The sequence below is a fragment of the Cibotium barometz genome, chromosome 28 (genome assembly GCF_041138505.1).
Source record: "Cibotium barometz isolate CiBa-2024 chromosome 28, ASM4113850v1, whole genome shotgun sequence".
NCBI lineage: Eukaryota > Viridiplantae > Streptophyta > Polypodiopsida > Cyatheales > Cibotiaceae > Cibotium > Cibotium barometz.
Window position 1 is genome coordinate 12,323,773 of NC_141073.1, and position 124,095 is coordinate 12,447,867.

General features: G+C 40.5%; 2 protein-coding genes and 1 pseudogene across 5 annotated transcripts; 2 read left to right on the forward strand and 1 right to left on the reverse strand.

The window, feature by feature from the left end:
• Window positions 1-4,945: 4,945 nt before the first annotated feature.
• Window positions 4,946-13,188, forward strand: LOC147622492 (uncharacterized; annotated as a pseudogene).
• Window positions 13,189-17,173: 3,985 nt separating this feature from the next.
• Window positions 17,174-21,620, forward strand: LOC147622493 (amino acid transporter AVT1H-like). Of its 2 annotated transcripts, none has more exons than XM_086822066.1 (4): window positions 17,174-17,217; window positions 17,864-18,495; window positions 19,738-20,339; window positions 20,834-21,620. In XM_086822066.1, exons 2-4 carry the CDS (start codon window positions 17,910-17,912, stop codon window positions 21,374-21,376), a joined length of 1,731 nt encoding a protein of 576 aa, XP_086678192.1. In that variant the 5' UTR covers window positions 17,174-17,217; window positions 17,864-17,909; the 3' UTR covers window positions 21,377-21,620. The 2 variants fall into 2 exon arrangements, with proteins under 2 accessions (XP_086678192.1, XP_086678191.1); XM_086822065.1 differs by lacking the exon at window positions 17,174-17,217 and adding an exon at window positions 17,261-17,698.
• A 49,120-nt stretch (window positions 21,621-70,740) lies between these two features.
• On the reverse strand, window positions 70,741-121,134 carry LOC147622494 (putative MO25-like protein At5g47540). Of its 3 annotated transcripts, XM_086822068.1 has the most exons (12): window positions 121,063-121,129; window positions 120,739-120,920; window positions 120,225-120,386; window positions 119,993-120,111; window positions 75,821-75,895; window positions 75,263-75,356; window positions 73,284-73,343; window positions 72,639-72,707; window positions 72,411-72,509; window positions 72,265-72,309; window positions 72,081-72,183; window positions 70,741-71,472 (listed from the first exon to the last, which is right to left on the reverse strand). In XM_086822068.1, the coding sequence occupies exons 2-12, from the start codon at window positions 120,856-120,858 to the stop codon at window positions 71,396-71,398; spliced, it is 1,023 nt and encodes a 340-aa protein (XP_086678194.1). In that variant the 5' UTR covers window positions 120,859-120,920; window positions 121,063-121,129; the 3' UTR covers window positions 70,741-71,395. The 3 variants fall into 3 exon arrangements, with proteins under 3 accessions (XP_086678194.1, XP_086678193.1, XP_086678195.1); XM_086822067.1 differs by having other exon boundaries at window positions 120,739-121,134; XM_086822069.1 differs by lacking the exon at window positions 73,284-73,343 and having other exon boundaries at window positions 120,739-121,129.
• Window positions 121,135-124,095: the final 2,961 nt, after the last annotated feature.

Sequence of the window (124,095 nt, forward strand, 5' to 3'; positions counted from 1 at the left end):
CAGCCCAATAGCTATGCGGCATATTCTTCTCTCCCATTAATGCTCATGCAATCTGAGCAATGTGCCTATTTTTTCGCTTAGCAACTCCATTTTGCTGCAGAGTGTATTTGCATTACTGTCTCCAAATACCATTCTTCTTCAAAAATTCAGAGAACTCATTGGAGAATTACTCTCCCCCTACATCTGACCTTAGGCACTTTACATATTTCCTTATTTGCTTTTCAACCATAACTCTGAAATTCTGAAAATGAGTGAACACCTCACTCCTCCTTCATGAAGTATACCCACACTTTCCTTGTGTGGTCTCATCAATAAATGTCACATAATACCTGTAGCCTCCCATAGACATGGTCTTCGTAGGACCCCATACATCTGAATGAACAACATCTAGTGCATTTCTGCTCACATTTCTATTATGTGAAAATACATGTAACACAATTAGTACTTGTAAAAATCCATGCTTTGCTAAGACATATTGATTACAATGTGACATTTCTGACTTACTGGTAGTTTCATGTATTCCATATGAGTCACTAGTTCTCCATTTTCAACTTCTACACAAAGGACAATTAACTCTATAAGATAAACATGAAAATTATCAGTACATCTGTCTTGGAAAAAACATTCTTGGTTTTGAGAAAGTAGAATACTCTCAATTTTGCATCTCCATGTGGTCCATAGTTAGAATTGAAGAAAAAACAAAACAATCCTTATTGTACCTCCTCCTTTACACCCTACCCTAATTATTGTTTGGTCCAATGTAGCATGATGAGAAGCTGGCTTAACCACGCTGTACAACATACAGTTCATATTATTGATCCTGCCATTTCCTTCAAGTTAAGAGATCCAAAGGAAACTCCCATGGATATTTCCAATTGGTTCAAACACTGCGATTTTGATGTGGTCGATATTTTGATGTGGTCGATATTTTGCTACTTCCATACCATAACAAGTATGTGGGTGACTGCTTCTTTTGGGATTTTTCTTCAAGATTGAGAACTCTTGTAGCCTTTGATTTCTTAATGCTTTTTTCCTTATGTAGTGATCACTGGAGCTTTGCTTCTATTGACATCTAGCAGAAGCAATGCTTTTTATTCAACTCTCTTAGAAACACACACAGAGAGCTGAAATTGTAAGTGGTGTGTGTGCTATTTTTAACTTTAAACTTCATTATTTTGATTTAATGCACACTAACTGAATTATATGTATTGCAGTTGTATTAGAAGGCTTCTAGATGCATTGGATCACTGTCCTCCTAATGTCAATCTTTTGGATTCAATAGAGCCAATAGATTTAGAGGTAGAAAGTCGTTCCCTCTACTGATGTCTATTTCATGCTATGCCTTTGAACTTATTGAATAATTTTGTTTTGTTCAGATATTAACAGTTTCTAACATATCTTTCCAACTGTCCAGACACCACAACAAGATGATTCAAGTAGCTGTGGCGGCGGTTGGAGAGTGCTGATTAGTGCCAAATATATACTTTCAAGCTATTTTGAGATAGGACAGCCAGAGCTTGTAAGAAAAAATAATTTTCATTTAGCTTCAAAATAATTGATATTGGTACAAAGTGTTCTAAATCATCATATCTCATTGCAGATGAGAGAAGATAGCTTCAGCTCAAACTATGTATATAGTTTCAGAGCTGATACAATTTGGAAGTTTTTGAAGTATGCCTTTCCCAAACCTATTGTACCAGCTACTGTCGAGTTGGGTGAGAGCTCTAAAGTCCGAGAAGGTGTCATACACCTTGATGACACAGATGATGCTGATGTGGTGCCACAGGAACACGGACCTAGTGCTGATGAGGAGAAGCCACAAGAACAAGGACCTGCTCTGCTGATGTTATTGAGGAGAAGATGGAGCAGCAGCAAGCAGATGCTCCAGGGGCAGTAGAGGAGACAATGGAGCAGCACCAAGAGACTGTACACGACAGGATGGAGCAGCAGAAAATAGATTCTCCAAAAAAAGATGATACGGTGATCTTGGACCATGTAGAGCAGCCTCTGGATCAGCCTGTAGATAAATAGAAAATGGTTGTCAAGAATATGTTCTACATATATAATTAAACACTTCTGTACAAAATTTTACTTTATTGAATATAATACCTTTGTTTATGGAGTCTGTGTTATCTCAATTTTTAAATTTTCAATGTCTTTGCATTTTATTGAACTCTCTCTTCTTTTGAGCACCTGTAAAAAAGCAATATGAAACAATAGGGTAAAGTAAACTAAGAGCAGTGCTTAATGAGACTAGGATAAGTCAGATGGTATACCTTCTTATTGTTGTAGATAAATAAAAAGTCCTTTGAAATAGAACCTTCTGTCTCAAATAGAATGTCATTGCGCAATTGAGCTAGGGAGCAACATTGTCTTAATGAGATATTGACTAGCACATCAACATTCTCAACAACATCAATATCAAGAAGTTTATTTTCTACACCAAAAGAATCTTCATCTTGATCCATTGGGACTAGTTTTGTACTTAGCATTCGATTGCGCTTATAATAAAAAGAAAAAAGAAAATTTTGTGATGCAACCATGTACTTCAGTTGCATAGAAGGTTGGACAACCTCACAAAACACTAAACTACATGTCTTCTTATCCCAACCTTTATCCAAAAATTATGGCATGCATGCCAGACTTATTGCTTTAACTGTGAACATTGTTTTTGAAACCTTCACTGGAAAGGTATTAAACAAGTCTACAAAAACTGTGAGAGGCATGCATAAAGAAATTTTTATTATCCTTGTGGCAATATTGGGCCTCAGAGCTTTCTGTACTTCTTTGAAAAGCTTGGCCCTATATGCCTCTGTAACACTAAAATGTGGGAGAGGCCAATCCACTGAATTCCATGCCGAAAGGTCTTGCTTTCTTAACACACCATGTGTGTTAGCATTGTCCAGCAAACAACTGATAAAAATGATCAGTAAAAAATATACCCAATTGAGCTAGCTCTGTTGCACATCGACCTTGGTATTATTGTTCTCCTATCGATCCATGTAGAACATCTATAAATCCCAGAATACAATCGATGTTTTGCCATGTCTCATACGATGAAGGGTATAAATCTAAAATAAAATAACACAAGAATGTCCATAAGCAAAGAAATAAAGATTTATCTTAAAAATCCATACACCTCATAAAGAACAAAACTACAATAGAAAAATATACAATTAGGCCTATGTTGCGGAAGATCATTTGGATAGTCTCGCAAGACAAGTTCTTTATGCATGTACACATGCTGAATCAAAACTTCTTTCACCGATATCTTCCCTCTGGTGATTTTAAAATCTCGTACTCTTCCCTTCCATGACGCCAAGAAAATGTTTTTTGTCTGGGGTCTCTTTCTTTTGCTAGGTTGCATGAGCACCCATGCTCCTTTCGAAACACTAAACCTTTCCCAAGTTCCTTCCGTTTTGACTGTACTTGAATTCTGTACCGAAGAAATAGAAGAAGCAGGTCGACGGGGTAAAGATGTATGGTATACTTCTGCCTTCATAGCATTATCATCCATAGAGCGTCTTCCACAAGAACGGCCATAGTTTTTATTCACCATGTAGACCTTGTGAATCTGTAATCACAGCAAAGTAATGTAAACAAGATAACAAAGTGAAGTTTCAAGAAAGAGAAAGTGGGCAAACAGACAGTTGACAAGAAACATCTTACTCTAAGCCAAACAGGATCAAGGGAGCAGTTTTGGAAAAGAAGAGGCTGCTGCACAATGAGGCAGTGGTGTAGAATGGTAGACCTTTCGAAGGAAAGGCAGCACAACATTTCAAAGTTCAAAGGAAGGTGGAAGCGGGAAGGCCCTTGTCAGAGAAAATGTCAGACTAGATTCTATCTTCATGTCCAAAGATCTTGTGAGAATAAAAAACCAATCTCCACATTAATGTAGCACGCTTGTACCTACATAAAATATTATTTCTTTTATCTATTTTCTCTTATTTTTGTGAATTTCCAACGTTACATTGGCCCTCTGTTGATTGGTTGAGAGCTTATTTTTCCAAACTGTAAAAGGCCCCAAAATGAGCTCCCTTTTTTCCTAATGTTGATGATGACTTACCTGACACTTCCTTGTTCATGGTGGAGACAATGCCTGAATGAAGTGAGAAGATTGTTAACTTCTTGGTTAATGGTTTTCCACACCCAAAGAGCTTTGTAAAGATCTAGCTCGAAAGCTGATCAAGGAATGCGAACCCTATTGCCTAATGGCCGAGACTCTTTATAAAAGAGGAAAGGATGACGTTCTTATAGGCGTTGTGCCCGAGAGGATGAGTATCTATATATTTTGCAAGAGGCACATATGGGCGTAGCCGGTGGTCACTTTTCAAGAGACTTAACTGCGCGAAAGATATTGCAATCAAGGTATTGGTGGCCCACTATGTTCCAAGATGCATCACTTTTTATGAAGGGTTGTGATGAATGCCAACGCTACAAGAAACCCTAGTGGAAAGATCAGATGCCCCTACATCCAATTAAAGTAAACCAACCGTTTGAAAAGTGGGGTTTAGACTTTGTAGGTCCAATTAGCCCAGCGGCCCGTAACACACAATCTCGCTATATTACTATGGCCACTAACTATGTGACCAAATGGACTGAAGCGAAAGCGACACGTAAGGCAGATGCAAGGACAACAGCCAAGTTCCTCTTTGAAAATATAATCACATGCTTCAGTTGTCCTTTTGAACTTGTGAGCGACAATGGTACGCATTTTATAAATGAAGTGATTAAGGAGCTCACAACAAATTTCATGATATCCCATTATAAATCTACTCCGCAAGTGAATGGCCAAGCCGAGAGTACCAACAAGACCTTAATCTCTATTCTGACAAAGACAGTTGAGGCTCATCGCACGGATTGGGGTCTAAAGCTTATGTCAGCTTTATGGGCCTATCGTACTGCGTACAAAGTGGTGGCTACTATTGATTGCACACCATTCAAGATGGTATATGGCCAAGAAGCAATCATGCCATGGGAATTTGTCATTCCTAGTCTTCGTGTTGCTACTCAAGAGGGCTGGGATGGTAATCCCTTAGTAGAGCATTTGTATATCCTTGAGCGGTTTGACGAAGAAAGACAATTGGCGGTGTACAATGCCCTTATAGAGAAGGATAGAAGGAAGAAATGGTTTGATCGCCACCTGAAAAACAAGGACATCAAAGTTGGGGATAAAATTCTGATGTATGGAGTGTGTAACGAAAATAAGAAGCTAAAATATGCTGGTAACGGACTGTACAAAGTATGTGAAATTACCCCGCAAGGTACCATCCAAGTGGAGACTCTCGACGGAGATGAAACTGTTGGATTCCTCAATGGGAGTAAATTCAAAAGATACTATGACCCCCTAAGCCAAGAGGAATTACATGCAATCCATCAGAAGAAGGCAGCTAAAGAACAGGCTGAGCTTAAGAAGATACAAGCGAGAGTTGAAGCTAAAGAACGTCAGCAGCATGTTAGGCGCAACAAGAGGCCAACTTGGGGATCACGCAAGCATTTTTCAAGGAGTCAGAGGAGGATTCACTAGAATCTGACCCGCCTCTACGATACCCAATTGAGCTACAGAGTCCTTACGGGAAGGTGCTATATAATGCATTATTGGATACGGGAGCTCAACACAATTCGCTGTCATATGGAGTGTGGTGTCAACTTGGAAAACCACCCTTATCCAAGAGTACCATCCAAGTTAAGGGTATCAATAAGAAGAAAACCACTGTCTCGGGAATTCTACACACTCTTGTTGCCTATGACAAGGGGACTGTAGTTCAAAGCTTTTTGGTTATGCGTGCTGGTACCATGGAGGGAACTGTAAACTTAGGGTGCAAATGGATGCTAGCCACCAAGTGCAATATTGATTGGGCAACCGGGTGAGTTACAACGCAAGAACCAGCTCTCAGCCTAACCATTCAGGGTCCCACACCTAAGCCATTAACTCTGGACGAAACGTTAGATAAGGAAAAATCACAAAGTCAAGTGGCTACACCATCTTTGATTGCTTGCCACCCCTCTAACGCTTCAATGCCAAGAGTGGAGACATGTAGTGTGGTCCCCAAGGCTCCGCTTACTTTACCAAAGAGTACATACAAATGGGTCCCAAAAGCTTCGTTAACGGCTACCTCTACTGCTCAATCTCATTCAGACAAGAAGCCTCGTAGTAGGAAAGCAGCTACCCGCCCTAGAAAAGGCAAGGTAACATCACGTTGGATTCCTAAAATGTTATTAGCAGTCCAAGGGTACTACGAAGGGGATGACCAGATTTGGGTCCCTAAACATAAGCTGGATTCCTCTGCATCGCCTGTATAATCTTGTAAGCCAAATGTTGCCACCCCAATGACAATTCAAGACCGTGGTAAGGGAAAGGTAACGGAGTACTCCACACCACTTCTTCCAGAGCTAGTTTGGATTCCCAAACGATATCAATCGATACCACCTAGCTCAAGAAGGGGGGAGTCACAGGAAGCTTCTAGCTCCTCATGCCATTCACACGTTGATATAGAAGTTTCTGCATGCTCTATACCTACCCTTGTCAATACCCAACCAAGAAACCAATGAGTCTACGTCTCCCCTTGTAAATGTATCATCGGAAGACATATCCTCCGTTTGTTCATGGGAGCGTACACTACCATCTCTGCAACTTGATGTGGCCACAAGGGTCATAAAAAGCTATTTGTCCACATCACCACCTATAACCCACTGGGACAAATTGGTTCCAAGGGGCTACAACATCATTGTAAAAAAAATGATCTACCCAAGGGAAGGGGGGAGCATGTACTCACGTTTGACATTCTATTGCTTCCTCCCTAACCTTCTCTCTTAACCATGTAACTTCCAAATTCGAGGGAATGTATATATATAGCTTCATACACAAAAAAGAAAAGAAAAGAAAAATATAGTAAAAAGAGCAAGAGCACATTAAGAGGAGAGTTATCCGCACACAATTAGAAACAAGATTGACCTATCTTCATGAACCTACTAATGCTATATCTGTGTTTGAAGATATGGCAGATGCACGAGCATCACACACTTCATCCACTCCCACCTTTGGTGAGAGGTATCATATGTACCTTTCTCAGATATTTCATGTGCTATCCTGTAATTAAAACCGAATTGGGTCATATAGATGTACTAGCTAGCGAGGGAAATGTTGAGGAATTGGAATGGCTAATTCACCTATTGACCACTGACCCCTACTCCATAGAGGACGTATCCCCGATAGCCCAAGTCTTTACTTTTCCATAGGATCCTCGCATAGTTACATTCTTGACGAGTCTATGTGGATGGGAGGACGAAGAAGATATATTTGACGATGAATGGACGGATGAGACTCATGGCACTACGGAGGCTAATTTTATTTATTTGGATGATGCTGATAGAGGCTTAGTCTTAGGGCTATAGCCAGAACTCTACAACATCCTCTCACCTTGATCCTCAGTATTAGTGTGGTGACTGGTAGGTCGGTTAGTGTTTTCAAGTTGTTTCTAGTTTTGTGTCCTTAAATGAGTCCTTATTTTTTTCCACTGATGTGCCTTGTTAGTTAATTGTACAGTTGAAAAGTTTGAGGTGGGTTCGCTTTCATAGTCCTGGGACTGCCGCAATGTTCATACATAGATATCTACATCAAATTGCGGGCATTTCTCATCGAATCAAGGAGATCTCCAAAAAACAGGTGTAATTATTCCATGCCGACTCTCTTTCATTTTTACTGTTCAATTGATTGCATGAACTATAATGCATGACCACATGGAATTTGTCAAGCACTACTTAGTTTTTGAAGTTGCTTAAGGTGTTAGTGTAAATCATTCATTGAGTTTAACCTTATTTTGGAAATTCTTGGGAATGCATGATGTCTTTAGTTAACCTTGGAATATGGTTGTCTTAGGTCTAGGGTTAAAACCATCTTAATGCTTGAACAACCTGGCCATGTGTGTTGACCTCTAAGACATAACTTCTACCCCTTTGTTGAAAGGATGTAAGAACGCATGATAATTTGGGAGAAAAAAATCCTAAGAGAGAAATAAAAAATAAAAAGAAAGGCCTATAAAAAATGGCAATGTATGTCTATTTTGTGCTTTCATGTCAGCCTATCGCCCTATTGACACTTGGTAGGAGAGGATTATTCCACTCAGACCGATGCCCTGGGTTGGTAGGGGGTAGCCTTGCCTAAGGTGAGCTAGTAGATTCCTGGAGAAGGCCTTGTGGTAAACATGGCACCAGGGTCGATGCTAGTTTTGCTTTAGGGAGGTTGCCATTGTTTGTAAAAATTATCATAGCATAAAAGAAATAAAGGCAAAAGACTCCTATGACTTTGATATTTCTTGTGTCCTTAGGCTCTTGGGATTAGCTTGTTCTTAGAATAGACACATTATGGTCATCTGTTTATTTATCAAGCTTGGTAATTTTCCTTGACTTAGGCTAGTTGTAGACCTTGATTAACCTTTGATACCTTGCTAGCTCTTGAATTACTTTCAATAATTTTAAACTCTTGTTAATTTGCTACGCTAGCTCCTTAATGTGACCTCTTAAACTAGTTTCTCATGGCATACAAGTTTCCATTGTGGTCTAACATGCTTGATTTTATTTTTGATACACTCTATATCTTTTGAAGACCAAGCATGCTTTCACTCTACTTCCCTATTTTGCAAATACAATCTACCACAACAAACCCTGTCGAGCTTACCATACCATAGCTTCCGAGGACGGAATCTACATCAAGAAGGGGGGCATGTTAACCTATGGCGGACATTGAGATGTATTACTTTTTATATCATATAATTATTTTACGTATTGTGAGTCATGGGCCGGGCTTGTCGGCACCACATGTAAAGGGTAAGGGGATTGGGTGATCGCCGATGAGAGGAACACCTCGAATTTCATCAGGGTAAGGGTTAGGATCAGCCGGCCATGTGTGAACAGCCAGGTCACATAAAAAAGTCAAATGTAACCTAAAACCTCTTGTTCTCTCAGTGTTGAATACAAGGAGTGCTCTTGCTTCATCTTCTCCATCTCCTTCTCCAGCGTGTGTATGTGTGTGTGTGAGAGAGAGAGAGAGAGAGAGAGAGTGTGTGTGTAGCGATCAAGCATTGCATGGCGGCACGAAGGTGACGAGGCGGTAGAGCGGCGGTGGTAGCTCCTTCTTCATCGCGGCGCGAGAATCCTTCACAAAACGACTGTCTAAGCGGTGAGTGACACACCATTGCTCCCTGTTTTGAGCTTACTGGTGGTTGTGTGCTTGCAGCCATTCATGGCTTACACACGGAAATTCCCCCGAAATAGAAGTTTAAAAAGAATTTCCTAAGGTGCATTAGAAATAAATTATAATCTGCTCAAAAGACCTTAGTCCTATGGTCCAAATTTTCTGAAAATTTTGGATTAAGGTTCTGAGGGACCAATCAGATTAATCCAAATGTAAGGAGGAGATAAATTGAAACCCCCCAAAAATGAGTAAATACTCACATAAGATGAAGAGTGGACTAAGGACCAAGGAAAATAATTAAAATTTTGATTTTTGACACCTCAATGTGGGGATTCTCCCTCATGAAGGAGGTGCCTTTTTCCTCATCATTGCTCCCCATTTTAAATCAATCAAATGAGATATTTCATCTCTCCTCTCTCCTATTTCAAGTCTAGTTCCAAAAAGTAAGTTGAACTGACCCAAAAATGGTCAAAAATTGACCAAACTGATCTGGAAAATTCTAGAATCAGTTTTCTTGGTTTGAGGCTCACTTTTTCCTATAAATAGAAGCCTCCCCCTTTGTAAAAGTTTAATAGTGTTTATGCAGTGTTACTCTACTCCTCCCTAGAGCCAAATACATTGAATTCACTTGATAATTCAATTGTTTTTGACTAAATCCTCTCCAAAAGAATTGGTGGCCACTCTTGATCCAAACAAGAGTAGAACCCTCAATCCCTCAAGCCAAAGGAAAGCTCACAAAACTCCATATAAGCTAAAAACTCTACTTTTTAATTTCTAATCTATGGTTTTCTGATTTCTTTGCTTTTTTTTTGTTGATTAAAGTGAATCTTGATGTTATGCCTTGATGAAAAGGCTACCCCCTTCTCTTCCTTAAGAATTCAGCCCTTCTTTATCCTAATATGAGTAACAAATAAATTGATTTAAACTTTTCTTATTGTTTACTCTTTAGAAAGTGAAAATTGAGTAGATGAGAGTACTTTACTTCAAATTGGGATTAATTTTAAAGTGATATTAGAATGTAAAAATTAAGAAATGATCAGCCATACAAAGGAGGTTATGGTAAAATTTTCTTGAATTTTATGGAAAATAAAGTTTATTTTTATGTTATTCTAAAAGAGTAATCCCCGCCGTTTGTGCATTCTAAAAGAAATATTTTTATTTACTCCATGTACATACTCACCTATGAATATGCATGGATATCATTGATATTAATTATTGAAATTAAATTCTATGCATAGAAAGATGCATATTGGAAATCTTTTTACTATAAAAGTGTTGTTTTCATTGAATTCAAATTCTATGCATAGAAAGATGCATATTGGAAATTTTTTTATTATAAAAGTGTTGTTTTTATTGAAATTAATTTCTATGCATGGAAAGATGCATAATAGAAAAAAAAATTATTATAAAAGTGTTATTTTCATTGAATTTAATTTCTATGCATGGAAAGATGCATAATAGAAATGTTTTGTATTACAAAAGTGTTATTTTCACTGAATTTAATTTCTATGCATGGAAAGATGCATAATAGAAAAAAAAATTATTATAAAAGTGTTATTTTCATTGAATGTAATTTCTATGCATGGAAAGATGCATAATAGAATTTTTTTTATTATAAAAGTATTATTTTCATTGAATTTAATTTCTATGCATGGAAAGATGCATAATAGCAATTTTTTTATTATAAAAGTTCTCAAATGAATAGAACAACGGCTGTGCCTGATTTCAGCTAGGAAAAAACCGTTGATTTCTTCAAGTTAAGTCTGTAATAGTTTACCTTCTATCTGGTTTAATCAGATGAAGGTTAGTTTAGTCTCTTGACCCTATTAGAAAATTCGTTAAGGAAATCAAAAAGGTGGAATCGTCCCCATTTTTCGGGCAAGGAAAATTTTCCCGGTTTCGGTTTCGGAATGACCACCAGATTAGTCTCGTGTTCGGACACTCGAGGGCGAGGCCCCGAGTGGGAAACCCTACCCTACGCAAGAAGAAGCTACTTTCGCTGCTAGCCGGGAATCTGGTGCGCGGAGGGGGTAGTGGGATCTCACAATTATACTCTTAATTAGTTACTAACTCCATGTTGAGTCACACATCAATGTCCATTAATGAATTTTCATCAAAATCATTCATATTTTTAGCTAATGGTACTAGTTTTCTCAATACATGGTGCCATCGACTATAGTAAAATGACCAAATAACATTTTGTGTAGCCACCATGTATTTGAAAGCAATATAATCATGGTGAACTTTGCACTACATGCCATTCACCACTTTCTTATTCCAACCTTTATCCATGCACTCAAAAAATTTGTTTGCTTCCAAGATCCTCACCGACAACATGGGCTTTGTTCTTTTAACTACTGCATTGTAGAAGAAATCCACAAAGACATGAGCATGCATAAATATGGTAATTTTACATTGCTTTCTTGCAATGTATGTCTTGAGGCACCTTTGAATGTCAGTAAAGAGTTTGTATTGATAGCTTTCACTTATCCTAGAAATTGGCAAAGGCCATTCTTCACTCTTGAAATCTAAAAGTGGAAGCTCTGTTAAGCTGTCCTAATTAGCAAAATTGAAGGAGAGAAATAATAATGATCATAAAAACCCATTCACTACTAGAGACCTTCTAGTTCGCCCTTTGTATATAGCTGCTCCCCTATAGACACATAGGAAACATGAATAACACTCTCCGTTGTGGCTGCCAATCTCCAAGTTTGAAGGATAAAAATCTAGAAAGTAAATAACTTCAAAAACATCCACATATATAGCATCTCTAAATTTTGACATGCACTTTGTTGTTTCCTTAAAAAGCAATTTTCTACTAGCACAACCAACGTAAACCAAAGAAACATGCAAAATTATTCCACACTTCAAACCAATATGGCAAGAATATGATAGAATTACAGTTGGGCTTGTGTATTGGTAGAGTTTGAAGTTTTTTCTCAATATGTAGTTCTCTATGCATAAAAACATGATGCACAAGGACCTCCTTGATTGTGTTTTTTGTTGGTGCCAAGCCTAAATCACCCTACCTTTCCAGCAAGCAATGAACTCATTTTCACACTAGGTTGTTTTCTACGCTTGTTTTATTGCATGAGGACCCAACTTCCTTTACAATAGTTGTAGGAATCCAAATATTTTGTTGCTCCAAAGTATTATAAGCCAATATGCATTCAATGGAAGTAGAGGGGGGGTTTGATTGAATAGAAAGACCCATAGCCATAAGCCTTACAAACTCTCCCTCAAAGAAGCAAAAGAAATGAACCTAAAGAAGATTCAAAAAAGGTTTGAAGAAGATGAGGAGCAAGGAGGGAAAAAGGAAGTAACATTATCAACTTTCAAATTAAAGTTTTTACACATTTAATGCATTGGCAGATTGCCAGGTGTAGTACAATGGTGAAAATTAGCTTGAAAGGGTGGGTTAAAACATAAAAGTGACATTTTCAAGTTTTTTTACGTACAAAAGAGTTTGCCTAAATATCTTATTACAAGACATTACTAAAATCCAAACAAATTAAGAAAAATGAAAGATTCTGTAATGGAAGCTTACACCCTATTGGTCTAGCCCCTTCTCTCTCTAAAAACTAAAAGGCCAAAAAGTGACCTCATAATCCCCTAATGAGCCCAAGATTAGTTCACATTATGTATCACCGTGGGCCTGATAATATATCAAAAGCTAGCCATAAGCCTTGTATATATGGGTAGAGATAGGTAATAAGCACCCACTTAAGTTGGGCGACCGAGCAAAGCCCATTTGTATATATACAACTTTTGATAATTGGAATGCAAGAAATCATTTCTCAAGTATAAATCTTTCTTCTACTCTTGATCTCTTACCTTCTTTGGTTGTAGGATGCATGATTGTGTGTGAATGCAGGAATTCAATCATTTCTCAAGTGTAGATCTTTTTTCTCTTAATCTCTTACCTTCTTTGGTTGTAGGATGCATGCTTATGTGTGCGGATGGAATGTGTTAATTTTGCATGCTCGCTAGCTTAAGTGAGTGTGTGATTGAGCAAGAGTAGAGAAGAGGGTGGCTCAAGCTTTCTAGCTTAACCATTATCTTTTGGAAGGATTAATCAGTAGATTGAGAGTAGAGGAAGGGCTCATACAACAGGGATTAACACACCTCTTGGCCTCTTTAGCCTCTCCAATATGGACTTCTATGATCCAACACACAAGAGGTCTAGCTACTAACACGATGGTTCCTTGCTAGAGAGCAAGAAGGTTCTTGACATGAACACACGCACACAAATGTGTGTGCGCATGCATGTAAGCACACTTTCACGTGCATATGTACGTACACACACACACACACACATGCATATTCACATACACATGCACATGCACACACACACACACACATGCACACCCACATGCACGTGCACACGAACACATATCCACACACACATGCACATGTACACACACACACACACACACACACACACATATGCACATGCACATGCACATACACACACACACACATGTATAGGCATGCATACGTAGAGGCGCACACACACACACACACACACACACATACACACATGCACACATGCACATGCACATACACACACACACAAAAGAAAGTAGAAGAAGACTTATCAAAAGTTGCAAGTAAATAAAGAATACCCAAGGGCTTCTTTGAATAAGAGAATTAACCGTTGGGAATTTTATATTATCGCTAATGTTTTATTAGTAAACATAAATTATAGTTAAAAATAAGCATAATTTGATGATAAAATACATTAATCAATGGTAAATTAATCATGTTTACCAAGTCCCTGTGACTTGATGGCTTTGATGATTTCATCACATTAATTATATCACTAGCATGATTTTTGTAGTGTTATTCACATAAAATTTAATGTGATTACTTTATGATCCTTTACCTTTTATAATCCCTTGATTATAACATCTACCTTTTATAATCCTCTACCTTTTACAATCCCTTGATTATAACATCTAGGAGGATGTTTTAATGCTAATGGAGCTTACGGTTATCTGTTGTTACAGCTTTTGTCTTTTATAGTCCCTTGATCATAACATCTAGGAGGTTTTTTTAATGCTAATGGAGCTTCTACAAGGTTATTTGATCATAACATCTAGGAGGTTTTTTAATGCTAATGGAGCTTCTACAAGGTTATTTGTTGTTAGAGCTTTTTCCTTTTATACTCCCTTGATTATAACATATAGGAGGATGTTTTAATGCTAATGGAGCTTCTATAAGGTTATTTATTGTTAGAGTTTTTGCCTTCCTTTCAGATGGTGTTCAAATGGTTTCTTTTGCTAAGGCGTTGACTTTCTCATGCTATAAGACTCACGTTATTCTCATACGTGTTACTAGTCCTTTTGATAAAGGATACAGTAGATACCTTAAGGTTGTATTAGAATTTCGAGTTATTTTCATGATTTACAATGAGACCATGCATGATGAAATATTTCCTCTCATCTAATTTAATGATAATTTTTTTCTCTTAAAAAGTAAACATCACAATTTTATTATATACCCTATTAAGCTAGAATTACAATGATATCTAAAATAGTCATCTCAAAATAATTTTCAAAAAACATAACCCAATAAAATTAGAATATTAAAGTTTATTTAGATTTCAATCTGTAAATATAAATTTATTAATAAATTTAATATAAAAGAATATTAGTGCATATAGACTATACATCTCTTTTTTGAACACATATCAAATTAAATATTAGTTCATGCTCATTAATGTTCATATTTAGGCTAATAGAACCTTAAAATCTAAAAATAATTCTTTTGGATGAAAAATGTGGTTGTATGATAGATTTTGCCTTCTTTTTATAAAATATTAATCATGGATATTATTTTTTGAGATGCATCTTTGAAAGATACAATAAGCAAAGTGTGAACAATGTAAAATATTAAAAATAAATCTTTTCAAAAGCGATTATTATTAGTAATTTGGACGAATCTTCATGATGTAAAGAAACCTTTTAAATTCCGTGGTTAGATAAGCTTGGTTGTATTTTGAATTATTTATCTTTGGCTAGATATCACCGTAAAAATAAAAAATAAAAATAATTCAGATTTCAAGAATCTAACATTATAAAAGGTGGCCACATGAGCCAGGGGCCTAAGAAAAAAAATTAATGCAATGAAAAAGCCTTCGTACTAAATATATTTCCCAAAAATTACTTAATCTCTACTTTGGCTTTACAATATAGTTTCAATAACACTTTTTTATTATGCCATCAAATCATCTTTTAGAGAAAGGTGAGGGACTTGGGAGTGGAGTAGATATTTTATACATTGTAACTCAAGCAATAAAGATCTCAAACTACTTTAGTACATTATTCGTGTAGTACTTGGTTAATAAACATGTAAGTCCCTCCTTTTTTTATTTTTACTCTCTTGCACAACCATATGAAATTTTGTGTTAGAAAGGTTTTTCAATCATTAATGGTTCATTATTATTTTATACTTCCCACAATTATCTTTATGAAAAATTAGAATTATTGAAAGAGTCCCACATGTAGCTAGTATAGTAAAAAGATTTGCTTTCTTTGAAGATAGATCTATAGTGACTCTAGAAAATATTAATGAAGTTAAAGTAAGATGACCAAATACATTACCAAATGGTATGTTTTTATTCATGTTTAAATGAAAGGGTTTCATGAGCCATCTTAAGAAAGGATACATGAAACTGTATTGATAGGTACATAATCTATCGTGCCTTTCATACTTTTGAAATTTTATTGTGTCTCATCAATAACGGTTCCATATTTAACTACCTTGTTTCAAGAAAGGTTTTGAGTTAGTACAATCATATGTATCAAATGGGTGATAAAAAAAGGGGAGATAACTTTAGACAACAACAATTAGAGAGAATAATTACGGTTTGCTTCTATATGAAAGGCATACAAATTTATGTGGGATGGGCTAAGAATCAAAGCGAAATAAAATTGATATAATAAACATGTAATTCCCTTCTTTATAATTTTTACACTCTCTTACAAAACAATATGAAAGCTTTATAAACATGTAAGTCCCTCCTTTGTAATTTTTAACTCTTACACAATCACATGAAAGTTTGTGCTAGAAAGGTTTTTCAATCATTAGTGATTCATTATCATTTTTAACTTTCCACAATTATCGTTACAAAAAATGAGAATAAATGAAGGGTCCCATATGCAGCTAGTATAATAAAAGCACTATTGTGGAAGATAGGTAGTGAAAATACAATTTGATTTAAAGTAAGATGTGATTCCATTACCAAATGGCATGTTTTTAATCATCGTAGAAGAGATGGTTTCATGAGCCACCTTAAAAAAGCAACTGTGAAAATGTGCTTCTATTATGTGTAGTCTTCCATGCCTTTCCGTATTTTTGAAGTTTCAATGCATTGCACCATTAATGATTCCATATTTAACAACAATGCTCCACTTGAATGCATTAGACAAGGGTTACCTAATCAATTTGGCAACTTCATGTATTAGTTGAGTAGTCAAAAGGAGGATATTTTCGGACTATGACGATTAGAAAGAATAGTTGTTTTGCTCCCATATGAAAGGCATGCATAGTCATGTGTGATGTGCGAAGAATCAAAGTGGAATAAAATTGGCGCAATAAAGCAAGACATGTAATGGAAGGAGGGGGAACTAGAACCAAGGGATTGAGGATCCATGACCATTCCATGGGATGAAAGAGCAAAGCAAAGGGCAAAGCAACCAAGGGAGATTTGACGGTGTTATTCTATGAATATAAGGCCCACTAAGGTGTAGTGCGAGAACATCAAAACCTACTTCCACTAAAAGCGGCACGCAAGTTAAAAGGTGGTGACTATGGTAAGGGCCTTATTGCACCCCACGATAAGGGAGGGATCCTTGGTGGACCATTGATTTAACCGGGGGTTAGTTAGTAGTGATGGAATTTTTAGAATCTTATACGTGCAAACGCGTGATGTAAGGTTGATACCGCATGATGTATATAATAAAGGAGGGTACACACCATGCTTTTGCAGAGGAGCCACCAAGGTCGAGTTGCTTGGATTGGTGCGTCGTTGCTATTAAAATTAAGCACTTAAGGGAAGAATGCATGCTAAGTGCTCGTTTGTACTCTTGAGCTCTTTACTGTCGTAGCATTTGTTGTAGTAGGAGTAGGTTTTTAGGGTAACCTCATGCTTTGGCTCTGTGTGGGGCCTAGCGTGTGTAGTGCGGAAGCCATTTTGACAAAGAAAGCCCATTGCACACAAACCCATATAGAGTGAGAAAGTAAGAGTGTGTGTGTGTGTGTGTGTGTGTGTGTGTGTGTTAGGGAACTAGTATATAACATGTCCCCCCTTGATATGTTCCCCTATCCACCCATACAGCCCTTTATAAGAAGCCAGACTGCCTCGTGGAGCAGCTCGTGTAGCTCGTTCCTCTTCGCCCCTTCAAGAAGCTAGTGCATCTCGCAAACCACCTCTTTTAATGGACTTGAGCTCATTGTGAGGGAGGCATTAGTAGAGAAGGAGAGCAGTGACGGTGAATTAAGGTGCTTGAAAGTTTAACTTCGTTAGAGTTCTCTGCATAGGATTTGTGCAGTGTGCGTTTCCAATACAGTAGTTAAGACGAGAGAGAGAGTGTGTGTGCGTGTGTGTGTGTGTGTTTTCTACATAGGTCTTGTGCACTGAGGTCGAGCGTTTTCCATCTCCTGTAGGTGAAAGGAAGCTTATCGCTACGAGAGAGTTCCCGTGCCCACAATCATGGCCGCTAATTCTCAAGCTGCAAATGTGCTTGTGGATGAAGCTTCTGAACCTCAAGTGAAGATGGCGATCAATATGGGAGGGAGTTGTAACGAGCCAAAGTTAGCGCCCGCACCAGGAGTGCGTGGGTGGCCGCGCGGGAACAAGCCCCAAGGAAACGGGGGGTCACGTGGAGAAGGGGGCACAATGTCGGGCATCCCATGTATCACGGCAAAGTACATGCAGAAGGCCGTTTCGCCACCTTTGGTGGGATATGAGGAGGCTAGTGAGAAAGTGGCGGCGAGTCACGCGCGCGAAACGCCTGCAACAGAGGCGCCGCTAGAAGCACCACCCCCACGAAATGGGATGTCGGTTTTCGACAACGTGGTGGGTTTCAAAGCTGGCGGCGCTGCAGCTGCCGATCAAGCGCTCCACCCCATATTACCCCACATGCAGATTATGGACGTGAAGCCGCCCCCCTTCGACGACATCGACCAAAAAGACGACACGCTCAAAGTTTTCCATCTTGCTAACGACCCCTGCCTCCCCAACGAAGGCAAATCCACCTTCTTCCAAGCTACTCTCAACTGTGTCAGCTTACTCTATGGTAAACCCTGGCTTACACATTGCATTTATCAACTAATCCTTGCAAATCTTATCAGTGAACGTTTTGCTGGTGCTAACCTATGTATTCGTTCGTTAATTAATTAGTAATCATGGCTGTGAGTTGACATTAGACATATAACCTAGTCAGTAGTTACTGGCTCGTGCAAGTTAAGTGCTAAGACATTATTATTATTGTTGGCTTGCTTTATTATTGTTTGATTTGGGTAACCCGCCTTACTACTTTACTTTAATTTAGCTTCACTTTTCAAGTTTCCCTTAGTTGGTTTACCTCCTTTACCTAGGAGTTATAAGTAGCTTTTGCTTACACTTTTATTGGTTATCAAGCTCTTCCACTCCTAGTATATGTCCACTCGGTGGGCTGAGGCCAAAGCAAAAAGGGATAACATGTTTAGAGTGTGTTCCCATCTTGTCCAAACACACGAGCTTTTAGTGTGTTTCGGCACGAGGACGACAGGAAGCAATTCTAGAGTGGCTCCCCTCCCCTCCTCTTCGCTTAGGCCCAACTAGTATCAAAAATAAACTTTATTTCTAACGAGTGAAAAAAAATGACCTTCAAGCAAAATGCATAAGTTAATCGGTTTTATAACTAAATTTTCAAAATTATGAATCTTTAAGTTCAAGGCTAGCCAAAATTACAACAGTTTTTTTCTTAATGTGATCCCTGAAATAATAACACTAAAAGAAGTTTTTTTTTTTTTCTAACAATGTCCCCAACCCCAATTGCTAGAGTTAGCTTCTCCTGAGTGGCATGCTAGATTTGCTTGGTGTATGTGAATGCTATTTCAGGAGGTGCATGGTCATGGATGTTTTCAAAAATAAATTCACCCTATCTAGAGTAGCCGGTAAGGAGGTGGGATGTTTTCAAAAATAAATTCACCCTACCTAGAGTAGCCGGTAAGGTTATGGTCTACTGCCGGTAGGGTTATGGATGTGGGCCGCACTCTTGATAGCCCTACACGTGGGCATACAACAAGCAGAGCACCACTCTTAACAGCCCTACACGTGGACATACAACAAGCAGAACACGTGGACATACAACAGCAGAAGAGCTCTCTCTCTATATATATTATATTATATTTTCCTAGAGATTGAATTTCCTACCATCTTTGTTCAATGAAAACGACAATGAAATTCTAATTGAACTGTTGTCACGTTAAGCTAGGACTAGTTCTCTAATAGTAATTAATTAATTAATTCCCCCCCCCTTTGTTTTTTTCTTCAGGGCTTGGGATACTTTCCTCTCCATATGCTGTTGCCAAAGCAGGCTGGATGGGCGCAATCATCTCCTTCATTGTATCAACCACCTACGCCTTTACAGCCTACCTGATGGCCAAATGTGTGAAATGTCATCCTGACTGCTCAAGCTACCAAGACATAGCCAAACTAGCACTTGGGAGGCGGACTCGCAAGCTTATCACAGCTCTCTTTTACATTGAGATAACAGGCACACTTGTGGGTTACTGCATATCAATGGGTGATAACCTGAACTATATTTTTCCCCACACAAGCTTTCGTCTACCAGGCTTAACCAACAGAAACTTCATGATATTTGTGGCCTCTCTTATAATGCTGCCGTCTGTGTGGTTGAGGGATTTGAGTGCTCTTTCTTTCACGTCCGTCTGGTGTATTATCAGCACAGTAGTTCTCTTAATTGCAGTTATGCTAGCTGCAACTGTTAATCACATAGGGTTTACCCACCCCATCCCATTCTTGCGCATCAAAGGCGTGCCTGTTGCAGCTGGGCTGTATGCCTTCTCTTATGGAGGCACCAGCGTCTTCCCCAGCATCTACAAGTCAATGAAGGATCCTTCCAAATTTACACATGTAAGTATTTGGCTCTTTTGAAAAGCGTTTCTCCGAGGATTAAGCGGATTGATTACATGCATTTTTTCCCACAAAAGCCTAGCAAGAGGACTACTTAATGGGATTGTTTGATAGTTAGCGTAGGATTTAGAAACGAAAAGTACATGCCTCTTTTTGGATAATTTGAGTGCCCAATTATAATTACAGAGTAAATTTAAAGATTGCTTTAGAATAGAATCAGCATGGAATTATGATTAAACCCACAAATAGGTTATAGTAGAAAAGTGTACACTCTTACCTAGCACTATTTAAAAAGCACAATATCATTCAACTCCATAGGATGGACTTACCATGCATCTTATCCCACATATCATAACATCTTTATCATTGTCAAATTGAAATTTTATACACATAGAGTAAGAAAATTAAAAAATCACAATGCAAAATTTATCTTGAGTGCATTTCTCCCATTCAAAGCTAACAAATACTTTTTTTACTTGGTTTTGTAACTACAGGTTCTTGTGCTCAGTTTCTTCATTGCTACTGCATCAATTGGTGGGCTTGGTATTGCTGGTGCATACATGTTTGGGGACCACACAGCCTCACAAGTAACTCTTAGCATGCCCGTTCACTTCATAAGCACAAAGATAGTACTTTGGATGACAGTGCTCACACCCATGTTCAAGTTTGCACTCCAACTATCCCCTATCACAACGGCATTAGAGGCCCAATTATATCGTCGTTGCAAAACATCCAAGACCATGCTCTTTGGGATGGGTACCCTCATCCGATCCACCGCGTTGGCTTTGATTGCAATTGTCTCCATGATTCTTCCTTACTTCGAATACGTAGTGGCGCTAGTCGGTTCATCCATGACTATAGCCATATGCATGATCTTTCCATGCCTTTTCTACATAAAACTCTATTGGGATAAATTAAAAGTACAATCAATCATCTTCATAACTATATTGGTAGTTTTTGGGATCATTGTAGGAGCATGTGGCACTATTGTTGCTTTTCAAGGCTTGATCAATAGTAGAAAAAGCCACACCTCTTAAGTTCATGATTTAGGAAATCGAGTGACAAAGGCATGATGGGGATACACATAAGGTGGCACTCCTCTTTCTACAATCTATGAAGGAATGTGTCCATGCCATCTAGATACCTCTCTCTTTATACAACATGGAGGAATGGATTTAATGCCTAGATACCTCCCTCTTTACTATCTGAAATGTAATATTTATACATTTTCTATTTTTAATATAAAAGAAAAGGACCAAGGGGTTCATTGTAGAGAACTCATATATGTAACCTTCATTCAAGTGGTATTTTAATAACCCCTATTCCATGTACTTTAAAAATTTAAGGTCACATTTGTTGTAAATTATTGATGAAAGTACATGTTCTCTATGAACGTTTCTCATTTTTTAAATAAAAGCCCCTTATTTATGTATATCATTTTGGAACTCTATGGAAATTTGAAACTCCTTTTGGAAGGGCAACAAAACTTGAGAAGAGGCTAATTTTGTCCATGATTTTTTCTTTGAATTGAAACTCCTTATGTCTATATGCTATTTTTGAAACTCCTTTTGAACGTGCAACAAAACTTGAGAAGAGGCTAATGGTCTCCATGTATTTTTCTCATTTTTTGAATTGAAACTCCTTTTGTCTATATGTTATATTGGAGCGAGCTACTGAAATTGAAACCCCTTATATCTATATACTATTTCGGAGCTCTATCGAAATTTAAATCTCCTTCTAGGAACTCTCATGCTATTTTACATAATTTTAAGTGCTATTTTCCTCCAAGAGAAAAATTAAAAGCTCTAAAAATGCTTGGAAAGAAAATTATACATCCTAAACATGATTTGTTAATAGCTATGAAAGGTTCTACTAATCAACACTTTTATTATCATTGCCACAAAATTGGAAATTCTTTTAGCTAAAGACTGAGGGGGGCAATCCATTGTTTTCATTCCATTAAAAAAAATTTCTACCTTTTATCTTTAGTAAAATGACTACTCTTTGTCTATTTAACTCGCATCAAGGCTATCCCTCTACACTACGTGGTGGTGGCCACATGGGGATAGATGACATATCCTTCCTTGTTGCAAATTATTTTGTGCTTCATTATCTTTATCAAATTAACAAACAAGGATGGGAGCAAGTGTACCTTTACCATTAAATCTAGGCATGACATTGTATCATACCACTAATTTAAATTTTATATGATAACATCACTAATTTAAACCTTATATGATAACATCACTAATTTAAACCTGTAAGGTAACATCCACCATAAATTCTATTGATGAAATAACTTGACTAATCCCAAAAAGAATTTCTATGAAATTCTAGACTTGCCTTTTGGTTATGAGAATATTTTTTTGCTTTCCATGGATTTCCATATATATATATATATATATATATATATATATATATATATATATATATATATATATATATATAAGAAATTTTAATTTGACCTATGCAAAAGATCTTGAAGTAGAATCATTAGGGGTGAAATAGACTAGGGCCTCTAAATTACTCATTCTTAATATATTTCCTAATGAAAAGTGATTTGACATGGACAAATGGGAGGGGGTGGAGTGCTCATTTTATCCACATTGATCTACGATTCTAGAGGATTACATTGAAAAACCCACATTAAAACAACATATCACTAAGATGTTATCATTAAGATATTGAGATATCGAGCTCAACTAGTGTTGCAAACATTGATGGTCCACCTCGATGAAAGTGCACTTATGCCACTAGCTGGGTTGGTGAGGTTATGGGCTTTATACTACCAGTGGTTTCCAGTCTGTGTGACAACGAGTTTAGTGTACTAGAGTTATGGCATAGTTATAGTACCTGCTCATGTAGTCAGGTTCACACTATGGACTTACCTTTATATGTTATAGTAGGAGAGTACTTTTTAATCTTATCTCTTTATGTTATGGCTGTATAGAAGAGAAGAGAATAGAAGAAAATTCAGCAATTCATCTCTATTATGTTCTTATCTACTCTTGTGTGCATGTGTTTGCTTCAAACAAGCTCAAGCTCATCCTCTCCCTTGCATTATTCTCATGGTATCAAAGCATCAATTCGTGTGAAGAGCTCAAGATGCAAGCAAAGGAAGAAATACATGAATAAGGGTAACTTCATCTCTCTTTCCCTTTGATTTGGAAGCAAATCTCGGCTGGTAGCTACTAGGTAAGAGCATCAAGCTAGGCATAATAGTAAGGTCATTAGGAATTTTTTGGACCCAAAAAGGGCCTCCTAAGGATTCCTAATTTTAAGGGATTAGAGCTTAAAAAGTTGGGCTTAAGGGAGACAAAGGCTATGATGAACCCTGTTTTTTGCCTTGCCACATCAGCCATACCCCCTAGTTTCACTTTTTAAAGAGAATATTCTCATACTCTCCTCTAACAGCCGGTCGTTTCAAAATACAACAGGGCGTGAGATGTAGTTTTGGTCCCTCCAAAAAAACACCTAAAATCACCTAAAAATGTGAAAAAAACTAATAATTTATGTGGGAAAAAATTAGTAACCTTATTTTAGACAGTTTTAGTGACATTTTTGTTTCAAATTGCTCAGACACTTTTTTAAGTTCCAAAATCCACTTAAAATTGGTCACTTTCATGACAAATATTAATTTTCATCTTAAAAAAGCTTACAAATTTGGTCTAAAACAATCATTTGTTATTACGAATCAATGGAGAGTTCAATTTAAATCAAAATTTTAGGAATTAAAATGATTGTTATTTTTTAAAAATTAAAAAACAAAAATGTTCACATCTTCTTAAGATATCTTCTCTATAATTAAAGTAAATACTACAAAAACATTGTTATAACAAAAAAATATCTTTAGATAATGTGGGACAGGGGGTGAACGCCATCAATTATACTTTTCACCACGTGTGTTTTTAATTTATGACTGCTTTTGATAAGATCTATGATAAATTTATATTAGAGAAGAGATTTTCATCACAAAAACAATCGTGCTTTTCAAAAAGCAAAAAGTGCTTTTCAAAAAGAAAATGTGCTTTCTTTGCTTTTCTCTAAGAGGACGAGATCCTAATGAAGAATCTATTTTCAGATAAGAAATTTGACTTTGTTAAGTGATTGCTTTCCACAATTAAAGATTTGCATATTTTTTGGTTATTTATAGCATACCATCCCAAATTAAGCATGGTTGCTTTTCTGCATGCTAAAAATAACTAAAAAGCATGCAAATCACTAATTATGGAAAGCAAGCACTGAACACAGTGAGATTTCTTATTTGATCTCATCCTCTTTGAGAAAATCATGAAAAGTGCATTTACTTTTTGGAAAGATCAGTTGCTTTTGTGATGAATATATCTTTTGTAATATAAATTTATGAACTCATTAAAAATCAAAGTCTTGCTTGCTCCCCACTACACCAACCCCCCCCTGCGCTCCCTCTGTCCACCCCACATCACCCCCACCGCCCTACCCCCTCCTCCCACAATCCACACTGCACCTCCTCTCCCCCTACGCCCCCCCAACTGCTCCTTGTACCCCCCTCTGCCCCCCCCAGCGTGCTCCCCTCTCACAGGGCTCCCTCCCAGCACCACACTGCCTCCCCTCCCCTCCCTGCCCCTCCCCCCCCCCCTCGCACCTCCTCACCCCCCCCACAAACTCGGCACCCCCGCATTCCCACCCTGCCCCGACCCGACTCGACCCTTCCCCCGCCCCCCCGCTTGTCCCACCCTCTCCATTCCCCACCCCTCCCCACCAACTTAACCCACCTCCATCCCTCCCCCCCCAACTTGCTCCAGCCCCTCCATTCCCCACCCCTTCCACCCACACCCCCACCCCTCCCATTTATGGCCTGTACCTCCATCCCCCCTGCCCCCCAACAAAAAGAAGCATCCCCACACCTCCTCCCCCTCCCCCTCCCCTTTTCCCTCTCAAATGTGCCATTAACCACCCATTTCCTCCCAAATGTGCCACCAACCACCCATCTCCTCCCAAACGTGCCACCAACCACCCATCTCCTCGTTGCTCCTCCTCTAAATTTTAGGAGGTGCAGGGCAGAGTTGTATTCCAGAATACAGCCCTCCCCTAGAGTTCGAAAAAATGCAAGATTTGGAGTCACTATCTCATTTTGAGTTCCGAAAGCCGCCTCCTCCCATCTCCTCCCAAACGTGCCACCAACCACCCATCTCCTCGTTGCTCCTCCTCTAAATTTTAGGAGGTGCAGGGCAAAGTTGTATTCCAGAATACAGCCCTCCCCTAGAGTTCGAAAAAATGCAAGATTTGGAGTCACTATCTCATTTTGAGTTCCGAAAGCCGCCTCCTTCCTGTCTTTTGAAACACGAGCTCTAGGGGAGGCTGTATTCTGGAATACAGGAAGGAGGCGGCTTCCGGAACTCAAAATGAGATAGTGACTCCAAATCTTGCATTTTTTCGAGCTCTAGGGGAGGGCTGTATTCTGGAATACAACTCTGCCCTGCACCTCCTAAAATTTAGAGGAGGAGCAAGGAGGAGATGGGTGGTTGGTGGCACGTTTGGGAGGAGATGGGTGGTTGGTGGCACATTTGGGAGGAAATGGGTGGTTAATGGCACATTTTGGAGGGAAAAAGGGGGGGATGCAAGGCCGGGGGTTGGGCGAGGGGGGAGGGGCTGTATTTTGGGATACAACTCTTCCCTAGACCTTCTCAATTTAGAGGAGGAGATGGGTGGTTGGTGACACATGTGGCACTTTTGGGAGGAAAGAGATGGTTGGTAACATATTTGGGAGGGGAAAAAAGAGTGCAAGGGGAGGGGGACTATGATCATTTAATGATTGCTTTTGATGAGACACGTGATGAACTTATATTATAAAAGACATCTTCATCACAAAAGGAATCACACTTTTCAAAAAGCAAATGTGTTTTTTGTGCTTTTCTCAAAGAGGATGAGATCATAAAAGAAATCTCATTGCTTAAGTGCTTGTTTTTCACAATTAAAGATTTGTATTTTTTTGTTATTTAAAGCATGTAAGAAAGCAACCATGCTTAATTTGGTCAAATTAAGCATTGTTGCTTTCCTTCATGCTTTAAATAACCAAAAAACATGCAAATCTTCAAATTGTGAAAAGCAAGCACTTAACAAAGTCAAATTTCTTATTTGAAAATAGAATTGTGATCAGGATCTTGTCCTCTTTGAGAAAATTACAAAAACCACATTTAGTTTTTGGAAAGCATGGTTATTTGTGTGATGGAAATGTCTTCATTACTATAAATTCATCATAACTCTCATCAAAAGCAATCAAGAATCATAAAAAGGACATGGTGAAAAGTATAATTAATGACATTTAGTCCCCCCGCATTATTTTAAGAGATTTTTTTGTTATAATATTTTTTTTTAGTATTCAATTCAAATTTAGAGAAGTTATCTTAAGAATTTGATTTAAAGATGCAAAAATCTTTGTTTTTTAATTAAAAAAAACAATCATTTTTATTTATGAAATTTTGATGTAAATTGAAGTCTCCATTGATTGGTAGTAACAAATGATGGTTTTACAACAAATTTTTAGGATTTTTTAAGGTGAAGTTTATTTTATGTCATGAAAGTATAAAATTTTGAGTGGATTTTGGAACTTGAAAAATGTGTCAGAGCAATTTGAAATAAAAATATTAGCAGCATTTCTTTGGCATGTGCATCAGTGAGCTATCGAAGAAGAGAGAATAATCTCTAGAATTAATTGAAGAGCTAGAGAGACTTATGTATGGAGAGACTCAAGAAGCTTATATTGGTGTAAGAAAAACAAGCAAATGATTCCAATAAGAGAACAAAATGTGGAAAGAAAATGTTAATCAGCTCACAATGGGGATTATAATTATTGTCTTAGCAGAAAATGATGAGAGTGGATATCCCTTTTGATTCACAAAGATCATCAAAATTCAAGAAGAGAATCAAAGGGTATAGTCAATTGATGTTCACTAGTTCAAAACAAGTGGAGATGATGCAGTAACAAGAAAGTATACCTAGAGATAATTAAGGCAAGCCCAAAGGGAAAGAAAATAGAGGACAGTCACCATGACACACATAATATCAATCAAGATGATGTGAAAATTCTTATTTATGGCTTCACTCGAAAGAAATCTAGTTACCTTCGACAACAAACCATACAAATTTTATGGGAGGAAGTGAAGGACTTTTTGAACAAGGAATGCTAGATCTTTAGATGTCACTTTTTGATAATGTGTTTTATTTTCAATAAAAATGATGGTTTTATACGTCCAAATTTGCATCACTTTTTGAAGTTCAAAAAGTTAATTTTGAGTATTTAAGTATGAAATTTTAGTTTTTTTTGTAATGTTTTAAGAGGTTCATTCTAAATTTTACCTTTTTTGGACAAAAAACTAGCATTTTTGGAGTTTTTTTGGTAGAATAAAAAATGAGGTGTAGTTTTGGCGATTTAGGTGTACTTTCAAATGACCGACTGTTCTCTTACTTTTTGACTTTTCTCATACTTTCTCTCTTACATTTTGAATTTTTTATCTTCACTCTCTATAAATTGAATCTTTCTTGTCAGTTTGAAATCTCCTTTCTCATTAACTCCCACCATATCTCCCTGTGGAAAAAACACCACCCAACCAATATGTATGATGAAAATAATTTTTTCCCTCCAAAAAGCTTGTAATTCAAGGGTCACGTCAGAAGCCTATCAGGAGCCAGTATATCCATAACTAAATGTCAGGTCCCCACAACCCCATAAACATAACTATTTGTCAGATCCCGAAATTGTGGGAACCCCAAAAAATTATTATTTTTTAATTTTTCCCATAAATGTAATTTATTGATGAAAAACTCCATGTTAGTATATTTGTATATCAAAAATATCATTTTCTACTTAGAAAAACGGATTTGTGTTAAACCTGCAAAACAGCAAAGTTTTAACAGTCTCTCTCTCTCTCTCTCTCTCTCTCTCTCTCTCTCTCTCTCTCTCTCTCTCTCTCTCTCTCTCTCTCTCTCTCTCTCTCTCTCTCTGCTTTAGCTTCTTCCTCTGCTTAGCTATGGAGCCTTTACAAGCTGTGTGTATAGCCCCTTGTGAAGCTAGAAAACGGAAGGTTGATTTACACATTCGTATTCCTGAAGAGTTTGGCAGCTCTAAAAAAACCCATCCTATTGATGCACAATTTATCCAAGCTCGTACTCAGAGGATAGCTAAGGCGAAAATGTAGATCTTTGGGTTGATGGGCATCTCTATCCAATTGACCCTCCATGAAGAGCAAACCCTCCTTTCCGCAATTTATCATCTTTTATGCAATTTGTTGGTGAAGGAGAGCTTGGCTTGTTAGGATACTGCAGAAGATTGACTACAAGTGGAGCTTGGCAAACCCATATTCTCCAATCTCAATTGCAAGCATCACAATTCAGCCTTTTACAATGTCAAGAAGGACTTAAAACATCATCAGATAAAATGAAAGAGATCCTCGCAGAGAATGTGGAGAAGGATGCAAAGATTCAAAGGCTAGAGGAACTTATCAAACGACTCAAAGAAACGCCAAATGGTGCTCGTGAACACAAAAAGACATTGGCTGGTATAGAATCTCTTGCATTTAAAGGTAGAGCACGGAAGAAACGGATTCGTACAACAAAGTAAGTAACATAAACTTTCATTATGCACTCAGTGATTTAAACAAAATAGTCATGATTTGTGTTCTGCCAGGAATTTTCTACAAGAGGTGTGTGGTTCTAATGAAGAGGGATGGAAGGATTTGGTCAAAGCCATTCTGAATATCGAGGATATTCTCTCAATTATTACTGACCCTCATCATCCTAAAATACGCCAAGCTGTTGTCAGCAATGTAGTGAGTAAGATTACCACCTCCATCGATTCTTCATTAATTCAACATGCTTGTGATGTGGGTGGAATCAGCATGAAAGGGTACCAAGCAATCCGTCAGGTTGTAAAAGATGCATTTCTAAGATAAGGAATCACTGGCACTTTATTTCCTACACTCAAGGTAATTCACAATGTCAAGCGTATCAATAATGATGATGTGCAGCAAGCTATAGGACAGTTTTATCACATTGAGGGCACACTAACATTAGACACAAGGTCGAGCATAAAGAAAATCAAGACAACAAGTATAGAATTTCACTATGATGTTTACAATAACATCTTTGTTCATATTGAGAGACTACAACAAGCTATGGTGAAGTTCTATGGTCTTTCACCAGAAGGTGAGAACTTGCAATTGCTACTATTCATGTTTTTCAGTAGAAAATGAAGACGATTATTTTGTTTTGAGTATTGTAAATTACCGTTTATTTACAGTTTTGGGGAGCACACTTTCATTTGTGCTCAAGCTAGATGAGTGCCAAATTGTGAAAGGTCGGAAGCTAGAACGTATGAGCATTACGCTCATGAATGAGGCTATGATTTGTGCATGGGAAAAGACTACCAAACCAAGTTTTAGTGTGCAATCTGAGAAAGAGGTCTGGTGGCTTGGTGCATTCGAGGTACCGAAGGAGACACATGAGGTATTGACATGGATGTTTGAAAGGACTCCCTGGATAACAGATGTTATCAAAATGCAAATTGATGGTCAACTTTTCGATGTAGAAAACATAGGAAAGTTCAAGGTGGATTGGCATCTTGGGGGAGATTTGAAGACAATTAAATGCATGATGGGTTGTACTCAAGGCGCAACATCAAGATGGCCTTGTCCATACTGCAATGCTCAAGGCGCAACATCAAGATGGCCTTGTCCATACTGCAATGCTCAGATTGATATTCCTAGGCACAAAAAGACAAATGGAAAAGGTATACAGAAGGTTGTTTCTGTTGGGAAGGATGCCTCGAAAGGTCCCAAGAAAGGGAAGAAGCAACAAGAAGATGCAATAGATCCAACCGAGTCAACTGATGATGAAGATGAGGAACAACCAAATGCAAGATGGGTGGAAGGTGTCATGTCTCATGATATGCTAGGAGAACCAAACAGGAATTCAAATTGGAGCCCCATCATTAATTTTCCACTAAAGAATATTCACTTTTGCACACTTCATGCATTCATGTGACAATCTTTGATCGATTGCTTAAGTGCCATATCGATTATGCATTCACAATGCCTACACAAGAGAGGAAAGCTGCATCCCTTGGTAAATTAGAGCATCTTTTAAATCCTCTGAGCTGCCATGGCGGAAACGTGAAAATTGGAGTGAATAAGCAGGCCTCTGGTATGTCATACGAGGTTGCTCAAAAGGTCTCCATGACTAGATCAAAGGCAAGGAGGTTTTTGGAGAAGCCAGCAAACATAGAGAATTCAAAGAAGACTTGGGAACTCTGGAGAGACCTGTGTGCAATCACCACAAATGTAGATTATCCAATGCCAGCTCTTGTAAATATGTGCAAACAGCTTTGGATAAATTTCAATAACATGATTCGCATTATGAATCAAAGTAGCACAACTGCCCAAGAACGAGCATCATTCCAACAACATATCATAGAATTCACCAAAAGTGTGCCTGGTGCTTGGGGAGAGAGTAAAGTAACACACTATATAGTAAGTTGTATAGTAAAAAAATAAACTGGTGTTTTAACCTTGACTTTTTCTAATTAAATTCTATTGTCATGTATACAGCACATAGTTTATGCGCATGGTGCGTATTTCATGAACAAGTATGGATCGCTCGACATGTGGAGTACCCAAGGGATGGAGATATCACATTATAAAGCAAGAGGGGTTTATTTCAAAAATACAAGACATGGAGGTAGAGCTTCTATAGGAGGAACACGTACAAACTATCTACAAGAGATGTTCAATTGGTTTTATCGCACAACCTTTGGAAGGGTATTGGTTAGGGAGCAGGCCCAACAATCTAAGCTTGCGCAAGAGGCATGCAAGGCTACAAAAAGTCATGCTCGGCTTGAATGGTTGCAGACTAATGCTCCCCATAGGCATGGTGCTTGGCATGCACGAATGAGGAGACAAAGGAGGCATTGGGTTGTGCACTAGCATAAATCTAGATGTAATAAGGCTAATAAAATAAGTTTAGTTAGGTTTTTTTCCCCTCCTAAAAAAAACTATTAATAGTTCCTTCTCTCACTTCATTTTCATTTCACTTTTTTAGAGAGCTTGAGCTCAAGATCTACGTAGACACCCACGTAAGGATGCCAGCACATCACCATGTTAGCATAGTCATACATGGATATGGCACGCACCAAGAACACCGCACGTGTTACCATGCCTTCACAAAACACAGTGCAAGGCACCCAACGACCACATACTGGCGACACCACGGAAGAGAGTGACCCCTTGGACACACCTAATGGGATCACCACAGTCCAACCCTCCTCCCACAGCAACACCAGTGCACACATGCAGGCCCTTCTAGTGGGAGCAAGCGTTTGAAGAAGACCCCACAATGCAGCCCACCCCCCCAGAGATCAAGACAAAGAGGCCATTCCCTGAGGATAATGGCGATGCCATCCATAGGAAGTCGACCAAGATAGTGCGCCAACGCAGCATCATGTCCATGGACCTTGGCCTAGTCTCTGCCGCCACCTCTCCCAGCAAATGCGTCAATTTCAACCACCCTCTGCAATCAAAGGAAAAATTAAAATATTTTCCTATACATAATTACAAATGTTTCTAGGTTGTAAAAGGTCGATTATTACCTCTTTCTCAATGTCTTCTTTTGCCAAAGTGCTGGTGGGGGGCGGAGAGGTCAATCGAGGACTTAGCCTCATCCTTTTTTGGTGCTTTGGTCTCCTCCATTACTCCAGCGGTATCCTTTTCAGCCTCTAGCTTGTCTTGTAAGGTTGTGAATTCCTCCTCTCGAGCCAGGACTTGTTCCGCAGTCTCAACCACCGTTTCCTTCACCAAAGCAACTATCTCTGTGATAGATTCTCCAAGGGATAATATAGCACTATCTAGGTGAGGACTGAGGTTGGACGTATCAAGGTCCACCTCACATCGTGTGCATATAATGCCCAAGCATTCATCCATTCTCAAGCTAGCTGTCTTTTCAAGGTCATGAAGAAATAAGTATTCTTCACCTTCCACCACAATGGTGCTCAAGAGATTGATCTCAAGCTCTAGCAGCACCTTGCTCTCCTCGTGTGGGGAAGATGGCCCTGCATCTTCTACTACAGTGGGTTGTTCAAGTGCTCTAATGCAAGCTGCACTTCTACACCAGCACTCGTTCCTACTGCCTTCACTTCCTTGTTATCCCTCAAATACCCTGCCAACTGCAATGCAGGCATCTGAATCCTCATCGCTGATGAGAGGAACGCAAAAGTGGTGAGCCACGAGAGGAACCTAGTTCCGAAATTGCCCTTCCGCAACCTCTTTACCTCCTTCTTGTTGAAGGTACAATAATAAGCTCCTGCAGGGATGCAGATGTCGATGAAGCGTTCAAGGCGCTGGATATAGGGGCGGGCATATTGTTGAATGTACTTAAGCAGCTCAACAGGGGAGCCAAGTATTGCTCCATGTATGCAATCTGCGTCTCATAATGTTGGGATGCAAGGGCGAGTGACTTTTCAAAGTCAACTTCACGAGAGAACATGACAAAGAGCTCGCTCTTGCCCGCCCACAGGGTGGTGGAGAGAAACTCACAGAAGTTGTCAAAGTGGGTAGCCATGTGAATGCAAAGAGATAGTGTGAACTCGTGCTTGGTTTCTATCACGTGAAAATGAGAAAGAAGGCACCTTTGGCTATTTAAAGTTTGGCCTTTTCACACTAGACCGCTAGACAAAAAAAATTATAGTTTGCAAAAATATTAAGATTTCAATTAAATAAAGATTGGTTAAAATAGAGCCTGCTACCCACATACACACACAAAAAACACACACACAATTTCAAAAAACACACACACCCACAAAAAACTCTCTCTCTCTCTCTCTCTCTCTCTCTCTCACACACACACACACACACACAAACACACAAACACTTGAGTCCACCTTCTTTGGTTATGCTAGCTCTTTGATTAGCAGATCTTGCCTTTATGAGCTAAGCACAGAATCCTTGGCTCAATCTTGGTGCTGCTTTGTGTAATGGTCTTGACACCTCTCCTTACTATTATGTACTGTTTTAACTCCTTGCGCTAACTGTCTACTGTTGCCGTCAAAGTTGCCGTATTAAGGTCTAGTTGTTGGAAATGCCAAACCTTGATGGGATCCTCCTTGCCTTCCTTTGGTGGTTCTCCTTGCCTTCCTTGCCTTCCTTTGGTGGTTCTCCTTGAATTTCAAGTGTCTCTTTCTGCCCTTCAGTGTCTGTCACATGTGGCACTTCTTCAGCCTCTTCATTTATTCTATATTTTACACGGCTTACACCCACCCTCCACATGGCATAAAGTTTTGAGACTTTATGCCACGCAGTCCCTCTGTCACCCCTCGTAAACCGCTATCTCCTTCAACCCCTCTGGCGCTCTCTGTTAGATTCCACCCCTCTCACATTATTCTCTGTCAGCCCCGCAGGTTGCAGGGCGGTTGCTGCATGGAGCCGCTGCCTCCTTCAAGTGCTCTTTGTTGTGAGCCGCAGTTTTCAGAGAAGTTTCTGCATGGAGCCGCCTTCTCCTTCAATGTGGGTATTTTAAATCATTTCAAATCGGTTATGGAGGTGTGTGTTCCCTATTTCTATGCGCGACTGGCAAGCTTCTCCCTTTGCTCTCTTTCTCTCTTGCAGTTTATTTTTGCAACGCGGCCGCATGGAGACCAACACAGACCACTCTAATAACATGTGTTTGTTGTGCAGGTGTTTTTGGATGTCGCCTCTCCTCGGTTTGCTATAGTGCACCCCCTCCTCGCACTGTATAACAAGCGTGCCTCTCCTCGGTTTGCTAGAGCATGCCCCCTCCTTGCACTATATTGCAAGCGTGCCTTTCCTCCTTTTGGTCGAGGTAAGCCTTCCTCCCCTCTTCGCCCTGTATTGCATGCTTTGTTCTACGTCCGCTTGCCTCCTTGCACTGTATTGCATGCATGCATGCAACTACATTGGTCTGTGCCCACCTCCCCTCGACTGTAGTTGCATGCATGCATGCAACTACATTGGTCTGTGCCCACCTCCCCTCGACTGTAGTTGCATGCATGCATGCAACTACATTGGTCTGTGCCCACCTCCCCTCGACTGTGTCTTGTAGACGACTGGCATCGCCTCCTGTCCCCGTCACCTCCCTCTCCTCCTCGACGGGTCATGCAAGGTCCAGAAGGGGTCTGTGTTGGTTTGCATGCGACCGCGTTGGTTTGCATGCAGCCGCGTTGGTCAAGAGCTTGTCCGTTGTGGGTGTGTGTGTATTTTGTGGGTGTGTGTGTGGGTTTTTGAAATTGTGTGTGTGTGTGTGTGTGTGTGTGTGTGTGTGTGTGTGTGTGTGTGTGTGTGTGTGTGTGTGTGTGTGAGAGAGAGAGAGAGAGAGAGCATTTTATGGGTGTGTGTGTGGGTTTATGTAAGTGTGTGTGTGTGTGTGTGTGTGTGTGTGTGAGAGAGAGAGAGAGAGAGAGAGAGAGTGCATTTTATGGTGGGTGTGTGTGTGGGTTTTTGTAAGTGTGTGTGTGTGTGTGCGTGTGTGTGTGTGTGTGTGAGAGAGAGAGAGAGAGAGAGAGAGAGAGAGAGAGTGAGAGTGCATTTTGAAAGTTTTATTAACTTTAAAAGTTTGTGAAGTGTGTGTGTGTGTGTGTGTGTGTGTGTGTGTGTGTGTGAGAGAGAGAGAGAAAGAGAGAGAGAGAGTATTTTTCCATGTATGACACAAGAAACCATCTCTGGAAGCTCTAACACAACTATCTACTAAGGTGCAAGACATGGGTTACAACAATGTCATGACCATCGATGCATTGGTGGCAACCTCAAGGCGATGAGTTCAACATAATTCTGTCATGTGTGGTGTAAGTTAAAACAAAACAAAACAAAAGAAACAAAGAGATAAGGGTTTGGACCATAGTGGATTTTAAAAAAGAAAACCAAACTTGGTGTAAAATGTCCCATATAAGAGGGTGTTCACATGTAGCTTATGAAAATTTGTGTGGTGGTTGCATTGGCATGAAGCTGCCCAAACAAAGGGATGGAAGCATGTTAACGTGCTACACTTTTTGTGGTTTTTGTGGTAGTAGCATTAAAAATGGGCATACAATAAAATGTTTGCAAAACAAAACATAAGTTGTCGGAGATTATACAACAAGATTTTCTTCAATAAGAGCTTTCCAATGATATATAGCATGATAAGAAATTTTGCATTGTGGTTCATCTTTGGACCTAAATTTGATCATAAAAATCCAGCTGATTGGCATTGTCTCGGACACAAAAAAGTGTAGCACATTAATATGCTTCCACCCATAGGCATACAGGGTGTTTTTAGTGGTCATCAAGAACCACAATGATTGTACATTTGAGAACATTAACATGTAAAGGTGTATTTTTTATCTCTCCTTAGCCCTAAAAAATCAGGCACATATCGACTTCATGAAAGCAATGAATTTTGATCACATTGGATGGGTTCCCTACCCTTGCCTTGATGCATAAAATTTTCTCACCTAGATTATGAGGGTCCCTTGCTTGAGCTCATGGGTACTCAAAATGGTTTGTCATGTGGTGTGCATTGGGTAGTGCACACATGGGTAATGCACTTTGTGGGTTGGTTCCTTCCCGAGGCACATGGATGTCCAAAAGTACTTGGGTGGGTCATCCTGAGCAAAATGGTGCCTCAAAATGGACTTGAGGTGTCTAGGTTGTCTAGACACACACACACACACTTGTGGAATGCTCTAATTTGCATTAAGGGAGAGTGTTCAAATTGGCAATGCCAAATTGTTAGGAGTGCGAGATGAGTTGGCCAAATTGGTTGGGGAGAGATGGTTAGTTCATACATCTAATTTTACATTGAGGAGAGTTGTTAAAATGTGCAATGTAAAATAAATCTTGGGTTATTTATTAAGTGTGTGAATGCACCCTAGTGGTCCAAGATATTATTTTGTGAGTTGTGGAAAGATAAGAATACCATATAAGATATTGTGTGAATCGTGAGAGTCATATAAAAGAGTGTGGAAAAGAGATTGCCACATGGCATGATGATGTGTAAAGAAGATTCATAACATATTGCAAATACAAGGTGTTGAGTGTGCCTATCTTGTCTATCTCTCATTAGTGTGCAATTAACATTATGGAGTTTCTTGATTACTATGAACCTCCTTAAGAATTTGCTTAATACATGATTAGCACTAGGCTTAGCACCACTCTACAACACAACCCCCCTTAGCAAGATGGGATCAAAATGATGGGTTTTTATAAAAGCATCATTTACACGATGAACGGATATCGTATAAACAATAATTTTTTGAGCTGAAAACCATTAGGTGAAATATGGACTCTCATTTTTGCCCCTTAAGGATTTCCACACCTCCTCTCTCTAGAAAAATGGGCTCATGGTAAAATTTTTGCAAATCAACTCAGAAGTGAGAGGAGTTTGGAAATTTGGAATCTACTCTTTGATACCTTTCCAATGATATATAGCATGATGGGAAATTTTGCACATTCAAGAAGTCCCCAAATTGGTGATGACTCATCACCAATTTGGGGACTTCCTTAATATGTAAAATTGCCCATCATGCTATATATCATTGGAAAACTATCAAAGAGTAGAATCCAAATTTTCAAACTCCGCTCCCTTTTGAGTTGATTTTCAAAAATTTCACCCATGAGCCCATTTTTCTAGAGAGAGAAGATGTGGAAATCCTTAAGGGGCAAAAATGAGAGTCCATATGATGTATGTTTGGAGTCCTTACATGATTTGAATTGCAAGGCATTGACTAAATGACACTGCTTAAGACGGAGTCACTTAAGTGATGCTTTAGGTTTTTTTTTTGCCCAAAACAGATGGCTTCCTCGAAATCACAAGAGCCATCAATCATAGCCCCAGCCCATTCACAGTGGTCTCCGCCCCTTTCTCAGCCCATCCACGCTCCCTTCCTACGTGCCAAGTTAGTGGGGGGGGAGAGAGAGAGAGAGAGAGAGAGAGAGAGAGAGAGAGAGGTATGTGAGGTGTGTGAGTGAGTGAGAGAGAGATGTGTTTGTGCATGTGACAAAGAGAGAGAGTGTGAGAGAGAGGTGTGTGTGAGAGTGAGAGAGAGAGAGGTGTGTGTGATAGAAGAATTTAAGGTGGATCCCAAAAGAGGATTAACATGGTGGATTAAGAATAATGTGTGTGTGTGTGTGTGTGTGTGATTGAAGGATTTAAGGTGGATCCCAAAAGAGGATTAACATGGTGGATTAAGCATAATGATAAATAAACAAGGGGCTTTTACAATATGAAGTGATAGGTTGTGGTAGGTCCCTAATGGCAAGATTCAACCCCATCAATTGTGCCCAATGGTTGGGATTAGGGTTGATTAATCCTTGATTAGTAAAAATTAATCACTATTTTAGATGCAGTATAGCAATATGTCTAGTTATGATTCAAGCTAAGAAGCATGAGATAATCATGGATTAATAGCACTTTCACTAAAGTACATTTTTGTAAAGCACATAGGCTGAGATCTCTATGCTGGAGGCATCAAATGAAAATATTGAAGTTACTGACTTGTAAAGAACCCCAAAAACCCCCAGGGCCAAGAGAAACTAGAGAGATTTGTAGTAGTTGCTTGTAGATCTAGACTTCCCTTTAAAAATGACGCCGCCAACAACAAGACATCAAAATTCGTTGATTCCTTTGATGTGCTTGTGCCCCAATGAGTTGGGAGAAATCCCAACTAGTTGCTTTAAGCAATGGTTAAGTGTATGGAGGGAATACCCCCACAGCCGCTTTGTCCCTCGCGTGGCGGCTGGGATTCCATCCCTACGCATTTGTATTGCCTCGTCGGAGATAGTGCCCCATGTCATATCTATTCCTTGCCTTTGGGAAGCTCATCATTCAGCGAGTGGAGTACTTAGGCCTTCCTGACTAGTGTTTCATTTGCAGGTAGATAGGCCACCTTTCTATAGCTTGCCCTTAGCACTAGTTCAAGAGACTGCCTCCAGTGGTCCCTCAGTCCTCATTTAGATCCTCACACGAGAGGCTAGAGAGAGAGGTAGGCCCTAAGGAAGCCAAGCACTAAGACTTGACCATGTACAACTCTGCGGGGAGAGTGACAGACCATTGGCCCACTCCAGGGCTGTGAACTGACTACCAGAGCTAAGCACCCGTCCCACCGCACGTGCGAAGCTGGTAAAGTACAGGAGGATTTGGTTTTGTTAAAGAACCATTTCGAGAATTTATCACAACACCCACCTATTGGCGATGTGTCCCCTCCAATCACTGCGATTTATTCCTATCTCTTTCTTGGTGTTTTCTTGTGGGCTGTGGGCTGTGGGTTGTAGGTTTTCCAGCAGGGCGGCAGACAGTTCTAAGTCCTACGTGGATGGGTGTTTGGGAGCCAAGAGGGCTTGAGGTGAGAGATAATCAGAAACAAGGTTTTTAGAGTGGAATACTTGCAGTATAAATTTTGCAATTGGTGGGAGTGTGGAAGGCAGGAGATTGTAACTAGCACTGTTGCTTTGTTCCAAAAATCCAAACTAGTCAAAGTGCCCTGTTCCAGCCCTATTTTCTCCAAGTTGGAGAGAACTACGGTATAAGGTTTTTTTAATGAGAGAGAGATCCTACTATTGGTTAACATTAGAACTCGCTCATCTTCCCAACCAAGCTGGTGTTAAGAGCTGGGTGAAAGCGTGGATAGATGGTACAAAAGTAGTGTCTTTGACACTACTTTTAATACTACTTTTTATTTTGTTTTAGAGAGTTTGAGGTAAATTTAAAAAATACTAATATTACTTTTTAAGATTCTTATCCATAAAATTACTTTTAATAATATTATTTATAATTTGAAAACCACAATAGGAACCCTAAAATCAATCATCTTTTTTCTACTTGAAAGCAAAAAAATGGTACCACCTAGCCATGCTTTAACCCAGCTACAAAGTCCATCTATGCGGCCCTCAGAAGAGAGCAACGGCCACACTCAACCACACGGGGAGGAGCAGAGTGGCTACACGAGAGTCCTCTTGGAGAGAAGGTCGGAACACAAACGACGTTAATGAATGAGGATTTGGAGGGCACGTGTAAGATTCCTCCCTCCAACTTCTTTTGAATGAGGGTGTACAGATGTAAGAACCTCCCCTTCTGATCTTGTAACTATTCCTCTCTCGAAAATAGAAGAAAGATCCTGTTTTACCCTGTTTTGGCCTGGAGAGAGAAAATGTCTAGAGAGAGGTAATCCAAAATTGAGATATTTTTGGATATAAAAATCCTCCTAGTGTCTAAAATGGTTTCCCCTGAAATAGAAATTCAAAAAGAACTTTCCAATGTGCAATTGGAATTAATTGAAAATGTGTTTAAAGGACCTTAGCCTAAGGATCTAGATTTTCAAAAAAAATTTGGATTATGGTCCAATTAAGGTTCCTATTGACCAATAGGATCAATCCAAATGTGGGGAGGAGATAAATCCAATGAATAAAAGAAAATACCCAAAAATGAGTAAATGCCCAATAAGATGAAGAGTTGACTGTGTACAAGGTTTATTAATTAAAAACTATAAGATATTACTAAAAAAATGAGATATTTTGGTATAATGATACATTTTTAATACCTTGGTAAGGAGGGGGGAGACTTCAAGGAGGCGCCTACTTCACACATGTGGTGGAGTTTTTAACTCAAAAAAAATTGTGATATTTGTATCTCTCCTCTCTCTTGGATCAAACCAAATCAAACTAGGTCCAAATCTTGTCCAAATTCAGCCAAGCTGAACCTGGAAAATTCTAGAACCTAGTTGGACTTGGTTAGAGGCCTCCCTCACCTATAAATAGATCCGTAGTCTTTTGTAAAAAAAATCAGTGAACTATACCATGCCAGTATTACATTAAAATAATGATATATTTTATTATCCCCTTAAAAATCCTCTACTTTTGGAGAGAGTGGAGCCTCTCTCTTTCTTCAACCATCCTTGGAGCTTTCGTTTCAACACACTAACCAATTGATTTGTTGGGGGCTTCTTCTCAGATAGAGAAGCAAGCAAAAATAAGAGGTAAAGTGTAATTTTATGGTTTTTCTCTACTATTCTCAATGTTTTCACTTCTCAACCCCTCTCACGCTTGAGAAGTTTCTAAAGTAAGTGTTTATAATGCAAATCAAGCTTTTCTTAAGAGTTGTAATGAATAATTAAGAAAAGTTTACATCTATGCTTAATTAGGATGCTTTTTATGTTTATCTCTCTCCCCCCCAAAGAATGGTCATTCCTATGACCAATTCTCTATTCAATTGATGCTTCTCATGGAGAAATTCTCAATTCACAAATCAAACTCTAGGCTTGTGAAGCTAGAGGTTAAGAAAATGGTTTTTTATACTTATATGCTAGTAAATTATGGTAATCTTATGAGTTAAATCCATAAATTGGATTTAAGTTAAAAGATAATTATACTATCATATTTACATTACTAAGTCTTATTCTTTTCAAAAATATTAAAAATTATCAGTAATAGCAGCGGAGCTATGGTAAAGTTTTTAAGAAATTGATACATAATTCATTCTTATGCATAACATGAAAAGAGGACTTCCTACCATATTCTAGGATTGAATATCCTAGGCTAAAAGAATGATTTTCATCACATTCAATGGAAAACTAATTTTTTAAGGTTTATGTATAATTAAATAATTAAGAAAAGAGAAAATTATGGTAAGTTTATTTAAATGATAAAAGAGGAATTCCCATGACATTTGGAATTCAATCATTTAAATAGGAAGAGTGGAATTCTTAGCATATTGGAATTAATGGATATTTTATTTAAATTCAAAGAGAAATTTTAGATAAATTTATTTTATGCATGAGAAATATTTAAATGATAAAAGAGGAATTCCCGTGACATTTGGAATTCAATCATTTAAATAGTAAAAGTGAAATTCTTAGCATATTGGAATTAATGGATATTTTATTTTAGATAAATTTATTTTATGAGAAATATTTAAATGATAAAAGAGGAATTCCCATGACATTTGGAATTCAATCATTTAAATAGTAAAAGTGAAATTCTTGGCATATTGAATTAATGGCTATTTTTATTAAGGAAAAGATGAATTTTAGACAAATTTATTTGATGATAAAAGAGGAATTCCCATGACATTTAGAATTCAAGCAATTAAATGTAAAAAGAGGAATTCCCATGATATTTGAGATCCAAGAAATTAAATCAAAAAAAGAGGAATTTTTAGTATATTTCAATTTATGAATATTTATCAAAAGTAAAAATATGGGTAGAATTGATTTTTGTAAATCCCATGAATTCTTTTATTCAAAAGAGGAATATTGAATATAATTCATTTGAGAAATTGAGAAAGAATATGGAAGTAGTCGTCGAGAAACAAAACCTTTATCTAAGTGAAACAATTTGCAGAAATTTAGAAAAAGTCCCATTATTGGTATAGAAGTAGGAAAAGCTACTAAATGGGAATAAGATGTGAATGGGATGCGATAGGATGTGAATGGATGTAATAAGATGTCAATGGGATGTGATAGGATGTGAATAGATATGATAAGATGTAAATGGGATGCGATAAGATGTAAATGGGATGTGATAGGATGTGAGTAGATGTGATAAGATGTAAATGGGATGCGATAAGATGTGAATGTGAATGTGATGTGGATGTGGATGAGATGTGATGTAATGTAAAGAGATGTGGATGTGAATGTGATGTGGATATGGATGAGTAGATGTGATAAGATGTAAATGGGATGCGATAAGATGTGAATGTGATGTGATGTGGATGTGGATGAGATGTGATGTAATGTAAAGAGATGTGGATGTGAATGTGAATGTGAGTAGATGTGATAAGATGTAAATGGGATGCGATAAGATGTGAATGTGATGTGATGTGGATGTGGATGAGATGTGATGTAATGTAAAGAGATGTGGATGTGAATGTGATGTGGATATGGATGAGATGTGATGTAATGTAAAGAGATGTGGATGTGATGTAATGTAAAGAGATGTGGATGTGATGTGGACGTGAATGAGATGTGGACGTGGATGAGATGTGATGTGATGTAAAGAAATGTGGATGTGATGTGATGTGATGTGATGTAAAGAAATGTGGACGAAATGTGATGTGATGTGAATATATATACTCATGTATTTATCCTTAGAGCACGATGGGGTATATGATCTAGACTTAATCGAAGGTTACTTATATTAATTGCCAAATGTTGACATTCACGGTGGCTCATAAATAATGATCAATGAACAACATGGTTAAGCATAATGATGGGAGATTATTGTTAAGTAAAATGAGATTAGCTTAAACACATGAGTTTTAGCATAATGACAAGGTAACAATGGAGAATGAGAGTGTGTCTCTTGCATTAGTGTGCCTCTTTAAATAGGCAAGTACAAAAGTGATTACAATGAGCTAATCAAGATTAGCTACTAAGTAGATCCATAAATCTTCCATAGATTCCTCCTTAAATCTCTCCACTTTCCACTATTCTCTCTCCCATGATTCTAGCTTTTCTAGATATAAGGCAAGCTTATTGGAAATGAGTTTGACCACTTGCAAAAGTAGAGATTATCTGGTAAATGACATTCTACTGAGCTATCATAGCCTGGTTTGTTGCTTCTTTCGTCTCTACTGCTCTCACCTAGCCATCTATATTTGTTGTTGTGCAAAACTTCATGTCATTTTCTTCATCAGCTATATTGTAGTAGCCACACAAAGCTCATAACTATTGCAAGCCGTCTCTTCCAGTAGAGTAATCCAACCACTTCATCTTCTAGAAGACTTCTATCTAAGTCAGCTCCACATGCAACTCTGTCTATCTATATTAGCTTCATGTGCACCTCTTTCTATCAGCATCGCTTCACGCAATGCTTCATCTATCTACATCAACTCCGCACACTAGCTTGACATGTCAGCTCCGTGCACTACTTTGTCTTCTAATTGGGTGCTCAGCTTCAGTCGTCGACATCTGAGATCAACCATATGAGCATCATCATTAAGGTACAATACAAACACGAAATCAGTCAAGTAACCTTCTCTACTGACTCTCGATGACCTGTTGAATTGGTCTACAACCTGCTACTACGAGTTACTGTTGACATCCGTGCTGCTGACAATCAATGACCTATTGGCTAACTACCAATGACCTACTACTAATAGTCAATGACTTACTACCTCTGTTGATTATCAATGACCTACTCTACTTGACTACCAATGACCTACTGCTATTGATAGCTAGCAACCTGCTCTATTGACACTGACTTTCTTAGCTAGGTTTACTTTTTGGTTAGGTTTACCTTTTTTGGCAAGGTTTACCTTTTTTGGCGGGCTTTACTTTCTCTGAATCAGCTGTTGTCAGAGTCAACCCTCTGAATCAGCTATCTGAGTCAGCTATCAGACTGAGTTGTCTGTATTAGTTGTCAAATTTAGCCTATCGAAATCAGATTTTGTATCACATTTTTAGAATTTGTTTCACATTTATTCTCATGCATATCTAATTCTAGGAGGGATCATTACTTAAATCATTTGGGATTAGTCTTTACATTAATCATTTATTTTCTTGTAAAGGGACTAGACACTGTCTCTGTGAGGTAAGACCTTCCCTAGTGGCCCACCAAGATGGATAAATTTGAAGGAACAAGATTTCATACATTGCATACTTAGATCAAATTCACATTAATGAGAAAGGGGTTATGGAGCATTGCCAATGGGAAGGAAAAAAAGCCTAACACCAGGGAGGGATAAGCATTGTAGGTTAGTAAGGATGAAAAAATCATTTCCATCATAGCTCTAAGCTTAAGTGATCAATTTATCCATCACATAGATGGAAGAAGCACTTCAAATGAAGCTTGGGAAGAGTTGGGCACATTGTTTGGTGCCCAAGGTAAGAGCTCCAAAATCAGCCTTCTAATTCAAATCTTTGAACTTAATACACGAGTCTTGAGTAAGACATATAACATCAATCCTTTTGACTTGAAGATGTTGTCCATAGGCCCACATGATGCTATATGCCTGAACCTAAAATCACAAGTGTAGAGAATGTTAACATCACAAAAGCACACACATAGAATACTAGAAGTTTGGGCCATGTCATGTGTTATCTCCTTGTCCATACAACAATACACGAGTCTTGAGTAAGACATATATCATCAATCCTTTTGACTCAAAGATGTTGTCCATAGGCCCACATGATGCTATATGCCTGAACTTAAAATCACAAGCGTAGAGAATGTTAACATCACAAAAGCATACACATAGAATACTAGAAGTTTGGGCCATGTCATGTGTTATCTCCTTGTCACATCCACGACTGAGCTCAAACTCCTCACATGTAACTTGCACACCTTCTTCTTGGGCCTTTTTTTTACTCGCTCTTATATCCATGACATGGTGGGGGTCACCCATTTCCTCTTGGATGTTCTTCATATATGTTTTTGCCATTGTTTTTCATGCTCTTCGATCCATTTTTGCATACACTCTAAATTATAGATCATGAAAATACTTAACTTCTCTCACTCATCTCATGATTAATTCATACTAGGAGTCCCTTTCCACATAACACCTCTTGTGATAATTTACTTGATTCTTCTGTCTTTCAAACAAGGCGAGCCTCCTCATCAACAAGCTGCAAGTACTCACAAAGATAGTACATGCATTCATGATGTAACCATCCCTTTGCCATAGATCCTTTGGGCCTTACCCTCTGATGCAAAAGTCCCTTCAAGACTCCCATGAATCTTACAACCCAAAACATCCATCGTGTGCTTACAACTCTAGCAAACTCTACCTCCTCAACAAGGTGGATAAGCACATGGACTTGGATGTAAAAAAGGACATAGGAAATAATTTTTCCATCAAGCATAGGAGCTCTATGTTGTCCAATGTTTTTTGTAGAATCTCCTAAGTGTCTATTTCCTTTGGCGCGTGATCCTCCTGGAAAATGACAAAACACCAATCAATATTTAACTTCAATTGCAAAGAGGAAACCTAGATACTTTTTTTAGGAGCAGTACATTGCAAAGCGACCCCAAAAAGGTATATGATATCTTGAATTCCCTCAATTAAGCCATCAATTACAAGTGGCAAGATATGCTGCAAATAGACCACCTTTGACATCAGTATCCACACAAATTAACAAATGTCAAGAATAAGATTCAAAGCCATGGCCTATCTTTAGGAAGTTATACCAGACATGTGTCTTTAATCCCAGAAAGACCGCTGTCGTCCATAATAAACATGTTTCACAATGATACACCATAGCCTATAGGTGTATATATAAATCTCATCCTATCATTAATCATGTTCACATCTTGTCCTTTATCATACCCATGGTATGTGTGACAATAAGTCATCTTTTCTATTTTAGGACTTACAATAGGCCATAAAGGTGGTTTATAGTTTTGTTCCTTTAAATCCACCCTCGCAGCCTCTATATCTTTGATACCCATGAAGGTTCAAATCAAGTGTCTAACATTTTTCAAAATATTCATGGGGTCAAGAATATGTGTGATTTTCAATTCTTTCCAATATTCCAGACTATACCATATTGAAATCTCGGGTGCCATCAATTTTTCCTTCTATCTCTGTGATCCTTGTCTTCCTCGTCTCTTCTGAGCTCTACATTTGAATCTATAACTAGGCCCAATTGTCCATTTTCTATAGGTCTAGTGTGCATTGGATTCATTCGTATAAGGGCACACTCCTTCACTCTCAATCCTTCTATTGAAATGTCTTGCTTGTTATTTTGATTACAATATGTGTCCTTCAGGAAGAAATCTTCAATGTCAGAGATATATATTCTTGTTGAGATTCTTGATATATTTTGATCGTAGCCAATCACTGCATGGTGGACATCTTTGTAACCCTTTGTGTATAGACCTATGAACAATCAAAGTCTTAGTGCAATTGTTATTTCACATCACTAACAAAGTAACTCTAATCATGTACCTGAAGAATAACTGTATGCAGGATAGTCATGAATAGTCTATGTTAGAATGCCATGAACCTCAAAGCTTTGCTCGCCTATAGGCTTGGACATGTCAAGAAATTTTATCCCTTTCCATAGTTGTTGTAGATCTTCAATGAGTGGTACTAGGTACACATTGATGTCTTTATGAGTGGTACTAATAATCTAGAACCTGTGATACAATACAAATTAGAATCATAAAGACATAATAATTCATAATAAGACAAGTACCAACCAAGTAATAAGACAAGTGACAACAAAGCACGAGTAAACACATTAGTTCTTTCATTTTTCCCTCCGCTATTGTTGATTAGCCTTGATATATTTTCTTGACTGTAAGGTCTACTGTAGATATACAATCTCTCTGATTGGTTATGGGTAATGCCTCTTCCGGCGAGAGACACAGCATTAGCACATAGCCCATCTAGTCATACTCCTAATGTAGTGCAAGGTGATGCCACAGACCCCATGAATAGATAGGTCCATAAAATTTCATAAGAGTGACCTTAAAGTGAATTGAGACATGCAAAGCATGTGCAATAAAAAGACCTTAACCCCCGCCGGTAATTGTAGATGGCGCGATCACATAGTGAGAACCCAAAAGCTGAAAACCTCTCTATTAGCCTGAAGTGATGCTCCCAACCAGCTGCCATAATGTATGTGATTATATGTATCTATGAGAGGTAGTAGGCAACTGGGTAAGGGATGATCACCAGACGTCTCGGACTGAGAACCGAGGTAATTGGTGCACACGTGCCTCCATTTATAATAACTGAAGAACAGCTTAACTATGTCACGTGAGAGGAAGCATAGATCAATCAAGCCCATCAAATCTATCATCATCATAAGAAAGATGTACAACTAGATTTGGTCATGATCATTATACCTAGATGCATGTTATATATCACTTTGTCTATCAAGATCATAGAGAATTTGAAATGAGTCAGTGTAGAATGCTTAGAAAAAAGAAATGTCACTTACCATAGGCTGATCCTATCTCTCTGGTACCGATGCATCATGACATCTTCCAAAATCTAGCTCATGGTTACGGCATTGTCGTTGTGGCCATCGACGAGTGCCTCGACAATTCACACACCAACATGGAACTCTCTACTCGTAGTATGTCTATGCCTCATCAACTTCATGCTGCACGGATCTAGAGGACGTCACACAAGAAATAGATGAAGATGAGGACACACCTCCTTGCCCTATCATAGGATGATCTTGTAGGCATTCTGGGGAGGAGGCGGTGCACTGTAGGATGAGTCGAAACCTATTTGCCATTGGAACAAAAGAAAAATTAGAGCATCTACTCATTAAAGTCAGCTATTGAGGCAGTCCGGGGCAGGCAACAAGAAGAGCGGCCTCTAAGCACTCCTCAAGGCTCCCGTCTTGCTCAATGGGCTTGGGGCACAACGCAACACAAACATAAGAACCCCAAAACCACACACCCAACAAGAAAAGGGGCACCACCTAGTTATGTGTGTGAACTAGGACACCAAAGATCTTTCCTTGTAGCCAATCAATACAAGCTAACTATATACATCGATCAAAAGACACACACACTCTCAACAAACACTCATAACATATGGTATTATGTGTGGAGGAGACTAGCATAACACAAATAGATGCATAACATATGTGTGGAGGAGACTAGCATAACATATGGTATTATGTGTGGAGGAGCCTAGCATAACACAAATAGATGCACACCAAACTTGGAGAAGAACTTAGAGAGACAATATAAGCTTGATTTTGTTGCCACTACTTAAGGTTACGGGAGCCCTCTCACCATACAACCCTCTTACCATGAATTGAAAGGCAACAAATCAAAAACAAGCCCTCAAGCCTCCAAGCATAAAATCACACCACAAAATACAAGGATCAAATTTACCTTAAATCAAAAATCAGACCGCTTCGCTAAATAAACTTGGAGATGTAGGAGTCCAAGATTTTGTACACAATTGCACCCAAACTACTAATCTTATTGATGCACAAAGGCAAGATACAATTATGATAGGGAGTATGGCATCACTCAATGACATAACTAGCTTCAAGCTTCAAGCTTCACTATCTCCTTACACACTAAAGTTAGGAGTGGTGTACAATGTGTGTAATCTCCTATTTTTACAAGGAATGGAGGGGGCTCTATTTATAGGTTTGAGAAGCCCCAATTAGGATTAAGCCTAATCAATTTTATTATGAAAAATCATAGATTATAGATTTTTTATTTTGAAATGAGAGTGGGCCTCTTCTTATCCCTTGAGTCACATGGATGTGGGCTTAAGGTGAGAGAATTATTGAGGATGAGAGGAGAGTGTGATGTAGAGGTTGAGCAAATAACTTGTAGTAATGCCTACTCAAAAAGTAGTAGAGTGGGTGCTTATTTACATATGTTAGTTAGTAGTTAGTAATCACTATAAAAGGTTAGTAGTACAATATATAAATGGGTGAGAAGGGCTGAGAGGTTGAGTGAGAGAAGTAAAGATTTGGAAATGTTCTTTGTGTGGTTGAAAGCTCGAAGAAGCTTGGATTCTCCCATGTGTAGATCTTTAAGTTAACCGCGCCGATCTCCTTCTTGCATTTGATGCCACAAAAGTTGATTGAGCTGAAGAACATGGGGGTTTTTGTAGATGGAAACCCCATATTTGTAGAGGTTAATATGATACATTCATGCTGAATTTTTATGTATTTTTTGAGATTGGGAAAATAATTTAGTAATATGGGAGTAGCAGGGAAAGAAATGGAGATGAAGTATGGGTGTAGAGTAGATATGAGAGCAAGTGGAGATGGAAGGAGAGAGCAAAGGTGGAGAAGGTGAGAGAGGACATGAAGTTTGCAGGTTTGATGGAGTGAGAAAGGAATGAGTAAGTGTGTAGGTGATGAATGTGTAAGGGAGGTGAGAAGAGACGAGGTGTACCTTGCCAAAAAGTGGGTAGACTGGGGTCCAATAAAAAATTCATATCTCACCGCCATTAGCTCCAAAAATTCTCAAACAAATTGAGCATATTTCTGAGCTCCCGAGCTAACTTTTGTCTTTTGATGACCAGTCCAAATTCGGAGTGGAGGCAGGCGCAAAAAATTCAGCAGAATCATGTATTTTCTGAATTTTTAAAATCTTTGTGTGGATCCCCATTGGTGGAATTTCTTGATAGCTCCAAGAGTGAGCCCCCCAATACATCATACCCTGACCTTAGAGACTCAAGTGTATGTGGACACTTGCATGGAGGAGATTTTTTTCATTTTATAAAGGATTTACATAATAAGAAAAAACAAGCTAGTATTTAACTAGTCAACATATCATGACAATATGGTTATTACGATAGAAAAATAAAATAAACAAAGAGATCTAATTGTGAATAAAATATACCAAAAAAATTGATATATGAAAAAGTATTTAATAAAAATATATAAAATATTTAATAATAAAAAATATATACAAAAATACTAAACTATGGGAGTCAAAAAGAAGAGAGACCCTCATTATTTTAGGGTAGATGAGAGAATAAAAGATGAAATAGTCTAAGGGAAAAAGTGATTTGGGTAGTAGGCTTTCTACATGGTGTGGGTAGAAATGTGAGGGCATAGGATTTACTTATGCATGGTGAAGTTGAAGCATATGTACAATGATGGTCCAAAAGTATTATGAAGAATAATAATAAATAAATAAATAAATAAATAAAAATATATTTAGGTTTTGTAATACACACACCTAATGAAGTATTTACATAACTAGAGAAAATAGAGACCCCCATATTTAGGACATCCACATGTAAGCTTGGCCAAACATACCCAGCAAGCAAAATCTTTTTCACAGTTAGTTCTTGAGCAAAATGGCCACCACATGCTTCTTCATGCAAACCCTCTAAAATGGCTGGAATCTCCTTGGTTGTTAGTACTCTTCTGCACACTTGATCTTTTCCTTTTTGGTAGAGGGCACCTTCTAAGAACAAGAAAGAACTTGCCCTCTTCATGAGCCTCCTCTTTTGTGCCTTTGTGAAGTCTTGTGGGAATTCACCTTCCAAGATGTAGCCCACTATGGGAGCCAGTGCCTCCATTCCTTGGTACCGTGGTTGCTTAATAGCCGCTGCAGCCAAGACTACTACTTGCATTTCCTTCTTAACACATGCAACAGCTTGTTGTGCAAGTAGATCAGCATCCTCATTTTGTTTCCTAGGAATATGATACAATTGCACCTCTTCAAATTGATTAAACAGCCTACGGATAGCATGAACCTTTTGCCTTAATCTTTCATTCTTGCATGCCCAAATGCCTAAAATTTGCCTTACAATAAGAAGTGCATCCCCTTTTACCAGGAGACGTTGTATCCCTTGATTGATGCACACTTTCGAACCATGAAGTAGTATGTCGTACTTTGCTTCATTGTTGCTAGTAGAACTTGGCAAGTTGACCTTCTCCTTCATAACCACCTCTCCATTTGGGTTGAGCAGCACCAGCCCTCCCCCTGCTTTACCTGTGGCTTTTCTAAAAGCTCCAACAAAGAACAAGGTGAATGCATTAGGTATAGTTTTGGGTGGTGGCAATGGTAGGGTCTTTACTTCAGGCACCTTAATCTCCTTTTCATGCACTCTATTGAGAATCCCTGCCAATTGTGCACGCACACTATCTTCTACCTTGAAAGAGTATTGGAATTATTGCAATTCCATAACCCACTTTGTGATTCTAGCACTGATAGTCATTTGAGAAGACACCCAAGGAAACAAATTTTCTGTAGTGAGAATTATTGGTAACAAGTAAGATCTAAATTTTCTCACCGCAAAGATGAGAGCAAGCATCATGAGTTCTGCTTCCGTGTAGCCTTTCTCCAAGACATTCATGACCCTACTAACAAAGTAGATGGGCCGCATCCTAGTACTGTGGTGATCTTGCTGTAACAAAACTGCACCCACTGTTTCCTTTCCAACACTAGAGCTAACAAAGAAAGTGTACTCCCAACAAGGAGGCATGAGTGTTGGTAGCTCTGACAAAATGACTTTAATGTTACAAAAGTACTCCTCAAGCTCATTAGACCATGCAAACTCTACTTGTTGAGTCAATTTTTGCAAGGGGTGAAGTAACTCTGAGGCTAAGTGAATGAAGCGTGACATGTACTTCACCTTTTGAATGAATGAGATGGCCTCCTTGAGACTCTTTGGAGATGGTAGGTCGATAAGAGCCTTTGCCTTTGTAGGATCCACCTCAATGCCTTTGGAAGAAACCTTATGACCAAGCAAGATTACTTCATCCTCACCAATATGACATTTGTCGGGATTGAGTTGGCCCCCCCATGTCGTAGAGTTTCTTCAAGCCTTCTTCCACCCTCTGCACATGCAATGACTTAGAGCTATCGATGCAAAAATCATCTATGAATACTCTAATGGATTTCCCAAAGAATGCTTGAAACACCATGTTCATGAAACATTGAAATGTCGCTGGAGCATTGGTTAAACCAAACGGCATGACTCACAACCCCAAGGAGTGATGAAGGTTGTTTTCAATTGATCCTCCAATGCAATCCCAATTTGAAAGTAACCCGAGTAGCCATCACATATTGTATACTTATCATGACTTGCTACCTCATTTAGGATCTCATCTTGAAATGGAAGAGGAAAGTGATCCCTTTTTGTTGCCTCGTTGAGTGGACGATATAGTCCACACACACCCTCCATTTGCCATTCTTCTTGGGAGTGACCACGACGGGAGAGACCCACTCTGAATTTTCTACAGGATATATGAACCCAGCTGCTAGAAGCTTCCTCACCTCTTTGAGTAGTGCTTGCTCCTTGATGACTCCTAGTCTTCGTAGCTTTTGTGCCTTAGGTTTGGCTTCTGGCTTTAGCTCGATCTTGTGTTAAATGGCCTCTACGCCATGCACATCTGTGTAATCTTTAGCAAAAAACCTAAGAAATTTCCTTAGTACACATTTAAACTCCTCTCCTTCCTCCGATGTAAGCGTTTTTGAGAGCATAGCATCAAACATTTCTTCATCATGCACAATTTGGTCTTCTTGAGAGCCTACCTCCTCCAAACCTTGACAGGGTGTCTCTTTATCTTTTGCTCTGAATCTTACCCCCATGACTTCAATGGAAGACTCCTCTTCCATTGTGCTACTGCTGCTTTCTTCCTCTGAGAGGTGTCATCGGTCCAATCCTCCTCTGTTTCGCCTTGAGAAGATTCTTCATTTATCTCCTCTTGTCGTTGCTCCTTCATGTCAAAGATAATCTTCTTATTACGATTTTCATTCCTGCAAATTAACTTTCCATTTTCCCAATCCTACAAAGCTCGCATTCTCATTAGCCATGGTCTACCTAGGATAAATGGATAACCACTTCCCTTGTGGTAGACATAACATAAAAATCAACAACCTTCTTAATGCCAAAAACTTCCACAGAAACATTCTTACAAATCCCAAGACACTTTGCTTTGATATTGTTTGCCATTTTCACCTTAATTTCAGGTGTTTCATGAATATGCATGCCTAGTTTTTGCATAAGGTCCTCTGTCATGATGCAAATTTGTGCACCCCCATCTACTAAACCCTTCTTAACTAGCCTTCCCTTGATGTAGCAATCTAATATAGGTGTAATGTCCTCATCCATCTCGGCTTGTGAAATTTTTACAACAGGCACATTCTCTTTTGTTTTTCTCCTAGTGCTCACGGCCTTTGTTAATTCCCTCCTAACTTGTGGACATAAGGCTAGAAATTGAGGCCACGAGATATCAGGACCCTTACCTCTCATGTCTTCCAAAAGGTTTTATGGAGCCATACCATGTCCAAGGGGAAAATCTTTGAGGTTTATACGACGTCGTCTCCTCTTGACTTCCTTATTTTCCTTCACTTTCTTTCCTCGTCCATGGTCACTTTGTGATGCCACACCCTCCTTTTCCTTCTCTTTTCCACGCCCTCGTTTGACACCATCTTCTTCAATGTCTACCTCCTTGGCCTTTGTTACCTCTACCACATGTACATTTGGGTCCGGCAAGGATGGCATTCCTTCCACTCCTCGTGGAGGTGGTCTTGTTGCATTGGGCCTCTACAAAATCATCGGTTGTTGTTGACTAGTGCCTTCACCTGCATTCATCACTGGATAATTCATGTTAGGCTTCCCTGGCTCCCCACGAGGCCAAGGACAATTATACATCCCATGCCCTGACTCTCCGCAATTCCAACATTGCAAGAGTCGCCTAGGATGTTGCTCTCGTTCTTCAACCCTTTTAGCTTGGCCCTTCTGTTCCACAGCTTGTGCAAAGTGGATAGACAAGTTATTTAAAGACTCATTTAACTTTTCTATCACCTCGACTGTGACCTCAGGTAATTCTCTACGAGTGCAAGACTGTACCTCTTCCCTAGGCTTCGAGTCATCAAAGATAAAGCCCCCCCCAAGCATACACCTCATCTTTCGGAGTTTCTTGGTAGCCCTAGCCTCAGCAGCATCAAATGTTGTGGGCTCTCCTGACTCTACTTGCAATTTTAGTGATGGGTACATCCCTGCAATAAATCTCTCCTTCTTCAAGAATTCAGCACCATCTCCAGGGTTAGGAAGACTACACAACCAAAGAGTCCAAAGACGTAAGAATTCTTGCTTATAACTCAAGTAGTCCTCTAGATCCTTTTGCTTATGAGCAACTATTTCTTGCCATAGCTTTTGTGTGTTCAAAGGAGTGAAGTAATTGTCTCTAAAAAGTTGTAGGACCCCCTTGTAATCTACTCGTGCGGGTGCAGGTAGAGATTGAAACCAAGTGGAAGCATCTCTTCGCAGGACCAACTCAAACATGTCTAAGCATTCTTGGTCTCCTACCACTCTCTTTATGTGGAGTGCCATTCTAAAGTTTGATAAGAACAACTCGGCATCCTCACCGGGCTCTCCAAAGAATAAGGGGTAGCCACTCATTTGCCTAGTTGTATCCATGCTTAAGAAGAAGAAGTACAAATATGATTGCACAAAGGTCTTCCTTCACTCTCTTTCTCTCTCACTCTTTTTTTTTCTTTTTCCTTTTTTCCTTTTTTTTTTCAAAGTAGAATGAAAATGTAGACGTCAAAGCTTATGTCATAACGAATCAAAGGCAAAATAAATGGATTAACTGAGGCATTAATGGCTGCTACTTGCCTAGGTCCAAACATACGACAAATGACACGCTAAAATTGCAACTTACTACCAACAACTATGTGTATTTCTTGCCTAGCATAAGAGATTGGCCTACGGTATAAGTCTTCTTGATTCATAAAACTAAGCTAAAACAAGATGAAAATATGCACATCAAAGGAAATGGTGTAGTCTACAATGGGAAGTATGACAGGATTAGGTGATGCTAAAATCTCTCTTAGTCTTTCGGGACCAAAAAGAAGAACCATGCGTTGTTGGTAGAAAATTTTTCTATCAATGCAAACATTCACTCTAATGGAGTGCACCCAATGAAACTGGTTAAATTGAATCCCAAGAGGATTAGGAGGAGGTGGATTGTTCATGAAAGATCACACAAAAGTACCAACTTTCCTTCTTAAAATATGATACCCAACAAGCACACAAGGAAATTTATGTGTTAAAGAGATCGATGTACCTTAAATACCCATTCAAAAATTCCTCGTCCTCAGTGGGGGCACCAAAATTGAGGCAGTCCGGGGCGGGCAACAAGAAGAGCGGCCTCTAAGCACTCCTCAAGGCTCCCGTGTTGCTCAATGGGCTTGGAGCACAATGCAACACAAACATAAGAACCCCAAAACCACACACCCAACAAGAAAAGGGGCACCACCTAGTTATGTGTGTGAACTAGGACACCAAAGATCTTTCCTTGTAGCCAATCAATATAAGCTAACCATATACATCAATCAAAAGACACACACACTCTCAACAAACACTCATAACATATGGTATTATGTGTGGAGGAGACTAGCATAACACAAATAGATGCACACCAAACTTGGAGAAGAACTTAGAGAGACAATATAAGCTTGATTTTGTTGTCGCTATGCACTTGGTCTTGTTGAAATATACAAGTGAAAAGGGTGTGTGTGGGAACAAGCTCTTGGATAGAGGCTGTAAAAGAGAAGATGTAATTGTGAAAGAACCTGTGAAAAGGTTAGAAGAATCTACTGGGAGAGAATAATGGGTAGCATGAGGGAATTTAGGAGTGGAGATATTCTGGGAGATATTCAGGGAAAAGAGAAGAGGTGGAGAGAATCAGGCAAGAGGTGGAGATATTCTGGGAGTGAATCATGGAGAAATCAATGGGATTTGATGCTTGATGTAAACTCTATAAATTGAGGCATAGCCCTAATGAGAATTTGCTGGTTTTTGAGTATCCATGCCTACATTAATCTATGTGCTAATTATTCACTAATTACGTCTTAATCATTTGCTAATCACTTTATTAATGATGTTGATTCTAGTGTTTGATCCACCATAGCTCATCATTATGCTCAAATTTCAACATGGTATCAGAGCCATGCCTAGAATCAATTAGGTTTATGAGCCCATTAGTTAATTAATGAGGATTAGTAGATAATTAGCAAAAATCAATTTTTTAGTGAGTTTTCCACTTCCCCCTTCACCCCCAACCAGTGGAGGATCTCTAGCACCTTGCACACTCTAAATTAGGGCACAAGCTTCTAGCACATGGTAGCTAACTTCTTTGGCTACAAGCCCATCAAGAAAACGCAGCAAACCGCCGGCGCTATCAGGAGAAATCGACGTTTTTTCTAGCGCAGTTTTTTCTGACAGTTTTGCAGATCTTGTGCTCATCAACTCAACTTGCTTCAATTCCTCCTAGCCCAAGGGGTAATCAAGCATGCTCTACAAGCTGGTGAAGACAGAATTCAATTTCATCAAGGCTACATTGAGATCAAAGCTCTTCATCAAATCTGCAGGTGACTTTGGTAAAACGGAGATTAAGCTTTTAATATTTGATCAAATCTTATGTTTCTTGGCTTAATCCTCTACTAGACTCATTGCTATTGATGCCTTTGAAAGCATTTGAGCTCATTTGAAGTGGAAGGCACCAGATCTGGGCTCCCTGCATACTCTGTTTTTTGCACACAAAACAGAGCATTAATTTGCTAATCAGTGATTAATCAGTGCTAAACACTATATTTTGGTGCAATTGCGGGTTCAAATTAACCATTAGGTATTTGATACAGATCCCTATAACTTCATATTTCAAATCGGAGTTGGTTTGATACTCCAACCATCCTGTACAAATTGGTTACCCTCAATTTAATGTAATTTCTGGTGATTTTATGCTGATAAAATTGTTGTAATCATCTATTAAACACCAGATTGAGTTGTAAAAGGGTAGATACTGCCCTTGAATCTTGAAATTGGATCAAGAGGTAAGACCCCCTTCACATCACCATGAGTTCAGCACAGGAAATAGCCAAATTTAATGGGGAACAGTTTTATACATGGTAGACAAAAACCATGTATTTGCTGATGAGGAAAAATCTGTGGGGATTAGTTGAAGGGAGAGATGAATGCCCAGAGAGAGGAGAAAATGAGTGGAAGAGCAGGAATGAAAAAGCATTGGGACTTATTGCACTCAGTTTAAATGATGAAATCATTCATCATATCACAGGGATACAGTGGGCAAAAGATACATAGGATGAACTCAATAAGTTATTTGGTACACAAACAAAAAATTCAAAGATAAATCTGTTAATGCAATTCTACAAATTGGACATGAAGGAAAGTGAACCTTTAATCACACACTTGAACAAATATAAAAGCATTAAGCAACAGCTGGCAGCTATTGGTAAAAAGGTAGAAGATGATGAAGCATTAGCTGTACTTTTGAAGAGTGTGGACAAAGGAGATTATGAAAACATTGTAGCAACACTAAAGAATATACCTGAACTGAAGATACACGAGATAGAAGCAGCTCTACTAGAGCAAGAGAGCAGAGGCAAAGAGAAGAAAGGGCTCGACTCAACAGCAGGAGAGGAAAAAGCATTCTTCACCCGAGGAGGATTCTCTCGAGGACGAGAACGAGGAAGAGGCAGAGTTCTTCACTTGCCACAAGTGTGGAAAGCCAGGACACATGGCGAGAGACTGCTACAGCAAACCCAGTTAAGAAGGAATGACATCGGCAAACTTCATGGAGGCTCCAAGGGAAGTGGAGTCGGATCATCTTTTCTGAGAGAGAGAGAGAGAGAGAGACCCCACAACCCAATGTAACCTGCCCCAACAAAGTAAAACCACCTCTGAACCACCGATGATGTAGGCCAAGTGGTAGATGTATGTGTGAGCACTTTAGTCAAGGTCGCGGGCACTTATAGTAGCCTTGGACACATAGAGAGAGAGTGTGTCAAGGACTATGGAGTTTAGGGACTTGAGGCACTAGTCGCGGGCTATCAAGTAAGAGGAAAACTTGGTATAGGGTCCAAGTGTGCTAGGATTATTCACTTGAGGGGAGGTGTTGAAATATACAAGTGAAAAGGATGTGTGTGGGAACAAGCTCTTGGATAGAGGCTGTAAAAGAGAAGATGTAATTGTGAAAGAACCTGTGAAAAGGTTAGAAGAATCTACTGGGAGAGAATAATGGGTAGCATGAGGGAATTTAGGAGTGTGGAGATATTCTGGGAGATATTCAAGGAAAAGAGAAGAGGTGGAGAGAATCAGGCAAGAGGTGGAGATATTCTGGGAGTGAATCATGGAGAAATCAATGGGATTTGATGCTTGATGTAAACTCTATAAATTGAGGCATAGCCCTAATGAGAATTTGCTGGTTTTTGAGTATCCATGCCTACATTAATCTATGTGCTAATTATCCATGCCTACATTAATCTATGTACTAATTAATTTTTACTAATTATATCTTAATCATTTGCTAATCACTTTGTTAATGATGTTGATTCTAGTGTTTGATCCACCATAGCTCATCATTATGCTCAAATTTCAACAGGTCTTAAGGTTACGGGAGCCCACTCACCATACAACCCTCTTACCATGAATTGAAAGGCAACAAATCAAAAACAAGCCCTCAAGCCTCCAAGCATAAAATCACACCACAAAATACAAGGATCAAATTTACCTTAAATCAAAAATCGGACCGCTTCGCTAAATAAACTTGGAGATGTAGGAGTCCAAGATTTTGTACACAATTGCACCCAAACTACTAATCTTATTGATGCACAAAGGCAAGATACAATTATGATAGGGAGTATGGCATCACTCAAGCCCTCACAATGACATAACTAGCTTCAAGCTTCAAGCTTTACTATCTCCTTACACACTAGAGTTAGGAGTTGTGTACAATGTGTATAATCTCCCATTTTTACAAGGAATGGAGGGGGCTCTATGTATAGGTTTGAGAAGCCCCAATTAGGATTAAGCCTAATCAATTTTATTATGGAAAATCATAGATTATGGATTTTTTATTTTGAAATGAGAGTGGGCCTCTTCTTATCCCTTGAGTCACATGGATGTGGGCTTAAGGTGAGAGAATTATTGAGGATGAGAGGACAGTGTGATGTAGAGGTTGAGCAAATAACTTGTAGTAATGCCTACTCAAAAAGTAGTAGAGTGGGTGCTTATTTACATATGTTAGTGGTTAATCACTATAAAAGGTTAGTAGTTAGTAATCACTATAAAAGTTTAGTAGTACAATGTACAAATGGGTGAGAAGGGCTGAGAGGTTGAGTGAGAGGAGTAAAGATTTGGAAATGTTCTTTGTGTGGTTGAAAGCTCGAAGAAGCTTGGATTCGCCCATGTGTAGATCTTTAAGTTAACCGCCGATCTCCTTCTTGCATTTGACGCCACAAAAGTTGATTGAGCTGAAGAACATGGGGGGTTTTGTAGATGGAAACCCTATATTTGCAGAGGTTAATATGATACATTCATGCTGAATTTTTATGTATTTTTTGAGATTGGAAAAATAATTTAGTAATATGGGAGTAGCAGGGAAAGAAATGGAGATGAAGTATGGGTGTAGAGTAGATATGAGAGCAAATGGAAATGGAAGAAGAGGGCAAAGGTGGAGAAGGTGAGAGAGGACATGAAGTTTGCAGGTCTGATGGAGTGAGAAAGGAATGAGTAAGTGTGTAGGTGATGAATGTGTAAGGGAGGTGAGAAGAGACTAGGTGTACCCTACCAAAAAGTGGGCAGACTGGGGTCCAATAAAAAATTCATATCTCACCACCATTAGCTCCAAAAATTCTCAAAAAAATTGAGCATATTCCTAAGCTCTCGAGCTAACTTTTGTCTTTTGATAACCAGTCCAAATTCGGAGTGGAGGCGGGCGCAAAAAATTCAGCAGAATCATATATTTTTTGAATTTTTAAAATCTTTGTGTGGGTCCCCATTGGTGGAATTTCTTGATAGCTCCAAGAGTGAGCCCCCCAATACATCATACCCTGACCTTAGAGACTCAAGTGTATGTGGACACTTGCATGGAGGAGATTTTTTTCATTTTATAAAGGATTTACATAAAAAAAACAAGCTAGTATTTAACTAGTCAACATATCATGACAATATCGTTATTATGATAGAAAAATAAAATAAACAAAGAGATCTAATTGTGAATAAAATATACAAAAATAATTGATATATGAAAAAGTATTTAATGAAAATATATAAAATATTTAATAGTAAAAAATATATACAAAAATACTAAACTATGGGAGTCAAAAAGAAGGGAGACCCTCATTATTTTAGGGTAGATGAGAGAATAAAAGATGAAATAGTCTAAGGGAAAAAGTGATTTGGGTAGTAGGCTTTCTACATGGTGTGGGTAGAAATGTGAGGGCATAGGATTTACTTATGCATGGTGAAGTTGAAGCATATGTACAATGATGGTCCAAAAGTATTATGAAGAATAATAATAAATAAATAAAAATATATTTAGGTTTTGTAATACACACACCTAATGAAGTATTTACATGACTAGAGAAAATAGAGACCCCCATATTTAGGCCCTTATATAAAATAAAATATTTACACAAAATGGGCCATAATAATTTTATTTATTTTTGATGAGCAGCTAGCAAAAACTTTTTTTTAATAATATAAAAAATATATAGAAGATATGGGTAAAGTCCCTAACGCACACACGCCTATTTACAGTGAAAAAGTATTTATGACAAAGAGTTTATGTGATTTTCCTTGGCCGAGGTAGCTCCTTGTGGTAATGTGGATAGCCCAGAAAATGGCTATCACTATGTATGAGTTTATAGTGAAAGTATTCATAGCATATTTAATTTGTTTGGAGTTCTTCACTCATATGAACCTATTAAGTATTATCTCTAGTTGTAGTCTATATTTTGTTTGCTCAACCTATGTCTACATGACATGAAATTCGGTGACCTAATGGTAGGTGAGTGTTTCATAGCTCACAATTGTTGACACATGCATTAATTTTTTATTCTAACTTCTTGGAAGTGACTTGGAAATGTGTAGGAGATATTACTTAGTGGCAGAGAATACCCTCCCCACTAGTATGCATCCTAAGTCATGGAGGGCTTTTCGATAGGAGATGCAACTCATGACACATTAGGATCAACAAAAGTTATGTAATATTTACTCTCTAGCTATGTATTGGGGAGACTATGCCGACCTCACATTCTACCATTTGTACTCATCATATTTTACCATTTGCAGACATTTAATAACTTCATATACTTTGTACTCTTATACACTTACATATATTTACATGAGATTTTATTTTTGTTCAACTTTGTGCACAAATGTAAATTGTTGAAGTATAATTATGTGCTTATCGATGTTATAATCTCCCATGTTGAACTGATCTTTGCTCACTTGTGTGCGCGATCTTTGAGAGAGAGATTTCTTTAATGTGTGCTCAATCCAATGAGAGAGAGAGAGAGAGAGAGAGAGAGAGAGTTGTGTGTGTGAGAAAGAGCGAGAGAGAGAGACGTGTGTGTGTGTGTGTGTGTGTGTGTGTGTGTGTGTGTGTGTGTGAGAGAGAGAGAGAGAGAGAGAGAGAGAGAGAGAGAGAAAAGGAGTACTTTGATATTGTATGTGTGTGTGTGTAAGAGAGAGAGAGAGAGAGAGATAAAAGGAGTACTTTGATATTGTATGTATGTGTGTGTAAGAGAGAGAGAGAGAGAGGAGTATTGCAATGTGTATATGTGAGAGAGACAGAGAGAACCATCACACTATTATGCCAGTTTTTAATCGAGTGAAAGAGACGTTGGGCGTCGCTTAAGCGTTGCCGCCATCGCATACACGACTCACTATTTAATTTTTAATGCATCATCTTTTAAGGGACGCCCATGAGCAAGCGTCATTTATGTCATGCAATTGGTATTGCTTAAGCGATGTAGAAACGTCGCTTATGTGATGGCTGGTCGTCGCTATGGGCAAGCATCGCACACGTGATTCTCATAGTAGCAACGCCTGCCCCATAGGTGACGAGAACAAGCATCATTCTTAACAACTTTTGCTAAGAAATAAAGATTACATCTGACTCTCTAGACCTTAATCCCCAAACAAAAATGCATGAAGCCAAGGTTTGAAATTTCAAACTCTGAACTTAACATCTTGTGTGTCTTGCAGATGTTTCCCAATCATAATGAGGTTATCAACATATAGGACCATGATCATATACCTTCCCTGCTAATCATGGACATTATATGTAGAATGCACCTTAGAAGCTTCTAAATCATGGACATTGGAGAAAGCATTAGGCAGATTCATCATCAATCCACTCATTCACTTATCTTACCTTCCTATCTTTCAAGCATCCTTGTTCTCTAGTGTACAACCTTCTATCTCAGCATCTTCCCATATCACTATCAATGCTCCTCTACTGGAGCATCTTTCCATATCTCTCTCAATTCTTCTCTACTAAAGCACACTGGTGGAAAGGAAGCAACAATCAATTGCATCATCTAGTTTGTGGTAATTAGATTTTTCAATTCTGCATATTTAGCCTCTCAATCTTATTTTATGAAGATCATGTTGTATTGCATTAACAAAGTAGTCTATAACTTCTAACAACCATGTATTATGGGGGATTTAATTTGGTAAATTTATGGAAAAGTGGATTATTATAGGACACATGATTGGCATTGAAGCACGGGGTGATGACAATTGGTTTCCCTTTGTGGTCTCACACTTTTGTATGTATTATAATATGATCCATGGATTGAGCATTCAAGCATATAAATAAGGTAACTTAACTTCAAAAAGTCACTTTGTGCATCCACTTATAATAAGAGAGCAAAGTATATTCAAAATGTTCTTTAAGCCATGCTAAGCTAAATATATTGTGACTGGAAGAGTCCTTTTCCATCCTATTGAAAGATTTTGTGGGTGGCAAGCTAAAAAATGGGAAGGGGTCAGAGTGTCATTTCATGACAGGTTAGCCATTTTCAACATAGTTCTTAATGCCTACATCATGTTCCTCTCTCTTGTGATTGAATTTAGAAAATGCCATTAGAAAAGGATTATTTCCCCAATTAGAGATTTTTTGTGGAGAAATTGCAAGGATGGTAAGAAGGTATATGCATGGTTGGCATGGGACAAAGTTAGCATGCCCAAAGAGATGGGAGGAGTGGGGGTTTTACACCTACCTACTCATGCAAAGGCCAAGACAGTAATGAGTCTTCCAAAATTTTCGTATATGAGAATGCTCAGAGAGGTGGTGGAAGAATCTGAGGTGCAACTTAAGGGGACAAATGGGTGGGGCTGGATTGGAAGGAGAAGTTGTCTTCTGCCCCCCCTAAAAAATAGTGAACTCCCCCTTTTGCAAATTTCTATGCTTAAATTGGAAAGAGTTGATGGGTTTTAGATTGATTATTACTGGTGCTAGGTAAGGAGTTTTGGTTTTGGGTCAAAAGCACCACTTTCTAAAATATCTGGACTAATGGGAGTGGGTGCATAAACAATCCAACTACTAGGCTACTTCCCCCTTTTGCAACTTGGTCCCTCGGCCACCGGCGTCGACATCTATCTTCTCAGCATTTCATCCGCTGAGGGAAAAGCATCGACAAAGCTACCTTTTCATTATTATATGATAATCCCGAAAAGCTCGGAATTAATATCAGGTGTGTGAAACAAGGATTATGATAATCCCGAAAAGCTCGGAATCAATATCATGTGTGTGAAATAGGGATTACACGGGCTGATTCCCAAGGTGTCTAGGCCTTCAAGACAAGAAAGGCAATAGCTAGCAAATCTAGAAATTCTGGCCAAGATGTTTATCCAGACTTATATTGGGACGAAATGAAGAAATTACTAGGTCGCTAATCTTCACCTCACCCAGATAAACCAAAGGACGTAAAGTCAAGGCTAGTCGCCCTAGACTTGCCACTTTCCACGACAAGTGTGAACTTGTTTACTACCCTCGTCCATTTTTGCCAGCTCTAATTTTAATTTTTATTATTAGTTTTATTTCATCTTCTTTAACATAACCATTGCATAAAGACATCATTGTAACATTTTGGAAACCGACTTAGCCCTTTTTGCATTCTTTTCATGACAAGATAAATTCTCATAGTAATTTGCATGCTCTTTTAAATTCTCCTTCAACACACCTACTCAACAATTTGCTTTCAAAAGAGTAACTATGGTACTTAAACAATGTTCTTATTACTATCACTTGTAAATTAACTCTAAGCATGAACAATAAGACCTAGATTAAGAGAAGATAATCCTTTTTACTTAGGCACACCAAGCTCTCTACTAATAAGAAGAAATGAAAGCTCTTTTTAATCTCCACTCTTGCAAAACACCTACTTCTTCTCATAGTATAAGATATGGAAAACATAGCTTGTGCTACGCCCAATATACACACAAATAATTCATCCTCTCTTAATCCAAATTTACAAATACAAAATAACCTTTCTCTACTTAAAGAGAGACAAAATCCTAACACTAACTAACCATTTAAAAAAAACATAAATTCAACATTACAAAGACAATAATTACAACACACATTACTCTATTATTTTTAAGAGATTAGAAGAAGCTACATTATCTCTTATCTTCATGTAAAGCATAAAAGAGATGCTTAAGCTAATTGAAATTTAACAAAACATAAAGAAAGGATAGAATTTCTACAAGAGAAATAATCACAAACAACCTAACTTGAGCAAGGAATTAATTAACGTGTGGCTTAATCACACAATTTCACTACCCTAATCATTAAAAATAATTATTCATCTTAATTAATTAATTTTTTTACTTAATTTAAGAGAAAGACTCTAATTTCAAAATTAATCACGCAAATAGCCTAACTTGAGCAAGGAATTGATTAAAGTATAGCTTAATCACACAATTTCACTTCTCTACTTATCCTAATCATTAAGCATAATTGTTAATCTTAATTAATTAATTTCCTTAATTTAAGAGAATAATTTCAAAATTGAGAGAGAGAGAGAGAGAGAGAGAGAGAGAGAGAGAGAGAACAGTAGGAAGCTCAAAGGAATGGCCTCCCATGGATACTATACAACATTCGATAGCACATTAGTAGCATAATTAAACCTTAAGAAAAGATTGATCAAAAACTGCTCCAAAAGCACCCAAGAGTGGAGAGGGTAGTAGTAGGAGGCAACACGCAACAACAAAAGAGGGAAGATTAACTATGACAAAAAGTAACTCCCAAGGACTAGGGAAGTAGGCACAGTTTTTAGGATGAGGATAGAAAGGAGAAGTTTCCAAACAACCCAAATACAGTAGCAATAGGGTGGGTAGTGGTCTCACATGGAAAGGGGATAGTAGAAGGTAAGGTGAGTAGGAGGTAAGGTGAGAAGTTTCCAAAAGGAGGTATGGTTGACACATGGTTGGGGAATGCCGCTTGAGTAGATTTCCCAAGAAATTCCCTTAACAATAAGTTCTAATTAACTAAGGTTACAATCTACACACACCTAGGTGTCCAAATTGCCACTTACATTGGACCAAAATTTCACCTTTCACAAAAAAGCACAAATTAATTTTTTAAAATAATTTGTTATTTTTCTTTAATTTCTTCCAATGTACCATGCCCAACTTGAAATCAAGATTTATTAGCGTAACTCTTGATAATAGCGAGCTTAAGAATTTTTCTAGCTCTTTATCCAGTAAAAATTCTCTTGTCGAATATTTACTACACTAATTTATAAAATATCTATTATTATCTATCTCTAAGTCTCATAATTAAAAATAAATTTTATCTCTTTATAATGCCCAGCTTAAGCATTTTCCTAGCTTGCTATACCAGGGCAAAGTTCACGAGTTCAATTTTAAAAACATAGGAGTACAGTTAAAGAAAATGACTTAGGTCATTAGTTACATAGAGGAAGGGACCTTACGTCCCCCAACACCTCAACTCTTGGCTTTTCACACTTTTGCTATGGTAGCCATTATATCCTTATGTGAGAAGATCACTACGTCATATGGTGGCCCTTTTGGCCAATTGTATTTGGTTCATGGAGATCTTAAATGCAGTCTCTAATGGCCTTGATTGCCCCCCTTTGCATCGTTATCTGCAAGTTCCTTGACTTAAGCCTCCATTTGAATATACATTTGCATATATTCATAGAAATTTGTTACATCTACATGGCCATTGAGCAGCAACGGCACTGATAGGGTTTGTTTTTTTACACAAGTATCATCCTCTTTTTAGGTATTTTTCTCGTTATAAATAGAGCCACTTATTCTCCCAGGAAAAAATAATACAACCACTTATTTAAAGTGGCCGATACAACCACTTATTCTCCGACAAAAAATATAATACAACCACTTATTTTGAATGGCCATTAGAAAATAACATGAAATGTGAAAAAAGTGCACTATTTCCACTAAACCCGTCATTATAAAGGGTGACCAAGCTCGTCAAATATCACCTATTGATGGAGCCAACTACCCTCATCTGTTGGCCCCCAAGATTTTTTTTGGACACCAAAGTGCACCCTCCAATGGTGTAAGGGTCCCACAAGGAAGTAGATAAGTGGGGTGTGTCCACGTGCGTGTGTGCATGTGTGTGTGTGTGGGGGGGGGGGGTTGGGGAGGAGGGGCCAGGGGGTATATATTTGAGGAATCTAGGTGGTAGGGGGGTATACATGTGAGGAATCTAGGTGGTAGGGCTGCAAGATGGAGGAGGGAGACCAAAAGTTCAAAAAGATTTGAGAGATTTGACATTTTGCATGGGACCCGGTTTTTAGATAATTAAAAACTTTTTACGCATAATATGAGGGCCATTTGGCATTTTGCATTGGACCATCTCCTAGATATCTAAGCACTTTTTAAGCATAATATGAGGTTACCTTCTACCATGCAAACAAAATTAAAGTCACCATTTTCCAAGGAGATGGTAAAATTGAAAGAATTTAATTTTGAGGAACAAAATCGTCATCGTCTTCTCACCTAGTCATGCAAAATCAACAATAAAAATATCATCATCACCATGCTCATTAGCAACATAAAAGCCATCTCTCTCTCTCTCTCTCTCTCTCTCTCTCTCTCTCTCTCTTTGTGCTCGTGTTCCCATGAGGGATTGTGTCTGTCCTCCGTTTCATTTTTGAAAGCTAAAGATATTTAGGTTTCTGGTGGAGGTTGAATTCCATGTATTTTCACTCTCAATTAATTCTACTTATTTTTAGCAAATCCATGTTGTTTTCACCAGGTCCCTTCCACACGTCTTTCATATGTAGGTAGTTGCTTTAAATCATGAACACATGTTGAGCCTACCAAACATTGTTATATTGAAATCATTTAATGCATATCTATAATGGTAGGTGCATATATCCGTAGCACTCTCTGAATGAGAAAGATCATAATTGTTAGAGGCTAGAAAAAATAGATTTTATGTTAGAACAAAAAATCGACAAAAAAATTTACTGTTAGAACAAAATACAAGGCATAGGGGAGCTCTACACATTCTAAGAGGGCTTGGAAGAAGAGACAAGGGGACCTATCCTATGACAAGGGCTATTGATGGGGCTTAGATGCCATCATTTCCCTCTCCGAAGGGCAAGAATAGATTAAGGAGTCCAATCAAAAGAACTTCTCTTAGATAAAGCTTATGATAGGATGAATTGGCCATTCATTCCAAAGATGCTATATCAAACCGATGTGGGGCGCCTGACTTCATTATGTTAGTTGAACTTCTATTGCAAGGTTCCCTCTCCCACCTAGACATTAATAGATCTAGTCCTAGGCTATACCAGTCCAAAGAAGTGCAAGGCAAGGTTGCCCCCTTCTATCACCTTCATTGTTTGACTGAGCAATGAATACCCTTGGGTGTGGCTAGATATCAATTCTAATGGAAAGATGCAATTTCCGAAATAACTTGTAGAACTTTCACCCTTAGCTCAAGCATTACAAAATTCAAGGAAGATTAGCAATCAATCCTTGATGTATGTCTGCTCTCAAAGTCCTTAGTTCAAGAGTTTCAAGAGAGCAATATAGTCTATTAAACGCCAAATTCATTATGTATGCAACTCTATGGGTTTTCAAAAGATTATAGATTGCTAAAATCTTGGTGATCGTGTAGGGGATCACAATATCAAGACCCGTGGGTTGGAATTCTTTAATGAGTGCCAAAACTTGCACCAAATGATGCCTTTTTTAAGCCTTGCCAGTAAAGTAATATTACTCAACAAAAACCTTGCAAGTAAAGTGAGTGTGTTCTTACTCAACAAAAACCTTACTTCCATTGTGGTGTACTTTCTTTGTTGCTAGAGGCTCACTCAAGAAAGTTAGACAACATTCTTAGAGGGGATTTAGCAATAAGAAGAGGAAGGTCCCCAAGGCCAAATGGAAAAAAAATTGCTTGCCCAAATCTTTTGCAAAATTGGCCTCCTAAATGTGAGGACAAAATCTCACAAATTGAGGCAAAGTGAAATGTAAGAGCAATATTTCATCATGATAAAGCTCATATCCAATGATACTTCAAGCCCTGCAAGCAAAGTAAGCGAAGGAATGCAAGGTTTGGAAAGCATTGCCATGGATGTTTGTTTTCTTTGCTGAGTTGGAATCAATCATTAGGGGCTCTGAATTGTGGAAAAGTATCTCAAAGCATGGGATTCCTATAAAGCCCATAGAGACTACCACAACAGAGAAATTCGAAGGATCAACACAAGATCTATTAGGATATCTACATGTATTCCAAATGGGGAACTACAAAAGAAAGTTTGCACCACTCTAGGACGCAATGCTGGAAAAATGGTAAAGAAATAGCAATTCAAACAACTTAAGTGTAAAGAGTGGAGATGAGGAAGAGCCTCGCTGATCAACATCCCTAAAGCGAAACATATTACCATACCGAGCAAGTGGTAGAACGGCTAAACAAGAAATGACGTCCGTGTTAGCAACGGACTTCAAAGTTCAAGAAGACTTGACTTTGGGTTCAAGTGCTCCTAAAAATAAAGTGTTCAAGTGGCTCTTGGTTCACCATGGACTATGATGAAGCAAGAGCTATGCCTTGGACAAAATGAACACTCCATGCATTCTGCAATTTACAAGTTGAGAAATTATGCGTCAATTCTGGACATCTAATCGAGCAAGTCATTGGTGGAGATAAATTGAGAAGATGCCTCAATTTTCAATTTTCTTTATGTTTGGGGAAGGGGGAGGTCACATGGAAGATAATTAGCAATTTCGCTCAGTTGCAATGCTCAGGTCTTTAACAAGGAAGAGAAGCCCCAATGCATTATTTTCTTAAATTAACCAGAGAAGAGCCTACCAAAATGATCATAATAAAGTTGATTATGAAAATAAGTCTAATTAAACTTCATGTGTAACGAACAGATTTTAAAATGTCCACCTACGATGAAATGTATCAAGGTTGGAGCCAAGTCTTTTGGCTAGGATATGAATGATCCACAAACACATACGAAAGCAAGCTAATTCTCATTGTCACCCGTGAAGTATTGCATTACAAGGATAACAATAAGTAGCTTCTTATGCACACATACGTAGGTGCAAGATTCGTGTGTGTAATGGAGGCCCACAAAAAATTAGGAGCAACGAACAAGACTATGGCTAACCAAATGGGACATGGAGACCTCAACAACGTGACAAGTATGTTTAAGAGGTCAACTTTCTTGCCCAAGTGCAACCCCCAAGATTGTTTGCATAGCTCTTACAAAAAGTGGGCGACGTGGAGATCTATGCAAATAATTTGGCAACACAATTAATCTTAAGAGAAGCGTAGCCCCACTACTTGGTGGAAGATAACTTTGAGTGGATGGACCAGTACTGTGATCAATGTCACCACAAAATGTTTCGAGTCTGAAAAGTTTCACCCCGAATCGCAAAGTTTCAACTCGAAACATTTCACCTTGTGATAGGCACCAATTGAAATGCCGAACCGAAACGCCTCTACACACACACACACACACACACACACACACATATATATATATATATATAAAGTCAAGAGAGATATATGCTAGGTCTACTATTTGTTAGTATAAAAATCTCAAAATTACTTACATAATACATTACCACGAGTAATAACACAAGTATAAAACACATCTCTACTATTAATATTTAAACTTCAAATCTTGAATTTAGACATTTCACTTTGAAGGTTTCAATGGAGGTTTCACGTTTCAGGCCTGAAACGCATTTCACGGTGACCATGACTCCGATAACTTTTAGACGTTTTAGCTCTGAAAAGTAATCCCTTTTGTGCTTGTGGTTGCTATGACCTTTTACTACAACGATTTTACTATTTTAATTTTCATGTGACTTATTTTCTAAAATGCTTTTGGAGATAATCACAAACACATAAGCATATACATTATAGGGAGTAATTCTAATCTCAAAAGAAAAATGTGATTTAAAGTCGGAAAAAAAAAAGTTTGAAGGTGCATTTTTAGGGAACCACAAATTCCTAGGCTTGTACATTGTAGGGCGCAATTCTACTCTCAAAAAAGAATTTCCTTTCAAGCGTCAAAATCTTCTCAGGAGAATACAAGGGCACATACTACACTTAAGCGAGGATCTTTGAGAACCAAAAGAAATGCATTTGTAGATTTTCTATTCGGTTCTGTTTCAAGAGAAACCCATTCCTAGGAGCTATCATCATTTACAAAAAAATACAAAGCCACAATAAAACCTACCTTACGATTTATTCAAAGAAAAAAAAACAGTATCACAGAGGATGACAAGGGAAGTTCTAGAGGGCCTGAACGAAGGTATCATGAACATGCTCAGGGGCGATTAGTCTTGGAAATTAGAGACCCACCAGTGTACTAAGAGCATCCTATTAAATTGCTACTATACCTTCAGCATTAAAACTGTGAGAGATTGCTTAAGGAAGAGGAATGACAAAAGGCTATTGATCGATCCTAGGTCCATGATCAGGATCCAGATCAAATGACCTCGCCGCCTTCTCAAGTAGCCATATGTCCAAAGTACTGCAGATATGTCGTGGAACATGAGTAAACGTAGGTAATCTAGGCTAAATGGCATAGCTCTCAGTTGGCGAGCGCTTGGAAGCATTCATTTGTAAACAGCCTAACTACACGTGATAGATGGGAGGGTTGGCAATAAGCATTAGCAACACTAACAAGACTGCATAGAAGACATTCACAGCAAGCTTATGAATGCTGAAGAGCCAGTGTTCACTGATTTATTGCTACTACAAACCCAATACGTAACTAAACAGGTTCAAAGAGCCAATGTGAACTAAAATTCCAATAACTAGGTTCAAAGCTGCATTGCTCTGCCCCCCTTGTTGTTTCTGGCACCATCAGTGGTGCCAGAATACAACTTGCTCCGACCGGTAAACAGGCTAAATACCAATCTAAAGTTCGGGTTATTTCCCAAACTTAACAACAAGTGTAATCTTGACTCCCTCTACTCACAAAGCTTCGAATCATTGACTCCATCCATACCATAGACTTGCTGCTACAACATCCCCACTCATGTCATCAGCACCCAAGATTGGGTGGTTCATGTGTAAAGATAAGTCACAGTAGTAGACGAATCTTCATAGGTAAACCATCAAACTGAGTTTCTGCTGTAGCTTCTCCAGAGCTGAAGGGCAGACTTAGATATGACAAAGGCAAGCACTAAAAAGCGTGCGCACACGCACACACACACAAAGTTTCCACTTTAGCTAACAAGCTGCCTAGCATCCATGCCTTAAGCCACTATGTGGTAATGCAAGACAGTGCACGAGATGAGGCTGCTTTCATAGGAAAATCTACAATGCAAAATAAGTAATTCACCAGCCCCAGTGTTTTCTAAACTGTAAGCTAGGACTTCTCTTTTGGCTCCAATCCAGAGATCTCCTTCAAAACCTGTGCCTTGTCTTGGTCAAACTGTTCATCCTCTGCAGCAGAACAAAGACATACTACTTCAATGCAGGTACAGCAAGGCACATTAGTTCACAAGAAAATCATACTAAAGTGCGCGCACAGAACTGTCCAGCAATTCTAAAAAGGCCATTTGACATGACAATCATCTCCTGAAATGCGCTCCCAAAAGCCACCCACTATCGAGCAAAATAACATCAAATTCAGGATGACTATGCTAAAGATCTAACTCTGATACTGTTGGTAGAAGGGATCTAATGACTCGCTCAGGAATTTGACAGAGTTAGTGGCTGCTTTCACTAGTTTGGCAACAATGTTCTTATCATGGCACTCCACTCCTTTCAACAAATAAAATGCTTTCTAACTGGACCAAGCCTCTTCATCAAGAGTAAGGAAAACAATTTGAGGGCAGTGCTTTTTGGCATCCTACTCTCTCTTGGTATCACCACTTAGCATTCCACACTAAAATTGACAGAACTTACTGCCATAATAACACTTGTATGTCCCTCCTTATTTTGAGGAGCCTATTCCTGGAAGGTACAGCCTTGACCCCCTGTGAGCAGGGTCAAGTCTACAGTAGCCACACAGCAAGACTGAGTACAAAATAAGGGTGAAGTGTAAGTACCTTTATCAGTCTTAAAGTCGCTAAAGAATCGGAGCAGCTTATTCCGATTCGCTAGCAGAATGGTGACAATATCAGGTGGCTTATTGGCATTCGCAACAAAGATCTATTTACCAAAAAACCAGAGTCAGAAGGCAAGAGGACATCCAGCAATCTGGAAATACTCCAAACACGATCCGCAATTTACCTTGAAAACATGAAAGGCTTCCACCTGAATATTCTTGCTGGGCTCCTGTTGAAAAAAGCAAGCAAGCTTTGTCAACTCTGAAGCCCTAATCACTTCATCCCTGGACAAATAATAATAATAAGATCTTGATGTAGAGGTATACTGACTCTGAGAAGATCCATCAAGATCCTTAGATTATCCTTTGAGCTCACATAGCGCAACATAACTCCTGAATTTGATCGATCAAGTAGAATATCTCCTAATAGCTGCATATAATGAATTATACTCACCAGTTTTGGAGAATTTGGCAACCCAACATGCTTTATTTTTTAAATTTCCTTTAAACAAAAAAATACCAAGTCCGTGCATCCTAATTACAGGATTACAATACTTACTTTTACAGCTTGTCGCCTTGTAATGTAGTTGGGAGACTTGAGTAGCTTAGCATTGTATTCCCCAAAAAACTGCCACGAACAATAACACAAAGACAAACAAGTTTCACTACCAAAGGAACTTTAAAATACAAAAACAAAAGTGTGATCTTGACTCCATGACAGTCTACTCACAAAGCTTCAAACCATCAACTCCATCATGCGTAGCATAGAGTACGTGCTATGACATCCCCACTCATGTCATTAGCGCCCGAGAGTACATGCAGGCAGGTTCATGTGTAAAGACGTGTCACCTTACTAGACAAATCTTTATAGAAAAACCATTGTGTACTGAGTTTCTATCACTTTTCCGGAGGTGAAAGACAGACTCAGCCATGATAAAGGCTATAGCACTAAGGAGAACACACACAAACCCACACATTCTGTACAACAACATAAATAACTTTTGCAGATAGAATCCTTAAAAATCTTGTGATTACTTCAGAACAAAATTTGTTGGCTAGAGAGACAGAGAGAGAGACAAGGGTGACAAAATGCCGAGGGGAGAGAGAGAGAGAGAGAGAGAGAGCACTAAAACCTGTTTTTTGCAAAGACAACCCAAAAAACTTGGCACATGCAAGAGCACGCAGACAGCTGCTCCAAGCTTACCCAATCATAATTTCTCGTCAAGAACTCTGAGACCGTCGACTTGTGTCTCGTCATCAGCTCCTGAGGAGATCAATAATTATTTCACCATCAGCAACCAGAGAACCAGAGAAAAATTGTCTGACAACAGTAGTAACCAAGTCCTGCAAATGGTGACCACCAATGAATGACCGGAAGATGCACACACACACACACACAGGTGACGCACTGGCGATTCCATAATGGTAAGGTTTCACAAGGATTTGCAAGACCAAACAACCAAATAGAATCGAAACCTAGGTCAGGCTCTACCAGCCACCCTACATGCCTATCTACTGACAATTTTACAACACAGGTTTCAAGAGCCTTCTACCATCATTCCACTCGAAGTTAAAAAATCAAAGTCAGGCTGCATTTTATCTTGAAATTAATGTCTTGATTGTGCCAGGCAGCAGCACTATTTCTTAAGTGCTCCCAAAAGAGCCCTTCAGCGCTTAAAAAGAGATTTTCAGAGCCTTTACAAGATCAAATGAATCATGATGACCTGATTTGATCTCTCAGAAGGTCTCATGAGCAGCTCACAGTTGCAAGAAATGTTTCGAGATTCTGTTCAGTTCTAAGGTTTTGGGGTTTTGTTTTGAAGCGTTTCATCCTTGCAGTACCACACCGCAAGGTTTCTAAAATTTCATATTTTCATAAATTTTGAATATTTAAAGATCCTGTAGAAACCACTAGAAAACATACTGTAATCATGAGAAATTAGTAAAATTGAGGCAAACTGGTTAAATTGTGGAAAAACTAAGGCAAATTAGCACAATTGGAGCAAACTGGCAGAAAATGGTAAAAATGTGGTTAAATTTGAGTAATTTTGCGGAAAAAAAAAAGGGAAAATGAAACAAAATGGCAAATTTGGGAAAATTTGATGCAAATTGGAAAAAAATAGGGAAGAGAGGAGGAACAAGAGGAGAGAAATGGGAAGACGAGGAGGTTAAGGGCTGCTGAGTGCTCACGAAAGTGGGGCAAACTTTGTGGGGGGGGGGGGGGGGGGGGGGGGGGAGGAGAAGAGGAGGAAAGGAATGGGAAGGTGAGGAGATTCTGCTGAGTGCTCACAAACAATTGGACACTGCACAATGTTGAGCTAATCCCCTCCAAATTGATGCTTCAACAGATCAATTGGGGTTTGTAGATGCTCGATTTGGGACTGCAATCAAGTGAAAACAGGCACATTAACGGCAACAACCAAAAAAAAAAAGGTAAAAGCTCCCCAAAAAAAAACGATTTCAAGGAAAAAAAAAGAAAACAAAAAACAAAAAACAAATTTGAGCTAAAATGTTTTGGACATGGAATGTTTTGCATGTTTCAAAATGATGAACATGTTTTTTTATGACTATGCACGAGCTCAAAATGGCTTAAATCATCATATTTTCATCCACTAAGACAAAGTTAAGAGACAAGACAGATACCCTTAATATAACAATTTTGGGTCTCAATCAGCTCCTGAACAAATTCATCTCTTATATGTGAAGAAGTTATTGAAACCAAAACTTCAATCCAAACCGTTGAATTTTGCAAGCTTAGATCAACTTTTAGATTTGGTTTATTTATTTATTTTTAATCCTTGCTGGTTTTTTTACCAATCTAATTTCCATCAAGATTTTTCTACATTTCCAACATAAGATAGTGATCTCCCATGTGCAGCTGGAATATCACCTAGAATTTCCTGAGCAAATACATCTTTCTATATATAAAGAAGTTATTGAGATTATAAATTCAATCCAAACCGTTGGATTTTGAAATGTTAAATCAATGATTGATTTTGTTTTATTCTTTAAAAATGTTCTTTTATCGTTGTTTTGCATATACCCATCTGATTCCAGTCAAGCTTTTTACAGAGTTTTTCCGCATGTGCATTGCCTGGACTTCATTCATTGGTGGATATAACAATTGGATCACTATAAAAACAAAAAAAATGACGCAATTTTATTGATTTAGATGCCACTAACCTTAAAAGTAGCTGCGGCATCAGATTGAACATCAAAATTTGGTATCTCCAAGTAGCCAAAAAACTTTCTCAGGCTTTCAGACTCCAAGACATACCTAAAAACAATGCACATAAAATCAAGAAAATGTGTGTGATACTAATCTTCGGAGAGTGATTCAGCTTTCATAACATCAATGGAACAAGGCTACACATGAAACGTGGCATTCCATATGAGGCACAAGTAAAATGCACTACACCTTTATTCACAAGACAAACTTACATGCAAGACTCCAAGACATACCTAAAAACAATGTACATAAAATCAAGAAAATGTGTGATACTAATCTTCAGAGCATGATACAACTTTCATAACATCAATGAAACAAGGCTACCCGTAAATCATGGCATTCCATATGAGGCACAAGTAAAATGCACTACGCCTTTATTCACAAGGAAAACTTATGTGCACTAGTGCAACCCCTTGTGGGCAGGCATGCAACTTCACTTCTTGTGGTAATTAACAAACACACTTTTGTGGAACCACTGCAGAAACAAAACTTTCATGCACATTTTGACTCACCTTGCTGCAGTTTGATGTCTTATGCATTCTCGTAGCATTGTACCATAGTGAAGTGCCATGTCCGTGTTCTCATAGCTGAAGTTACGTAACAAAAAAGAATCATCTTGAAAAGATTAACAAGTCAACACTTAACGTAAAAATACCCAAATTACAAGCACTTAAACATCCACCATGTGCAATTGACATAGCTAGTCATATGTACAACTACATCTTCACGGCGTTCCTAAAAACTTAGGCATAAGAGGCTACAAGCAAAGCTTAAAAGGACAAATACTGAAAAACTTACCATTAATGATTACAATGGTGTAAGAGGATACAACATGCGGTGTATACAAAAAAACACTCACAAGCAGTAGGATCTTTTAACTAAAATTGCACAAAAACTTTTAAACTTAAATTGCACGATATCAGAGATAGAGAAGAATATTGTATTACATAAGTGACAATAAATGGCAAAGCCCCACACCCATTTGCTCTTATGAAAGGGAGCTTCAATAGCTAATTCGGAACTACTAAGACAGAGATTGTACACTAGTAGAAGCTAGGGAGTTAACTCACAGTGATGACTGATGAATTCTATGGAGAAGGGGCAGGCTGTGTAGCTATATCATGGTCGCAATGAAACGCGTTTCAGCTCGGCTGAAACCTTGACATGCTGAAACGTGTTTCGTGTTTCGTGAAACCTTGAAACACCATTTCGTGTTCTCTCTTTCTCTCTCTCGCGTGCACAAAGACTATTACTACATATGTACATATGCACGTACATATATATATAAATACATATGCACGTATACACATATATTTATATTTATATTTATATTCATATGTATGTATGTATGTATATGTGTGTATATATGTGTGTGCATTTATATGTGTATGTATGTATGTTGGGGGGTTGGGGGGGGAGGGGGGGGGTGTGTGTGTGTGTGTGTGTGTAGCCATTTTGGTCGAGTGTTTCAATAAGCACTTGTCCAGGGGGTGAAACGTTTCAGCATTTCCTGCCCTGTTTTGAGGTGAAACGTTTCGGGGCTGAAACGTTTCACGGTGACGCTGATCTATATAGGTCTATACACATGGGGAGGTCATGAAATGACCATGTAGGTCTGTGCTCTTAGTCGGTGCCACCGTCTGTAGCAAACCGGAAGTGTAAACCAAGAGTATTTACACTTAACACTGTAGTTAACCATTTAATTTGTTGGGTTGAGGGGGGACCGAGCTCACACACACATACACATAGATTGAGTGTCAACAGAAGGGCAACTGTAACACGGAAATCTTATCAATCATGAAGACTGAAAATACACATAAGCATGACAGATAAAGGAAAGATGACAACTCTACACAGTACACCACACTAGGGGCCAGAAGATGGGCTAAAACCACCCCCCCCCCCTTATGCTTAGATTACCAAAAAGGAGTTTGCTTCCAAACACAACTTCACGGGTGCCCAAGGATTCTCCATTGGCTAGCACCTATCTCTTCCAATACGATATGAAAGCAAAAAAAAAAACATATGCTGAATTCGATGTCGTTCCTCAGCACAAGAGAGCATTCCCGGCATCAAGCACATGCAGGACAACTATGGACAGCCCATAGCACTCCCATATCAGCCCAGGACAACCCTGCATCTTCACCTTCCTCCTGTATGGCTCACAGAACAAGTCGACCAGCCTTGAAGGGCTGTTTACAGCAGACGACCAGCTCTCTGTAGCCACAGAAGAAAGCGACCAGCAGCAGTACACAAGCCTGAAGGTCTTCGATCAGTAGAGAATCTGTCCAAATGAATCGACCAGCTCTTCGCCCCTGTTTTATGACCTGACCAAGCGCTTTTTAGGGCTGTAAAGCAGTCGGCCAGCAGTAGGGAAGCATCCAGTAGGAGTCGGCCAACATCTCCCCTGCACCTGGTGGGTATCTGTCGCGGTAGATGGCTGTAACAGCCTATAGAACCAGTCGACCAGCTCTCATGCACACAGAAAAGCATGCGCCTACAGCAACTCTAGAGTTCCACCTCAACAATAGAGCTCCTCCGCCAATAATAGTTGAAACGTGTGCTTTTAGGTCCAGAGTGGGGCGCCTACATGCAGATGGCCCAAATCTTGTCCGGAGCCCCTCTTTTGGCCACCACGTGTATTAAATAAGTCATGTCTAGTGTGTACAACCTATAAGTTGTCCGGTCACTTATAAGTGTGTATAAACCTGCACCCATAAGTATTAATATGTGAAATCATAAAGCTGTAAATTGGGTTTTTAGGGACACTTACCACCTGCAAAACAAATGTAGACCACCTGTCAGTCCCAAACAGGTGTGCACATACACGTTCACAGGGTGCCCAAGCGTCCCCGGTCCCATGGACAACGCAGGCAGAAATCTCAAGCATTGTCTAGGCAAACAAGACAAGTTATCCAAAGGTAAAATCAAAGTCACGCACACACGAGTGCAGCTAGACTGGAAGAAACACCCATCTGCTCAGTTGTATCAGCTAAAATGTCCAGAGTTCGTGATCCTTCCGCAACCTTCCTAGAACATAAATACAAAAGATCTCCAGGATAGCTAGTCCCAGGGAATCACACCATGTCAGGTTCCATGAGCCATACATGTACACCAACAAGCCATACGTGTACTGTCATGCCAGGCTCCATATGCCACACAGACACACCATGTCAAGCTCCACCAGCCATACATGTATGTCATGTCAGGCTCCATATGCCACACATGAGCAGTACAAAAACAGAAGCTGTGAGAAATTTTGTGACATTCCACAAGCCATACATGTACTGTCATGTCAGGCTCCATATGCCACACCTGAGCAGTAGAAAAACAGAAGCTATGAGGAATTTTGTGACATTCCCCCTAGCTTCTAAGCAGTTGACCGCTACTGAAAATCTTCGAAATAGGCCTTCAGAAGTTCCGGATAGTCCACAAAATAATCCTCGTTCATCCATTTTGCATCCATAACCGAATAGTTTTTAAACTTCACAAGATACCTGCATGCTTATGCTCTTTATGAAAAACTCTCTTAGGTTGCAGTACCTCCTTAAGTTCATCCACCTCTCGTGGATCTTCCAAAACTGGTTCCATAGGAGGTGGTCCCACATATGACCTCAGCAAGCTGACATGAAATGCATTATGTATTTTCTAGTCATCGGGCAATACCAATCTATAAGCCACTTCATTTATCTTCTGCAAGATCTGGAATGGTCCATAATACCTGTTTGAAAGCTTAGGAAACCGGCCTTCTTTGCTTGGCCCCTTCCGAAGACGTGCTTTCTCAAACTTAAGTAATACCCAATCGCCTTCCTTAAAAATAACCTCTCGCATGTGCCTATCAACTGCCTTTTTCTGCTTAGCTTGAGAATCCAAATCTCCGACATACTCATCTGTTGCAAAGATTTCACCTTTTGTTCGTAAGATAGGCGGAAGCACCACCTTGCCATAGACTATCTCAAACGGAGCCTTATTTGTTGAAGAATGCAAAGTGTTATTGTACACAAACTCAACCAATGGCAACTACTTTTCCCAATCTGACTTTTGCTCAAATACATAACACTTGAGTAAATCAAGTACGATTGATGTGCAATTTCACCATGCCCATCCGTTTGAGAATGATAAGCTGATAAAAAACTCAACTTTGTGCCCATGTTAACAAACAATGTTCGCCAAAATAAACTGGTGGTCCAAGGATCTCTATCTCCCGCAATAGATTTGGGCATGCTATCACCATTTGGCCACCCAATTGGTCCACCCGTGCTTTCTCATCATGTATGTACATTGAACTGGTGTCCATGGCAGTTGTATATGCCGAGGATTGATGCCACTCATGTGATACTGTGGACTTTGCTTTCCGTTGGGACTTACCTCTGTGTACATGTCCGGAAATGCCTGGTGGATTGGTGTTCCATTGGGTCTGGTACCTCGTGTACTTGTCTCGAGCACGTCTATTTTGGTATAGTCTCATGACCAGGGATTGTCCATACCAATGCTGCATTGCATAGCATCTTTATGTGCTTGCTCGCCGCAATTGAAATTGCATCCTGTTTTCACGTTTGCTTGACCAATGTGTAGTTCCGGGTAAGGGGACGCCCGCCCGCAAACCGTGCGTGTGAAACTGTTTATGTGGCATGTGACAGGTGATAAGTATTGGTCATAAACCTAGCCTTAGGAGTTAACACTAATTTATAAGTGAGTGTGTACACGCTTCATTAAGTTTTGGGTGACCAAAACTCGCTTATAAATTATGACCAGCTCGGTGTTCACACACACTGTTGTCCCGAGGTGGACAAAACCAATGTCCACCGCCCAGACCTTATCCCCTTTGTACAAAGGGAGTAACTAACCATGTGTCCACTCTAGCTTCCACAAAGCACATGCCTACCACCTACACTGGACAACTCACCACCTCACTCCTCCTCTCTCTAGAGATTGGCACCTCCTTCATGAGGACATTTGGGCTGTATTTTCTGCACTTTTTCCTTCCCTACTCCATATCCAAGCTTGCTAAGGTGTTTCCCAAGCATCCAAGAGTGTTTCCAGGTGCTAATCACTCTCCTACACACTCCCAATGACTGAAATTCAACAAAACAGCTCTCTTTATTGCTGTAATTTCTGATCTTTTTGCTGAAAATCCTAATTTCAGCCCTCTTTTTTCAAGTTGAACCATAGGAAAAGCTTTCCTAGGGTTCCCTTCATCCTCTTGAAGACTTTTGTCACAAAGAAATGCGACAAATCGAGGATCTCATCACTCCGAGGACTTCCATCGCGCGAAGACTTCCGCTATCATCGACTCTACTTGCAATTAGTAAGCTTTTATGCTTAAATATGGAAGCAAGTAGCATGAGGGAGGAACCGGATTACAAGATCACATACCCTGTGTAGTGTTCTCTTGTCCTACGTGCTCTCTTGCAGATTGTTGCTACCATGTGTTGGTGGAACAATAGAGAGCAGATGGTAGGGAACATGGGCACTTGAGAGGGTAGTGTGTGTTGCAAGTCTACATCGACAACCACTTATATGCAATACTGTATTCATATGCATTGGTATGGAAATCTGGTCAGAAATGCCCATGACACTATGTACTTGATTCTCCCAAGATCAATATACTTTATTTGAGGGAAGGGCCGGCCGTTCCGACTCATTGTGTGTCTCTTGTCAGCTCAGCAAATTACTTCTTGTATTGAGCATGTGTCCATCAAATCTTAGTGTATTTAAGTATATTAATTAGCATTGTGTTCAACCAAGTTACATTGGTATCAAAGCATACGATTCTCTGTTATACACACACACACACACACACACACACATATATATTTGTATGTAGGTATGTATATACGTATATATATGTATATATAGAGCATACGGTTCTCTTTCACTTCTATCATGAGAGACGATCACCGTGAACACTAGCTCTCTCTACACTTAGAATATTATGGATAGCCATATAGTGAATGTTGAAGATGCTAACACAAGAGGCAGGGACAATGAAATGCATGCCTCCAATGCTTTAACTCAAGTGGTGCACAATAGGGAACATGAATATCTGGGACAGCCGTCCCGTGGCAAAGAGAAGATGCAAGAAGATGAGTCTATAGTCTTGAGGGCTGAACTTACTCCTATGCAGGCTCTCCTCCATGCATAACAAGAAGAATTGATCTCTACCGCCGCGAGAATCCACTGGTACATGACCGTTTGAAAGCCAAGAAAGCTGAATCTTATATGGATCATGCAATGGCAATGATTGCTCAAGAGCTGCACATGCAACCGAGGGATGCAACACGTGCATACTTGGCTCACACCAAGGATGCCTATGCAGAAAAGGCAACCATGCCACATGTCTTGGAATCTCCACAGGTGCCTGAACAAGAACTTATGTCTAAGAGAATGAATCTCTATGCTATGGAAGAGGAACAATCGGCGACTTCACGCCATGCAAGAATACCTTATGTAGCCCGTGAAGGACACAATGTTTATGGCAGTGGTCAAAATGTATGTCAAATGCCATTGCCGGCTGAAAATGTACATGCACAACACATGCAACATGGACTGCAATTTTCTGTTGGTGCAGGTATTCCACGTATCTCTCATGCCTTTGAGTGTGCTCGTTGATAGAATGTGCAGCGGAAGAAGGGAAAGTGGAAACACAGGAGAGAGAGTGAGAGAGGGAGATGGAGAGGAAACACAGGTGAGAACCTACTCTCAATATCATCACCAAAAGGAATACATGTCCCGAGTAAGAGGGGAGAACCTCGTAAGTGAGGGACTGTAGCTAGACAAGCTAGGCAAGCAATGAAATATGAGGGAGGCATGCCGGCTATATATACCTCTACATGAAGGCAGCCGACTGGTGATAAATATCTCCACGACTGGGAAAAATACCCAGGACCATAAATGGGGAATAAATATGGGTAAAATACATGTGAGGGGAGACCAGCCCCTCAAACTAACATGGTCAGCCCTAGAGGCTAAAATAAGGACACCAAATAGGAAGCCAGCAAGTAGGGGATGATATCTAACACCCCCTCTCAGCACTGGATGCTGAGCAAACCCCAAGAAGCCAGAGACGCCATCCTCAATCAAAGATGAAAGATTGCAAAAACAGGTACCAAGAAAGCTCCACAAGCAATCTCCTCAGCAACTCAGCTACAAAAGCAAAAGAACAAGCTGCCAGGTACACCGCTCCTCTGGAAGAAAACAACCATGTAGGTTGAGACGTGCTGCTCCAAATAATGGTTCCAAACCCAAGTGTAAGAACACTCCCCAAAGTCGAATGTCGTGTATCCAGCCTGGAGAAGGTATGAAAAACCTCATAACCAACCAAGATCAGATCCTGTAGATAATCAATCTTGGGAGAAGCAAACTGCTCCTCACTAGAACCCTCAAAAGAAATAGAGTCAATCTACTCCAACTATGTACCAAGAGTAGCCAAATGCTGTATAAAAGCATCCTCTGAAAAGGTCGGCATCGCAAGATGGAAAGACTCTGTAGAAAAGATGGGGTCCATCTACTCAAACTCCATAACATGAGTTACCCAATGCTGTACATAAGTATACACCACTGAGGTGGGCATCGTAAGATAAAAGGACTCCACATCCCCCTCTGAAAAAAAATATCGTCGGACTGATATAAGTCCAACCTGATTCTGATCCAAATCCAAAAAACTCTGAAAGTACCACTGGGCCCCAAGCATGGTTAGCAACCACAGATCCAAAGCATCCCACCGAATCCAAAAAACCATCCTCCAAAACAACAAGCCTGCAGAACTGGCAGGGGGAGGGGCATCAGAAGCATCATAAAGAGATGCAGAGATAGACTCCTCACAATGAGGAAGGGAAGCAGGAATATAAACTGTAGTGGTAACAAAGTCCTCAAAAGCTTCACAGATAGCAGAAGACTGTTCCAGAAGTAGAACCAGATCCCAAGAATCAACAACAGATAAAAGATCCATGTGAAAGGATCAAACCGCAAAAGGGCAAAACACTCTCCTTGTTCTGCAAAATACTGCAAAGAACACAAGCTCAGACCAAATAAACTCTGCTCAGGATCTCTAAAAAGATCACTGCTCTCCTCCAAATAACTGTAAACTCCTGTCAAAGAAGAAAGTCTCCACAGATACAACACAGCTCCCGAAACTGATCCTCAAGTGAAGTAGCTGGAGAAGGGCCCACTCTGAATTTTGAAAACTCCTGTGGGAAGCAAAACGCAGCCAAAACACTACTATCCAGCAAAAAAAGCACTCCACCGCCAACAGAAGGTAAGGAACATGTAGAAACCGGGAAACTGTGTTGGCCAGGAACAAAACACAGGTAGAGATGCTCCAAAATCAGCAAAACGCTGACTAAAATCTTAAATTCAGAATCCTCCTCTAAGTACCAAATTGCCTCCAAAGCCACAATCCAATCAAGAAACCCCCTCTGCAAGAGATCTGTGTCGAAGAAAAGCAGCCAAACAAGGACTACAAACCTGAAAATTCAGGCCAACCAGTGTCCACACCTCCTATGAGGAAAAACGCTGAAGAGAAGGTACCTTCGGGTCCAACACATGAAGCCCAAGTGAAGGTAGAGCTACCAGCAAAATCGGTTCAGAAAAACGCACCAACCATGGCTGCAAATTTGAAAACGCAGAGGTGTATGGGGCTGAATATGGAAACGCTGAAGGCTTAGATCAAGAACTGCTGCAGAGAACAATCAGGGGGTGGGAGGGATGGCACAAGATAACCAGAAAGGATAGGCAAAAGGGAGCCCAGAGAGCTCCAATATCAGGGCTGGGAAAGCAAGCCCAAACAGACCAAAAACACAGCCTGTTTGGGACAGCTATGTTGCTGTCTAGATCTGAAAAAAAATGTCTAAGAACCCCTGGAAGGTGCCGCCAAGATGGGCAAGTATGCTGTCCAGAAAAAAACACCCCTGTCAGGCTGCCTACAGGCTGCAAACTGATGCCCTGAAGAGAAGAAACTACAGCCCACTGAAGTAGTGATGAATCATCCCTTGAAAATTTGAAACGCAAGCTTCAACTGGAGAAAAAACGCAGATCTGTCCATGGGCGGAAAAATGCAGATATGAAGAGGTAGAGGAGGGAGCATCCAACGCTGAAAATCACCGGCGCTCTGATACCATGATAGAATGTGCAGCGGAAGAAGGGAAAGTGGAAACACAGGAGAGAGTGAGAGAGGGAGATGGAGAGGAAACACAGGTGAGAACCTGCTCTCAATATCATCACCAAAAGGAATACATGTCCCGAGCAAGAGGGGAGAACCTCATAAGTAAGGGACTGCAGCTAGACAAGCTAGGCAAGCAATGAAATATGAGGGAGGCATGCCGGCTATATATACCTCTACATGAAGGCAGCCGACTGGTGATAAATATCTCCACGACTGGGAAAAATACCCATGACCATAAATGGGGAATAAATATGGGTAAAATACATGTGAGGGGTGACCAGCCCCTCAAACTAACATGGTCAGCCCTAGAGGCTAAAATAGGACACCAAATAGGAAGCCAGCAAGTAGGGGATGATATCTAACACTCGTGAGGGAGAAACTATGGCTGAAAATATACCAATGCATGTTGAGGGGCCAGCCATGCCTCATGCTTACATGGCACATGTATCTATGCCTTATGCATCACCTTTTGCTCCTAAAATGATGCCAGTCACAAGGGCTGTCCCAATGGACAAACATGTGGGAAAACATGTTGAGATGCAGGCACATGCATCAAAGTCTCGTGACTTCAAAGCCGGAGACAAATCTGCGAAGTTTGACACATACCATGGAGAATATGATGCATCAAAGGCACTTGCTTGCTCCCTTTGATATTGCTTTCAGTGATAAGGATTTCAATCAGAAATCCATGATCCGGCATGTAAGCATGTTTATGAAAGGCACTACTGCCCATTGGTGGCTCACGGAGAAGCTCTCACCGAATCCTGTTAGATCATGGAAAGAGTTCAAGGAGAGGTTCTATGCTAAATTCTTGCCTCCCAATGCATTCAATGAGATAACAATAAAGTGGGATTGGGTGAAGAAAAATGAGGGGAAATCAGTGAATGCATATGTACAATAGTTTTGGAAAGTGCTTTTGGAGATGTCTCCATTTATGCATGTCACCGAGGCGAAAAGGAAGAGAAGGTTTCAATCGGGATTGCAACCCGTGTACAAAGCGGGACTACAAATGTATCTAGGTCACACCTTACACCAATTAATCGCAGCCGCCACTGCCATCGAGCAATTGGAACTCAAATTGAGTCGATCCAATAAGGCTAAACCCTCATTTCAAGGCAAAGAGAGGGCAGTCCAAAACCTGCAAAACAATGGACAGTCCAAAACCTAAAAAAGGACCAAAACCAAGATAAAAATGGTCCAAAGACTGAAAACAACACTACCAAGAAGCGTCCCTATGGTCTCACTCCGGAGCAGAAAAAGCAATACATGAGCGAGGGGAACTGCTTTACTTGTGGTAGCACCGAGCATATTGCAAAGGCATGCCCAAACAAGAAGAAGCGTGATAATGCAAATGCATCAAAGCCTAATGTGCATATGGTTCCGGATGTGCATGGCAGCACTTCACATGATAGCAAAGACAGGGTTGTACGTAAAGCTTGGAAACAACTTAAGGATCAGCCCGCTTTGTTCATGTTTGATGATTGTGCAACTAAGAACTTCATATCTACACAGATGGCAACTGCTTTGGGTATTGAAGTGGAGGACATGGACCCTCAAATTGAAGCAAGGGCTACCTTTGTTAGTAGAGAAGTGCAGGTCATGCCTATTATTGGTTGGCAAGTTGCACATACACATTCAAGGCTATGTGGATCATGAGGATTTTCTTGTGGCGCCTTTGAATGGCTGTGATGTATTGCTTGGAAAGCCTTGGCATACACGTATTGATCCGTGCAAGGCTTACAAGACCAACAGGATCACCTTCATGCATAAAGGCCGAGAGCATGTAATTGATGCTGGTGAAGAGGGTGATACCATTCCCCTTGTATCTCATGTACAAATTAAGAAAGTAATGAAAAAGAGTGTTTTTGCGTACTTGATTTTAGTACGGGATCATGTTGAGGAAAATAATGTACATGTAAACACTCTTAGTAATGATAGGCTGAAATTCTTGCAAGAGTACAATGATTGTTTTGCAAGAGTACAATGATTGTTTTGCTGATGACTTACCAAATGAGTTGCCACCCGTACGACCGGAAGATCATCGCATTGATCTTGTGCCGGGTAGCTCACCACCTAATAGGCCAGCCTATCGTGTAAGTGCATCCCAAAAAGAGGAGATCATGAAGCAGGTGAATGAGCTTCTTGAGAAGGGTTTGATTCAGCCAAGCTCTTCCCCATATTGTTCACCCGTCCTCTTGCTTCAAAAGAAGGATGGATCCTTTCGTATGTGTGTGGATTATAGAGCTTTGAATAAGCTTACCATCAAGAATCGGTTTTCGATTCCACGCATAGACGACATCTTTGACAAGTTGGATGGATCGGCATGCTTTAGCCGAATTGATCTCAAGAGTGGGTATCATCAAGTGTGTGTAGTGCCTGAGGATGTACACAAAACTGTTTCCGGACAACATTTGGGCTTTATGAGTATCTTGTTATGCCTTTTGGTCTTACAACGAATGCCCCGACTACATTCAATAGAATGATGAATCGCATATTCCTTGGGTGCAGGAAATTTACACGTGTCTTCTTTGATGACATCCTAGTTTTCTCAAAGACCGAAGAAGAGCATTGAGCTCATTTGGCGATCTATCATTCTACATTCAATAGAATGATGGATAGCATATTCCTTGGGTGCAGGAAATTTACACGTGTCTTGTTTGATGACATCCTAGTTTTCTCAAAGACCGAAGAAGAGCATAGAGCTCATTTGGCCATTATTTTGAAGAACTCCGTAAGCATAAACTCTTCATAAATGCAAAGAAGAGTGAGTTCTTCTTGTCAGAGATACATTATCTTGGACATATTGTGTCCAAAGACGGAGTGCGGATGGATCCTGCAAAGATTGATGCAATTCGGAATTGGCCCGAATTGAGTTCGCTGCATGAGATCCGTAGTTTTCTTGGATTATGCTCTTGCTACCGCAGGTTCATTCGGCACTTTGCATGGATTGCTTCTCCTTTGCATGATTAGACAAAGAAGGCCACATTCAAATGGACTAATGTAGAGAGGGATGCATTCCTCAAATTGAAAGATGCAACTACTCCTGGTCTAGTGTTGATCATTCCGGATTTGCAAAACCTTTAGTGTGGAATGTGATGCATCTGGAAATTGCATAGGAGCTGTCCCAAATCAAGAGGGACATGCCGTGGCTTATGAGAGCCGTAGATTGCATGATGCAGAGCTATCTCTTGGTATTTATGAGAAAGAGCTCTTGGCTGTAATTCATGCACTTACTATATGGAAACATTACCTTCTTGGGACTGATTTCACTGTGAAGACAGATCACCAGAGTTTGAGGTATTTTCTTACTCAAAGAAGCATATGAGGATGGCCAATTTCCTCTCTATGTTTCATTTTCAGAACTTGCACACCCCAGGAAAGAAGAATGTAGTGGCAGATGCATTGTCACGAAAGCCGTGTGTAGCAGCTATCTTGATTGCCTCTCATGGGGACTTGTTTGATGCCATGCGTGATTTGTACCATACGGATGCTAATTTTGTCACTATTTGGACTGATTTGATGGCTGGTCATGCACATGCCTCATATGTGATCAAAGAGGGTTATCTCATAAAAGATAATTGCCTATGTGTGGTGTCTGACATGAGGCAAAAGGTTTTGGATGAGTGCCATGCTCCTCCATATGGTGGTCATAGAGGCATAATGCCTACTACGCACATGATTGAGCGGTATTTGACCAGATATGCGAAAGGACATAGAGACACATGTACGTGCATGTATCACCTATAAAGGTGAAATTTGATAGGCGAAAGGCACCAGGTTTTCTTCAGCCATTGTCTATTCCCACGCAGCCATAGGAAAGAATTACAATGGATTTCATTATGGACTTACCACGGACCCAACAGGGTAAAGATGCAATTTGGACAATTGTGGACAAGTTTTGGAAGCAAGTTCACTTCTTGCCGGTCGAAAAGACCATCAAAGCTGAGCATATGGTTAAAATATATCTTGCACAAGTGTTCAAGCATCATGGAATGCCGAAGTCCATTGTGAGGGACAGAGATCCCAGGACATTAAGTCTCTTTTGGCGGGCCTTATTTGATAATATGGGCACCAAATTGGACTTCTCATCAGCTTATCACCCTCAAACGGATGGGCAAAGTGAGGCTGCAAATTCAGCCGTGTTGGATCTCTTGAAATGTTATGTGACGGATCAGAAGCCTTTTTGGGAGAAGTACTTACCACTTGTGGAATTTGCATATAACAACACGGTGCATGCATGTCATGTGCACAGTGTGTGTCTACCGTGTGCTACACGCACACAAGACTAGCTTCGAGGTTTGGGGAAGCTTGGAGCTAGGCAGGCTGATTGACGAGCTGAGTTAGGGATAGACTAATGAGCGGGCACCCAAGTATGGACGGGCGGCAGCTCAAGTGTGGACGCCCGATGACCGGCCAAGAGCCTATAAAAGGGTGGCCAAGGTTAGTCATTAGTCATATAGAGTCTCATGTGATTTGTGAGAGCTCTATGGTCTGGAGCCTGGATCTAGTGTAGACGTGCACCTGCTTCATGCAGCCGAGGCCCGCGAGGGTAGCTTCGTGGCGGTATGGGACGTCGCGAGGCAGAGATTGGTCGGTACGTCCATCTAGTTAGCTCAGCTCGTGGCTCGGTGGGGACAGCCAAGTCTGTGGGCTTGCCCACGGCTGTCATGGTTGGGAAGTGAGTCAGGCATGCACCCCCTTCTTGTTAGTTTGTTTTGTTTGCAGGTTTCGAGTCTTGTATCAAGAGCGTTCTACGAGGAGATCCTTTGGGGTTTTGACAGTGGTATCAGAGTGTGCCTCGTGAACGAGCAAGTCAGTAGGTAGAGAAGATGAGGTCGAAGATAGGTATGTGTTCAAGAAGTTTGCTGTTTTGTTTATGCATGCTGCTGTTTTTTCAGATAGTATGTTGTTTTTTTTTCATCAAAGAAACCCGTGATGAGGGAGTAGGTGGTTTAGCAGGGTTGTTTTGCTTTGCAAGAAGAAGGCTGGAGGTGTTTGTGCAGTCGCATGAACAATAGTGAGAGAGGAAAAAAAAAAAAGCATGTTTGCTTTTGTACGAGAGAGAGAGCAAGAGAAGCGACCGTTGGCTATGCGTGGTCGTGTGCTCGTCGCAGGCTACCGGCTGTTGGAGGCGCAAGCGTGCAGGCGGCCAGGCGTATAGGCGCCCACGCCTACGCAGGTAGGCGCCCACGCCTACGCAGGTAGGCGCCCAGGCCACGCTGGCGGCCAAGCCTACGCAAGCTACCGTGCGCAGGCGGCCAAGCCCAGGCGCAAGCTGACGCAGGTTGGCGCAGGCAACCATGGACACCCGGCAACAAGACATCCGCCGACAGCAAGTCAGGCGACGGCAGCAGACAGGTCGGCGGCGCTAATTCCAGGAGAGAGAAAAAAACAGTAAAAGCATTCACGTCGATTTGGGTTACTTTCGTTTTTTTTTTTAGTTTAAACTTTTCTTTTTAAAGAGTTTAAAGGCCCCCCCTAAGGTTTAAAGGTGTTTTTTTTTTAGAAAACAGAATATATATATATATATATAAGGCAGCTAACCAGTTGTCTTTGACAGGTACGTCAGTTACTGTACTTTCTCGCCCTAGTACATGTTCTGATTGTTTGTTCAACTCTAAAGTTTTTGGCTTGCATGATCTTCTCCAATTTTATGGAGAAGTAAATGGCCATAGAATCCACATTCTTCTAGATCCTGGCAGCTCTCACAATTTTGTTAACTACAAACTTGTGCAGAAATTGAGTCTTGATACGTCACCCAGCGATCATACCTATGAGGTACGCCTACCTGCGGGTTAGCAAGTATGGGATCGAAAGGTGGAGATGCTACCAATCCGGATTCAAGACTACAAAGATACTCTGGAATGCTATATTATGCACCTAGAACATGTAGACTTGTTATTGGGGATTGAGTGGTTTAAGACTCTTCAAGTCCAGATAGATTGGTTTAGTTATATTTTTTCTTTCAGCATAGGAACACCCAGTATAGTATTTTAGGTGATTTTATACATCCCTCTCAGGGCCCTCTTGTAAATACAGTTGATTTTGGAAATATAATGGATTCTTCTTTGTATACTGCTTTCCATTGTGTATTAATTCCACTTTCTTCATTTCTCATACCTTCTATGGATGTCAATGAATTAAGTGTATTTAAAAGCAAATAATTATAGAAGATACTTGATTCATTTCAAGATGTATTTCCTAAGGAACTGCCATCGGGCTTACCACCCGAAAGGGCAGTAGATCATCGTATTGACTTGATCCCTGGTGCTCATCCTGTTAGTATTCCACCTTACAGGATGAGCCAAGCTAAGGAAGGTGAGTTGGCTAAACAACTCGAAGATTATTTGAGAATGGGCCAGATCCGTCCAAGTAAATCACCTTGGGGTGCACCTATGTTGCTTAGGAGAAAGAAGGACAACACCTGGAGAATGTGTATAGATTACAAGAGATTGAACAAGCTGACAATTAAGAACCGTTATCCTCTCTCTAGATCAGATGACCTGATTGACCGGTTAGCAGGAGCGAAACATTTCACGAAGATAGATTTACGTACTGGCTATCACCAGATACGTATTCATGAAAGGCATGTCGAAAGAACCGCCTTTCGGACTAGGTATGGCCATTACGAGTTTCTCGTATTACCTTTTGGGTTAACCAATGCTCCAACCACTTTCCAGCAAATGATGAACGATCTTTTTCGTGAACATTTGGGAAAATTTGTGGTGGTGTTCCTGGATGATATTTTGATATATAGTCGTACTCTTGAGGATCATGTTAGACACCTCACGATTGTCTTATCTATTTTAAGACAGAATCGACTATATGCTAAATTAAGTAAATGCGAGTTTTTTATGACAGACATCATTTACTTGGGACACAAGATCACTAGAGATGGATTGAGCATTGACTATGACCGAGTTCAGAAGGTTCTGGACTGGCCTATACCGTGAACAGTGAAACAACTTCGTTCTTTTCTCGGTTTTGTTGTTTTTCTTAAAAGATCTGTGCGGGAGTACTCTCAGCTCACACTACCGATGACCGACTTGTTGAAAGGTCGTGGACGTAAGTCAAATCAGCCTATCACTTGGAATAACGATTTAGATATGGCCTTCAGACTCTTGAAAGATAAAGTCAAGGAAGCACCTATCTTAGCATTACCCGATCCTAGTCGGCCTTATGTCCTAGAAACTGATGCCAGTGACTATGCCATCGGGACTGCTCTATTTCAAGATGGTAGACCTGTTGCTTTTGAAAGTAAAAAGCTAGACGACACTCAATCTCGTTGGCCAACCCTTGAGAAAGAGCTTTATACTGTGATTCATGCTCTCAAGGTTTGGAGACATTATTTATATGGCTCCAAGTTTGTGGTATTGACTGATCATCAGTCAATCAAGTATGTGTGTGATGTGGATGATTTGAGAGGAAGGAAAGCTCGTTAGGCTGAGTTAATGCAAGATTTTGATTTTGAGATTCATTATCGAAAAGGATCCATGAATAGTGTTGCAGATACGCTTAGTCGAATTAGAGAGGTGAATACTTTGTCGTTCGCCGAGATTTCTACTGACTTATTTCAGTCATTGAGAGGGCTTTGCAGGACTGATAGTTATTTTGGTCCATTTTGGCAGAAGATCCAGGACGGGAGCTCATTGATTAACCAAGACTTGATGACTGAACAACCTACCATTCAGGCTGCAGGAGGCCAGGGGATGATTCGGAATGGTTTACTATTCCATAATGACAAAATTTGTGTACCACAGATCCCGGACATTAGGTCCAAGATTCTTTAGGAGTGTCACGACGCCCCTTCTGCTGAACACCCTGGGATACACAGGACATTATCGTTAGTGAAACAACACTTTTTATTGGCCAAAGATGAAAGGGTATGTAGAAGATTATGTTCTCAAGTGTCAAGTTTGTCAAGCAAATAAAGCTGAACGCTTTAGACAAGCTGGGTTGTTGCATCCTTTGCAAATCCCAGGTAATAAATAGGAAAGTATTTCCATGGATTTTATTACCGGATTACCAAGAACACATCAAGGCCACGATTCTATTTGGGTTGTGGTAGATCGCTTGACAAAAATGGCTAGATTTTTACCGACCCGGAAGACTATTACAGCTACGCAATTAGCACAACAGTTTATCGAGCAATTGTTTAGACTGTACGGGTTACCGCAGGACATAGTCAGTGATAGGGACTCTAAGTTTACGAGTGATTTTTGGAAACTTGTTTTTGAGAAGTTGGAAACAACTTTGAATTTGAGTTCCTCAGATCATCCTCAATCTGTACGGGTTACCGCAGAACATAGTCAGTGATAGGGACTCTAAGTTTACGAGTGATTTTTGGAAACTTGTTTTTGAGAAGTTGGAAACAACTTTGAATTTGAGTTCCTCAGATCATCCTCAATCTGATGGCCAGACTGAAAGAGTGAATCAGATTTTGGAGGATATGCTTCGAGCATATGTATCCAAAAGATAGAATTCATGGGAGGATTATCTTCCTATGTTAGAATTTGCATATAACAGTACTAAGCATACGAGTACAAGTTTTAGTCCTTTCATGCTTATGTATGGTTTTCAACCTAGATCACCTATTACAGTGGGATTCTCAGGGCTTCAGCATGATGCAGCACGTAATTTTTTGCAAGATATGCAAGAAATGTTACAAGTTGCGAAGGAATCTATTAGAAGTACTCAAGACCGAAACAAATTTTATTCTAATAGACATCGTTCACCTAGAGAGTTCTCTGAAAGAACGATGGTGTACAGGACAGCTCTAGGGACCTCCACAGGGCTGTAGGACCCTTTACAGGTGGATTTCTCGCGACAAAAAGTTGCTATTTTGGACTGGTCATTGCACAAAACAGGCCGGACAGCAATGGAATATGTGAGCATGGATGTGTCTCAAGGATTCCTGGTATAGCAGGTGCTTAGGGCAAGCATTGGGGACACTTGCTTGCGGAGAACACAGGTTTCTGGATCAGTTTCTCGCGTGGAAATAGGGCCTAAAGATCCATTTACATCTTGTGCAGGGCGGAGTACCTATGAGGATTGTGATACTCTTGTGCAGGGCGGATGTACCTGTGAAGAGGCTTGTGCAGGGCGGATGTACCTGTGTGTAGGGCGGATGTACCTACAGATTCTCTTGTTTGAAATGTATTCATTCATAATGTATTTGGAAGAATCAGGTGCAGGCTGGTGGTGAATCCCCAGGCACCCGTAATCTTGTACTTTGCAGACTCTTTTGGTAATATAACCTAAAGGGGAGGGGTCAGCCTATCATCGGCCCCTTTATGTGGTGTACTGTCATTTTCAGCTTTGTGGTTGTAATGCTCAAGTGTTAAGTGCTCAGAATCTTGTTCACATTTATACGATTCCAATACACGCGTCCGCCTCCCGTTACATTGGTATCAGAGCTCAGTTTTTCCCCTCATTGGAAAACGGTCTGAGGCTTGGAATCATAACTGGTGACCTGATTTGAGTGTCATGGACAGCCACATTTTTGACAGTGTGGAGAACACACAGGACCGTGAATTTCATGGTACAAGGGATGCAAGAGATGCTACAGGCAATGATGTCTATGGAGATGCAGGTACTCATGACACTATGCATTCTGATTTGGAATCTTTGAGGCATAGGGCTGAAACCGAAGAGCTCAGGTCATTGAAAAATGACCCGGATGTACAAAGGGTGTTGGCTGCGAAGGCAAAGGCTTCGGTCCATGAAGTCACTTTTGAAGCGATTGCAAAGGAAATGGATGTTGAGAAACCCCGAGAGCTTGCACTTGCATACATAATGGTTAAGGGTGATGTATACACCGAAGCAGATGGTAGATTGGCTTTCAAGAAGCCACCCCTCATGGCTGCCCGTGATGGTGCACATGATGCACAACAAGCAGGAAGAACACAGCAAGTGCCAAATGCTGAAAGGACAAGAGTCCCTGGTGCTAGGCTTGATGCAGGTCAAGAGAAGAGTAAGGATGAGGGATCCTCTACTCATTCCCGCTTTGCTCCAAGAAGACATATCCGTTCTCGTGTTGAGCTTTCCACTCATTCGAAGAGTGTGGCTCAAGAGAGAACGAAGAGGGATCGTGAATCTTCATCACGGCATCATCACCATGGAGATGAACAGGATGTACATAGGGATGCACATAGAAGGAAGAAGCCTCGAGAGTTCAAGTCCAGTGACAAGGATGTAAAGTTTGAAAACTTTCAGGGACGGATGGACTCTACCAAAGCACTTGCTTTCATTAGACAGTTTGAGATAGCTTTTTGCAATGAAAACTTTTCGAAAAAGTCTATGCTCAGGCATGTGGGAATGCATCTCAAGGATACGGCAAGTGATTGGTGGCTTGCAAAAATACTTGATGGTAGTGCTGCCCCAACTTGGTCTTCTTTCAAAATTCAGTTTTATGATCAATTCTTACCACCAAACTTTGCAAAGGATGTACGCAAGGAGTGGGATTGGCTGTCCCAAGATGAGGGAGAGTCCGTTGCTTCATACATAGCAAAGTTTAGGAAAGTCCTTCTCAAGGTTACTCCCTTCATGAAGATTGGAGAGACATAGTAAAGTTTTGGAAAGTCCTTCTCAAGGTTACTCCCTTCATGAAGATTGGAGAGGACGAGAAGAAGAGAAAGTTTGAATCGGGGCTCCATCACATCATCCAACAAAGCTTGGGAGTGTACCCAAATAAGACCATACAAGAGCTTATACACTCAGCCATGATTGCGGAGAACTTGCACATGAAAGCACCCACAAATAAGCCATTTGCAGGTCAAAACAAGAGCAAATTCAGGGCTGGTTATGACCAGAAAAAGGGTGGACAGCCACCTAAGAATGCTCCCAAAGATGGCCGAGATGCAAAGGATGACTCCGAAAAGAAGCCAGGGGGGTAAACGCCACAATTTTGGGCTCTCAAAACAGCAATTGGAAGAGTACAGGAAGGCTGGAAAATGCTTTAAGTGTGGCAGTAAAGATCATATATATCCTAAATGCCCACAGAATCCTAAGAATGCTGAGCCTAATGTGGAAAAGCCTCTTGTGAATGTTGTACCCGATGTGCAGGGTAATACAGGGCATGAGCCTAAGAGTAGAGTCATATGCAAGGCTTGGGGCAAATTGAAGGATCAGCCCGCTTTGTTTCTTTTTGATGATGCTTCCACAGATAACTTTATATCCGTACAGATGGCTGCTGCCATAGGTCTCAATGTGGAAGACATGGGAATGCAAATGAATGCAGATGCCGCCTTTGAGGGCAAACAGGTTGATGTAACTCCGGTCGTTGGTAAGCTCCGTGTACATATACAGGACTACCTCGACCATGAGAGCTTTTTAGTGGCTCCTCTTCCAGGTTGTGATGTTTTGTTGGGGATGCCCTGGCATCCCGTTTAGAGCCTATTAAGGCTTACAAAGAGAAGAAAATCAGCTTTGTACATAGAGGCCGTAAGCACTCTATAGATGCTGGTACTACTGGAAGTACCATACCTCTTGTAAGCCATGTACAAATTAATAAGGCAATAAAGAAATCAGCTTGTTCTTACTTGGTTTTTGTACGTGATACCATTGAACATTCTAGTGTTGATGTTAGTACATTAGATCAAGACAAGCTTAACTTTTTGAATGAGTTCAAAGATTGTTTTGCGAATGCTTTGCCAGCAAGGTTGCCACCCAAGAGGCCGGAAGATCATTGCATAGATCTAATTCCCGGTAGCTCTCCACCTAATAGGCCACCATACAGGGTGAGTGCTAGTCAACAAGAAGAGATTATGGCACAGGTGAATGAACTTTTGGAAAAGGGTTTGATTCGGCCTAGTTCCTCGCCATATTGCTCGCCGGTACTTCTTGTTCAAAAGAAGGATGGTACTTACAGGATGTGTGTTGATTACCGTGCCCTCAATAAGATAACCATCAAGAATCGGCTTCTGATTCCGCGCATTGATGACATCTTAGACAAGCTTGAAGGTTCGGCATGTTTCAGCCGAATAGACCTCAAGAGTGGGTATCATCAAGTGAGAGTGGCACCTCAAGATGTACACAAGACTGCATTTAGGACAGCCTTTGGTCCTTATGAGTTTTTGGTGGTGCCTTTTGGTCTTACAAATGCACCCGCTACCTTCAACAAGATGATGGACAGGGTGTTCAGAAAGCATAGAAAGTTAACGGGTATATTCTTTGATGACATTATTGTATTCTCAAAGAATGAAGCCCAACATCGTGGTCACCTGGCTATTGTGTTTAAAGAGCTTAAGGAAAATCAGCTCTACATAAATGCAAAAAAGAGTGAATTCTTTCTCCTAGAGATTCACTATCTTGGTCACATTGTATCAAAGGATGGTGTGCGCATGGATCCCGCGAAGATACAACCATGCAAGAATGGCCAGAGCTGAAATCAGTCCATGAAGTGAAGAGCTTCCTTGGTTTATGTGCTTACTACAGGAGGTTCGTCAAGCATTTTGCTTTCATTGCCGCTCCGTTACATGAGTTAACGAAGAAGAAAGCAATCTTTAAATGGACACAAGAAGAGAGAGATGCCTTTCAAAAGTTGAAGAGTGCAAACATCTCGGGACCGGTACTCATTATTCCGGATTTGCACAAACCTTTTGTGGTGGAATGTGATGCATGTGGGGACTGCATAGGGGCTGTTTTGAACCAAGAAGGACATGCCATTGCCTATGAGAGCAGACGCTTGCAACATGCAAAGCTTCACTTACAGGTTTATGAGGAGGAGTTGTTGGCTGTAATTCATGCCCTTACTATTTGGAAACACTATCTTTTAGGGACTGATTTTATGGTCAAAACTGATCATCAAAGTTTGAGATACTTTTTGACTCAAAGTAAGCTCTCAGAGAAGCATATGAGATGGGCAAATTTCCTCTCAATGTTTCATTTTCAGATTTTACACACTCCAGGGAAAAAGAATGTGGTGGCAGATGCCTTATCTAGACGACCACAGGTTCATGCTATTCCAGTTGCATACCATGAGGACTTATCGGATATGCGTAATACTTATCATCTGGATGAGGATTTTGCACATGTATGGGCTGATTTGCAAGAGGGTATTGCTGTCTCATCTTATGTCATAAGAGATGGATATCTCATGATGCAAAATCGTATGTGTGTGGTAAAGAACCTTCGCCATAAGGTTATGGATGAGTGCCATGCTCCTCCATATGCAGGTCATAGAGGCATTTTGGCCACAGCACAAGCTTTGGAGAGGTATTTCTTTTGGCCAGATATTCGCAAGGATATTGAAGCATATGTACGTGAATGTATGGTATGTCAAAAGGTCAAGTTTGACCGACATAAAGCACCTGGATTGCTTCAGCCTTTGCCTATACCAAATGAACCATGGGAAAGCATTGCTATGGATTTCATTATGGATTTGCCAAGGACGCCACAGGGAAATGATGCTATTTGGACCATCATTGATAGGTTCAGCAAGCAGGCACATTTTATTCCTGTGCGCAAGACAATAAAGCCAGATCATATGGCTAGGATGTTTTTGGCACAGATATTCAAACACCATGGCATGCCTAAATCTATTGTGGGGGATAGAGATCCTAGAACCACAAGCTTATTTTGGCACGCATTGTTTGACAATATGGGTACAAAGCTGAACTTCTCATCGGCTTACCATCCACAGACAGATGGGCAAAGTGAAATAGCAAATTCAGCCGTCCTCGACTTGCTAAAATCTTATGTATCCGACCGCAAATCGGATTGGGAGAAGTATTTACCACTTGTGGAGTTTGCCTACAACAATACGGTACATACTTCTACGGGCAAGGCGCCCTTTGAGATTATCTATGGCAAGGTGGTACTACCACCCATCCTTCGTACAAAGGATGAGATTTTTGCATCAGATGAGTATGTCAGAGACTTGGATACTGCATTTGCACAGGTACGGACAACCATAGAGAGGTCTCAAACCAAGAATAAAAAGGCAGCTGATAAGCATAGAAGGGATGTACAATTCAAACAAGGTGATTGAGTCTTGTTGAAATTTGAAAAGGCACGCCTTCAGAAGAGGCCAGGGAAAGAGGGAAAGTACCCTAAGCTTTCCAACAGGTACTATGGACCTTTTTAGATCTTGGAGAAGATCAATGATGTTGCATTTCGGCTTATACTCCCAGATCATTGGAACATGCATAATGCTTTTCATGTGAGCCTATTGAGGCCTTATGTGGGACCGACACCGTTTGCGCCGGTTTTGGAAGACCCACCCGAGGTGGATGAGCTGAAAGAGATTCTTCAACCTGAACAGATTGTTTTTCACAAGGAACGAAAGCTTGCAGGAGGCAAACTTGTTCGTAGGTACCTTGTGAAGTTCAAGAATTATTCAGCTTTGGATGCGAAATGGATGGATGAGGCCTACTTCGAGGATTACCTAGATCTTTTGAAGGCCTATCTGGAGGCTTTTCAGTTGCGGTCAACTGATTAGAAGCCGGGGGGGAATGTCACAAACCCCTATATTCTAGGGACATGCGGATGCGTGTCAGGCCTAGAAACATGCGGATGCATGTATGTATTATACCTGGGCATGTGTATGGATCATATGAGTGGATGCATATGAGTCCAAGGACATGGCAGGACATTTGTGGACTTTCGGGCGGTGCCCGTGTGGATTCCGGCCATGCACACATGGTGTGTTATAATGGCAGGCGGAATATTTTCAAGTACAAGAATGATGATAGGTGGTTCTCCAAGTTTACATGTGCACAATGCATAAATGATGCATGCCATAACTTTATTTTACTTTGTGTGACATTGTCTTGCTACCTGGACAATGCTTGTTATTTTGGCTTGTAGGGACCGGAGACGCCGGGCACCTTGTGGACACGTGTGTGCACTCCTGTTTAAGCCTAAAACTGTGGGCTTATGGGTTTGCAGGTGGTAAGTGCGTCCACACTCAATTTACAGCTTACTTCATTTACTACTAAGGTTTATTGGTTTGCAGGTCCACACTCATTTTTAATAAGTGGCCGGACAACTTATAATGCGTTCGCATTTGGTTGGACCAAAATTAATGAAGTCCGGACAGCTTATGGCCATTTCCCATTTGGTTGGACCTAAACTTATAGAAACAGGACAAATGGAGCACTATGGGCTGGACACCTACCTGGACACCTTATGGGGACACACGTCAGCCAGCATGTGTACCCACCAGGCCCCTGAGGTGGCACCTGAAAAAGGCGCCTCCCTCAAGAGGCCCTTTTGGGCTGTTTTACTCATTTATTCAACATATTGGAGAGCTGGTTGGAGCTTTGGGAGTTGCTACAGGGCTGGTTGCTTGCTTCCCGGACTCACACAAGCTTGGACAACGATCCCCACACTCTTCTAAAGGGCTGGGTTGGTAAATTTCAGACCTGCAATTTCTGGTTATTGTGAGTTTTGGGCTGGTTACAGGTGTTACAGGACAGCTCTAGGGACCTCCACAGGGCTGTAGGACCCTTTACAGGTGGATTTCTCGCGACAGAAAGTTGCTGTTTTGGACTGGTTATTGCACAAAACAGGCCGGACAGCAATGGAATATGTGAGCATGGATGTGTCTCAAGGATTCCTGGTATAGCATGTGCTTAGGGCAAGCATTGGGGACACTTGCTCGCGGAGAATACAGGTTTCTGGATCAGTTTCTCGCGTGGAAACAGGGCCTAAAGATCCATTTACATCTTGTGCAGGGCGGAGTACCTATGAGGATTGTGATACTCTTGTGCAGGGCGGATGTACCTGTGAAGAGGCTTGTGCAGGGCAGATGTACCTGTGTGTAGGGCGGATGTACCTACAGATTCTCTTGTTTGAAATGTATTCATTCATAATGTATTTGGAAGAATCAGGTGTAGGCTGGTGGTGAATCCCCAGGCACCCGTAATCTTGTACTTTGTAGACTCTTTTGGTAATATAACCTAAAGGGGGGGGGTCAGCCTATCATCGGCCCCTTTATGTGGTGTACTGTCATTTTCAGCTTTGTGGTTGTAATGCTCAAGTGTTAAGTGCTCAGAATCTTGTTCACATTTATACGATTCCAATACACGCGTCCGCCTCCCGTTACACTACGTGCTCTCTTGCAAATTGTTGCTACCATGTGTTGGTGGAACAATAGAGAGCAGATAGTAGGGAACATAGGCACTTGAGAGGGTAGTGTGCGTCGCAAGTCTACATCGACAACCACTTGTATGCAATACTGTATTCATATGCATTGGTATGGAAATCTCGTCAGAAACGCCCATGACACTATGTACTTGATTCTCCCAAGATCAATATACTTTATTTGAGGGAGGAGCCGGCCGTTACCGGCTCATTGTGTGTCTCTTGTCAATTCAGCAAATTACTTCTTGTATTGAGCATGTGTCCATCAAATCTTAGTGTATTTAAGTATATTGATTAGCATTGTGTTCAACCAAGTTACGCATGCCATGCTGTTCGAAAATCTGAGCCAAGAATAACTTTGCCATGTGCTCTGGCTTGATTGTTTTCCTCACAGGAATAAAGTGTGCCTATGTGCTAAAGCGATCAATGATAAACTTAGGGTACACATGTGTCCGGGCGTCCCTGGCCGGACACGGGCCAATTTGGCCATGTAAAATAATGTGTGTGTGTGTGTGTGTGTGTGTGTGTGTGTGTGTGTGTGTGTTTATATGTACACACTTTACATATGTGACAAGGGGCTCAGCAAGAGCTTTATCCCCAACAACCTCCCACTTAAAGATCTTGTTGAGCGATCTTGTAGAAGTGTGTGTGTGTGAATCATCTAACTCCCACCAAATCAAGGCAATGCTTATGCGATGACTTGGCGAGGCTCTTTGTCAATACATCTGAGGGATTTTCTTGCGTTTTTGATCTTAGTCAATGTGACTAGACCATCGTCTATCACTTGTCTGATAAAGTGATAGTGCACATCAATGTGCTTTGTACGCGCATGGAACATGGCATTCTTAGCCAGATCAATGGCACTCTGGCTATCACAATAGATGACTGGCATGTGCTGCTGCAATCCCAACTCAGTGACTAGTCTGCCAAGCCAAATGGCCTCTTTCGAGGCCTCTGTGGCTGAAATATATTCAGCCTCAGTAGTGGATAGTGCAACTATCCTTTGTAGCCTGGAACACCATGAAATTGCACCACCAGCCAATGTAAACACATACCCGCTAGTGGACTTGCGAGTATCAATATCACCTGCCATGTCTGCATCACAATACCCCTCTAGATGCATGGACCCTTCACCAAAGCATAAGCATTTATCCACTGTACCCTTCAAGTAGCGTAAGATGCATTTCACTGCTTCCCAATGTGACTTGCCTGGATTTGCCATGTATCTGCTTACAATTCCCACTGCATAAGCAATGTCCATACGAGTCGTGATCATAGCATACATCAATGAGCCACAAGCTGAAGCATACGGTACATCCCGCATAGCATTAATGCTTGCATCATCTTTTGGGCTGTCTCTCTTGCTAAGCTTAACATGAGGAGGTAATGGCACTCCATATGGCTTAGCATTAGACATATTGAACCTGTCAAGTACCTTTTTAATGTACTTCTCTTGAGACAAGAAGAGAAGCTTTCTCTTTCTATCCCTTTTGATACGCATGCCCAAGATGTGCTCAGCATTGCCTAAGTCTTTCATAGAAAAGACTGAATTCAGCTGTGTCTTTAGTTGTTTCAGAGCTTCAATGCTCTTTGCGGCAAGTAACATATCATCCACATAAAGTACCAAGATAATGAGACTGTCATCATCAGCCCTCTTGGTATACAAGCAGTGATCACTATCACTTCGTTGAAAACCTTGTGAGAGCATAAAGGCATCAAACTTTTTGTACCATTGTCTGGGTGCTTGTTTCAAGCCATAGAGACTCCTTTTAAGTTTGCATACAAGATGTTCTTTCCCTTCTGGCTGTTTCATATACAGCTCTTCCTCTATATCACCATGCAAGAAAGCAGTTTTGACGTCCATTTGATCTAGCTCAAGATCCAATGAAGCCACCAAGGCAAGTAAGACTCTTATAGTAGTCATTTTCACAACAGGAGAGAACACTTCCTGGAAGTCAATGCCCTCTTCCTGCTTGTACCCTTTTGCTACAAGTCTTGCCTTGTACTTGGGTTTTCCATCAACACACTTGACTTTATAAACCCATTTGTTTGGAATTGCCTTCTTACCCTTAGGCAAGCAAACCAAATCCCAAGTGTCATTTTGTAACAAAGACTTCATTTCCTCTTGTATGGCAAGCTCCCACTGTTTCTGTTTATCACATGATTGGGCTTCCTTATACGAAAAAGGCTCACCCTCATCTGACAGCATAATGTAATCAAGAGAAGGCGTAAACCTTTGAGGAGCCCTTCTAACACGTGTTGACCGCCTCACCCAATGATCTACATTGACAGGCATAGGATCCACATCAGGTGGAATGTTTTCCAAAGCATCATGGGGCTGATTTTCCCCATTTTCAGCCGGCTGTCCATCATTTGCAGGTGGATTTTCAGTCCCCTGCATGTTGCCATACATGTCTATTGGCTGTCCATTATCTTCTGGCTCAAAGACAACAGGCTCTTCATCAGCCATTTGCTGATTTTCAGTCACTACTAGTGGCAAAATGGACTCAAACTTAACTCTTTTCTTGTCCTCCTTGCATGAAACAGACTTATTTAACAGTTTGGTCTCATTGAATATTACATCTCGACTGCGAATAATCTTTCGAGATAAGATCCCACACTCTATAGCCCATTTCTCCTTCATCTCCATAACCCATGAAGATGCCCTTGATGGACTTCCTGTCAAGCTTGGACCTCTTCTCTACTGGAATAAGCACATATGCTTCACAGCCAAACACTTTCAAATGGTCATATGAGGCCGGTTTGCCAGACCAAACCTCCTCAGGGATGCCATTCTCTAACGCACGATTAGGAGACCTGTTGCATATATGAACCGCGGTTTTCAATGCTTCTCCCCAGAATTGCTGAGGGAGATTAGCAGTGGACAGCATGCAACGGACTCGCTCACATAACGTACGATTTACCCTCTCGGCCACCCCATTCGAAGAGGGATTATAAGGAGGTGTGAGCTCCCTCTTAATTCCCTGCTTCTCACAAAACTCGTTAAACGCTTTAGATACATACTCTGTCCCATTGTCAGTTCTCAAGCACTTTAGTTTCTTACCTGTTTGCGTACTCAGTTGGCCACACCAGGCAGCACACACCCACAAACACACACATACATAGGCAGGCGCGCACACACACACAGGTAGGCATACACACACACATACAAGAAGACACATACACACGTACGCACGCACACACCCACAAACCCCACACAAACGTGTGCATGTACACAAGATCTGCTCCCCTCTTCACAGTGCGATCTGCAAAAGTTGAAGCACATGCCAGGCCATACAGGCTCGGCTGCACGCAACAAGCGCTCTTCTGCCACACGTTCTAATTTTTAGAACGCGTGGCGGAAGAGCGCCACGCGTTCCCTCAATAGTAGTTCAATAGTAGAAGTCAGGAGGTAGAGTGAAATTGAGAGAAGTCTAGAGTTTGTTAGAGGCATAGTACCTTTTAAATGCATCTAAGGCCTCATCCTTATGTTTCAAGGGATATGCCCACAACTTTTGAGATGCATCACCAACGAAAGTGATAAAATATTTCATACCACCATATGTTTTCACAGGCATAGAACACACATCAGAATGAACGATATCAAGTGTTTGAGACTTTCTTCGCACACCAGAGTAGTAAGAACGTTTTACTTGCTTTCCAAAAATACAATCAGGACAAAAATCAAGATGAGATTTCTTTACATCAACTCTCTTAAGAGAAGAGAGTACCTGTAAGCCCTTGTGGCTCATATGACCAAGCCTCTTGTGCCAAAGCTCCATGTGAGACTTCACATCCGCAACAGCAAGACACTTTCCAGAGATAACCTTTGAATGCAAGTAGTACAGTGTACCTCTTTTGCTGCCTTTGGCTACAAGCATAACACCCTTGTGCATCTTCCACATGCCACTGCCAAATGTGGCAGAGAAACCACATGCATCCAGCTGACCCACTGATAGCAAACTCTTTTTGAAGCCAGGAACATATCTGACATCATGGACCTACAGCTCCTGCCCATTCTCAAGGACCAACTGTATAGTCCCTTTGCCCTCTATATCGCATGCATGATTGTCCCCAAGGAACACTTTACCGCATGGGCCTGGAGTATACGAGGCAAACGCATCCACATTTGGAGTTACATGGAACAAAGCCCCTGAATCAACAATCCATGATTGAGGCATCTCATCATGGGTGGTCAGCAAAGCATCTATGACATCCTTTCTGTCAATGTGCAAGTCACATTTGACATCACTAGCACATGACTCAACAGAATCTGATGCAACAAGTATGTCCTCTGTGTCTAACAACTCAGTGATAACGATTTCTAGAGGCAACATTGGCTTTTTCAGCCTCAGGGGATGGTTTTTCTTTCGCATCCTTCTTCTCATCTTTCTTGTTCTTGCCCTGCCACTCCTTTTTCCTCTCTTGCTCCTTCTTCCACATTGATAACAAGTAACCTCAAAGTCTTTCTTTTCCTTCCCCTTGCTCTTACTCCTTGCCCTATTAGAGGAACCTTCAGCGTTCTTGCTTCTACCTCTAACCTGGTAGGCACCACCTGACTCACCACTTGTTTTCCTCCTTATTTCTTCATTGAGAATAGAGCCCCTGACTCCATCATAGCTCAACGAAGAGGAGTTACTTAATGAGACAACTAGTGTCTCCCACGAGTCGGGTAGTGTCATCAACAAGAAGATAGCTTTCAGCTTATCATCAAATGGAGGAAGACCTGTGTCCTGAAGCTGGCTCAGGATACCTGTAAACACACTCAGATGCTCGGATGCTGACTTAGATTCATCCAGCTGCATATTCACCAGCTTCCTCATCAGGTGAACCTGATTAACTGGCGTGGCATTCTCATAAGTAGCCTTGAGCTTCTTCCAAATGTCAGAAGCTTCATCAAGACCCTTGAGTTCTGTCAGAATATCATCTGACACAGCCATCTTTATATACGTAACAGCTTTCTTATTCAGCCTATTCCAATCTGCATCTGACATTGTGTCCGGTTTTGTACCCTCAACTGGCGTATCACACTCTTTCAGAAAGAGTACGCCTAAAATGCGCTCCTTCCACAAGTCAAAGCCCTACCCATCAAATTTTCGAATCTCAAAGAGATTCTTGAGCTCAGATGATGAAGCCATGTTGCTGAAATTTACTGTTTTTCAGCTTATAACACCTGTTACCTGTCACCTGCTACCTGTCACCTGCTTTTCCCTATAAAACCTTTTCAAATGTTTGCTGAAATTTCCTGTTTTCAGCTTGAAAAACACTTGAAATAGCGTCTAGAAAGCTTCCCCAGAGGTCAGCAATGAGCTACAAGAAGAATGCCCAAAACTGAAATTTCTCGCCATGGAAAAATTTTTTGAAAAATCTCACCGAAATTTCTTACACAACAGCGGAAAAGTTGCTTACACTTATCGTAAGCTCCAATGTCGATTCAGGAAAAAATTTGCAAAATTATAGTGAAAAAACAGCAAAAACGAATTTGCCTGTTCCTGTTCCTGGAGCTCACGACGAGCGGAGATGGCTCTGATACCAGTTTGTAGAGGCCAGAGGGTGTAGAGAAGAGTGTGTCGGTGAGAATGTGTGAGGGCTCAAGTAGGTTTGAGCACCACACAGAGAAGAGAAGAAGAAGTCGACTCCCTGGCTGCAGATTTCAACGTGAGTATGTTTCTCACTTGCTCACTACTTTAGTTTTATTAAAACTTAGGGTACACGTGTCCGGGCCTCCCCGGCCGGACACGGGCCAATTTGGCCATGAAAAATAATGTGTGTGTGTGTGTGTGTGTGTTTATATGTACACACTTTACATATGTGACAAGGGGCTCAGCAAGAGCTTTACCCCCAACATAGAGGCTAGTGTGCACCAAGAGAGCCTCCATTCATGAAGAGAGAGGGTTCCAATTTATAGATTTGGGCCTCCCATGAGCTAAAATGGCAAGAGAAGGCTACAATGACAAGTGGAGAGCCACACAATAGCTGAAGTGACAAGTGTGAGGCCACTTGTCTCACTTTGATCCGCTTTCTAACAAGTGTCAGGCCAATGGTCTCAGTATGATCCACTTTCTAACAAGTGAGGCCACTTGTCTCACTTTGGTCCACTTTCTTGCCACATGTCCGAATCTAAGAGATGGGTCCTTCCATAAACTTTATCTCTAAAAATATCCCAACTGGTAGACATTCTGTCATAACAGAATTTCCACCGGAGTCGGGCCAAAAAAAGCAACTCTCCTAAATTTTAGGAGTGTGGTCCTTTGTATTCTAGGATAATCCGGATAATCCCCCATTCCCAAAGCTTGTACTTTCCAAATATTTAGACATCCTGGAGTCCACCAAACCCCTTTCATACTGGGAAATGTCCAGGCTGGTGACATCCTCCCCAACTTCTTAAAAGTTGTCCGCAACTTTAATCTTCAAGCCATATATTCAAGATATAATCATGTCCCATCAAGTGGGCGAGACGAGACAGTCTCAAAAATCCAATATAACTAAAGAATCCATGTCCCAAAGAAATGGGTGAGACTAAATAAGTCTCCATAATACCAATATCAAAATCATGTCCCAAAATAAATGGGCGAGAATTCCATGGAAGATATGCTAGACACAGGCACAAGAGCCAATTGTGTCTCAATCACCAACATCAATGAGATAATCATATACCAATGAAAATCACCAACCAGGTGCTAAGACACTTAAATAAGTGCCATGCACAAGAAACTAGTGCCTCGCACAGAAGCATGTGCTATGCACACAAACTGGTGCCATTCAAGAGCACAAACCATGGTGACAGAAAAGCTGGTTCTCCATAGTTCTGGCAATCCTTTCTCCCAATCCCAACAGTTCCCATGTTCTCCCATACAATCCCAACTCTGATCAACAAGCATGGTGTGGAAACAATGAAACACTCACTCCACAATCGCAACACGAATCTACGTGTATGGTGGAGTGTTCATTGAATTGCCCTCTCACAATCCCAACATGAATCCACATGCATGGTGAGATGAACAATGAACCTCTTGGCCTCTGTATGGGGAGATAGGGATTCTAGTATGGCTTTTAAAAATAAATAAATCCATGTCCCAAATAAATGGGCGAGACAAAACAGTCCCATAAGTCCAGATATCATAATCATGTCCCAAGTAAATGGGCGAGACAAATCAGTCCCATAAGTCCAAATATCATAATCCATGTCCCAAGTAAACGGGCAAGACAAAATAAGTCTCCTGCCAACAAGACATCGGTCCACATGACCCTTGGCATAGACATCAGTCCCATGCCAACCAAGCATCATGTCCACTTTACCACTTGCACTCCGTGTTGGTACTCTGATCACACACCTTGGATGAGAGGTGGGCTCAAGTAACAAGATAAAACAATCACTCGCAGGCATAGATAGCCTGGTGTTCCATAAGCATTTCTGCTACACATAGTTTATAGGCATTTCGGCCACTAATAGTTTGTAGGCATTTCGGCCACCAACTCACATTACCGTCTCAAGTGCCCATGTTCCCTTCCATCTGCTCTCTATTGTTCCACCCAGATATGGTAGAAACAATCTTCAAGAGAGCACGTAGGACAAGAGAACACTACACACGGCATGTTGTGCTCGACACTACCCTCTGAAGTGTCCATGTTCCCTTCCATCTACTCTCTAGTGTTCCACCCACACATGGTAGAAACAATCTTCAAGAGAGCACGTAGGACAAGAGAACACTACACAGGGTATGTGAACCATGAGTTTCATCCTAGTAAAAGGGAGTCATAAACATAATCCATAAACCTGAGGATGGATCCAAATCCCTAGAAAAGAAGTCCAAGAATCCATAGACCTGTATACCATAATCCTTGTATACCAAAACTCCGTACTAACTACACACCTTGGAGTAGAGGTGGACTTTATTCATAAAAGCATCATATCCATGAGATATCCAAAGATTTCTTCTCTATAAACTCGGACAGATTCGTCCATAGAAATTGCTTGTGAAGCCCAATATCTATATAAATCTCGTCCAAGAAAGAAATCTCCATAGATATAGTCCATCCCAATAAAGGGAGCCATAAACAATGTTTCCCTGAAACCATTTTAAGGCAAACAACACCACCTTTCTCCTTGCATGGCTATACAAGGGTTAGTGAACATCAAAAACACTTCATAGTAAATAGCCAAAGCACCAACTTTGCAAACTCAAAGTATACTTAGCTTTTCTTTGCCAAGTTGGTCATAAAGCCAAAAGAAATATCTCCTCACCATATCCTTAAGATATCCCGAGATATATCTCCATATAGCTTGCATGTAAGCTTGATAATATAATCCACAATATCCATATGGAAAGAGTGCTAAACGTGTGCACATAAAGCCAACTCCACACTTCCAAGATAAATTTTGTGAATTCATAAATCCTTAGATCAACAAGCTGTCTACTGCTCATGCTCTTGCTTCATAAGCCATGAAGTGGTTGGCCATGCTTAACAGCAATGATGGTAAGTGTGGTCCCCACTTGAGATCTTTTCTCTTCCTTATTGATAGAAGGAAGCCTCCGCTTCCAACCTATGCTCTAATACCAATGAAACTCGCGGCGCCCAGGGGACTAGGGCCTTTGACACACTTCTTGATACCATCAATGCATATTAAAACATTTAAACATGGCCACAACCTTAACACATATCCATCATCACTTTGCATAAAACATAAACGCTGGACAAAACATCCACAAATGCTGAAAATGGAGCTTGCACGTGTGACACCGCATAGAGGCCAGAATGGGCCGACCCCCCCCCCCCCCCCCCCCCTTGGAGTACTTTATTACCCAAGGAGAATAATATCATGTACAAGCTTTGAGGGCCTTACTCTCCCCGCTTTGAGGGCGTTACTCTCCCCACGAGAGATGCCAAATTATCCATATACAAATGCCATAACATAGCCCAACACCAGGCAACCAAGCGTGGTTGTAGAAATGCCGAGACAACAATAAAATCCATATACTTCCGTGTGGGTACTGATTCTTCCCCAAAAACCATGGGTCTTCTGGTACAGCAAGGACAACTCTCCATTCAGCCGGTGCAGCAAGTACAATGATTGGTACAATCGGTACGGTGGCTGGTACAACAAGTACGGTGGTTGGTATAGAAGGTACGGTGGCTGGTACAGCCAATATACCAAGTACAAAAGCTGGTACAGCCGGTACAAAGGCTGATACAACAAGTACAATGGCTAGAAATCATAATAAATGATTAAATTACCTTGCCTTCAGTATTTCTTTGCGATGGAAGCCTCCAAAACAGTCCCCAACAGCCGGTATTCTTCATGGGCAGCCTTCAAGAGAGAGAGAAAGAGAGTAGCCATCATTAGGGCAGCCTGTAACGGTGGTAGAGGCTAGTGTGCAGCAAGAGAGCCTCCATTAATGAAGAGAGAGGGCTCCAATTTATAGATTTGGGCCTCCCATGAGCTAAAATGGCAAGAGAAGGCTACAATGACAAGTGGAGAGCCACACAATAGCTGAAGTGACAAGTGTGAGGCCACTTGTCTCACTTTGATCCACTTTCTAACAAGTGTCAGGCCACTTGTCTCACTTTGGTCCACTTTCTTGCCACATGTCCCAATCTAAGAGATGGGTCCTTCCATAAAATTTCTCTCTAAAAATATCCCAACTGGTAGACATTCTGTCATAGGCACTTTGCCAACTCTTGGTATCTGCTCAATTCCAGATGTAATGACGAACAGAATTTCCATCAGAGTCATGCCAAAAATAGCAACTCTCCTAAATTTTAGGAGTGTGGTCCTTTGTATTCTAGGATAATCCCCCATTCCCAAAGCTTGTACTTTCCAAATATTTAGACATCCTGGAGTCCACCAGACCCCTTTCATACTGGGAAATGTCCAAGCTGGTGACACGTGACATACTCTAGCTAGTCCTTAATAGCTTGAATCTTTGCGGGATCCATGCGTACACCATCTTTTGAAACAATACGCCCCAAATAATGGATCTCCGACAAAAAAAATTCACTCTTCTTTCCATTGATGAGAGAAGCTTGTGTTTCCTAAGCTCTTCAAAAACAATGGCGAGATGCTCTTTATGCTCAACCTCACTCTTTGAAAAGATAATAATATCATCAAAGAAAGTTCTTATGAACTTGCGATGAGGTCTAAAAATTATGTCCATTACTCTATTTTAAAAGTGGTGGGAGCATTTGTAAGACCAAATGGCACCACCAAATATTCATATAGCCCAAAGGATGTTCTAAAAGCCATTTTGTGCACATCTTGAGGTACCACTCTAATCTGATGGTAGCCACTCTTAAGATCAATGCGACTGAAACAAGCAGCTCCCTTAAGTTTATCAAGAATATCATCAATTCGAGGAATCGGAAACCTATTCTTGATGGTAATCTTGTTAAGGACCCTGTAATCAACACACATTATGTATGTCCCAGCCTTTTTTTTGCACCAGTAAAACTGGAGAACAATAAGCCGCAGAACCAAACCTTATCAACCCCTTTTCAAGCAAATCATTCACTTGAGACATAATTTCCTCCTGTTGGGCAGCACTCACCCTATAAGGAGGTCGGTTAAAAGCAGAGCTACCAAGGATTATGTCAATACAATGATCCTCTGGCCTCTCTAGGGATAACTGTCCAAGTAGGGAATCAGCATAATCACTTAAGAAATCAATCTTTATCTTGATCTACGGAATTTACAGCATCATGCTCAACATTATCACGTACAAAGACCAAGTAAAAACAAGCTGATTTCTTTATTGCCTTGGAAATAGAAATGTGACTTACAACAGGTATGGTACTCTCAATAGTACCCACATTAATACAAACTTCCCTACCCCTATAAGTAAATATAACTTTCTTCTCTTTGTGCAAAATCTTGGGATCCAAACAATAATGCCATGGCATCACAAGTATCACATCACATCTCGTAAGTGGTGCTACAAGGAAGTCTTCATGATCCAAATATCCCTGAATCTGTATGCAAAGCTTCCCGATGATGGGAGTGACCTTGACTTCCTTGCCCTCAAAGGCAACATTTGCATAAAAGTCCATGCCCAATTCCTCGAGCTTTAGCCCAAGAGCAATAGCCATCTGAATGGAAATAAAGTTATATGTGGACACATTATCAAAAAGGAATAAAGCTGTTTGATCCTTTCACTTGCCCCAAGCTTTGCACAAAATCTAGCTCTTTGGCTCATGTGCAGTAGTACCCTGAAAATCGGATATAACATTCACACTAGGTTTTGCGTCCTGCACATTATTCCTTTTGCGATTATGGGGACATTGAGATTTCATGTTGTCACCAGCCTGGACATTTCCCAGTATGAAAGGAGTCTAGTGGACTCCAGGATGTCTAAATATTTGGAAAGTACAAGCTTTGGGAATGGGGGATTATCCTAGAATACAAAGGACCACACTCCTAAAATTTAGGAGAGTTGCTATTTTTGGCCCGACTCCAATGGAAATTTTGTTCGCGTCATTACATCTGGAATTGAGCAGATACCAACAGTTGGCAAAGTGCCTATGACAGAATGTCTACCAGTTGGGATATTTTTAGAGATAAAAGTTTATGGAAGGACCCATCTCTTAGATTGTGACATGTGGCAAGAAAGTTGACCAAAGTGAGACAAGTGGCCTGACACTTATTAGAAAGTGGATCAAAGTGAGACAAGTGGCCTCACACTTGTCACTTCAGCTATTGTGTGGCTCTCCACTTGTCATTGTAGCCTTCTCTTGCCATTTTAGCTCATGGGAGCCCAAATCTATAAATTGGAGCCCTCTATCTTCATTAATGAAGGCTCTCTTGCTGCACACTAGCCTCTACCACCGTTACAGGCTGCCCTAATGATGGCTACTCTTTTTCTCTCTCTCTTGAAGACTGCCCATGAAGAATACCGACTATTGGGGACTATTTTCGAGGCTTCCATCGCGAAGAAATACTGAAGGCAAGGCTCTATTGCATGAAGACCCGTGGTTTTTGGGGAAGAATCAGTACCCACACGGAGGTATATGGATTATGTTGTTGGCTCGGCATTTCTACAGCCTATGTTCCAGCTCAGTTGCCTCGTGTTGGGCTGTGTTATGGCATTTGTATATGGATAATATGGCATCTCCCGTGGGGAGAGTAAGGCCCTCAAAGCTTGTACATGATATTATTCTCCTTGGGTAATAAAATACTCCAAGGAGGGGATCCGCCCATTCCGGCCTCTATGCGCTGTCACATGTGCAAGCTCCATTTTCAGCATTTGTGGATGTTTTGTCCAGCTTTATGTTTTATGTAAAGTGATGATGGATATGTGTTAAGGTTGTGGCAATGTTTAAATGTTTTTATATGCATTGATGGTATCAAGAAGTATGTCAAAGATCCTAGTCCCCCGGGCACCCGCCGCGAGTTACATTGGTATCAGAGCAGAGGCTTTCTTGGAAGCGGAGGCTTCCTTCTATCAATAAGAAAGAGAAAAGATCTCAAGTGGGGACCACATTTACCATCATTGTTGTTAAGCATGGCCAGCCACTTCATAGCTTATGAAGCAAGAGCATGAGCAGTAGACAGCTTGTTGATCTAAGGATTTATGAATTCACAAAATTTATCTTGGAAGTGTGGAGTTGGCTTTATGTGCACACGTTTAGCACTCTTTCCATATGGATATTGTGGATTATATTATCAAGCTTACAGGCAAGCTATATGGAGATATATCTCGGGATATCTTAAGGTTATGGTAAGGAGATATTTCTTTTGGCTTTATGACCAACCTGGCAAAGAAAAGCTAAGTATACTTTGAGTTTGCAAAGTTGGTACTTTGGCTATTTACTATGAAGTGTTTTTGATGTTCACTAACCCTTGTATAGCCATGCAAGGAGAAAGGTGGTGTTGTTTGCCTTAAAATGGTTTCAGGGAAACATTGTTTATGGCTCCCTTTATTGGGATGGACTATATCTATGGAGATTTCTTTCTTGGACGAGATTTATATAGATATTGGGCTTCACAAGCAATTTCTATGGACGAATTTGTCCGAGTTTATAGAGAAGAAATCTTTGGATATCTCATGGATATGATGCTTTTATGAATAAAGTCCACCTCTACTCCAAGGTGTGTAGTTAGCACGGAGTTTTGGTATACAAGGATTATGGTATACAGGTCTATGGATTCCTGGACTTCTTTTCTAGGGATTTGGATCCATCCTCAGGTTTATGGATTATGTTTATGACTCCCTTTTACTAGGATGAAACTCATGGTTCACATACCCTGTGTAGTGTTCTCTTGTCCTACGTGCTCTCTTGAAGATTGTTTCTACCATGTGTGGGTGGAACCTTAGAGAGTAGATGGAAGGGAACATGGACACTTCAGAGGGTAGTGTCGAGCACAACATGCCGTGTGTAGTGTTTTCTTGTCCTACGTGCTCTCTTAAAGATTGTTTCTACCATGTGTGGGTGGAACAATAGAGAGTAGATGGAAGGGAACATGGACACTTGAGAGAGTAGTGTTGAGCACAACATGCTGTGTGTAGTGTTCTCTTGTCCTACGTGCTCTCTTGAAGATTGTTTCTACCATATCTGGGTGGAACAATAGAGAGCAGATGGAGTTGAACATGGGCACTTGAGAGGGTAGTGTGAGTTGGTGGCCGAAATGCCTATAAACTATGTGTAGCAGAAATGCTTATGGAACACCAGGCTATTTATGCCTGCGAGTGATTGTTTTATGTTGTTACTTGAGCCCACCTCTCTCCAAGGTGTGTGGTCAAAGTACCAACACGGAGTGCAAGTGGTAAAGTGGACATGACGCCTGGTTGGCACGGAACTTATGATGTCTATGCCAAGGGTCATGTGGACTGCTGCCTGGTTGGCAAGGGACTTATGTGTACACCAAGGGTCATGTGGATTGACACATGTTTGTGTGCTTTGAGCTTGGATTATGATATCTGGACTTATGGGACTGTTTTGTCTCGCCCGTTTATTTGGGACATCGATTTATTTATTTATCTTTATGCCATATTAGAATCACTATCTCCCCATACAGAGGCCAAGAGGTTCATTGTTCATCTCACCATGCATGTGGATTCATGTTGGGATTGTGAGAGGGCAATTCAATGAACACTCCACCATACACGTGGATTCGTGTTGCGATTGTGGAGTGAGTGTTTCATTGTTTCCACACCATGCTTGTTGATTAGAGTTGGGATTGTATGGGAGAACATGGGAACTGTTGGGATCGGGAGAAAGGGTTGCCAGAACTATGGAGAACCAGCTTTTCTGTCACCATGGTTTGTGCTCTTGAATGGCACCAGTTTGTGTGCATAGCACATGTTTCTGTGCGAGGCACTAGTTTCTTGTGCATGGCACGTATTTAAGTGTCTTAGCATCTGGTTGGTGATTTTCATTGGCATATGATTATCTCATTGATATTGGTGATTGAGACACAATTGGCTCTTGTGCCTGTGTCTAGCATATCTTCCATGGAATTCTCGCCCATTTATTTTGGGACATGATTTTGATATTAGTATTATGGAGACTTATTTAGTCTCACCCATTTCTTTGGGACATGGATTCTTCAGTTACATTGGAATTTTGAGATTGTCTCGTCTCGCCCACTTGATGGGACATGATTATATCTTGAATATATGGCTTGAAGATTAAAGTTGCGGATAACTTTTAAGAAGCTGGGGAGGATGTCACCAGCTTGGACATTTCCCAGTATGAAAGGAGTCTGGTGGACTCCAGGATGTCTAAATATTTGGAAAGTACAAGCTTTGGGAATGGGGGATTATCCTAGAATACAAAGGACCACACTCCTAAAATTTAGCAGAGTTGCTATTTTTGGCCCAACTCCGATGGAAATTCTATTCGCGTCCTTACATCTGGAATTGAGCAGATACCAAGAGTTGGCAAAGTGCCTATGACAGAATGTCTACCAGTTGGGATATTTTTATAGATAAAGTTTATGGAAGGACCCATCTCTTAGATCGGGACATGTGGCAAGAAAGTGGACCAAAGTGAGACAAGTGGCCTGACACTTGTTAGAAAGTTAATCAAAGTGAGACAAGTGGCCTCACACTTGTCACTTCAGCTATTGTGTGGCTCTCCACTTGTCATTGTAGCCTTCTCTTGCCATTTTAGCTCATGGGAGGCCCAAATCTATAAATTGGAGCCCTCTCTCTTCATTAATGAAGGCTCTCTTGCTGCACACTAGCCTCTACCACCGTTACAAGCTGCCCTAATGATGGCTACTCTCTTTCTCTCTCTCTTGAAGGCTGCCCACGAAGAATACCGACTGTTGAGGACTGTTTTGGAGGCTTCCATCGCGAAGAAATACTGAAGGCAAGGCTCTATTGCATGAAGACCCATGGTTTTTGGGGAAGAATCAGTACCCACATAGAGGTATATAGATCATGTTGTTGGCTCGGCATTTCTACAGCCTATGTTCCGGCTCAGTTGCCTCGTGTTGGGCTGTGTTATGGCATTTGTATATGGATAATCCGGCATCTCCCGTGGAGAGAGTAAGGCCCTCAAAGCTTGTACATGATATTATTCTCCTTGGATAATAAAATACTCAAAGGGGGGGTCGGCCCATTCCGGCCTCTATGCGGTGTCACATGTGCAAGCTCCATTTTCAGCATTTGTGGATGTTTTGTCCAGCTTTATGTTTTCTACAAAGTGATGATGGATATGTGTTAAGGTTGTGGCAATGTTTAAATGTTTTAATATGCATTGATGGTATCAACAAGTGCGTCAAAGGCCCTAGTCCCCCGGGCACCCGCCGCGAGTTACACATGTGATCCTTGCTAAGTGCTCCCACATAAGAAGCACTTTCCCTCTCTCATTCAATCAAAAATGTGTTGTCTAGACAGCTTAGAATCATCCTTTTTACCCCTCGGCTTCTTTTCCGAGCCTCCTTTTGCATCCTTGGACTCATTGGACATAAACTTAGGTGGCTGTCCACCCTTTTTCTGCTCATTTCCAGCTCTGAATTTTCCCTTGTATGAGCTGAATTCTTGTCTTTTGGATGCTCCCTTGCCATGTAGCTCCTCAGAAATAGTAGCTGAATATGAGCTCCTGTAGAGTGTTGTGGGGATACACTACAAGGCTCTCCTTTTCAGCCCTGACTCAAACTTTCTTTTCTTCTCCTCCTCACTAATCGTCATGAAAGATGTGACCTTGAGAAGAATCCGCCAAAACTTTGAGACATAAGAGCCTAGAGGAAACGGACTCGCCTTCATCTTGTGTTAGCCAATGCCATTCCTTTCATACATCTTTTCGAAGTTAGGAAGAGGGAAAAAATCATAGAATTACTCTTTGAAAGCACTCCATGTATGACCAACTATCCTATCCAAAAGCTTTGCCATCCACCAATTACTTGCAGTCTCTTTAAGATGCATACCCACATGCCTGAGCATAGATTTCTCGATAAAGTCCTCAGTGCAAAAGGCTATTTCAAATTGCCTTATGAAAGCAAGTGCCTTGGTGGTATCCAGCTTTCCATTATAGCTCTCAAATTTGATGTCCTTGTCCCCTAACTTGAACTCTTGGCCTTCTTGCTGCGACGAGCGTCCCGACACTCTAAAACATCATCCTCTTCGTCATGTCTATGATGGTGACGGTGCCCAAGTCTAGGGGTGATTCCCCGTGCAACACCCTCTACTCTGGATGGAACTCTACGAGCTGGAACATACCTAGAAGGTGGAGATACCACCGACAATGCATGAAGATTTTCTGCATCTCTCAAATGGGCTGAGCTCAAGCTACATGTTGATGTACATCATCTCCTCGGACTCCATGCCCCCTCATATCTGTTGCATGGGCTTCATGCCCCCTCATAATATCTGTCTCGGCTGCATGTCCACTTACATCACTTGCTTGGGCTGCAAGCCCTCTCACAACAACACACCCCACGCACACAAGCACACACATAAGAGCATACATTCATACAAAGAGGTTTGTGTACCGAGTTTCTGTCAGACATCCGGAGATACAAAGCAGACTCAGCCATAATGAAGCCTAGCACTAAGAATCATAACAAATAGAAAGAATTACTATAACAAAAAGATAGTTGATAGGGTATATGCACCACTAAAGATAGAAAGAATTAACACAATATCAACTGGTTGCAACTTGGATGAAAACTTCATTACCTTGGATATATAATCAATGCCGACAGCATCCGATTAGATTCCACAAAGGTAGCGGAAATCCTAAATTGGGAGACTCCGAAAACTGCTTATGATATTTGGTCATTTGTGGGCGTTTGCCAGGCATATTCCACCCACATCGACAAGTTTTCTGGCATCTTGGTAGCTCTCACTGATCTGTTAAAAGGTGTCAAGACTCAAAGGCAACGTATTCACATAACCCCTCGTGGATTACAGGCTTTCAAGGACCTTAAGGTTGCATTACTTGAGGCTCCTTGTTTAGTACTGCTTGAGCCTTGAAAGCGACTGCGTGGAAAAAGCAATGGAGAGAACGTGTGTCTCGAGGTCCTCGTTGAGCTACATTAGAACAAGTCTTCCACCACAGTAACCATTTACCTTGGCTCCCATTCCAAGTGATCATCGATGCTAGTAACATCGCTATTGGAGTGGTCTTGCAGAAGAATGAGGACTCCATATGAGTCAACTTTTGGAAGACCGCTCCAGTCTTTTATGACCAGGATGTCGTCCTCAATGCCTGAAGCTAACAGATTTATGGAGTCTTACTAGCAAATTTTGGAGTTTGTGAAAGACAAGTTAGCTAAAGCACAGGAGGCCTATACTCTACAAGCCAACAAGGATAAAAGGGATGTGATCTTCTCGGAAGGAGATTGGGTATATCTCAGGATTATGAAGCAAAGGTTGAAACAAGTAGGCAAGCAATGCCCAAAGTTATTGTTTCGAAGCTTCGGACCCTTTTCCATTCTAAAGAAGATCAACGAGGTTTCTATGAAGCTAAAGCTACCTCCCATGTGGTAGAGAGTGGATAATTGCCACATGGCATTATCCCACATTGTATGTAAAGGAACCCAAGTCCATGTACAACTCCTATAAAAGGAGCCATTTCAAGCAATGTAATACCCAAGTACTTGCATAAATCTCAAGTCTCTATGAGTACAAGTTTTGATCTTGTAACCCAATTGTAATTGAGTTCATTAGCACTACTCACTCATCATGAGCCCTCTTAGGGTCCACCCACCTTAGATTAGTCATATTAACCATGTTTAATTAGTTTAGATTAGTGTCTAATTGGAAAGTTATTTTGTCATTAGGAGAGCTCCATCTGTGTTTATTAACATAACTTAACCCCCAAGCTGTGCAAGATCTTTAATGCCCCATGCCTGATGTGTTACATCTCAGTTCGTTGAAGCCTTATATAGGACCTCCTCTCTTCATTGTTCACGATGAACAAGAACTAGACATAATAGACGAAGCTAAAGTTATGGTTCCGAAACAAATCTTCTTACATCACTTCAAGCATAGCTCCGACCGAAGAGAAAGGCCGAAATTCCTCACGAAGTTTTGGAACCGAGGGACACATGACGCAGTGTGCCTTGACAATAATTTTTTCAAAGATTATCCGGCATTACTTGGAGGCTATGCAACTTCCATCAAATTAGGCAGAAGGGGATGTCACGTACATCCAGCACTTGGATGCCACATTGACATATATGTCCAACACGTGCACGACCTGAATAGGTTACTGGCTCCTTGTGAGCCCTACTCCAAGATGAGTCGTAGACGAGTCAGCCAAGGACCCACTCTAAGCTCTGTTAGTGTACATCTGACATTGTAAAAGCCTCCCCCCCAACCCATGTCTGCCCCAACTTGTCTAAAATCTGCTCCAAACTGGTTTGAGTTTGCTGCACATGCTTGGCTACAGTGTTTCAACCTTGCTTAGGCGAATTGCTTCATACCTTTTCAGAGGTAAGCACTCACCTAAGCTGATTCCCAGGCATTCCATCCTACTCCCAAATGACCTTACACCAGCTCTCGTGTGCCAAAGTAAGCATTGCACGTGCCTGATGCATGTGGCACCACGCAAATACAATTAGACCTTCCCTGAATAACAAAAACATGCTTCTGAATCTAAACCTTCAAGTTGCAAAATGATTTGGGTTTTCAACTTCTCACAACCAGGTACATAAATACTCGCATGAGACCCATGAGAAAGGTCCAAAGCAAAATTTTGACCAGTGTTGCCCGAAATGGTTTCAATACTGTAGCAGAACAGTTTCCAAAACGGCCTGTGAGCACTGCCCCGTTGCTTATATTCTGGAGTTCGTATGCATGTACGCTTTAATAGAGTTGCGTGATGTTTTGATGGGCTGAGTGACAAAAGTTCAGTGAGATACAAACTAAAATCATATGCAGCATACTGAGCTCAAGCACACAACTCTACCTCCTCCATTGATTTATCAAGATGACATGTCTACATACATTGAATGAGCTACCAGAAGATAGAGAGATATGTTGCATACCCTGCCACAAGTATATCCAGCAGATCTTTATTGGATTCTAGATAGTCACTTGCAATCAGGCGGGAATGCACCTGCTGACGTTGTAGATTTGCAATAACCTGGGTAGTATCCTTCCTAGTCTGCCAAAAGCCTCACACGTTATCATGCTTCTCTGCAGTGCATATAGCGAGCATGGCTAAACACTTGTGACGCCATGACTAGAAGCAAATGGCACTATACTGATACAGTTTACCTCCAAATCAAGCTTTGGAAGTAGCACAATGAGAAGTCTCATTATGTTCTCCCGGAAAAACTCGTGAGTCAATTGTGCACAAGCCTCTGGGACAGGTTCACTCTCAGAGTTGCCATAAAGTATGACCTTCATATCTCTTATGTTTTTCCCCAATTCTGCCATCTAAAATTACCCAAATTAAAAAGGGAAAAAAAAATTATGTCTGCATAACAACTACTATAGTAATGTTCTAGGCAACTTCATTTAATTACTGCAACAAAATAATTGATATTAATTATGCAATATGCTTAATCTGATGGGAGGTTCCATTGAACCCGTGATTTTTTTATTTCATTTTTTTAAACAAATTATGGTTAGTGTAGGGCATGTGGGATAGGAAACCAGAATTCTTGCCAGACCCAGAAAGGGAAAAGCCATGCCGTGTCTGTAGATCGACAGTACGGCAGGGTATGCACATGTTCGACATAGCCCGTGCAGGTCAAATGCAAAAGGCAATGTTGAGATTGCAGAGTACCTTCTCTTCTCTCTTGCCCTCGCGGGATACAGGCGATGTGTCTACATAGGAGAGAAGCTCCCGCGTTCCGCGAACAAGCTCCGCCGGTGTGCGCGGTTTCGACTTGAAGATCCCCTTCATCGCTGCTTGTTTTCCGAAGCTCCCCGGCCCTCTCCCCTTTATCTTCTCAAAGAATCAGCACTCTGAAGCTACCACAACGCCAGGATTTCAATCATCAAACCAGAAGATAACTGCGCTCGGATCAAGCTTATAAAATAGGGTTTGTGGAAGCCCTGTTCAGGCAGGCGATCAAAAAAAAAAAAAGATCGAGGTTTGCGGGTAGACCTAGTGTACAGATGAGGCTAAGAGGAGAAATGAGGATTTGTAAAAGAGCGCACAGAGAGAGAGATGGAGAGAGAGACGGGTTTGGTAGGAACTACTAAACGAAAAAGCAGCGATGACGTGTCGGCTGGCCACAGAATCTTCTGGTTTTTGGGCCCCTCCGACCACTCCCTTACGGGCCACTGCCACTCTCTGCTTGCTACGTTGCCCACTATCATCGTCATGTTTTCCTTGTGTGGATGATGCTATCAAATTTAAATCTTAGGGTAGGTAAAGGGTCTAATAACTTTTAAGGCCCAATAGAACACTTGTCTAGTAACTTGTAAGGAGGCATCCCTGGGCATCATTCCTGACCCAATAGAACACTTTTTCGATAATAATTGGGCATATCAATATCTCATTCGTTGGATGATGGGCATGGTACTAGTTTCCAAATGCAAGCTTTCTCGCTCACTCATGCCCTTAATCGCTAACCCGCATGTTCATCGGTGAAGAAAATTACCAAACTCCAACTGTCTTGTGATAGTTTGTGATACTTAAAAGATTTGGGAAAAACATAGATTTATGAGGTTTTTGAAATGATTTTTGAGTTAAAATTACGGTGTCATTGTAGTTGACCCCCTTTGCGGTGGATTTTTAGATGAGGAGCAACACATGATGGGTATTGAAAGTACATGAATTCCATGGCAAATCACACACAGTGGCAAAAGCCTTAAAAAGACACCCTTTCCCATCTTCAAATGGCCATAGACCAGTTGGTTATAACTCTAAGTAATTTGTGAGGGATCCTGGATTTGAATCCCACCAATTGCAGTGCTTTTTGTTGTCCACTAGTGAGATGGGAGGACATGGCAAATCACACACAGTGGCGAAAGCCTTAAAAAGACACCCTTTCCCATCTTTAAATGGCCATAGACCAGTTGGTTAAAACTCTAAGTAATTTGTGAGGGATCCTGGATTCGAATCCCACCAATTGCGACGCTTTTTGTTGTCCACTATTGAGATGGGAGGAAACGGCCCTCGATTGGTCAAACCCTTGAGGTCGGAATAGATTTTTGAGTGGCACATCTCACCCATCTGACGTTCAACAACCCACGTGTCACCACCTTAGATGCACATAGGTGTCCTACACCCCTCCTATTCAACTCTTTTTCCTCTTATTTCTATTATTTAGATCATCGTGGGATTTCTTGGAATCCCAAGGAGACACCTTAGGGTATCATTCGTATTTCTATTAATTGGATCACCATCGGATTTCTTCCCCCCATGTCTAATTCACATGCTATGCATGTCCATCAAACTGAGGATAATTAAATAAGCTCATTGTCCAATGTCTTGAATACCTCTCGCCCAGAAATGTCCAGTGAACTTAGAATTTTGATCATTGGCAATATCAACAACAGCAAGCCATAAAAGGCTAAACAATTTCTCAATAAACAAATGAGCAAGTTGTACAAGTGATTGTTCTACATATTACTTTTTGTTGATGTAATTCCGAGACAAATGCTTCCTTCATTTCATCCTTGAAGTCCTCCTAAGTGGTAATCACGTATCCATAAGTAGACAAGTGCCTCCACCATGTATGGGCATAGCCCTCGAGATGAAGAGTGGCAAAGTACACTTTAGCTTGTATGGGCATAGCCCTCGAGATGAAGAGTGGCAAAGTACACTTTAGCTTGTTCCGATCTTGGGTCGAGCTGAAAGTACATCTCCATTTTGTTCACCCATTCTTCATACTCTTCATTGCTATTGCCCTAACCCTTGAACTTGGTGAGATTCACTTTGTCCTTCACACCTTTGAACTCATCCCCATCTTGTGACGCAATAATTCCCTTGATTACCACCAACTCTCACAGGAGCTTTGGAAGTCTTCCAAGACCCATCAATAGTTTGCGCATCAAAGTTGAACACCACTTGCTTGCCTTTTCCAACATCCCTTAAGGTTAAAGGTATACCTCTATCCATGTCACCATTATGCATCTTAGGTCCACCAATGTACAAGGATGCATTTGGAGGCCGATTCTCCTTGTCACCATTGTCCACATACTCATTCCCACAAATGCTTCTTGCATTGGAGGCACCCCCATGAGATCTTTGCGGAGTACGGCAAAGGCATCAATGAAGGCTTGTTGTTGATTCTTCATCATTGATTCCATACGGTTTGTTGTACCTTCATTGCTCTTCTAACATTTTTTGCATGAACCTCATCATGTCATTAGTTCCGGCTGGCCTAGCATTCCCTTCATGCATTTGCACCCTTTCATGCACATTTGCATCAAACATCGTCTCCATACTCTCATGAAATCTTTGCTCATCATCATGGAGATCTTGCACAATGGCTTCATCCTCAATCACATTATCCCTCGTATCATATTCACCAAGCCCCAAATCATTGGTTGCATCCACACCCTTCCTTGGCTTGCTCCGCCCCATGGCTAAAAATGGAATTTTAGGGTTTGGATGGCAAAAAGTTGTTGGAATCGGGTGATCTAGAGCTCTATGGAAAGCTCTCAAGGTATACTACAAGATCCAAGTGTCCGTTCGACTTCAGTCAATGGGCAATATGCCTCTGTTTTGACTTCTTTGAAAAGTCAACAAGACCGGGTTGACCTAGCTAAGGTTATCAAAATGGAGAGGTTAATAGCTCAAATTGTAGCTTAGAGTGAGAACACTAAGGCTATGTAAACCACTCGAATTCAGTCCCAGCGTTTGTGGCTGAATCACACTTTCTCGTGCGGTCAAGATCGGTTGGTTGGCCCACAAAATGAACTGATGTTGATGTAGAAGTGTTGATGTAGACCGTGTCGACGATGAAGCGCTTTTGTTTGCCGATCTCCCGACCAAGCCTTCCCACCCCTTTATCGAGTTCAAGCCTCAAGGCAAAGGTTGGGGCCAAGTCTTCACACCAATGTACCAAATCCCTCTCCTTTGCCGCTTTACCAAAAGCACTCACGCGACAAGGAGACTTCATGCCATGCTCCCCCTTGGCCTCTAGCTTACCACGACAACAAGGAAAAACGTAGCTACGCAACCCCA

Bases quoted from the DNA above. Each gene is read 5' to 3' on its own strand.
- LOC147622493 (XM_086822066.1), top strand. From the start codon at position 17,910: ATGGCCGCTAATTCTCAAGCTGCAAATGTGCTTGTGGATGAAGCTTCT. The intron at 18,496-19,737 runs GTAAACCCTGGC...TTTTTTCTTCAG, and splicing joins CTGTGTCAGCTTACTCTATG to GGCTTGGGATACTTTCCTCT. The intron at 20,340-20,833 runs GTAAGTATTTGG...TTGTAACTACAG, and splicing joins ATCCTTCCAAATTTACACAT to GTTCTTGTGCTCAGTTTCTT.
- LOC147622494 (XM_086822067.1), bottom strand. From the start codon at position 120,858: ATGAAGGGGATCTTCAAGTCGAAACCGCGCACACCGGCGGAGCTTGTT. The intron at 72,708-73,283 runs GTAAGCTTGGAG...TGTTCGTGGCAG, and splicing joins TGACGAGAAATTATGATTGG to TTTTTTGGGGAATACAATGC. The intron at 72,310-72,410 runs GTCAGTATACCT...TTTTTTCAACAG, and splicing joins TCTTGATGGATCTTCTCAGA to GAGCCCAGCAAGAATATTCA.